General features: G+C 43.6%; 3 protein-coding genes across 4 annotated transcripts; 2 read left to right on the forward strand and 1 right to left on the reverse strand.

Annotated features, from left to right (window-relative positions):
• Nucleotides 1-591: 591 nt before the first annotated feature.
• Nucleotides 592-4,681, reverse strand: FADD (Fas associated via death domain). 2 transcript variants are annotated; one of them, XM_034062507.1, is made up of 3 exons: nucleotides 4,640-4,681; nucleotides 4,147-4,591; nucleotides 592-3,318 (listed from the first exon to the last, which is right to left on the reverse strand). In XM_034062507.1, exons 2-3 carry the CDS (start codon nucleotides 4,445-4,447, stop codon nucleotides 2,960-2,962), a joined length of 660 nt encoding a protein of 219 aa, XP_033918398.1. In that variant the 5' UTR covers nucleotides 4,448-4,591; nucleotides 4,640-4,681; the 3' UTR covers nucleotides 592-2,959. The 2 variants fall into 2 exon arrangements, with proteins under 2 accessions (XP_033918398.1, XP_005154314.2); XM_005154257.3 differs by lacking the exon at nucleotides 4,640-4,681 and having other exon boundaries at nucleotides 4,147-4,596.
• A 14,350-nt stretch (nucleotides 4,682-19,031) lies between these two features.
• On the forward strand, nucleotides 19,032-34,758 carry API5 (apoptosis inhibitor 5). Its single transcript, XM_034062029.1, has 14 exons — nucleotides 19,032-19,230; nucleotides 22,605-22,766; nucleotides 23,881-23,974; nucleotides 24,978-25,043; nucleotides 25,376-25,527; nucleotides 27,379-27,585; nucleotides 28,107-28,211; nucleotides 28,907-28,996; nucleotides 29,577-29,758; nucleotides 29,952-30,045; nucleotides 30,547-30,603; nucleotides 31,414-31,490; nucleotides 31,876-32,012; nucleotides 33,554-34,758. Exons 1-14 carry the CDS (start codon nucleotides 19,162-19,164, stop codon nucleotides 33,631-33,633), a joined length of 1,572 nt encoding a protein of 523 aa, XP_033917920.1. The 5' UTR covers nucleotides 19,032-19,161; the 3' UTR covers nucleotides 33,634-34,758.
• Nucleotides 34,759-36,900: 2,142 nt separating this feature from the next.
• On the forward strand, nucleotides 36,901-99,239 carry TTC17 (tetratricopeptide repeat domain 17). Its single transcript, XM_005154185.4, has 25 exons — nucleotides 36,901-37,116; nucleotides 52,903-52,992; nucleotides 54,425-54,594; nucleotides 55,602-55,713; nucleotides 56,791-56,922; nucleotides 57,445-57,554; nucleotides 57,811-57,955; nucleotides 58,255-58,394; nucleotides 58,616-58,776; nucleotides 59,088-59,200; nucleotides 60,645-60,785; nucleotides 60,924-61,039; nucleotides 62,039-62,213; nucleotides 63,029-63,106; nucleotides 65,324-65,548; nucleotides 67,777-67,963; nucleotides 85,461-85,631; nucleotides 86,274-86,524; nucleotides 87,428-87,593; nucleotides 89,968-90,088; nucleotides 90,421-90,580; nucleotides 91,739-91,822; nucleotides 93,479-93,598; nucleotides 95,737-95,880; nucleotides 98,144-99,239. Exons 1-25 carry the CDS (start codon nucleotides 36,901-36,903, stop codon nucleotides 98,273-98,275), a joined length of 3,660 nt encoding a protein of 1,219 aa, XP_005154242.3. The 3' UTR covers nucleotides 98,276-99,239.
• Nucleotides 99,240-141,680: the final 42,441 nt, after the last annotated feature.

Genomic DNA, 141,680 nt, shown 5'->3' on the forward strand with positions numbered 1-141,680 from the left:
TTTTTAATTAATTATAAACCAAATACAACATCCTTACCACAGGATGCCTAGCAGAGGAAACAGAAGGAAGGAATCATAAGGCACTTACTCACAGAGCTCCTGTCTCCCATGCATACACTGCGCTGTGACTCAGTTTTAAGCTCCTGAGGGCTGGCAGAGATTTGTTTTCTTTCTCAGTTCCGAGAGTGATTGCACTCAAATGCTGCTCCTGCCAGGAAAACTGAAGCTGTTTTAGCACTTTTGGGTAGCGAGGCACGGGAACAGGCTGCCCAAGGAAGCCCTAAAAGGCTCCATCCCTGGCAGTGTTCAAGGCCAGAGCCTTGGGTGGCATAGCCTAGTGTGAGGTGTCCCTGCCCATGGCAGCAGACTGGAACTGAATGAACTTAAGGTCCCCTCCAACCCAAACCTTCCCTAATTCTATGACTTCTGAGACATTCAATGACAACACTGTTTGCCTTTTCTTCCCCTATGTTCCAAGAACACAGGTAACATAACCCATTTAGCACCACTCCTTGCTTTAAAAGTGTCCTTCACCTTCTCCCAGTTAGGGATCTCGTAACAGACAGTAACCCCAGTCCAATTTATTTTGGTTTTAGTTAGTATTTTTAATGAAATGTGCACAAAGTGATACAATAGAAAACTTGGAATTAAAAAGTTGTAAAAATAAGTTTTGAGTCCAAAAAGCTTCATTGGAAAATAAAGGCACAGTCCCTGGATCACAACACATCTCCTTACAAATTGAGTCCTTTTCCCTTACCCCTCCCTCCCAATGAGAATTTTTTGTTCCATTCATTCCATTTGACCTTTTTCCCACATAATTAAGTTTTTAATCTCTAATAAAAGCAGTTTTAATTGGCCCTGAGGTACTGCATAGATTGATGCAGTGTAGATCCACATCTACACATCCACAGTGTACAAATCCTTAAAGAAACGAGGGATTTTATCTTACAAGGCAGAGTATTTCTTGCAGCTGACAAGCACTTGGCTACAAGTTATTCCTACTGATTCCTAAGATACCTTGGTTATATGCAGCAGCCAGGATACTTCTGTTCATATTCCAGATAAATCTGTCTTCTGAGAACCAAAAGACTTAGTATGAGTGGATAAGGAAAACATGTTAGTGCTCATATTGAACTCAGAACTGTTGCACAGCTGTCTCACACAAACATAACTCATCTTGCTAACTTCACTTCTACTCCACTCTGCTCACAGATTGCTTAGAAGCATACAGCAAAAAAAGGCTGAAGCAATAATTTTCTTTAAATGCTATAGAATGAAAGACTGTATCTATTAAATAAAACCCTCCAGAACATCTGAGGTGGTCATTCAGCTGAAGTGCAGCACTGGATCTCCTACTGGAAGTCTGGAGCTGGCAACTGACACAAGTGTTGGAGCAAGCACTTATAGGTCTGTACCTGCCCAAAAGGCAGACAAATGGGAACTTCTGTATTACCCATGGCTTCTTTGCATGGATACAATCACTGATATTTAATATATGATGATTAGAAAAACACTTGTATCAGTTAAGGCAAACACTTACTGAAAGTTCACATTACAGCACTTTCCATTAACTGTGATCAAGTTTTCAGGTGTCATTGTGTAAACCAGAAGCAAGAACTTGAAAGTTACCGATGTCACAGCATTTATACAGAGCAGTGATATGTTACACACTGACACCTGGCCTTCACAGGAGGTCAAAGTCACAGCAAAAAAGGAGCCTCTCTTCTCCCAGTATCTGCAGTAACAAAGAAACCTACTCAAACACAACAATTTCAGAGGACTTTTCCCCCCTCACAAAGAGAACAGTTCTCTACAGCCCTGCATGTCTTGAAACTTGTACAACTCTGCCAGCCTTAGCTTAGGCATGAAGGCCATTTCTGAAGTCTGTTCCGCATTAAAGCTGAATCTGGTCTCATTCACATCCTCTTTGCTCTGCGAGTTGCTCACAACCATGTCCAAAAGATGTTAAGGCACAGGAATGAACTAAACAACTGCAGAGGACTTGGAAGAGCTGTTGGATCTGGAGTAACTTCTGAAGACAACAGCCTGTGGTGGAAAGCAGATGATCTTCAAGGGATACCACTAGAGAAAGTCCATATGCATCTGCTCTCAGGAGGCTTCCACACCTCTTCACTAAACCCAGTTTGTTTCCTAGGCTGTTACAGCACAGTTTTGTTACTATGAGCACAGATAACTGCAGATGCTTATGAGGTAAGCTGCGACTTCCAGCAGACATGATCGTGACACAGACATCTGTGATGCAGGTTTTGAGAGGATTCCTAGGAAAGAATCTTGCACTGACAGCAGTAAAAAGATCTGACACTCACAGAGTTTCTTTCATAGCTTCAGAACATTGCCTTCGGGATGAAGCAAGGCACTTGATGCAGACATTTTGATTTCAATTAGTTAATTTTCAACCATTTTCTGCCAATAAAAAGCCACCACAATAGTTCCTACCCTCCTCACACTGCAGTTGTGGAGCCAGAGGTTGCAGTCATCTTTGTATCCTTTTACAAAGGGCAAGTGTATTTGACAAATTATGGAAGACAGTATCTTATGCTACTTACAGAGAAAACCTAATATAGAGCTAAGCGAATCTTTCCCCCTTTCATACTACAGGTATAATAGGTCACAAAAAAACCCAGCCCCCCATGAAATTTTAATTACAGCTGCCTCAGAAGTGTCCCATAGATGCATTTTCAGAGCAGATGCATCTGATAATTACCAGCAGTAAAGCAGATCTTATTTTCAGGTGACTGGTAGAAGGAAATGGTGAGAGTGTCTACAACACAGAGTTCAGGTCTTGTGAAAGTTCAAATCTCTTAAAGCATAAAACTACAAAGCATTATCTCAAAGTTATTTGGTTTTATGTTAATCTTCATCTGACCACAAATCAACATATTAAGGCACGTAAATTAATAGCAGAAAAAGTAACTGCACCACCAATACTGAGTTTGGTTCAGAAGAGTGGAAGGCACTTGGTACTTCTCTCATCCTCTCTGGGGGATGTGGGATTGTTCTGATACTGCTGTAAGCTGGTTCCAGCATCCAATTGTGAGAGCTTCTGTTCAACTATGTCTGCCACCAGATTCATATGGCAGCCCCGAAGGGCTTTCAGTAAGTCAGCCACCTTTGCATCTTTTCCCTTCCATTTCTGCCACGCTCGCAGGGACTGAAACAACTGTTCATGCAAGTTAAATGGGTTCCCTGCCACTATTCTGTCAATTTTCACTTCAGAAAGGCCCAGTTTTCGCACCAGCATCTTCCAGTCTCTCCCGACATTTTCACATATGACTTCAAAAGCTGCATTCTGAAGACCTGAAATAGCAGAAATGTGTTTAGTGATGGATTTACTGAGAAATAAACAACATTTAAAAGTTAACGGTTGAGGTTGTTTTTTGTTAGCAAAACACTACTGCTCTTGCTATCTCACACCTACTGAAAGCCACACCAAGTTCTAGAAACCCACTGGATATACTCGGAATCCCAAATACACAGCACGAATTGCAATGTACTATTGCGTGATGCATGTATCACAGAATCCCAGAATCCCAAGGGTTGGAAGGGACCTCGAGAGACCATCTAGTCCAACCCCCTGCAAGAGCAGGGTAACCTAGAGTACATCACACAGGAGCTTGTCCAGGCGGGCCTTGAATATCTCCAACGTAGGAGACTCCACAACCCCCCTGAACAACCTGTTCCAGTGCTCTGTCACTCTTACAGTAAAGAAGTTCTTCCTGATGTTAACATGGAACCTCCTGTGCTCCAGTTTACACCCATTGCCCCTTGTCCTATCACTGGATATCACTGAAAAAAGCCTAGCTCCATCATCCTGACACCCACCCTTTACATATTTGTAAACACTGATGAGGTCACCCCTCAGTCTCCTCTTCTTATTGCAAGTGATCATTTGATAAAGAAGGGAAGAAATTTCCATCCCAGAAATCCGTTTGCAGCATCTGCTGCCCTCAAGGCACATTTCCAGGGTACAAGACGCTCCCATGTACCAGTGGAAGCACCCTCAGCAGTGGGCTCAGCTACAGCCGCGTTCTGCGTCGCCTCTGAACACCCCGAGCTACAGGCCGCACACAGATATAACGGGATTGCTTGGAGGGGGGGGAACTGAAAACAAATAAATCCACCTACGTTTTTCATGCACATCTGGTTGATTATCAGAAGCAGTAACTTCTCCTTCCTCCACGAACTGCTTTAGTTCTGAGACCAAGTCGTTTCTGTTAATACTCTTAAACAAGCCCTCAAGCAACGCAGTGTCGTCCCCTGAGATCAGCTGCTGCTCGAGGAGGATACTGAAGAGCTCCCCGCCGCTCTGGGCAGCCTCAAGCTTCCTTTTCCCGATCTTCCCCTTCAGGAGGAACTTGAGGGAAGAGAGCTCCATATCCGACAGCCTCAAGGAGAAGGAGTTCAGCAGTATCAAAAACGGATCCATAGCGCAGAGGCCTACACCGCAACCACCACCACCGAGGCACCAACCCCGTCCGCACCCTCCCGGAAGGAAACGTGTCCCTGTTATCACACAGCGGATTCCCGGGAGGCGGGGGGGAGAGCGATCCCGAACCGGCACGGATCGGACCCGGCACGGATCGGACCCGGCACGGACAGGACCCGGCACGGACAGGACCCGGCAGCGCCGCGATGGCGGAACACAGCCCCAACCCTCAGCCCGCGCCTGCTCTTCTCGGAAGTGACGTAACGCCGACGTCGGGTTCCCGGCAGCCCATAAAATGGCGGCCGCGCAGCTGCGCTGTGGTGAGGTTGGGTTTTGGCTTTACTGAGGGGAATCACAGAGCGTAAAAGAGCTTCTGAGGGGAACGGGCTTGTTTTGTGATGGTGGATACAAACCCGTGTGCCACAGCGGAGCTCCGGCGGTCTCCTGCCGCAGGAACAGCAGGGTCGGGTCCTGCCACCTCAGCCTGTCCAAACCTTAAACTGGGGGAGCTGTAGATTACCCGATTAATGGAGGATTATTGGGTTCTTGTGCATACTTACACCTACAAAGGTTACTTTTACAAAAGGAGAACAGTATAAGGATGTACGAACTTGCTCATGGAAGAGCAAGAAAGGTCACAGCAGAGCTCTGCTCCCGAACAGACACAATCCCCATGGAGTCTCCTCAGGAATGCATCTGCCCTCCCTTAGCAGCCTCGGCTGCCCCTGAGGACTCCGCCTTTCCCTGAAAACACAGGGCTGCAGCCTGGTCTTTGTTCCTTACAGAGACTGGTTGTGACATACAGTAACTCCTGACCTTTAAAAGGGAGGAAAGAGGGCAAATCTGAAGTGCCGGTATTCCAAAAGCAATGTTTATACAAGGTGAAAGGTGGTGAACTTCTCATAAATGGGAAAGTTCGGCTTTGTGCCGTTGTTTTGTAGGTCCCCAAGGCTCAGTCAAAGAACGGTGGTTTTTCTCCACATCACATGGAGGTGGTGCAGAGATCTCCCTGCTCCTGGTGACCACTTTGACTCCCCAAGCTACCCCAGTGCCAAATCGTTCCCACTGCAGCCCTTAACTTATTGTTACTGTCACACACAAACACACCCATGGTGCTTGTCATAAGCAGCTTGCAGTGTCAGGCACAGGTCCCCAGCCTCACATTCCAAGTGAAGAACAACTCCTGCTCCCAAAATACTTCCTTAACTCCCATAGGCACAAAGCCAAGGGAGCCAATGTATGGAGGTGGCTATGCTCATGGAGCCCATCTGTGCATCCTCAGCAGTGGGTATGAAGTAAGAGTATGTATATTTCATACAGAATACAAGATTTGTTTTCCATATATTCCTCCCAGGATATATGGACAGTGGGCTGCAACGTCTCCTCCAAGTGTGCATTCCCTTAAAATAATTTCCTTTGCTATAATATAGCGTTGGCAATATTTTCTCTGATTTTTAACCAGATTCACAATAAATCTGGGGCTTCCTTTCCACCCCTCCCTGGTGTTGTTCATCCAGGAAAGGCAATAGAGTGTACCTGATGCCAACCTTGAAAAGCAGCCAACACGCATACTACTCTCAGTCTCTCAGGTAAAATTTTAAACCTGTTTAGAAGAGAGATCTTTTTTAGTCCCTAAATGCTGCAAATTAGAACCATAGAATCACAGAATGGTTTCGGTTGGAAAGGACCTTAACATCATCCAGTTCCAAACCCCTGCCATAGGCAGGGACACCTCACACTAAACCATGGCACCCAAGGCTCTGTCCAGCCTGGCCTTGAACACTGCCAGGGATGGAGCATTCACAACTTCCCTGGGCAACCCATTCCAGTGCCTCACCACTCTTACAGTAAAGAACTTCTTCCTTATATCCAATCTAAACTTCCCCTGTTTAAGTTTGAACCCATTACCCCTTGTCCTGTCACTACAGTCCCTAATGAAAAGTCCTTCATCAGCATCCCTGTAGGCCCCCTTCAGATACTGGAAGCTGCTATGAGTTCTCCACGCAGCCTTCTCTTCTCTAGGCTGAACAGCCCCAACTTTCTCAGCCTGTCTCCATACGGGAGGTGCTCCAGCCCCTGATCATCCTCGTGGCCTCCTCTGGACTTGTTCCAACAGTTCCATGTCCTTTTTATGTTGAGGACACCAGAACTGCACAGAGGGCTCCAGGTGAGGAAATTAACCTATTGCAGGGTCTCATGGTAAAATAAATAGTGAAAGGAATTAGCACTAAGGATTTGTGCTGGGGTGAGATGTGCCTGATTTAAGAGGTGTGTTTTCTCTCTGCAGCTCTGAATATACTTTAAGCTGAGGGAAAGGACATTAATTGCAAGGTTAGTGTGATGCCAAGGAGAATTTGCAGTGTGGGGCTTAATTTATGAAGCAGACGTAAGCCTTAGTAATGATCTAAGAAGTATAAAATCCAGCTGAATAAAATCTCATTTACATTTTGCCAAGGAAGGTGACTCTACAAAACAGGAGGAGCCAAATCACATGGTGCATAGCTGTGCCTGGTGATGGCAGCCACCCAACTCAGAGACAAATCTACGTGAAAGAAGTCTCATGAGTGCCATTTATAGCTTTATTCTCTATCCCTTGAGATGCAGTTGAAAGCAACATCAACTGAGATTTTAATAGGTTTCTATGAACTTAGCGGCCAGTTTCAGCACTGAAGTAGGAGGAGGTGTGAAAGCAATTCCACACAAGTGTAATTCTAAAGGTGTCTGAATTAGTAACAAAAATAGAAGTAAAAGATACAGATCATCATTTTATTGTAAGTCATTGCTTAAATGCTTTTAAACTCAATCCTAATGCCTGGCCTAGTGATTTAGTAGCCCCGTTTATTATGTGTGAACCTGACCCGTTAATGCCACTTTGACCCATTCGCAGATGAAGGTACCTGAGCAATGTGCTTTCCTCCAGTTATTTCCTTTGAAAGCAGTTCATGGGGCTTTAGGAAAGAAGGTATTTGCCAAGGTCAACAGATCCTAACTGCTTCACATCAGAATAAAACTTAATAGAATTGATTTATTAGAGCAGCTCAGTTTTCAGTGGAGGTTTCCCAGAAACTGAAGTACTATGAATGATCCAGCTCCTAACCAAAGAATTCGGAGGTTTCTTGAGGTGAGATGATTCCTTACAAAATACTGCAGAGGGAGCTCGAAGCCTGGGAGTGTTTCAGGCTCAGTTCTTCGACTTCATGGTGGAGGAGCAGGGTAAAGAGAGCAAACATTGATTCATTTCTGCAGAGCTTTTGATGTGACCAGGACATTCAGGCCACAAATACCCACTTAGAGACTGGGGACATGAAATGGTGAAGCCCGTGGCTGCCCTTGGCAGGGCCTGTGCACTGCCATGTTGCAAGAATAAACATGGTGTGGGTGGCACGTTGCTTGGGAGGGTTCATGGCTTATTAAACAGCTGATTTAAAAAGCTGTATATTAACCATGTGCCCTGAAAAGTCAACGTTTTGGTACAGTGTATACAGCTGTACACAGGTATGAACCACGGGTGACCAAGGTAAGTTTGCATGGAAACTCTGGAAGATGCTTTGTGTTTTCCAGATGAGGGAGCCCACATTTCTGGCTGGCCCTTCTTTGCTCTGCTGCGGGGCTGTGGAGATGTCTGATGGTTCTAATCCGTCTGATGTAGTCTGATTTGCTGTTAGTGCTCATTAACAAGTATACAAGTTGCTAAGTTCACCTTAGCATGTGAGGCAGCTATTCTGAGCAATTTCCTCCTGAAGATAAACCTATGTACAATATGATACAGAAATGCCACATCTCGTGCTAACTTATACTGAGGCATGTCCTCACACTTGTCTTCTGCTGTACCATGCAGAGATACCAGTGTGGGTCTGAAGGCAAAATATCTCTTCAGGGTGAGGAAGAGCCACGGGACTTAAGTAATTTGTGAGTCCAATGCTTGCTTCAGTCCATTGACCCTCAAACCCATAGTGGGCACCAATCGTGCAATGGTGGGCTCTCTGACTGGAGGAGAATGAAGCAACCAAAGTTAAGATAGAACTGGAAGGTGCTATTCATCCAGGGAAACAATCCAGCAGTTCTGATTACCAGGCTTGAAAGTTAATACTAATCAGCTTCTGAAGGGTTTCTTTGTTTTCCTGAGTTGCTGTATTGCTAGTTCCCAAGCCCAGTAAACACATGAAAAGGTAAATACTTCCCACGTTAAGATTTATTTTCTTGGATACAAAATAAATGGAAGTGGTTTTCTGCAGTCTCCTACTTTGCATTGGAAAATACAACATTCAGAGCAGCTATCAAAAAAGGTTAAGATAACTTAAAATTAATTATTTTGCAGGAAATGGATCCTTTTTGCACTAGTTTACATCATTTGGAAGTATTTCTTACAAGCATGCCAATAGTTGTGTACCACAGGACTTCATCCTCCTTCCCTTTCCTTACTGAGCACAGCAGCACTCAGTTGCCTGCTACACAGTATTGCTACACAGACTGGCAGTGATTATTTTGTTGTGTCTGTGAATATCCCAGCTCTAATCTCTTCTGCATTAACAGACTGTGCTTTGGACCTGGTTTTTGTCACCAAAGAGAGGTGAAAAATGTAACCTTTCCCCAGCCATGCCTCTGCATTCAGCTTGCAGAATGGCCTCTTCTCAGACCAGAATGTATCTTGGCCTCTAGAAGTCTCCTAGAGTTACTAAAATTTCACTTTAATAAATATAAATGAATGAGTCTGGCCACACTTGCTTGATTTCTGGGTTAAACTCAGCTCACGACAGTGACTGGAGATAATGCAAGCTCAGAAAGGGGGAAAACATTTCCTTAAATATTACCTTAGATACTGGTTCTTGGCAGTAGAATTACTCATTAGAGGAAAGATCAATGAGATTTTGTTCTTCCCCTCAGGAATGTGCCAATACAATATATTCTGTCTGGGTTATTACCTCATCGTCACTGAAGCTGGAAGGTGTAAGGGTTTTTCCAGATCTCAAAGAGAGGGAGTGCCTTGTCTGCTCAAACACAGCACAGTTATTATCCAGAGCACTCATTTCCTTTTAAAACATGAATAGTTTTATGCAACCAGTAAGTGACAGGGTATGAGTAGGTTAATTACTCATAGGGGTTTTAGATATAATAAATAAGAAAGCATGTCTGGTTTTGTCATTGCCCTCTCTTGATTCTTGGGGAGGGAAGTATTGTTTTCTGCTCTCTGAGAGACACTTTAATTTGAGCTAGTCCACAGTTTTGTAGACAGAAGCAGATACAAGTTAGTCTTAAGCCACGATGTGGAGTTCATTTTCATACATAAATATAATGGACACCTATTACATTTGTTCCCAGAGATGAAAAGTCTAAGGAGGAGTTTGACTTAGTGAGAGAAGAATGGATCAATATAATACAATATATACAATATTACAATAATAAAACATATACAGTAGAAGTAATGAAGTTGCACACACCACAGCTTTGTCTGTCTGCCCTCAAAAAATCACATACTACATTTTCCTTTTTATTGAGAAGCTCTTGTTTAGAGATACAACTGACATTAAATAATGTGTAACCACAGGTCAGACCCAGGCTCATCCTCTGTTGTCTCTCAAATCTACATACAAGCATATGAGTTTGCTGTTATTCACCAGTTCTGGAGTGAGGCTTTTCAAAGCAGAAGTAGCCTGTATTACATCTTTGCCAAGTACCTGAACCTGGAAGCGATTAACTGTCAATTCTTATCCACAGGGAGACCCTGAGATGATTACCAGCTTAGCTCTACAGCTCTCTGGTCTGAGCTGAAAGACAAGCATTGTAAAGAGGCAGAGAAATTTGGCTTCAGAAGTAAAGTTCAAAAAGACAAAAGTGCAGAGGTTTAGTAGAATTTCAGAGCTGACTCTCGCTTTTACTTCTTTCTGTCTTTGAAGCCAGGAAGAAGACATAGCTGAAATTCACATTCATTTACTCTCAGGACTTTCACTGTTCCTTTCCTGTTCCTAAGTCCCTCCAACTCCTAATGGTGCCTGAGTGGAGTAAAATACCTCAGTAGCTCTAGGAGTGTGGCCCAGAACACAGCAGACTTCAGAGCCATTTTGTTACTCACCCTGTCTCTTGCTCACCTGCGAGGTCATGCAGGAAACCTGGAGTAGTGCAGACTGCTAAGATTTATTACTTTCCTACTTGATGGTTAATTACTTGTAATTACATACCTTCTTTACTTGCAGATGTATTTGAAGATTAATACATTAAGAAATGTGAGCTGCTCAGGTGATTACATGCTCCTAGCAGGACAGATGGGAATTCCATGCTTGTGAGTACCTTGCCACAGTGACGCAATGCTGCCATCTCAGTTTAAAGCATCAGTTTAAGATCAGCTTGCACATTACCTTTGGGGCTTGAGCGACTTACCTACTACAGAAGCAAAGGCCTTGTACCAACTGGGACCCAACTGCAATGCTGGAAGCTGTGTGAGAGCTTATAAATTGTTCCGATCAATGTTAACAATAAGTGTGTCCCTAGAAGAATCATTTATTTTTGATTGCAAAAGATCATGGTATTATTTGAAATTCATAGAATCACAGAATCCCAGACTAGTTTGGTTTGGAAAGGACCTTAAAGCTCATCCAGCTCCATCCCCTGTCATGGGCAGGGATGCCTTCCACTAGAGCAGGATGCTTCAAACCCTGACCAACCTGGTCTTGAGCACTGCCAGGGATGGGGCAGCCACAGCTTCTTTAGGCACCCTGTACCAGTGCCTCAGCACACTCACGAGGAAGAACTTCCTTATATATGATCTAAATCTCCCCACTGTCAGTTTAAAGCCATTTCCCTTTGTCCTATCACTTACATGCCCTTGTAAAGTTCCTCCCCAAATTTCCTGTAGGTCCTTTTAAATTCAGTACAACAGTGGGAGAGGCATAGTCACCAAGCCCTCATGGATGACAGAGAAGGACTTCTCTTTCTTACTCTGTTTTTAATTGTTTCCTTCCACAGGACCAAAGCCTTCCAGCTTCCATCTGAACATGAGGCCAGCAGGACTGCACTGCTCAGGAGGATGAAGTGGCACATGACTACAAGAACATGAGCATAGGCTACCTGATGATAACCTCACCTCAAGAAGTGATTCTCTCTCCAGAAAAGCAACTTCTGTGGCTGATCTGCCAGCTAACTTGGATCTGAGACCATCAGTCAAAAGCCTTTACTTCCTCCTTTCCCTATTTGCAACTTTTCCCTAGCCTCCATCTGTATATTTCAGCTGGAGAAGACAGCTACTTTTTTCATTTAGAAATAAAAATTGGGAATAACCTTTTCTTCTGCACTAAGGAGGATTCCTTAACCACCTGCATTTCACTCTTGCTTTGGAAAGCAGACTCTGTTATGCTTTTGAGTTTGTTCGGCACAAGCACTCTGCTAAATATTTTGTGTTTTGATTCTTTTTCTCATGAGCATCCAGGTGGCTCCATTTCCCATTTGGCATAGATTTTCTCACACAGGTGGCACTAAGCAAGATGAAAGCTGTGACCTCAAAACCTTCAAGCTTGTGTAACAAAGTTCATGTGACCATGTCGTGCCTTTGATTTTCTGAGTCTTTTACCTTGTGGAAACTAGCACCACAGCGTGCACAACCCTTCACTGCTCACACAACCCATCTGAATCAATACATTTTGGCTATACCTGACACTCTGGGTTATAAAAGTACTGTACAGTGTAATAAATTTTCATTGTAAGTTATCAATAAGCAATGCTTAGTCTCATGTAAAGTGTGATGCTGAATAGCTCCTAAATAAACGTTGCTGGGATGTATTTGAAGACACCATTTGCCATTCACATCTGATTTACTTTCTAATTGAACAGTGCTTACAGAAGTACCAATAATGAAATGCACATAAAATCATCTAGTACAAATACCCAGAGTGATACATATCTTCACATTCCCTACTTACATCCAGAGCATTTAGGAAATCCAGATCCTTCAGCAGCTTTCTTCATACTGTATTCAATTGAGGGATGGGGGAGTGAAACAACAATATTACTAGAATCACAGAATCATAGAATAGTTAGGGTTGGAAAGGACCTGAAGATCATCAAGTGGGACCTTGTGAAATTATTTTAGTAAATATAATTTTAAAATAAAATTCAGGATTAAATTAATTTCTAATATAGAAAAAACTCTTTAAATGTCACATACACCTGCCAGAAACCCACTCTTCAATCATTTGTCCAGAACTTATCCTGCTGATACTGCACACAACACGTAGGATAAAACTGCAGCTTTCATTTTAGGAAGTTGAAAGATGTGACCTTGCTGGGATTTGAATGTGCTCTCTAGCAGCTAAATCATCCCCAAGGCCTGTGCATGGCAGGTGGCAGAAGTTCAATGGAACTTGGTTATTATTTATACTAACCACAAAGCACAAGTGTTAATTATTAGATCTTAAGGTCCTTTCCAACCCTAACCTATGATTCTATATCTACTATGTACAAATATCTTTTCTGATTTGCAGTTCATATATGAAATGAATACACTGAACAGACAGAACAAGGCAAACAGAAAGTGTTTGGACACACTGTTTGAATAAGGTCTGCCACTGATGCAAGCTGAGACAAATCATCACATCCCTTTCCGTGTGAGTGGTAAAATGGGGTGATACTTACCCACCTTCTAAGGCATTGCAGAGGTAATCGTTCTGTGACTAGAAGGCTTAATTATTTGAACCACTCTGAGATGGAAGGTGCTCTGAAAGTCTGAAATGTTATCATTAATAATAAGAATGGAAACACAGAAATAATAATTTCCAGTAAATTAGCACAGAACTACATATCAGTTCCAATCTTGTGGGTTGTTAACACAGCATTTCCTCCCAAGGGCTGCAGTAGGATCTTTCCCCCCTTCATTCCTTTCAGCCACAGCTAGCTTCAGATTGCCTTTTAAATATTTAACAACTGCTTGGGACATTTTATTTATGGTAATACCACATCATGCATCCCTGGGCTTCTAAACTCAGCGCCAGGTTTTAGAACAAACAAAGCCAGTTGAATCCTTTGTGTGCAGATCACACAACCTTCCCTTGGTGTTTCCTGAAGGTCAAGTGAAACCTCCAAAGGAGGTTTTGTTATTTTTCACACCCTTCTGTCCACCCACCATCGAATCAAGCAAAACTTCTCTTAATCATTATCAGGAACACAAAAAATCACAGTGTGGAGCAGTGGGCCAGGATTTCACACTCCATTTGCACAGTAACTCTGAGGGCTGCTGATGTGCTGTTTGGTTATAGCAGGCATCTCTGCAGCCATCAGTACAATGCATTTTGGCAGTGCTCCCAGGGCAGCTTAGCTGTTTATGACAGCTTGTCTCAAGGTGCCTACATGAACATTAGGATGTCCATGGCAATCTGCAGATTGCACATTGCAGATGTGGCATTTGACATGGAAAGAGCTTAATAATGCTGTGACTGAGGACAGAATCCAACTTTATTTAGCACTGGTCAAAATTTGTTCATTGTAAATGTGTGTGCTAGTTCTAGGTGGTCCAGCATCTCCAGAGTCTCTACCTGCACCACAGGATTCCTGTTCTCAGTACAGAACTAAAACTAATCTGAGGTTTCTGAAGCATCAGTGTTCAACTGCTGTCCCTGTACAGGAACTGTGGCTCTCCAGCTGAGCTTAGGCTTCCTCTTTCCCAAATAAATGTGAGCCAGCAGCCTGTTTTCTCACCTTCTGCTCCACCTTCCTTCTGCTAATCTGTGTAATGTACAGTAGGAAATCCAAAATGAGAGAGCAGTGTTAGAAATGGACTAACAAAGGGAAGTTCTGTGGAGGCTTTGAGAGTAAGCACCAGGAGAGTGGGCAAGTAACAAATGCTACAAGGTTCTGTATCTAGGAGGAAGGAACATGGCCAGGATGCACTGGGTACCTCATTCCAGAGCCTGATTCACTCTAAAATGCTTGGGAGAATTTGCAGTTGCACAGCAGCTGTGATGCTCCCCAGCCAGATGTCCCATTGCACAGCCTTCACCCTGTCACTGTGCACATGCTGCTCTGCTGTCTCATTGTCTACCATGAGAGGATTTGTGTAGCATGTGGGAGCTGCATATCTGGAGTATCTTCTGGGTAAGTAGCTGTTGGAGAGAGCCACTCGGAAATGATTTACCAGGTGCCTGCTTAATTTCAGGGTTAGCATGTGAATATTTTGTTTTGGTTGGTTGGCTGTGGATTTTTTTTGCCTCGCTGCTGGAAAAAATCCTCTTGTAAAAGAGTGGAGCTTATTCAGCTTTGTGAAAATCCATTGTCTCATGTTAGAGATAGATTTGCCTCTCAGGACTCACAAGAAAGCAGTCAGAGCATTCTGGTATGAAAAGAATTGTGCCTGCTCCTAAAATCCTTCCTGGGGTAGAGTGTATTCTTTTTCTCACCCACACAACTAGCAAGCTCTGCTAGCTGGTACAGAGAAGGAAGCAGAACAATAGCTCTGCATCTTCTCCCTCTCACCTTGCTTTTCTCCATCACCATCCCCCCTGACTGCATGGGAGCTGCCTGCTGAGTGCTACTCAGCCCTTCCCATGGTATATAGGAAGGAAACTGCTGTTCTTCCCCCCCTTTTTCCCTCAGCCCCAGTCACCCACCCGAACACCAGATTCAAGTTTGCCTTTAGGCTGTAAAACCTTAGAGGTCCTCCAGGAGACAGCAGCTGTGGCAACAACATCAATCTTAATGGCCTCCTATTGGCAGTACCTGGGATCACCTTTTCCTGCCCACAAGCATTTATTGAGGTCAGTAAAACCGCTCTGGTATTTATGAATCGTTTGCAGAAGGAAAGGGGTGGATAAAGGCTGACACTGGGGGCTGAGTCTTTGTTGTATCAGGAGCTATTTGAAGAGTGCTGTTTGAAGAGTCAGCCTAGATTCAGTGAGGTGCTTTAGGAGGGATCAACGGATCAACATTATTTCATATAGTCCCAACTTGAGAGGCAGGATTCCTTCACCTGAAATTGTTCTTGAGCTGTTTCTCACCAGAATACAAGTGGATTTTATGCAACCTGCCCCATCTTCTCTCCTTAAACCCCTTTATGTGACACCTCAAAATTGCAGCCTTTGAGGATTCATTATTTGACTTCTCTTTGATGCATCAGGGTGCACACAAGAAGCCTGATAGCTGCAAAAAGCCCCAAAGCAACAGGAGCTCATCCATGTACAATACTGAGTGTCACAGAATTTTCACCCTTTCACCGCAGTGGGTATAACGAGGAAGTGAGTGTCCTATAGCTATAAAGAGAACCCCCCTGGCAATACCAGGCAGTAGCTGGCCTTCACTTGGATAAAGCAGTTTTTAGGTTGCTTGCTCTATTCCGTGCTGTGCTGCTTCTCCCGACCGTTACAAATACCATCAAAGTCTCACTGCTGGTGCCACAACAGCAAATGAAAGCGAGGAAAGAAGTGCTATAACCCTGAGGCAGCACTCACCATCGCAGGGCAGGCTGTGCTGAGGAGATCAGGGGCTGCGCAGCAGGATGAGCCGGCAGGCACCGCTCCGGTGAGAGATACACGGACAGGTGTGAAAGAGCATCCCAAGCGTAGTGCTTGACACGCAGGAGGAAGGGCACAGAGCCCGTTGTAAGCTTGTAAAAGCCGCTCTCCACACTGTTAATGGGCGCACACACGGCTCCATCACCCTCCGTCCCCTCACCTCAGGGCTGGCGCCTGGGCCCGCCGCCGGGGTGCATCTGCGAGGGCAGAGCGCCGCCTGCTGGCGCGACGGAGTGCGGGGTCTGCGCTCAGGGGCCCGGGCTCGGGGCTCGGGACTGGTAGGGGCTGGTGCTCCTGCGGAAATAATGGAAATAAAGTAATAATTAATAAAATAAAATAAAATAAAATAAAATAAAATAAAATAAAATAAAATAAAATAAAATAAAATAAAATAAAATAAAATAAAATAAAATAAAATAAAATAAAATAAAATAAAATAAAATAAAATAAAATAAAATAAAATAAAATAAAATAAAATAAAATAAAATAAAATAAAATAAAATAAAATAAAATAAAATAAAATAAAATAAAATAAAATAAAATAAAATAAAATAAAATAAAATAAAATAAAATAAAATAAAATAAAATAAAATAAAATAAAATAAAATAAAATAAAATAAAATAAAATAAAATAAAATAAAATAAAATAAAATAAAATAAAATAAAATACAGCCTTCCCAGAAGAGGAATTTTGCAAGAAAGACATTACACTAGAAGGAATCTGGGGGATATTGCACAGGGTTGAAGGCAGCCTTTAGATGCTTATAACCATACAAGATAGCTTTAATGTGTGCCAGTGAAAGGTTGCATATCTCTGAATATTTGTATGCTTTTACAGGATTCCCCAGTGATCTTTTTCTGAGAAACACTGAAATTCTTAAGGTGGATGAGGGATAATTGCTGGGTCCATTTGTAACACTGGGCTCTGTTAGTGACTGGATTGCATACAGTGAGAAACAGAATATTAGAAGAATTCAGGATCAATTGCTCCTCCAGCATAAACTGACAAATGGACTCAATTTCAGACACTTTATTACTCACTGGGTACAGAAGCAAGTACTCAGTGGATAATAAGGCATCTTCCAGGTTTGGTACATGAGGGTTAAACCACTGTTCCAGTGTTGAATTTTCATTGTGTCCTTACCGTCTGTCATAGAATCACAGAATGGTTTGGATTGGAAAGGACCTTAAGATCATCCAGTTCCAACCCCCCTGCCATGGGCAGGGACACCTCACACTAAACCATGGCACCCAAGGCTCTGTCCAGCCTGGCCTTGAACCCCACCAGGGATGGAGCATTCACAACTTCCCTGGGCAACCCATTCCAGTGCCTCAGCACCCTTACAGTACAGAATTTCTTCCTTAGATCCAACCTAAACTTCCCCTGTTTAAGTTTGAACCCATCACCCCTTGTCCTGTCACTACAGTCCCTAATGAAGAGTCCCTCCCCAGCATCCTTGTAGGCCCCCTTCCGATACTGGAAGGCTGCTCTGAGGTCTCCATGCAGCCTTCTCTTCTGTCATGGTCATGATAACAGTCTGTTATTGCCGCTGTCTATGGCTTTGTCTCAAATCTGTTCTCCACCAAAACACAGGCCAGCTATGGGACATAAATAGTAATTATCATCTTTTTTTCCTCTGAGGAAATAAGACAATTTCAGTGATTTCACAAGTAAATTACTTTTCCTCTGGAAAACCTGCTGGAAACTGTGCGGAGATCTCCAGTGATGCCAGTGCTCGTGAATTAGTGGGCATGTGCAGGAATGGAAGTCAGATGTAGAATGATAGCAGTTATCAAATGAGTTTGTAACTTACCTCCACAGGCGTTGGTGTGAAGAGATTGAGCAGAAAGCTGAGACTATGATTAATCACATTGCATGAAATGAGGCTTGCACTGCAGTCTGAGCTGTTCTCCAATGTGCACGTCAGGCTATTGAATTCCTAAAGATTCGTTTCCAAAAATATCCCAACTTTAACAATCCAAGAGATCCCCGACTGACTTTGAAAGTGAATTTCAAAGTGTCTCCTAATCTTGTAACACCATCAGCTCTTTATTCCCTTTCCTTCTGTCTTAATGCTAAGGACTAATGGTGATTCATTTTAAATGGGTTAATTCTAAAAATATTGCATATATTTTCATGTGTATTTCATATATAAATGAAAAATAAAGTCTGGGAAATGGGAATTGGTGTAAAGAGAGAAAAAATGAAGACCGTTGTAAAGCAACAAGGAAGGAGGTGAGGAAAAAACCCAAAAGAGGACACGTGGAAGAACAAATGACAGGAATGGAACGTACCTCAAAGAAAACGTTTCTTAATGTGGCTCTGAATGCTCCTCGTCATTTTGTGTGTTCTCTGGTAGGAAGATGATGAGCACAGCTGAATGTATCACTGCCAGAGGAAGTAAGAGAGGCATATTATATTCTGAGGCATATTATAGGTGTCATGCTACAATATATATAACTATGATACAATAGATACATGTTATGATACAATATTTACCTAAATATGACACAATATATGTATTATGATACTATATACGTACATATAAAATATGATACTGTATATGTTTTATGATACAATACATAAAAATCTGATACTATATATATAATAGGATACAATAGATACATGCTCTGATACAATATATATATAAATATGATACAATATATATATGTTATGGTGCAATATATATAATTATGATATGTTCCAGCCCCCTGCCACAGGCAGGGACCCCTTCCACTAGAGCAGCTTGCTCCAAGCCCCTGTGTCCAACCTGGCCTTGAACACTGCCAGGGATGGGGCAGCCACAGCTTCTCTGGGCACCCTGTGCCAGCGCCTCAGCACCCTCCCAGGGAAGAGCTTCTTCCTTATATCCAACCTGAGTCTCCCCTGTTGAAGTTTTAACCCATTACCCTTGAAAACAGCATCTTTCTGACACAGTATTTATATACAGGAGTCAAAAAGGGACAGAGGAATGGTTCGCTGAGGGGAGGCAGCCACAGCTCCATACACATGGGGAGCGGGGGAGCTCCCGCCTGTATCCCTGCCCGCAGCGTCGCCGCCAGCCGCCTGGGGGCGCTGCGCAGCCGCCGGCTCACGGCCGCTCTGGGACTGCGGCCTCGTTGGTGCTGACGGCGGCGGCCCGAGCGGGAGCAGCGGCCTGAGCGGTGGCGAAGTCAGCGGCGGCCTCGGTTGCAGCGGCGGTCGCGCCCGGTCCCCGCCGCACCATGCCCACCGTGGAGGAGCTCTACCGCAACTATGGCATCCTGGCGGACGCCACCGAGACCGTGAGCCAGGTGCGGCGTGCCTGCGGCCTACAAGGCCTCGCTAGGCCCGGGGCTCGAGTAGTGCGGCGGCCCCGCCGCCGCCACGAACGGCTCCAGGCTGGGCGGGCCGGCCGGCCGGGGTCCTGCTGGACGGGATGCTGGGGCCGCAGGACACCCGGCCAGCCCCGCGGCTGTGGCCGCGTAGGTTCCCTCACGGGCGGGGGTGGGAAGCGATGAGCTTCGCGCTGGTGGCTCTGCAGGGACGGCGGCAGCGGCTGTAGTCGCTTTTGCGGCATCTTCCTCTTCCCGTCCTGTCGGCAGTTCTCCTTTTAAACGTGGGCTCAAGGGCACTAGCTGTTTATTAGCTAGAATCAGGGGGCCTTTTGCATGGGAGAGGGGAGTTTCGCCTTAAATAGCGGTAGTTGTTCATGTTTGATCTGTGCGAGCAGTTCCGGAGCGCTCTCCTGCTGAAGGGCTTGTTGGAGGCAGGTGAAGGCTGTTACGGTTTGATAACTGCCTGTAGCTTGTATTTTCCTAAGGCAAGCGTGGAAGGTTGATCCTCACGGATAAAGAGGTTTTTAGCTGTAAAATCCTGGAGAGATATGCCGGTTTTCATAGCGTTACTGAATTAATCAAAGAAGCATGATGCCTTCATGTGTTACCAATACAAAGTATCATGGTTACTTGAAGCTAGTTTTTGAATTTTGTTATGTGTTCATTTTCCTGAGTGGCTGCCTGAAAAAGCAGATTCTTTTGTAATTACTCTATTGTCATAACGTATGTAAGTAGGAAAGCAGCTTTGCACATACGTGGCAATGGGGTTTAAACTGGATAGTACTATGCACGGTCATTCGGAAAGTTCTTCAGGAGAACAAATAGTATAGTAAGTGGCTAGGTGTTGTGCTGTTGGGTTTTTTTAAGCTTTTAGATTCAAGTCCATTCGCTTTGCATGTATAATTATGTACTAGTGAAACAAAGCAGAATCCTTGCAGACAGTTCATAAAAAACATCATCTCAGAGACAACCAAAATACACACAGAAAATGTTGGAAAGTAGGGGAGAGATGCAGAATAAAACAGGTGCTGTTACTGTGCTGCTTTATGAATACATAGTCCACCATCATTTTGACAGTTGTGGTTAGCTTTTATAAGGCAGGGATGGATATCTCAGGGAGGACAGATTGCAGTGTAGTTAAGAAATGCAGCTAGTGCAGATGTGTAAGAACCTCCAAGGGTAAGTATAGAATGATGATTGCTGATATACTCTCCCAGCGTTGCCTTTCCGTAAGCTTGTGGGCTTATGGAGCTAGAGCTAGTGTCTTTATAATTCCTAGGTCTTGCTAGATTCTTTTTCAGCCTTTTTTTTTAACTGATATTTCTGGCATACAGATGTTCTGTGGCAAAATATTCCATTAGCTTTTGTGAAGAAATTGCCCCCTTTGAACTTGTTTGATAATCTTAGTTGATGTCTCCAAGTTTTGCACGCTGAGAAGCCATGAGCAATTGTTCCGTATTCATCTGCTTTATCCCACTTATTCCTTTATTATATCTTAAATTCATGAACCTGATCTCTCACTGCAAGAAAGTCAGTCACCCTGTCTCAAAACTGAAACCTTTTGAGCACAAGAAGAAGAGCAAGGGGACAAACAGGAATGTGACAGTAAGAGAAGTCGTTTAAAAGACTGGAAATGGTGAGCTTGTTAAAGTGTGTTTCAGTTGAGAAAGGGGCTCAGGTGTGATGAGTCTACTCAGGAGCGAAATGAAGGTGAGAACTTGCAAAAAAAACTATTACTAAGCAGGCTTAAAATAAAGAGGAAGATAAACTTTTCTCCATAACACAATGTGCTACTTGTTGCAGGATATTACAGAATTGGTTCAAGAAGTAATCTAGAGAAACTAATGGTGACTTGACAGTTATTGACACTGTCTCTGGCTTAGGATGTTCCTGTATAAAAGATTTGGAGGAAGCATGGAATATTGACTGCAGTTGCCTGCTCTTTTCTTGAGCATTACAAGCTCCTGCCTGAGCTGCACTTTGACTAAATGACAGGAGTAGCAAAGACGAAGGCATATAAATTCATGGAACACAAACTACTCTGTTCCATTGCGGTATGACTGCTATTTTAACATGTATTAAATAATTTGTTCCACAGAAAAGTTATTCTTAATGTGCAGTCTGAGAACCTGGGACTGTACTAATGTGTATCCCATTGTTAGTTTATGCTGGCTCTTTCTGCCTTTGCTGTTGAGTACACTGTGTTGGCACAGCTGCAGAACAAACTGGGATGGGGATCAGCTGAAAAGCAGTCATTTTATTCCTTGGTTATTTTTCTTCCAGATCCATGCCCCAGTCCAGTTCAGAATCTGGCACCAGGGACACCTATCAACAAGGTTTAGAGAGTGTTGAAGGAGCATTGGTACTGAGTGTTCAAACACAACTTCCTTTAGAGAGAATTAATGCCCTGTGCTGCTTTGTCAATTGGGATCTGTTTGCTCTGGGTGAACTTTCATGTGGTGTAAGAGCGACAGTGTATGTGGCTCTGGGAAATTTAAATCAAGTGTCCTGTGCTGTTGTTGCTGTTCAAAGTTGTCTAAAACATGTTCATAACCATAAGGAAAATTAATGCTAGAACTGATTTCTGCTATTATCCTAATACTACTGACTTTTCTTTTGCAAGCACATAGCTAACCACAAGAAAGTCTTCAATTTATTCTAAAGTTCCTGCAGGCACAAAATTGGTATGTCTGTGTGATTCTAGTTGGAGCAGGTAGAGAATATCCTATTCTGTTCCTGAAGTGTTTGTTTCTATATTTCAGCTGGAGATTTACCTTTTTTTTTGTATAGTCTCTATTCAACGCATCTTTTAAGAGCCATGTTTTATCTCAGGTTAACTGCTTGAATAGATGCCATTAGATTAGGTTAACTGCCATTGAATTAGATGCCAATAGATGCTAATAGATTAGCCCTATGTATGTTAAAAGTTATGTGATCTGTTCCAGTGGCACGGTTTTTATGAGAAGTAGCCTCTCCTTGAGAGATGGTAAATAGGCAGAAGGTAGAAATCCCTTGAAAACCTGCCCAAGTTTAGTGAAGGTAATCATGTCATTCCTTGAGTCTGCACTAATGTAATAGCAAGAGCTGTTAGCCTTAGGGCTGGCAGTTTGAATGTAGGCATTTGATAGGCACTTGAACAAAGGAACCAGAGTAACAGTAAAAAACAGACAATAGAGGCAAATTTTACTAAATGGCACAGTTATATTGGTCTAAGAGATAAATGTATTTTTTTGTATGAAGCTTGTATAATATAGCTTACATAGCAGAATAATGAATGGAAGAGGAAAAAATCCTTGTCTTCAGAATAAGCCTAGATTTCTCTTAATTGTGTTCTGTTTCTCCTCTTCTAGCATAAGGATGCGTACCAGGTGATCTTGGATGGCGTGAAGGGAGGTGCCAAGGAGAAGAGACTTGCAGCTCAGTTTATACCTAAGTTCTTCAAGCATTTTCCTGAGCTAGCTGACTCTGCTATCAATGCTCAGTTGGACCTCTGTGAGGATGAAGATGTTTCTGTAAGAATAAGAACCTTGTAGCAAGTTGATACATTGAATTTATATTCTTATTAGTCCTTTGGGTTATATTCCTGTTATATGATGGTATGGGAAAATACATAAGTTTCCATTTGTCCTTTTCACTCAATTATTGATCAAAGGAATGGCTGTATAGAAAGAAACATAGAAAAAAACCCAGTTTATTTGCACATCTATTACATTTTGTCTTTTTAAAAAGTGCTTTATGGTAATTGATCATAATAAAATCCTGCAGGGAGGCAAGAAAACTTTTCACAACCAGGAGCCATGGGGATATGATTCTGAATGTAGTATTCTTGCAGAAGTCTTGAGATGCTTCATGCTGCTTCTGTGCTGTTGCTAGAAGCTGTACCTTTGAAATTACTTTGATCATACTTTGGTTATTACTGTAGTGATAGGACAAGGGGTAACAGGTTCAAACTTAAACAGGGGAAATTTAGATTGGATATAAGGAAGAAGTTCTTTCCTGTTAGGGTGCTGAGGCGCCTGAATGGGTTGCCCAGGAAAGCTGTGAATGCTCCATCCCTAGAGGTGTTCAAGGCCAGGTTGGACAGAGCCTTGGGTGCCATGGTTTAGTGTGAGGTGTCCCTGCCCATGGCAGGGGGTTGGAACTGGATGATCTTAAGGTCCTTTCCAACCCAAACCATTCTATGATTCTATGGTTTTCAGATGTTAAATGATTTGGGCAAATCATTCAAGGTTTATTGTCAGCGCCAAACCTAGAGTTCCTTTCTGCCATGTGCACCACTGAGAACTATCCTTCCCTTTAGCAAATAAGACTCCACAGTAACACAGATTTTGTTGGTCAAATGAATGATTTTGTGAATAGAGGTGCTGCTTGAATTTGTTTTTTCTCCACTGCTGCTTAGATCTGAGAAAAAGACATAATAGTTTCATAGCAAATAGGAAGTTTAAACTGCCATTAAAGTCTGAAATTTGTATTTCACTTTCTGAATATGACACTCCTGTTAAAAGAAAGTGGTTCATTTCTCAAATTTGGCTGATTTATGTGCTAAATGTGGTTAGTTGAATTGCCTGACTTATGGTCTATTATTATTTAAATATATTAATTCCATAATACTGACCATTTTGGCAGATCCGGCGACAAGCAATCAAGGAATTGCCTCAGTTTGCCACTGGAGATAATCTTCCTCGGGTAGCAGACATACTGACCCAGCTCCTGCAGTCAGGTAGGAAATGTTGGTAGTTTCCTGATTTATCTCCTTGTGACACCTCTGAAAACATCTGCAGTTTTGTTCTAGAAGACACTTTCTGTTGATTCATAATTGGTTACAAAGCAGTTTGTCCCAGTCTCTTTCATGTCCTGCTGCTGCTCTTTCCACCACCCTTTTTATGTTCGCCGTACAGTTAGGCTGCTACTTCTGCTGATAGGTCTCTCATTCTAATCTAAACTGAAAATCTTTCTTTAAAGTGGACTTTATTTGGTTTTATTCAAGTTCTCTTAAAGCATGTATAGAAAAAAGGGGAAGGGAGAGGGAAACAACAACAAAACCCTTTCCAGTTATGGACTGCAGCAAGTTGCCTTCTGAAAAAAGTTATTGAGTTGCTAATCCAAGTACTCAGGAGCTTTAAAAATCCTGAAGGCATATTCTTCCATACAGTGCATTTTTGGTACAAAATAAATCCCAAATTTAATGTATAGTATGTACTTTTTTTTTTAACCTCAGTAAGTTACAGAGTGTTAAATACTAGGTCTTGAAATTGATGTTAAAAATGCATGATCAAGTCTCTTCTTATTGGAAGAGTTGGGGTTCTTTTAGGACTTGAATATTTCTCTAGTTCAGGAAGAAAATGGTTTCTTCCACCTAGAAATACTGTAGAGGACTTCAGAATTTGAAAAGCAATAACTATTTAACCTTAATTTACTAAAAGTCAGCTTGTTTATTCATATGTTCCTTAAATTTACTGAATATATTTAATAATAACTTCCCTTCAAGTTTTCATTTCTATCAAGTTTGTGATGTTAAAGTTCTGGCAGAGAGGCTAAAGTGGCAAATAACCTCTTTGCTTTGCTTTCAGTCTAGTAGTCATTAAAAATACAAGTTTATGTTGTTTATAATCAAATGCTGAGGGTGGAATACTTCTTGTGTGATACCAGGGATCTTTCTTTGGTTTTCTGCTCTAATGTTTGCATTTCAAAGATATCCATATTGTTCTTTTTTCTCTCTTCAGATGATTCTGCAGAATTCAACTTGGTGAACAATGCTTTGCTCAGTATATTTAAGATGGATGCTAAAGGTAAAGAACATATCTTTATATAAATATATTTTAATAATAGTTCCCAGTCTCTAGTATCATGAGAACAGGACTCAGTTTTGTATCTTCTTAGTACAATTCAGAAGTGAGACACAAAGTCACCTCTTGGTTTTTACAAAACATACTGAATTTTTCAATGATTTTGGATTGGAATTGTACAACCCAAGAAAAAAATGTGGATACTTACATCAGTTATGATTTTTCATCAAAGTTAGTACAGCAAATATTTCACAGTCTTAGAGGAGGAAACTTCTTTGCAGGGAGAGTTCAGCTTTTCTAGAATCGTTGTGTTACCTGATTTATTCTCCATTCAGGGACTTTGGGTGGCTTATTCAGTCAAATTCTTCAGGGAGAGGATATTGTGAGAGAGCGAGCCATCAAGTTCCTCTCCACAAAGCTCAAAACCCTGCCTGAGGAGGTGATGACAAAGGAGGTAGAAGAGTTCATATTGACTGAATCAAAGAAGGTGAGTGTCTTATTTCAGTACAACCGTAAGGTTTATTAAACCATGCCTTATCACTGGCATTGCTTTGTTTAAACCACATGTAGGGTTAAGCATTGTACAAATGCTTCTAGTTATCCTATTCTGTTACACTCCAAACTTTGCAGCAGTTTTTGTAGGAACATTAAAATAAGCTCTTCTCATTTTGTAAGAGTCACTTCTATTAGAACCATAGAATCATTCACATGGGAAAGGGACTTTGGGAGATAGATGACTTCAGTGAATTGTGCTCAGCTTGATTCAGATTGGATTTTTCAGTGCTTTGTCCAGTGGGTTTTGAACACCTCTAATATATACGCCTCTTTATATACACCTCTGTCACACCTCTTAATCCAGTTGAAGCTCCAGTTTCGATTTTGTGTCATTCTCACCCTGTCCACCTCAGTAAAGAACCTGGCTCCTATTCTTGGTGACTTGCTCTTCATTACTGGGAGATGAGTGGTAGGTTGCCTCATCCCATTATGACTTTTTTCCTTTAAGCTGAAAAAGCCCAATTCCTTAAGCTCTCCTCACAGATCACGTGCTCTAGACACTGGTAACCTTGGTGGTTGGGCTTTCTGCAGCTTATCAACTTCCTCATACAGACAGACCCAACACTAGGTGCAGCATTCCAGGTATAGCTGTCCTTGGTTCAGCATTAGCAGTCATGTTTTCTCCTTGGTAGCTGGTGCAGCGCTGTGTTTTGACTTTCAGCTTGGGAACGGTGGTGATAGCACCTATGTTTGTAGTTACTGCTCAAATGTTTACTCTGGCCAAGGACTTCCTGAGCTCATGCTCTACCAGGGAGGAGGGGAGGCCGGAAGGAAGGAGAGACAGGACACCTGACCCAGGCTAGCCAGAGGTATTCCATACCACAGCACGTCATGCCCAGGATGTAACCGAAAGTTACCCGGAAGGGTTAAAGCTCTGGAGGGTTGGAGGAGGTGTCAGTTGGTGCTCAGTTGGGCAGGGTGGGGTGAGTTAGGGTCGGCAGGTGGTGAGGTGTATTCTCTTCACTTGTTATTTTCTTTATCATTATTACTATTAGTAGTAGTTATTTATGTTATACCTTAGTTATTAAACTGTTCTTATCTCAACCCGTGGGAGCTACATTCTTTGCATTCTCCTTCCTAACTCTCCAGGAGCTGGAGAAGCAAATTAGGGGGGGAGTGAGTGAATGAGCTCTGTGCTTCTTGGTTTTAAACCATGACAATAGCAAAGGAGAATCTTCAGTCCCTTTGCTTCTCTCAGTCTACTGGCCATGCTCTTTTTGTAGTGCAGGAACACTGTTAATCACCCAAGGAATGCTACTGACATGTTTATCCTGCTGTCCTCCAGAACCCTCAGGGTCTTTTCAGTAGAGCAGTTCCCCAGCCACTCAGTCCCCAGCATGTGCTGATGCTGATGCAGGGAAGTCAGCTCATCCCCAGTGTAGGACTCTGCGTTGGTGTTTATTGAATTCCATAAGATTCCTGTAAACTCTACATGCTGAGAAAGATGCAAAAAGTATTAAAGCAATTAATAATGAGTAGATACTTATTTACTGTTTATTCTGCCTGAAGCATACAACTTTGCTAGATAAGAAATTTGTTCTTAAAATTAGAATCCAAGAAAAATAATATTTCTTATGCACAACTTGATGGTAGTTAACTTTGATTTGGGGGTGCATACACTTATACTGCATGTTTTCATGTGTTCCTTTATATCTTTAAATAACAAGAAGCCGAATTTAAATGCTTACTATTTGCATACTTTACCTTTTCAGATCAATTGAGTTTGACTTGGAGGTTTGCAAATTACCAACTTAACAACTATGTTGTCTGCAATTCTCTTAAGGTGCTGGAAGATGTAACGGGTGAAGAATTTGTTCTGTTCATGAAGATATTGTCTGGACTAAAAAGCTTACAGACAGTAAGTGGGAGGCAACAACTAGTGGAGCTGGTGGCTGAACAAGCTGACCTGGAACAAACATTCAATCCATCTGACCCAGACTGTGTGGACAGACTTCTGCAATGTACCCGGCAGGCAGTGCCACTCTTCTCAGTATGTATTTGTTTGCTTTGCATGAGGAATATTGTGGAAAGTTAATGGCTGTAATTACTCTTTGGTGTTGTCAATGATTATGTTAGAATGAGAGTGTATCAGTACCTCTCCACCTTCAGCTTCTAATGCATTAAAATGTTGGAAACATCCTTAAGGCCTCTGAATACAAAGTTCTTTTGTGTTATTCTCTGCCCTTGACATTTGCTTTCAAATTTAAGATGTTACAGTAAATTATGATAAAATTCTCACATTAGGTTCATACATGTATGAGTTAGATTATTTTATATCTAATGCCAGACAATTGCAGTGTTTAAAGACCTGTTGGGTTGTAGGCAGTTTTCAGCCCCTGTTGCAGACAGCCTCTGAGTTTAAGCTACTTGGAAGAGTCTGTGTTGTCGGAGTTGCAGGGAATTCAGTAAAGCTTTAAGGAGTAGCTGTGTGGTAGGCACTTATGTAGGAGGTTGGTGGAGTGATGGGAAGAAACATTCAGAGTAACCTGAATAATGTGGTGTTCTCTGCAGAAAAACGTTCATTCCACGAAATTTGTTACTTACTTCTGTGAGCATGTTCTGCCAAACCTTGGTTCTTTGACTACGCCAGTAGAGGGTCTTGATATCCAGTTAGAGGTAAGTTAAAGCTAAAATGTCTTTGAAATCATAGAAAAATGTAGGCACCTTAGATGAAGACAGCTGTTTAAAAATTGGGAACTCCTTTCTTAGGGGGTTTTCTGTTCTTGGCTAGGAGGGATAGTAGTTAAACTAGAGAAGTTTGCTGTACTGAGGCATGGCTGATCATTGCCTTTTAAAGCATGTGTCATTAGTTCCCAGCTTCGAGGCAAGGCTGGACTAACTAGATCAGTGTAATCATTTTTATATTGCTGTCAATCTTTTTAAAGCACATAGCAGTTACTGAATTGATTGTTGCATAAATTAGATGTGGCTTGTGTTAATTTTGCCTCCTAAGGGAGTGGCTTCATGTCTGTAATTCTGCTTATGTTAATCAGTGCTGCAGCTTCAGTTACATTTCCGAGTCTCACTTTGAAGGTGAGCTGTGCTGCAGATGTGGGACAGGAAGCTTTGTTTATTTGTTGACTCATGATGCCTGTTGGGATTAGACACACAAACCTGTGTTTCTGTTTGAGGACATGGAAATCAGACCGGGCATGTTCCTCCTTGTTGTCTTGCCTGATGTTTGGGTTTCACTGTAATAGCTGACCTCTGCTCTGCAGCCTTAATGATGTGAGGTTTACACTTTTAGGCTTAAAGTTAAGCCTTTTTACTCTTTCATTAACACACAAAAACCTGGCTGTCCTTACATGTAGGTTTTGAAGCTGCTTGCTGAAATGAGCTCATTTTGTGGCGATATGGAAAAGCTTGAATCAAATTTGAAGAAGCTGTTTGATAAATTACTGGTAAGTCTCATTCAATTTTTAGTGGTTTAGTGCAAAACACTAAAAAAGTTCTCATCAAAACAAGTTATTTTTATCTATTAATCTACTCATCCTTTTTCTGAAGTGGCTATTTCAAAGATAGCTCTGTCCATGATAAAGGTCAAACGTCATTTTGCAATTCAAAGCCTTTATAGAGAGCTGTTACCTGCATCACGTTTTAAATCCAGGAAACTCATGTGGTTTTGTTCTTAGTATTGTAATTATGAGGGACTCATGTTGATCCTGTTAAAGGCTGTATCTGCGCTGACAGTTTTAAGCAAATTCAGTGCTGTTTCAGAAGCCCTGGTGTAGTACATTGTTGCTTCCTGTGGTAGCAGTGCTGCTGTTAATGTTTGCTCTGAGTTAGAGGTGTCAAGTCACATAAGTATAGGCAGACTACCTGCACCAGGACTTCATGCAGCGGTTCATCACATTAGTATAGGGATGAGGGGTACTTCTTAAAATGTCAGCATAAATACATCCTCCAGTTCATACACTGCAAAAGATCAGTGTGAGTGTGTAAATGTATCTCATGAATTTGTTTTTCCTTTCTGTTTGTTAGGAGTATATGCCCCTTCCTCCAGAGGAAGCAGAGAATGGGGAAAATGCTGGCAGTGAAGAGCCCAAGTTGCAGTTCAGTTATGTGGAGTGTTTGTTGTACAGCTTCCATCAGCTGGGACGTAAGCTTCCAGACTTCCTCACAGCCAAACTGAATGCTGAGAAACTGAAAGACTTTAAAATCAGGTAATCAATGAGAGACAAGTGTTAAGGGTTCTGTTACAAAATATGGATTATTACATGCTCATGAAGCACAAATCAGATTGGTGAAAGACTTTTGAGTGTTTTTCGTAAAAGGGAAAGAGATTCCAGCTTCCCTTTGCTTGTGCTTTTATTTTATGGGAATATGTTATTAACAGATAGCTTTTAAATCTTTTAGGCTACAGTATTTTGCTCGAGGGTTGCAGGTGTATATTCGACAGCTTCGTCTCGCACTTCAAGGCAAAACAGGAGAAGCTTTGAAAACAGAGGAGGTAAGTATTGATCAGGAATGCTGATTTTTCTAACTGAGCTTATCAGAGTAACCATTGGCACACATTAGTGGGCTGCAATCTGTTGTAAGCAGGCAAACAGATGAAGGCAGTAATACTGCTAACATTATTGCAAATGGATCTTAATCAATGCTGCATTTTGCAAGCTAAGGTGATACTTTAGTTTCTACTGTCAGCTACTCTCTGCATCCCCATGTATTTGGTGTAACTGTGCTTCTGGTTCTGTTTTGAAGGGGAAACCTTCATATATGGGGAGGGATTTAGTGGGAAGTACACTGGAACATGAAAAACAACTAGAGTAAAACTGCAAGAAACCTAAAAGTAGTTGTAATGAAAACTCAGAAGTGTACACACCTATTACTATTACTATTGCTGTAGCAATTCACTCAGGAAGAGCAGTTTAATGGCATAACTTCATCAAGTGCAGTTGACGTAATTTAAAGCTACTGGAATAGGTGCTCAGTCATGTTTCTTTTTTTACAGAACAAGATAAAAGTGGTTGCCTTGAAAATAACCAACAACATTAATGTTTTAATCAAGGTAAGTCCTCACATTGTGAAGGAGTAAATACACAGCAGAGTAACCTGTACAGGGCAAAGGAATAGATTTGATCAAAGTTGTACTGTGTTAGTGTTTGCCAGCTCAGGGTTGCTGCTGCTTTGCTGTGGTGAGACCCTTTTTTACAGCACTAGCTGCACCAGGAGCAGAAGACCTTGCTGTAGGGGTCTGGATTCTGGCCATGCCTTTTTCCTTGCAATTTCCCTTTCCTGCAGTTACAGGGACTGTAAGGAATAGTTTGAAGAAGTGCAGGAGATGTAAAGGAGGGAGGAGGCAAAGCCAGCTGCCACTCAGAACCTTCTCCAGGGAGTCTAGGAGAGAAAGGTTGCAGGAAGAGACTTCAGAGCCCTCAAAACCATTCTGATTACTTCTAACCACGTTTTCTTCTCTTTCTTCACTTCCCATCTAATTTACCACAATGAACCAAAAACTTTGGCTACAGTATTGAGAGGCTTATCTTTTACTATCATAGGGATATGAGATGTCTCCCTGCAGGGACTATTGTAGTTCATTATAAGATGCTTGATGTGCAGAGGGAGAGAGAGAGAAAGCATATAATGTCAGTATAAGACATTACTTTGTTAGTATAAATCTCATTTGAATTTCCTAGTGAAGTCTCATGTAGCCAGATAAGGCAGTAAGGCACCTTCTCCCTCTGCCATGGGACTTCATAAAGGATTGGAAATCATAGGAACATAACTGTTATTGTGGAGTCTCAGTAGGTAGTTAAAGTTTTGAAGTGCAGTTAATGTGAATTTAACTGTAGAATAAACTCTGATTTTGCCTCTGTAGGATCTCTTCCACATTCCTCCTTCCTACAAAAGTACAGTTACACTGTCCTGGAAACCAGTGCAGAAGGCAGATGCAAGGTGAGAGTTCTTCATTAAAAGAATAAAAACAGTGGTGTTAATTTTTGTTACTTACAAAATAAAGATCCCAAGATGTGCATATGTATATATATATATATGCACACACACATACGTAATCCAGAACATGTGAGCTAAAAGTTTCACAATCCAAAATAACATCCATCCTGGAAGGATTTAAGGCTGTGGAATGATAATATTATTCTTCCTTTAGGGATATAATAGACCAATCACCTGGGGACTACCTTATTTCCTCTTTTGAAGTGCTATTCAGGGCATCTTCATTTGCTGCTTCTAGCTTCCAGTGGTTCATCTTTCTGGCTGAACTGCTATTCCTGTACTTGTCACTACAGGGGTATAATGATCTGTTTTTGTTTTCTTCTGTCAGTCAAAAAAGAACAAGTGAAGATACAACCTCAAGTTCACCCCCAAAGAAATCTTCGGCAGGACCAAAAAGGGATGCCAGGCAAATATATAATCCTCCCAGTGGAAAATACAGCAGTAACCTGGGTAGTTTTTCTTATGGTAAGTTAGGCAGCTTGGAAAAAGCTTTGTGTAGTGACAGTTGTGCCTTGGGTGGGGGGAACATACAAATTAATCCAAGTCACTATCCCATTCTCATGAGATCAGATTGCCCTGTCATCTGTTTTTGTGTGTAATGGGCTCTTTCTAGCTCATTACAATGTTTGAGTGTTACCAGCCTATAAACTTAGGTCCTTTGCATGTTTTAATACATAGAGTTAGTAATTGAACTGTTATGTTCTTTGTTATGACATACAGCACTTGCACCCCAAATGTCCCATTGGACAGACCAGTTGCTGCAAGTGGCAGAGCTGGGCCACCTCGTGTCATACAGCTGGACTGGTGTTGAATTCCTATTGCAGCCACTGCTGATGTTGCAGACCTGATCCAAAACTCCTAGGAGCTGTCAGGTTCACTGTGCATACACAGTTATGTACTGATGCTTCCAGACTGATTCTTTCTCTCTGCAAGTCATATTTCTGGGCAAAGCATGAGAGTAGTTGCAGAGTGGATGAATAGGGCCAACTATGGCAGCACCCTGTTCTTGATGCCTTCCCTGTAGGCCCATTGGTCCTGCCTCTGTCAGGTAAACAGTCTAAAAATCACCCGTGCCCATAGGCTGAAAAACTGATATGAAGCACTGGTTTTTATATGAAACAAAGTGAAAAGGTGAATCTATTGCAAATTTCTTACTGCAGGTGATGCACCTGTGTCTTTTAAGATAAGCTTGTAGTCCTACAGTTACAAAAATCAGGTTTACAACCAAGTGTTTTACTGCTTGCTGCTGTTTCTTGTTAGTGAGATGCTTAGGCCTCTGATCAGCTTTTGCTTTCTGTACTCTTTAAAATAAGCACATAGTTCTCTTTGTAGATTAATATGAATTGTATTTTAAGACTGTGCATACAGAGAAAGCATGGAGGGGAAATGAGATTTTGATATCAAACAAATCCAAAAAAACTTTAACAAAGTGTTTTTGGGGTTGCTTTTGCTGTGATCAGATTGTTCTTAGTGAAGGGAAAGGAAAACACTTCTATCACATACAAATAGTTTGTGTAGTATCTATTTAGGTCTGAGATTTTTGATTAGATATAGTTATGAGCCCAGCAAAAAAACTTAATTGTATTGCTTGTAACTCAATGTTAAGGAGAGAAAAGAACAGGTAGACTGGCAAAGTTGTGGGTTTCTATCATTTTATAAAGTCATTTCAGACCAACACCTCAAGACAGACAGGGTGTTACTGGACAGAAGGATGAGCTAAGTAACCTAATGAAGTTCCTTACAGATCAGTTTTCAATCCTGTGACAGTGGATTGGCCGAAGTATCAATAATGGGACTTTTTTTATCATAATGTCAGTATGCAAAGGACTGCATTTAATTTATAGAAGCTAATTCTCCTGGCCTCCTTTTAGAAATAGTGGTGTCTGTTGTCCATCAAAGCGTAACTAACCTCAGAGGCTTCAGTCAGCCTTCAGTACCTCCAGTTATTGCTGTTTAACCTGTACACGGCACAAAACCTGCATGAAAAGTTTTGACTTCTTTTTCAGAGCAAAGAGGTGGTTTCCGGGGTGGCCGAGGAAGAGGCTGGGGAGGACGTGGCAATCGTAGCCGAGGAAGAATCTACTGAGGAAAGCACTGAAGTCTTCCATGCCCTGCAGGGGCTAAAACGAAAGTGCTACTCAGCAAGTTTGCTTGCAGTACTGCTTCCTTCAAGGACTGCCTTCCACTGAGACTGACTTAAGTGTTCTTTATACCTTTGTATGTATGATCTACTTTTCTAACGGACTACAACTTGTCCATAGTGAAACTACAACTGTATTTTTGGATGCTTCCAGTTAGCAGTTTTGGGTTCTTTATTTTTGAAGTGTCTTCAGGATTCAAAATTGGAAAAGAGTGTAGAATTTTATCAAAAGCTACATCTTGACAGTTTGTACATTAACCTAAAAATTAGCTAGTGCATAACTGAAACTATATAATTGAGTTTATCTATTAAATAATGGATAGGAAAGGCATGGCAACAGATACATGTCAGATAAGCTTAGCAGCTGAACTAATCCTTTCCTCATCTGTATAACCACATTTTGCAATATGTGGAGAAGAGTACTGTTAAATTTGTTTTGATTTCCTTCTTTTTTTTAATTGACTTGAATGAGATCCATGCTGGTTTTATAAAGTTTGCAACAACTTTTGCCTGTAGCATGAAGCAGTCCTTTTACTTAGAGATGTGGAAAATTGTGGTGGCTTTTGGTTTGCACATCTTAACTCTTCTCCGTGCATTGTAATGCAGAAAGTGATGTTTTGCAAATTCATTTTTAATGTTGAAAATAAATATGAGCATAGAGTTATGCTGTGAAATTTCACTCCATGAACAGGAAAACCAATAAATGACGAGAGTTCTTACAGGAATGAGTAAAGACTGATGCAGTGATTAAGCTTCATAGGTTGGAGCTGGACTGTAGCAATATCTGGCTCTTTTCTATGGTTTGCAGGTTTCTGGATTAGTTGGCACTTGAGGGTTGGTTTCAGTTTTGGTTTGGTTTTGTGGGGTTTTTGATTTAATTTTTTCAAACAATACAGTTGCATTTTAAAAATATATAAATAAAATCATATTTTGAGTAACACTGAAAAAAATCCAGCTATGTAGTTCGATTCACATGGAAAAGGTAACAATTCCATGCTACTTTTTTGTCCATAGCAACTTAGGATTCTTATTTACTGGTGTACACCCAGAAAATACAATGTAAGAGCACAATGCTTTGGGGGTTTTTTTTATTCTCACCATTCAAACTTTTACTTCTCAGGTCATTCAGCATTGTAAAGGAAATAGCAGGTAGTAAAAAGAAGTTGAGACAGAGGAAAAGAATTTTAATAAGTGTTCCAGGGCGTGTTGATGTAAAATAGCTTAGACTTTAGAAGAATGAAGATTATTCCTTACCCTTTTCTTTGGTCCAGCCATTTGATATCCACAGACAAATGCCTGAAAGTGATGTTTCCCTACCTAGTTCCATTTGTATTAGCTTGTGAACCTGACTCAGGTGTCTTCCTTAATACTCTTTGGTATTTATCTCTACAATCAGAAGGCCAGAATATGAGAAATATGACCAAGTTAGGAGACATTGATGCTGGTTTTGCTTCATTCTGGAGCAGGAGGCAGCAAACTTTGGACATTCCAGGACACGTGAGCCGTTTCTGATTACACGCCAGGTGCTAAACTCAAGATTTGTCACTAAAACCGACAAACTTGGCAAAAACCTTTCAAGTACAAATTTGTGAGGTCAAAATATAACTCTGAAAATAAGCACTAGATGGGTAATAAGCTTCCACTGGGGAAAACAATACATTTTGCACTTGTGGCTGTCATTTGTGTTTTGAAGGGCTTTAAAAGTATAATCTCAAAGCCTAAACATAGCGTGTATTTAGACTAATAACCAGGTACTAGCAGCTTCCTTCCTTGACTTTTGAGTGAGTTTTCTTTAGGGGACTCCTGTTTTCAGAGGTGATGTGCAAAGTTCTTGTGGCCTCAGAAGTAGTTGATTCTCCCTTTCTCCTCCTAGTTTCATATTTCATCTCTTGTGGAGACACCTTTTTACCATCCTGTTGAATTGTACATGTTCCCTTATGCTTTTGGAATAAATTCATTTTGTAATTTTGTTTGGCTCACTGTTTGACAGTTACTCTGCAGCATTTTGTGTTGGCTTAGTAAAAGGGTACTGTGGTACCTTGTTTTAGTGCCTTACTCCTTAGATTGCTATAGATGTTTGCCACTAATGAATAGATCTTAGGTGAAACAGATAATGTAATCTTGCTATTAAGCAATTCAACTTGGGTTGCCTTGGGTGCCATGGTTTAGTGTGTGGTGTCCCTGCCCATGGCAGGGGGTTGGATCTAGATGATCTTAAGACTCTTTCCAACCCAAACCATTCTTTGATTCTAACTTTTAAATGCAAAATTCTGAGTAGTATTCAGCAAAAGCTGCATGTCATAGATGTTATATAGGAATTATCATGTGAAAAGGAGTCATTCATTGTCTTTTATCACCTAAATGTTGATAGTGCAGTAAAATTTGTATCTTATGGTAGAGCAAGAGTGGATTGGAGCAGCAGCCTGTACGTGGTGGGGTTCATTTTGGGGTCTTTTAGGTGAAATCTGTAATATACAGGAACACTGGCATCAGTAACGAACTATTGTGGGAATATATATTCTTTATCCTGAAAGATGACTGAATGCCTTGCATTAATTGAATAGCTGTGACCCCGTTTGTAAGCATTTTTTTCCTTGTTTGTATTTATAGGTTTATATGTTATATATGCTATATATGTTATAGGTATATGTCAAATGTATGTTCCAGGCTCCGGGAAGTTGGGCGCCAAACAGCAGACCTGTTTGCACCTTGCTTCCAAACTCGAGAGGTCAAACTGACCAACATCTGAATGTGATAGCTTCTAGAGCTCACTCAGGGCTGGGTAAGGAGACTGGTGCTGCTGGGTTCGTATTTACTGTTGACTGGCACAGGGTTTATGTAACTGTAAAGCATCAGGAGGGATGCACGTCAGAGCTACCTTCACCCCGCTCCTCCGTGAGCCGGCACTGTGGACAGCCGCCGGCACAGTTCCGTTTGCTGTTTCCTCAGGCTGTTGTGACGAACGTTTCGGCGTGCACTAAATAGAAATTAATGGGTTTTTAATCAAAACGCTGCTCGTTTGCACATTTGCTTTGCCCGGTTTAAGTGCAAAAAGGCTCATTAACCGGATTCGGTGTTACCAGGCAGCGCTCAGCCCCGTGCGGAGCAGGCCATACGCGTTGCTTCCACACGGAGCCCCGCACCGGTGGCCGGCGGCCGCCTCAAGCCCAGCCCCGTCCCTCGAGAGCAGCGGCACCGCCCTCCCCTCCCAAAATGGCGGCGGCGGCGATTCCGGTTCCGGGTGGAGCGGGCAGGCCGGGATTGGGGAAGATGGCGGCGGCAGGAGCGCCCGGGCGGGGCGGGCTGAGGCGGGCGTGGGTCTTCTCCGGCTGGGCCCTGGGGCTGTGCTCGCTGCTGGCCTCGGGGACGCGGCCCACCGCTGCCACCACGCACTGGGTGGTCACCGAGGACGGGAAGATCCAGCAGCAGGTGAGCGGGGCACGGGGAGCCGCGTTGCAGCGGGGAGAGCCCCTCTCTGCGGTGCCGTCTGCCCCGCAGTCCCGGGCCTGGCCCAAGCGGTGCTGCCGCGGGACGGGACCTGGTGCGGAGCGGTGCCTGTGTGGGAGCCGCTAGAGCTCCCCCCCGGGGGGCTGTGTAAGGCGGCCCCGAACGGGGGTCCTGCCCCGGGGAGCCAGCGCCGGTCGGGAAACGTGGCTCGGAGTTGTGGGAGCCCCGGGGTGAGGCGGTGGTTGGCGGGTCCGGGCCGGAATCGTGTTGCAAGCAGCGGTGCTCACCTGCAGCCTCCCCGCAGCCTTCGGCTCGTTAGGCCGCTGAGTAAGCGCAGAGCCGGGTCCTGCCTTGGTCCGGCGCAGATGAGCTTGTCCCGGCTGGTCTGTGCCTTTGGGAGTGAGGAGGAGAGGGGTTAGTCAGAACGGCTTGTTCTGATACCGGGCTGTGCCTCATGTGCAGTAACCGGCGGAAAGAGCCGGTATGTTTCTCATGTTGGGGCTTGAATGCTTTGCTCCCGCTTTGTTGCAAAGGGAACAGCACCAGAAATCCACTTTCATGTCAGATGTGCTTCGGTTCTGAAGCAGAACTGCCGGAGCCGTTCTTCTCTACAGCAGAATCGCTGTAGCAAGCAGCAGCCCCCCTTGTAAAGCCAGAGATGGGTGCCTGTTAACCCCACTTTCTTGGGTGAGAACCTTTGGTCGGGTCTCCTGTCAGAAAGCATTAGGGTGGAACTGCAGGAAGCCTCTGCTGGCTTTATGGTTCCCAGGCACTTGAGGCTGCGTGGACCCTGGCTCTCGCCGTGGTTAATCATAAATGAATGAATGACAGCACTATCTCACCTCCTTTCCTCACTGGGAAGTGGTGAGAGTGTCTGGTAATGGTCTGGAAGCATCGCTCTGTGTGTATTGACTGTGTATTATCAAATTTGGGTTGCATGTGGGTTTTGGTTATTGCATGAAAAGCAGCTGTGACTGGGAAAAATCTGATTAGCTGAAAACTGCCTGAAAACCTGATTAGCTGAATTCAGTACTGATGGCATTTTATGATGTCAGTTAACTGAGGATGTATGTCGAAGCTTCCACTGTACCATTGCTATGCAGTAACCTGTTCTATTACAGTTACCAGTGCTTTCCAAGCAGAGGCATTCCCATGTTCTGTGTATAAAGCTCTCAAGGTTTCTAGCCAAAGCGGTAAAATATTTGTGGAATAATGTCTCTTGCCTGTATGGTCAGAATCAATCCATTTCCAGCAAGGGAACTCAAATTATAAATGTGGTGTTACTTGGAATGTGAGGGATTCTTCAGGAGCTGGGATGTAATGCTGCTAATTTGCCAGTGAGTTTTGTGTAATAAGATGTATTTCAGCCTCTGTTACTGTCACCTCTGTACCATCTTGTGGAAATGGTACTTAAGTTTGTGGTTATCGCCATTGCCATTCCTGCAGAACACCTCTGAATTATATTTTCTCCACTTAGTTGTGTTTTGGGCAATGGAAAAGAGTGGACATTTTCTGGAGTGAACTTGGATGTTGTTTTGAAAGCCGAAATGTAATTGTGGGTCAATAGTCAGCAGCAAACGCAACAGCAACAAACCTTCATTGTCCAGCAATAGGAAGGAATTGTTCCACTCTACACTGCACTGCTGCAGCCCCACCTTGACTACTGGGTGCAGTTTGGGGCTCCTCAATGTGAAAGGTCATCAGACTAATAGAGGTGACCAGGATGGTGAAAGGCCCTCAGGATAAGACTTCTGAGAAGTGGCTGAGTCACTTGGGTTGTTCATCTTGGAGGAGAGAAGGCTGAAGGGTGACCTCGTCTTCCTCAAGGGAGGCAGTGGAGTGGAAGGTGCGGTTGGAACTAGATGATCTTGAGGTCCTTTCCAATCCTAACTTCTATGGTTCTATGATTCTATGATCTCTTGGTGATGGGCAACAGGACACGAGGAAATGGTATGAAGTGGCACCAGGGGTAGTTCAGACTGGACATTAGGAAGAGGCTCTTCACTGAGAGGGTGGTGGTCACTGAGCAGGCTCCCCATAGAAGTGGTCACAGCACCAAGCCTGTCAGAGTTCAAGTGGTATCCTGACGATGCTCTTAGTTATATGGCTTAGTTTTATGTAGTCATGTGAGGAGCAGGGAGCTGGATTCAATCCTTGTGTCCCTTCCAACTTATGATAGTCTGTGATTCATTGGCAGTGGGATGATTCATAACTGATTTATCAATTCACTGGTAGAATCACAACATTCCCAAATATTTGAGCTATCTGTCTCCTAATACTAAGGCGTAGGTACTTCTTAACAAGACATAAGCTTAAAATTTCCCTGCAGAGCATCCCTTTGCTTTAATTGTTCAGACTGTCTTTAAGTCTATATTTATAATTAGAATCTCTATTTTTACCAATACACTTCTCCATTCTATCCTTCTTTCCAGTTATTTTGTGCATTTTCAGTGGGACTTTGTCCACATTTATCTCATGAACGCTTTGCCTGTGCAGCTTCTTGTGTTTCTCTGCAGTGTCTGCTCTTTCAGCTTCTCAGCTGAAAAATAGTTAGGGTTGGAAAGGGCTTTAAGATCATCCAGTGCCAACCCCCTCCCATGGGCAGAGACGCCTCACACTAAACCATGGCACCCAAGGCTCTGTTCAACCTGCCCTTGAACACTGCCAGGGATGGAGCATTCACAACTTCCCTGGGCAACCCATTCCAGTGCCTCACCACCCTCACAGTAAAGGACTTCTTCCCTATATCCAACCTGAATCTCCTCTGTTTCAGTTTGAGCCCATCACCCCTTGTCCTATCACTACAGTTCCTGATGAAGAGTCCCTCTCTGGTATCCTTGTAGGCCCCCTTCAGAGAAGCCCCTTGTCACTGGCTTTTCTACTACTTCTAGTTAATGTACTCTTGTTGAAAAATATTGTTGCATTGGGTTTTCCATAGTACTGAAGACTTCTCCTTTGAACATCCAGGTATTGATCCAATCTGCTGGGTCTTGATGCTTCCACAGCAGCCCATGTTTGAATTTCAAAGCTCATTGAGGGCCCTAACAGACTGAATTTTGTGTCCATGGATGTGATTTGACAGCCTTGCTGGTCACCCGGTCCTGTGGTCAGGTGCCTTCATTATGAATTCTTCGTTGTCTTTTCTAATTAGACTTTCCCATGTAGCAGGAGATGTCCAATGCCTCTCACTGTCAACCTCAAGAAGAGTCTGGCTTCATCTTATAGCATCATAGAATAGTTTACATAGGATACATCTTCTCTGTACCGTGCCTTTAGGAAGCTGACAACAGCAACAATATCCTCCTGCAGCTGAGCTAGCCTGCTTCTCTCAGATGCCCCGTATGTTTTGTGCTCCAGGCCACCTCGAATGGGCTTTGCTGGCCTTGAAACCAGGGACAGAAACCTGCAGGATGTACGTTCTCATGGTGGAGGGGGATAATCACATCCCTTGCCCTACTCACTCCAACCTTGCTGCTGCAGCTCAGGATGCAGTTGGCTTCCTCAGCTGCAAGGGCAAACAGTGCTGGCTCATTGCCACCTTTTTCCCCACCAGGGCCCTAACATCCTTTTCTGCAAAGCTGTTTTCTGTTCAGCCCAGTCTTTCCTGCTCCATGGATCTATTGCATCCCAGGCACTGGGTTTGCGCCTGCTGTTGTTGACTTCATGAGGTCCCACATGGCTGTATTCACCCTGTGTTTGCAGAGGACACCAAGCTTGCTGAGGTTCTTTTCCTCCTGGCATTAGTAAAGACATCAGTGTTGGTCCCAGTATTGATCCCTGAGGATGCTGCTAGTGATCAGCCCCTTTTGGACTTTGCACCATTGATCACAACACTTCCAACGCAGCAGTCTAACTGAAAGTGACTGATGCTGTCTGGTGGCTGAGAGTGGTGGTGATAAGTAACATCTGTATTATTTAATTTTATAGATGTTACCATTCTCAGACAGTCTGAAAACCATTTTTAAAGTTTGTCACCACTTTTACAGAGGGACAGGGTTAATCTTCACTTGGACTGTCTCAGTTCATCTGAATGAAGCCCATTCATTCAGTGGGCAAAACTTAAGTGCTAGTAAGACCCAAACATTCCCCTTGCTAAATGAGCCACTAGCTGTGTATGTCCAGATAAGCACCAGTGACAAGTGATTGCCCTTGTAACTTTTAGTTTGCTACTGTGTGTCTTGATTTCTGTGTTACCAAAGTGTGCTATGGATGAGATCATGGCCAATATACAAAATGTAGTATCTGGGGGAAGAAGGGTGAAAATAGTTTATGTTGTTGCTGTAAGATCTTTGTTAGCTGTTTCTCCTTGTAGCACAGCAAGGGTGTGAGCCTTTCATATGAGACTACATTCAAGTGAGATTGATTTTCCTGTGCCGTAAGACCACTAGCAGTACCCTGAGACTCTCACTGCAATACCTAGTGCTGTAACAACCTGACAGGGATGGCAAAATGAATGCAAACTGAACAGTTCTCTAGGTATCAGCAACATCTCATCTAGTAAATGGGAGCGCTCTCTAAGCAAGCGCTGCTGTTCCAGTTTCGAGTGAGCATTTCTGAATGATGAAACCAATTAATTCCCAGCAGCGCATGTAACATTTTGTTGTCTCAGCCATCAAGAGAAAAGCCATCAAGCTGTTTCTGCTGCTCTAGTAGCCTGTTTTCAGGTCAGATACATCATTCTCTGGATCAGTTTGTATTTTTCTTTTAGTCCGAGTCCACCTGCAGATGTGTGTTCCTGCAAAGCCAGGGACTGAGTAATTGTCTCTCTTTAATGAGATTATATCTGCTCAGTGCACGTTTATAAACCTTGTCATTTCACAACTCGGGGTATAAAGTTCAGGCTAATATATAACTGATTTTAGACAGTGCTTGCCTGCCAGTAGGGAAGCCACAGAAATACAAGTGTACTTCAAAAGGAGAGAAAAACTTGTTCATGCAGAGGATGAACAGTTGACAGATTAAATGCGATGCAGGAAACAATTTCAGTAGTTATTCATGGCTCTACTGATGGGGACCAACTGCTATCACCTCTCAGAGACCTGACATAGCAGAGCTGCGGTGGGGTCTTTCTAAAGAGCCCTTGATGGAGGCAATTAAAGCCAAGCAAGCTTGCAGGGACACAAAGGACTGTCTTCATGTGGACTAATGTAACCGCTGAAGAAGTTAGTTCTGAGTAACTGAACTAAAAGAAGCAAAGAAGCCTCCCAGGCAGATGGTCCAGAGCAGGACTGGGGAAGTGCTGCCAGGAGCAGAGAGCTTCTGGCAAAGAATCTGAGTTGGCAAAAAGTTGTTTTGTTTCTAATGTGCTGTTGTGTGTCTTGAAGTTCGTTAGAAATGATCTGGAGGAGAGGGTGAGCAAGCAGTGCTGGTTGGCCTGTTCAGGGCTAAGAAGACATCTGAATTTCACATAGTGCAGTAGTGTGCTCAGTTCTGGCTTAGTATAAGTATAGAGAGGAGATATAACCTAACAGTTGTTCGATTGGTTGTGGATTTGAGTGCAAGTGTGCCTCAAGTTGCAGCAAGGCAACATGGTTCATGAATGGCTTTAGAGTTGGTTATTGCATTACTGATGTCTATCATCTGACTGTGTGTGCATGCAAACAGGTTGAGATGAAAGCAGTGGCCCATATGCTAAAGACTGTAGGAAAAGCAACCATCCAAACCCAAGGGAAGCTGAAAATCAATTGCAGTCAAATAAAAAGCTATCTGCTCCGTACAAAAGCATCTTCTGTGGTGTATGAAGCAGTCACTCAGCTGTCTCTTGACAGTGACAGCTGGATGTTCACTTTGCGCTTTCTCTAAGGGTTAGTTTGCTTGGCTGTATGACCTCTTTATTCATTGCATTTCTTATCCTTCCAAGTGTGTTGTCTGCTAAGCGAAACAACCCCAACCAAACAAAAGAACCCACATGATTTGTTCTTACTGAAGTGTGTCAGGTAGCATCCCTTCCCCAAAACTGTTACTGGTGCCTCTTTGAGTGACTGCAGACAGACCTGGGCTGGAGGTTGGTGTGAGTCTGCTGTATTCCATTAGCTGCCATCCAACCCCAGGTTGATGAGCTGAAGCATGATGGTTTTGAAGCATAGGTCAGCTCATCCTCAGGGAAACTTGCTGTGTTTTAAAACTTGCCAGTTGATCACCAAAGGGCTGTAGGATTTAGGCCTTCCTCTGGTGTGAAAAATAATCATTTTAAAAACTTCTTTCCCTTTAAATTTTCTGCTTTTTTTAAGTATGTTTGAAACATTGGCACCTGAGCATCTTGTGTAGCGACTGGCTGAGACACTCAATGCCCTTGTCCCCAGTACGGTGTTGCTGACCTAGAACCTGCCTGCTCACAGGGGACTGCAGCCTCTGTCTCTCTGTATCGCTGTGAAGGTCATGGCTAGACCTGAATTTGATAGAAATAGGTCTTATGGTAGCCTGTGTGTGGAGTGCAGTCAGAAATGCAAATGTTCTGCTCTTTGGGGCAGCGGTGGGGAAGTGCATTTCACTGTTCTCAGCTCAGCAGTGAAAGATTTGCATGTGAGGCGAAGGAGCAAAGAGGCAGAACTGAAAAGCTGCTGAAATAAGGCTGTTGGTGTCATGCCCCTCATGCCTGCTGCAGTCTGTGCCAGGTTTTGTATACCGACAGCAAAGCTTTAATACAAAAACATCTGGATTTAGCCTTGCATAGTAATATATGCCAAGGTGGTTCAGTGTGTAAGTCCAGAAGGCCTCAGCAGTGGCTGGTAGCACCATGTTATAGAATCATAGAATGCTTGGGGTTGGAAAGGACCTTAAGATCATCCAGTTCCAACCCCCCTGCCATAGGCAGTGACACCTCACACCAAACCATGGCACCCAAGTCTCTGTCCAGCCTGGCCTTGAACACTGCCAGGGATGGAGCATTCACAACTTCCCTGGGCAATCCATTCCAGTGCCTCAGCACCCTCACAGCAAGAACTTCTTCCTTATATCTAATCTGAACTTCCTCTGTTTCAGTTTAAGTCCAAGCTGAATTGGTCACTCCTTCACTCCTGGTGTTTCTGTACAGCCTGTCTCCCTTGGGCACAGGGTGGCTCCCAGCTCCTGTTCCTCTTAGCATCTTCACACTTCGATTTCCTTGGCCTCTCATCCTGTCTTTTCAGAGAAGTATGGGGCAAACTGACAAGCTGATACAAATAAACTGTTCCAAACTGATTAATCTGTGGTAAAAGCTGTGGTTGGTACCTGGCATGGCTTCCCCATGTTGTGAGTGTCCTGGTTTTAGCAGCAGCAGTCATGTTTTCTCCTTCTTGGTAGCTGGTGCAGTGCTGTGTTTTGACCTTTGGGCTGGGAACAGTTGCTGATAGCAAGTATGTTTTGAGTTACTGCTCAAATGTTTGGTTTGTCCAAGGCCTTTTCTGAGCCTCATGCTCTGCCAGGGAAGAGGGGAGCCCAGGGGGAAAGAGAGACAGGACAACTGACCCAGGCTAGCCAAAGAGGTATTCCATACCATAGCACGTCATGCCCAGCATGTAACTGGGAGAGACCTGGAAGGGCTGGAGCTCTGGGGGGTTGGAGGAGGTATCGGTCGGTGCTCGGTCGGGCAGGGTGGGGTGAGTTATGGGTGAGGTGTTGTATTCTCTTCACTTGTTATTGGCTTTATCATTATTATTTGTAGTAGTAGTAGCAGTAGTGATTTATGTTATACCTTAGCTATTAAACTGTTCTTATCTCAACCCATGGGGGCTACATTCTTTGGATTCTCCTTCCTAACTCTCCGGGAGTTGGGGGAGCAAGGGGGGGAGTGAGTGCATGAGCTGTGTGGACTTGGTTTTAAACCATGACAGTGAGCTTCACAGCACAAGGACAGTGTGGAAGTGGCCCTAGCATGTTTGCATGAAGGCCCCCATCAAAGCCCAAAAGAGCAAAGTTAGCAAGACTCTGAAATCCACTGTTACTTCGTGTAGCTGAACTCTTCTTTTAACATTTAAAGCTGAATCCCTACCTAATTACTACTTATTCCAGAGAGGAAATGAGAACCCTGGCATAAAGTGCCTGCCCTAAAAAAACATCACTGGATAAAGTAATTTCCCTTAAAGTTTAACCAGGAAAAAAACTAATAGGTTGTCTGCTGTTCCATTTGCCGAAGAAATCACTGCTCAGGGTTGACCTTTTATAGGTGTCTTGTAAGTCTAATTAGTAGTGTTCCTTTTCTGTACTTTCAACTTTAGAACACAGTATTTTTAGGATTTGGCAGGGGTCAGGCAGCAGGAATCAGTCTGTCTTTAGGAAAACAAGGACTGGTTCATTACTGATGTATCTGAAATCCATCCATGGGTCCTGAAGGAGCTGGTGAATGAAGTTGCTAAGCCACTGTCCATCATGTTTGAAAAATCATGGCAGTCAGGTGAAGTTCCTGACGACTGGAAAAAGGGAAATATAACCCCCATTTTCAAGAAGGGGAAAATGGATGACCCGGGGAATTACAGACCAGTCAGTCTCACCTCTGTGCCTGGCAAAATCTGGGAGCAGATTCTCTTGGAAGGCATGCTAGGGCACATGAAAAACAACAAGGTGCTTGATGACAGCCAGCATGGCTTTACTAGGGGGAAATCCTGTCTGACCAATTTGGTGGCCTTCTATGATGGGGCTACAGAAGTGACGGACGGGGGTGGAGCAGTTGACGTCATCTACCTGGACTTCTGCATAGCGTTCGACACTGTCCCACACGACATCCTTGTCTCTAAATTGGAGATACATCAATTTGATAGGTGGACCACTCAGTGGATAAAGAACTGGCTAGATGACTGTACGCAAAGAGTTGTGGTCAATGCCTCAATGTCCGGCTGGAGACCAGTAACGAGTGGTGTCCCTCAGGAATTGGTGTTGGAACCAGTCTTGTTTAACATCTTTGTCAGTGACATGGACAGTGGGATTGAGTGTGCCCTCAGCAAGTTTGCCGATGACACCAAGCTGTGTGGTTTTGTTGATACGTTGGAGGGAAGGAATGCCATCCAGAGGGACCTTGACACACTTGTGAGGTGGGCTGATGCCAACCTCATGAAGTTTAACCATGCCAAGTGCAAGGTCCTACACCTGGGTCGGAGCAATCCCAGGCACAGCTACAGGTTGGGCAAAAAGGAAATTCAGGATACTCCTGCGGAGAAGGACTTGGGGGTGTTGGTCAATGAGAAAGTGAACATGAGCCAGCTTCAGTGTGTGCTCACAGCCCAGAAAGCAACCGTATCCTGGGCTGCATCAAAAGGAGCGTGACCAGCAGGTCAAAGGAGGTGATCCTGCCCCTCTACTCTGCTCTCGTGAGACCTCACTTGGAGCATTGTGTGCAGTTCTGGTGTCCTCAACATAAAAAGGACATGGAACTGTTGGAACAAGTCCAGAGCAGGCCACGAGGATGATCAGGGACTGGAGCACCTCCTGTATGGAGACAGGCTGAGAAAGTTGGGGCTGTTGAGCCTGGAGAAGAGAAGGCTGCGTGGAGACCTCATAGCAGCCTTCCAGTATCTGAAGGGGGGATATAGGGATGCTGGTGAGGGACTCTTCATTAGGGGCTGTAGTGATAGGACAAGGGGTAAGACTTAAACAGGGGAAGTTTAGATTGGATCTAAGGAAGAATTTCTTTACTGTGAGGGTGCTGAGGTACTGGAATGGGTTGCCCAGGGAAGCTGTGAATTCTCCATCCCTGATGGTGTTCAAGGCCAGGTTGGACAGAGCCTTGGGTGCTATGGTTTAGTGTGAGGTGTCCCTGTCCATGGCAGGGGGTTTGGAACTGGATGATCTTAAGGTCCTTTCCAACCCTAACTATTCTATGATTCTGTATTAGTGATCTCTCCATTTCTTGTTTTGATTCAACAGTGTGTTTGGCTGGCATTTGTTTTGGTACTGTAGAATATAAACCTCAGTGAGAGGTTTTGTCTGCAATGTGTCTTTGGTCATACTTAAAGACTACAAGTGGTTTTATAAATAAAGTCTCGTTTTTCTTTGTATTTAGATTTGTTATCTATGGTACTTGTAGCTTGTGCCCTCTCTGGAAGTGATCTCAGTTGAGCACACCTATTCAAATAGTGCTGCGACATGGTTAAGTTTTAGGCTTGAAGTGCTACAAGTGCTTAAAGCTTCTGTTTTTCCTATAGTGCAGCTACTCTAAATAATATCTAAACACCTAATGCTGTTTGTTAACAGATTCTGCAGCTGTGAGCTTTGAAATGGCTCAATACTCAAAAACTCAAGTCCACATTGTTCTTCTGCATGAAGTTTTCATTGACATCCCTTGAACAAGTATCTTCTGACAGTCCCTGTTCATCATTTGGATAAGCCAACGCTTGTCTTGCACTGAAACATACACAGATTTTTGGTAGCTTTTTCAGGAATACTGTGTTGGAATATAGAGTACTCAAAGACAGCAAGAATATAACCAAAAGCAAACATCAGTTTTTAGATGCTTCACTGCCACTTGAAACTGCAACTACAACTGCAAGCGGTTCCAGCCTATTTGAGTGGGAATTGCCTTCATTTTGCAAGCATGGTAACAAAAGATCCACTACCTGTAAAGCAAGTCTATAAAACAACCACGAGGAGCCATTTAGCTGTACATCATCATTTGATGTAGTATCTTTTCCAGCTTCTTTCTGTCATAATCTGCCTTCTACGTGTAGTAGAATGCTTTTAGTACATGCAGAGGCACTGATTTTTGGTATTCCTGTGCCTCAGTTAGTGGTGGGATTTGCCCGGTACTTTAAGAAGTTGTCTTACCTATAAATAGTTGACTGAGGCATTCATTGGCCCTCATTTATAACAGAATTGTAGGGGAAAATATGCCAAAAGTTCTGGCAAAACTTACACAAGTGTAGTTATTCAATGACTTTGATATATGCAGGTAACACAGGAGGTGCTCCAAAACTTCACGGTTTGATTCAACTCTGATGTTCTGGGCTATTTTGTTACACAAATCCTGTGTGTTTCTTGCTGAGTCAGGTTCTTGGTGTACTTTGTGATGGTGAATAAATTTGAACTGTGCTTTATAAAGCTTTCACCTTTGGGCAAAGTTGAACAGAGAACACTTATTCTAGAAGTGGTTTGCTGGCAGGCTTTCTGCACTGTAGCTGTAAGAGCCGCCAGGGGTTCAAGGAAGGCTTTTCAGCACTGTTTCTTTCCTTCTTTACTGTGTTTGAATTGAAGTCAGATTCTTGCATTTCAAGCAATTAATCTTGAATGTCACTGTTTCAGCAGTTTGGAGGAAGAGTAACTGAGTGTGGTGCTTTGGCATCAGCCTAATGCTTTGAGTTAGTCAGAACAAGCATCTGTTGTGGTGCAGGCGTCTCTGCTCTCATCACCATGAAGCTGTAGGTGCTGGGCAGGTTGACGTCTGTTCTGCTTCATCCCAGCAGAGCCTTACAGGGAGTTGCTTACCTTTTGGAAAGGGTGAGCTAAATCACAACATCTGTGTTTCGCTCCCCTCATCAGATGATGAGGCACAACAGACTTTGCATGGAACAGGTTGCCCAAAGGATGTTGTGAATGCTCCATCCCTGGCAGTGTTCAAGGCCAGGTTGGACAGAGCCTTGGGCAACATAGAATCATAGAATATTTAGGGTTGGAAAAGACCTTGAGATCATCCAGTTCCAACCCCCCTGCCATGGGCAGGGACATCTCACACTAAACCATGGCACCCAAGGCTCTGTCCAACCTGGCCTTGAACACTGCCAGGGATGGAGCATTCACAACTTCCCTGGGCAACCCATTCCAGTGTCTCACCACCCTTACAGTAAAGAATTTCTTCCTTAGATCCAGTCTAAACCTCTGCTGTTTAAGTTTCAACCCATCACCCCTTGTCCTGTCACTACAGTCCCTAATGAAGAGTCCCTCCCCAACATCCCTGTATCCCCCCTTCAGATACTGGAAGGCTGCTATGAGGTCTCCATGCAGCCTTCTCTTCTCCAGCCTGAACAGCCCCAACTTTCTCAGCCTGTCTCCATACAGGAGGTTCATCCTCGTGGCCTGCTCTGGACTTGTTCCAACAGTTCCATGTCCTTTTTATGTTGAGGACACCAGAACTGCACACAATGCTCCAGGTGAGGTCTCACGAGAACAGAGGGGCAGGATCAGCTCCTTCTCCCTGCTGGTCACGCTCCTTTTGATGCATCCCAGGATACGGTTGCTTTCTGGGCTGTGAGTGCACACTGAAGCTGGCTCATGTTCATTTTCTCATGAAAACATGGTCTTGTGTGAGGTGTCCCTGCCCATGGCAGGGGGTTGGAACTGGATGATCTTAAGGTCCTTTCCAACTCAAATCAATCTGATTCTATGAAGGGTGAATCTGTAGTAGGCCAGTGTCATGAGAGTGAAGCTACCATTTCTAAGGCAATTTGAATTTATGATAGCATCCTCAGCTCCCATCTGAAACGTGACAGGAAGCATCAAATATGAAACGTTTTTTAACACTGTGTGTGTGTGTATCTGCAGCCTTTTATGTGGCAGGGAAGAGGGCATAACACTCTAAAGTGAGACCAAGTCCTGCCTGGCAGTAGATTCAATCCTAAGGTAAAAAGAGGCATTTGACAACACCTTGATATTTGATCTTACAGTGTTGAAATACTACCTGCCCTCTAATGAGGTTTTAATTGAAGTGAGACCTATGCTAGTTTCCAGAGCCAAGTTTTGTGCTGCTTTTCTTACTAGCTAATTGCATAAAAACTGACTTTACATGCAGATGCTGTATCAGGCACATATTCAGCAGTGCTCAGAGCAAATACAAACCTTAATTCATCCCAGCAGTCCCAGGACTGTATCATCAGCAAATCTAGTGATGCTTAGTAAATGGAGGCCACATATTTCACAGCAGGGGGGTTTTAATGCATAATTATTTGCAAATCCCTGAGCTGTCATAGAAGAGGGGAGCCATAGCAATGAGCTGATGAATATACACTTTTACCATAAGATCTTATGCAATTGTAGATATAACATGCTCTTTCCTCAACATGATCTAGTACCATTCATGTTGCTTGCTCTTTTCTGTCCAAAGAAGTACTTTCTGCAGTGGATGCTATGAAGATGCAGAACTGCTTTGGTGGAACCAGCTGCTTCTTGTTTTGGTTTAGGTACTTTCTTGAAACTGGAGGCATTTCCACAACCTGATCAGTCTCTGGATGACTGTTAAGTTAGGGGTTGGGAGTGTCTGTAGGAGCAAAAGCATAACATGATACTGAATGAAACCAGTATCTTCTAAAATCTAGAGGCCTTAGAGTATTTTTCTTGTGGGAAGGAAGCAATGTAATCCAGAACAGTCTCCAGGTATCCATCAAATTAGTTTTATTTGGACTACTGCATTTCTTGACGGCAGATGTAGTACTGGTACTCTTCACAGTACTCTGTAGGTCAGCTTGGTCAGCTTGGTCATCTTCCAGCTGTGGAATTGGCTGGCACTGTAAAATAAAATGTGTTTAATCTGTGGAGGGATGTTTTAAGTGGTGAATAATGGACCCCAAGTCTTGACAGCATTGCTGCCTGGGTAAGAGGAACAGGTTGCAGTTCATGAGCCACATGGCTCTTGCTATAGAGAGCAGGGTGATGAAGGGTGCACCTGAGTCCAGTTCAGACTCATCTGCTGATGTGGCTGAAAACTAATTGTTTGATCTCTTATTTTTCAGCCAGTCTGTTCCTCAGCGGAGCTATAGGATTACAGGTAGTAGGAAAAGGGAGAATTTCTCTGCTTGGCTCCTTTTCCTTTTTGGATCAATGTAAACAGTTCAAGAAATTGCACTTTAAATGCTAGGAAGTTCTTAAGTTTGAGCACCATCATCCTCAAACTCATGCTTGTTGAAGGCCAAGTTGGCATTGTTTTCTCCATTTGCAGGCATGATATCATGAGATCTCTTGTGGTTTTCAATTAAGAATCTGTTTCCTTTGTGTATTTGTGTTATATAGCATTTTCATATAGTTCTGAGTGCTTTTTACTGGCTCAGTTCTCATTCTGTGATGCCTTTATATTGTAAATGTATAAACTGAAGAGTATGAGGACTGATACAGTATGTTCATCTCATTTCACAAGCTGTCAAAAGTGCTCTGAATGCATTGGATGTGCTGGCTTAAGTTGCCTTTGCAAACCCTGCGTGATTGTCCAATGTAGTTGCTTATCTTTTCCATTCAAATGCAATTATTGCACCTAAAATGGAGCTAATAATAGTCTTTACTGTGAAAGTTTCTTGCTGTGGAAATCTTAAACTTTCAGAGTGAGAAAAAAAAATCAGATGTAAATAAATACAAGGTTGGATTTAGTAGTAAAGTTTTGGTTTTAAAGATTTTATTTACACACTGCTAAGGTTATTTAGTAATAGAATCATATAAAAATATACTAATGAAATCATATAGTAATAGAATTATAGAACTGTAAACTTTTTACTAGGTTGAAGGATTTTACTATCATTAGAAAACATTGCTATCATTACTATCGTGTCATCTGCTGGTGATAAACTGAGGTCAGATCCAGAAGTGAAAATCTAAAGAGTAAGGAAAAATGCCATGCATGCTGTTTAATGTGAGATTATTTCCTGGTAGATTGCCATGACTTTATGAATGAATTCTGTGACATTGCTGTTTGATTGTTGTCACTTTGATTGCTGCTGCCAGATCGTAGTTGATATGAACCTGGTACTTGTTGTATTGCTCTTCTGTCAGCCAGTGCATGCTGGAGTGGTAACATCCCACTCCAAATTCCCAAACCCTAAATTCAGACCTAACTCTCATGAGACTGTTTTATCAGAAGTTGAAAATAGAAGTTGCCCCTCAACATCGTTCTGTTTCTGAATGAATGATCAGCCAAGTTCCTTCATCTTTCAGAATAAAGCTTTCTAAATGGTGATGCCCACATAACGTTCAGCAAAAAAATTGCTCCCCAGATGCTGTTTGTCACTGAAAGTAGAGCTGAAGCTTGCCTTTGCTCTCAGTCACTTGTGTAGTATCATGCAAGCAGTGCAATTTAAGAATGGGTCATAAGTGCTTTAAACACAGTAAAACTTTCCCTTGTTTTCTTTGCAAATTCATATCTCATTCACTTCTACATACCGCAGTAGTCTTCCTAGCAAATGAGGCATAACAAGTGCTACATTCAGTACATAACTGAGTTTGTGTGCAACCACTCAAAGTGATGTGGGGCCCATAGGAGGAAATACGAAACATGTATTGAAATATGTACATTCCAATATGTATATGGAAATATGAATATATGTAAGTAAAATGCTGTAGGCTTTAATACTTCAATAACAACATCAATATGGTATCAATACTGATATGGTATATTCTGTGCTTCTCTGGATCATTGGGGGTACTTGGTATCTAGAATTATAGCAGTAGGTAGAATCATATAATAGTTAGGGCTGGAAAGTATCTGAAGATCATCCAGTTCCAACCCCGCTGCCATGGGCAGAGATGCCTCACGCTAAACCATGGCACCCAAGGCTCTGTCCAACCTGGCCTTGAACACTGCCAGGGATGGAAACAGGTACTCTTAGTAACGTTTGTTGTGAGAAATTTACTTGCCTCTTACGCTTAGAAGTTGTGTGCCTGAATAAACTAAAATAGGGTTAAAATTAAAGCCTGATTTGACTTGGATTCTGAAATAACAGTGTTGTTCGAAGTACAGATTGAAGTTATGGGCATATTATAATGCTGAGTGAACAGAAGATCTCTGAACAGACAAGCTGTAGTTGAATGAACATAACTTCTTACCTTTTAAAATCAAATCTTTTTAGGAGAATGTCTTACATGATGAGCTGTTGAAATATCTTGCAGGTGGATTCACCAATGAACTTGAGGAACCCACATGACTTGGTAATACTAATGAGACAAGAAACAACCGTTAACTACCTCAAAGAACTGGAGGTAAAGCATTAATGTTAAGTACTAACTGATTTCTGAAAATACTGGGTTTTTTCCATAGACTTTTTAGGGATAGCTTTAGATGGGGAGCAGAAGTTATTATGTGCATAATTCTGCTTCAGTGAAAGGATGAATGATTCTTTAGATCTCAAGAATTTTGTGCCTTAAGTTTGCTCAACAGGTTATTATTGTCCAGGTTATCAGTTGTACCATTCCCTGTTGTTATCCATAAATCCTGACATTTTTAAGTAAAGTCGTTTAGGTACTGGATTCTGTTGCTGTATTCCAGAAGAGTACAGAGAAGGTCACTTGTTTTTCCTCAAGCCCATTTATTGTTGAAAAAGGGTCTGAGAACACCCTTCTGAAAAGGGCTTTACTGAACTTCAAACTGGTAAATACAGCATAGGCTGTGCACTCCTTTCTGTGTGTCAGCTTTGGTTTTGTCAGATTGACATAACTAGCTAACTGGGAAGTTAGCTGAGCACCAGAGGTAGCTTTAGGTGAATGGGAGAAGTGGAAGGGAGGAGAAAAGAGTAGGACTGCTATGTGATTGTATTCAGCCAGCCTTTCTCTTCGAGGTATACTCATTTTTGTGGTAATGGGCATTTTACCTGTGGATGGAACAACAGTTATAAGTTTTTCAGGACATGGGTTGTGGGCTTGGAAATTACTAATCTACAATTTGTGGCATACAAATGACTTTCAGCAGAAGTTATTGGTAAGATCTACAGGCTGCTACTACTGTATATATCTCTGGTATTGCATAGTATTGTGTAATTATGGCTTTAATTAAAAATGCAAATTTTCTTACATCACACATACCAATCCTGATGATATTTAATGAGTCTGCAATTTACAGATCTAGTGAGACTGAAATATAACTTACTGTGCTGTGACAGATCATTAGTCTATTCACCGCTTTTGCTAATCAATACCTATGAGCTTTAGGGCAACAGGTAGCTCCTAAGGCACATCATAAGCTAATCTATATAAATTAGTCTCAATTCTTGCATTAACCTGCCACCTCAGTTATACTTAAGAAGTTCATTTTATTTGAAATCTCTATTATTTCCATGAGGTCTTAAACTGAAGAAGGGTCAGTTGAAAAGTTGATGTACCGTTAACAACTGTTTCTTCCTTTTCTGAATGTCCTACCATAAATTTGAAATGCTATTAGCCCTCTTTTTAGGTACAGCAGGAGAGATAATGTCCTGTTCAAGTTGTGTATCTCTAATGAAAGTATTTATATTCCATCTAAATCAAAACATGTCCTCCAGATGTTATAAAATACAGGAAAATATTCCCAAAATTTAAAGAGAGCTTTTAGATTTTCTTCAGAGGGACTTTAAGGAAAAAGTTGGACTGTTCAACTCGTAGCATCTGTAGAGTTTGCTCTCATGTGTTATACATTCTTCTTTTTGTTTTATTCCTACAGAAACAGTTAGTTGCTCAAAAGATTCATATAGAGGAAAACGAGGACAGAGACACAGGGCTGGAACAAAGGCATAATAAAGAGGATCCAGACTGCATTAAAGCCAAGGTGCCCTTGGGGGACCTAGATCTTTACGATGGCACGTACATCACCTTAGAGAGCAAAGATATCCGGTAATAAGATGCTTATATTTTAAGGTTTTTACTGAACAAAAAAAGGATCAACAAAACCTCTAAAAGCAAGTAAACAGAAAAATGCTATCACTGCCTCTCCTTTAGATGACAGTTGTTTTATTTTGTGTTAGTGTGGAATAAAAGTGAAACAACCTCTGCCACTGATTATGAAAGGGTACGACACAGAAATACTGTCTCCCACTAACTGTCCATGTTAGCCATGCCCTGAAACTTCTCCATTCTATTCCTAGGCTCCCAGTCAGTTCTGCCACCGTAACTCTGAACTGATACAACCAGACATGACTTAAAACTGACATGCATCATGTAGAAGAGGGTTGAATTTGCCAGAGTGTGCTTTGGATGTTTGGAGCTAGATACACATCTTGTAGTGAGAACTGGCTTGACTGAAATGTGAATGAAATGCTTTTGATTACCAAGTAGTTGAACTTTCTGGTCATATTTCATCCCTTGTGTTTAGAAGTAAGGGATGCAGGGACAGCCAGCTTGACATTCAGCTTCACTGGCAATTCATCTTCAGGGCTGACTGGTTTGGTTTTGTAGTTTTAATAATAACACAATCAGATGAGTACTTGAAGTGGGAAAAGATTAATTTTATCTGAAGATACCTTCATTTGGGCTTCTTGCTAATACCCAGGGTTTGTTTGTTTCGGTTGAAGAGACTTTGCAGGCGTTGCCATTTCCCTGCCAGATAGGTCATTAATCATAGTAGTGATACACTAGATTTACACTGAGATATTTTGGAGTTTATCCAAATGCTGATGTTCTGTCTAAAGCAGACAGAAATTTGTTTGCTTTATCCTATAGTGGTGACGTTCTGATACAACTGAAATGTGGGAAGACATCAGACATGGTCTGATGTGCTCAAAACCAGGGTTTTGTAACAGTCAAATCGGAGTATTGTGTCTGTATTTCAACTGCAATACTGTCTCTTACGAACTTTAGCAACATTTTAATCTGAAGTCTACTGTGTTATGTTATGTCCTCAGCCCAGAAGACTATATAGACACAAAGTCACCAGTCCCTCCAGACCTGCAGCAGCCAGACTGTACAAAAGTTCTAGATCTTCCATACAGTATTCATGCTTTTCAGCACTTACGGGTAAGTGAGCAAATGCAGGTATGTTATTTTTTACCCCTATCACGAAGAGGAATAGAAAACTCTTTCTGGCAGTTCTCAGTGCAGTTTGAAAGATACTGTAATCTTTCAAGACAGTTTCAGACTTCTTTTGTGCCCTGCCTATAGGAAGACAGTTCCATCAGATACACAGATCTTGTTCCTCTTGCTATTCGTTGCCTTATTTTAGAGGGTGTTTTTAGGAAAATTGAGTCTTTTCATAACACACATTTCATTAGTGAAATGGTAGCTTTCATTGGAGATGCTTTGAACTTGTGAATTGTTTCGGTTGAAAGTGGAGCATGCTGAACAGGGTCATTAAACTGTATGAAAATTGAGGGGCAGAAAATTATTTGCAGGCTTATAGGTAGCTCCTCACATAGTTGGCTGTCTCTTTGGTGTCTGAATGTCAGTGACCTAGGAGATAATTGTTCTTTACTAGTAAGAAGTTTGTCTGCTTGAGAAAGGTTACAATGGAAGTGTGGTGCATTAAAAATCCTGGTTTTGTCAACAGTATCATATAAGCAAATTTTCTAATGCAGCTGTAGTGCTTTTATCTTGGTACTTACTTTATTGTAAGTCTTTTTATCTACAAATAAGGATTTTCTTACAGACAAAATAGGATCTGAAGTATTTTAGCTCTGTTCCTGGGTCCGGATGTACTTTTGAAATGAGTATGTTTGTTGTTGCGGAAGGAAGAAAGAGATGTAGGGATGCTTTCAGAGTGTGCCTGTAATCTGACAAACATAAGTGCTTCAGTGATCATTAATGAAATCAATAGCTGCCAGATACATCGTGCTACCAGAAATAAATACTTCTATAGCATTCACAGGCAGAGGCTGCTTTTGGCTGCTTCTGGTATTTGCCTGTCTATAATAATATGTATTATTCATGTGTCAAAGGTGGCATTATCCTATCAAGTCCCTAAGATCTTGATATGAAAGGGCGATAGGAATGTAAAGTACCCAAGCTCTATGTTTTCCTGGGGGTCATACTCTTGTGTCTATTTCTCTGCTTTTATTTGAAGTGTTAGCAAATACCTGTATTCAATTTATATTTTAGGGTGTCCAAGAAAGAGTTAATCTTTCCGCGCCCTTATTACCTAAAGAAGATCCAATCTTCACATACTTATCCCGGAGGCTGGGAAGAAGTATAGAGGAAATAGGTCATCGTATTTATGATGGACTAATGAAGGTATGAAACTGTAATCTTACTGTATGCCCTGAAAGAGTGCTAGAAAGGTATTGACTGTCATCTCTAATAACCATGTGTTCTGTGGTCTCGCAAACCACATTCATTGCTTTGTCAAGGTAATAAGGAAAAGATTTTAAGCAAAAATGTGTAAGCTTTTAAACCAAAACTTGAAGAACAAAGGAATAGTACTGAAATGTGTATGGTCTTACTGAATGCATTCCTGCAAGAGATAGGAACCCTCACTCAACGCCAGCTAAGCTGCTCCTGATTGAGCTACTGCCACTTCATTTAATCTCATCTTGAATTTTTACCTGTTTGAAAGGCAGGAGTTTCTTTACTACATTCATATGCGAGATTGTTCTTCCTGAACATTCACAACTATTGTCAAATGGCAGCTTTCCAAAGGAAACAGATAACTGAGAGCAGGTTTGGTGCTCAGCTTTCTATCCCATCGTAATTAAAGACCTGATTAACCTTTTAGTTTGTGTCTTAGTACAGTTAATGTGTTTCTCTTTACTGCAGAACTCTTCTTCCTGGGTACTTTATAATATGGCTTCTTTTTACTGGCGAATAAAGAATGAGCCATACCAAGTAGTAGAATGTGCCATGCGTGCTCTTCATTTTTCTTCAAGGTAAGAATTGCCATGGAGATTTATTTCAGATTGCTTTCCTGGTTATCCTAATTAGTTAAACAGGTTTTAGTTTCCAAGACTGTATCCTAAGGAAAAAGCTATGTTACTTGTTCTTAGTCTTTATATGCAATAATAGGTACATATGTAGTTTAGACATTTTCCATCAAATTACATATTTAATATATGACTAATGAATGAATGATCTTAGACAGTTGGATCTTCTTTTAATAGCTGTTATTTCTTTTTCTTCTCATAGGCAAAATAAAGATATTGCACTGGTGAATTTGGCAAATATTCTGCATCGGGCTCACTTCTCTGCAGATGCAGCTATCGTGGTCCATGCAGCTCTGGATTACAGCGACTTCTTTACCAGCTATTACACTTTGGGAAATATATATGCAGTAAATACTATCTTTATTTTTCAAGATCTGTAGAAAACCAAATAATATTTAACCTGTCTGGCTTGACTTATAAAGCTGTACTCTTTTACGGTGTCTCGTGTTTCACATGCGTTTCATATCCCAGGGATATTCTCCTGCAGCCTTTCTTTGGTAGATATAGTGGTTTGAGTTTCAGAAATGATGGGCTCCTTGTTAGCACAAATTAAAATCTGAGTTAATGACTTCTTTAAGAATGGAATATTTTCAGTGAAATATCAGCCAGACAATGGCTAATTCTTTCTTTCTCTGTCCTTCTTCAGATGCTTGGAGAGTACAACCACTCAGTCCTGTGTTACGATCATGCTCTACAAGCCAAACCAGGGTTTGAGCAAGCAGTAAAAAGGAAGCATGCCGTCCTATGTCAGCAAAAACTTGAGCAAAAACTGGAAGCCCAGCATAGGTAACGAAAGAAGCACCCTACTTGCAGTTCGTACAGTCTTACTTTTATTGTTCTATTGGAGCAGTTATTTACTTTTCAAATACAATAATGATTTTCAACTGTATTTCTTTGCTCAATAAAATTATGCGTAAGAATACTTTAAGAAATGTGCAACACTGTAGGAAAAGCTGATACTTTAAAAAGCCTTCAAAGTAAATCTTTTGTGCTGTTGATTTTTCAAGATCACTTCAGCGAACATTAAATGAATTGAAGGAATATCAGAAACAGCATGACCATTACCTTAGGCAACAAGATGTCTTAGACAAGTACAAGCTTATCCAGGAGGAACAAATCTTGAGGAACATCATTCACGAGACACAGATGGCAAAAGAAGCTCAATTAGGTACAGCTTTTTAGAGTTCATGCTCATTATAGCAATGAAGAATTGCATGTATTCAGATTAATGTCAGGACGTAACTTCTTTATATATACACATGGCCCTGAGTGGCTGTTGTGTTTTGCTTATTAAAATGAGGGATTGCTATATGGTCTTGAACATGTTCTTGCATCTTTCTAAGAATATGGAATTTCCTCTTTGCTGATTAAATAGATAAAAAGGGTTGACCAAACTGGGGCTAGAGGGGTTGACTGTTTGCTGTGTCTGTCTCCTCAAAAAGCTCACTTTTGTAGTAGACATTGTGTTGTGCTCTGCAGGGAACCATCAGATCTGTAGACTGGGCAGTCAACAGCATAGCTTGCATTGCCAGTGGGACCAACCTGTTCGTTATCACCGTGGGGACATTTTTGAGAATGTGGAATATGTTCAGGTTTGTCTGTGAATTGATACCACTGCTCTAAGTTGCATCTCATTTGCCTTGTTAACAAAATATTCCCTCTTTGTTTTGAGGCTTGACAAAGGGGATGTGTTTTGAGTGTGGTAATTGGAGTGAGAAATCATTCAGTCTCTTTTCCAGACTGTGAAGCATTTAGTGCTAGTTTTTGCTGGTAATACAAGCTGAGATCATCCATGAATTACAGAAACGTGGAGGATTTACTGTGGAAGACTTTGTTTAACATGGAAAAGGAAACTATTAGAATTATTTGAATTTTTAAAGATTATTTTAGTCCAAAGTCTTAGTTTACTATGCATTATCAACCACTTCTATATTGACTCCTTTGCTTTTTCAACCTGCATAGAATAACCAAATTATTTCCTTGTAGGAAGTACAGCTTTCCCTTACATAAATATACTGCAAGAGCAAAACATGCTTAATTTTCTGGTTTAGTTTCCTTCAGAGAGTCCAGGAAAAAGCAATAGGCAGCTAATGTTAAAGAAGAGGCAAAGGTTTTCTAAGGAGAGAGTTTTCTGATGTTTGTGTGCTATATGGAACAAGAATTACTCATTAGTGGAAAGAATATTCCAACATAACAGCTTAGAATTGTGCTTAAAATATTGCATCAATCTCTATCTCCACAGCTTTAAAGTGGATCATAGTTTTTTTTAGTTTATGCACTGTTGTATGACTCAAGCTATGCAACTTTTGCATGCTCCTTCCAGTTTAGTCTTTTTTCTTACCAGCAGCACAAAACTGCCTTAATCAATTAGCAAATGGAGGAGCAGAGCTCAATGGTGTTGAATCTAGTGAGCCCAAAAATAAGGTGTTAAACTGGGTTTGTATTTGCTGATTGTATATCTTGAATTAAACAGTGCACCAAGGAAACCTGGTAGAGGAATATTGGGAAGTTTTGGAAGCAAGGTGTGTACCAATACTGAAAATCTGCAACGACAGCCACTCAAGCAACACTGCTGCTGTGTTAGGCCTCCAATTAAAGATTGTGGTTTCATGTATTTTGTAATGTGAAATCTGTTCTGGAGTTTCCACGTAACTAGTTCAGGAAACAGCCCTAATTATCAAGATAATTTTGCAAGTCATCAGCCTTAGTAACCCTGACTTGTACTAGAGCTATGCAGTCTAGATAAGTAGGTTTTGTGGTCTATTAGAAGTGTTTGCTTAGTACCTTTTACCTTTTTTTTTGCTTGATTTGCACTTATGTTTTCATTGTTGACTTATTTACAACATAAATATTACTTTTCACTTTGTGAGTGGATTAAGAGGCTTAAATTTCCTGTGGTTTTGTTTTTTTCCTGCTACCTGAATTTCAGCTCATCAGTGAGGCTTACTTACACAAATGGCAGGAAAAAATAATGTGCAGCAATTCAGCCAATGTACGTCATCTCTTTATTAAGTACTGTTTTTCTGTTGTTTCTAGTTTGGTGAAGACTCTTCAACTTCTAGTATGACATCTGTGAACTTGGATCTTCACGCAAACCAAAGCGACCACAGCCAGTCATTGCAGTCTTCCCCCGTTGCTCGCTCGATTGTTTCGGTGTGGAGTGTAGAATCCAATAGAGTGAGTGAAGAGCATAAGCTTTGCCCTTTTAAAGAGGAGTTGTGAAAGAGTGAATCTTCCCCTGTTTATGTGAAATAGGTTAATTAGAATATTAAAAATGTTGAGAAATTAATAAGAAATAATTCCTTTCCCCATTAGGACAAACAGCATATTCTGTGGCCTCAACGATCAGAGTGCATGAAATCTTTCCCCAAAATTCCTGATCCAGAAGAGCTCCCAACTTATTTCTTGCCCCCAGAAAACAGGGGATTCAGGCAAGTGTTGAGTACTAAAAGTTATATTTGTAAATTTTCACACTAATGTCTCAATGAGTATTTTGTTTCTGGAGAGGATGGATGCAGGTAGTAACCAACAGCACAGATGTGTTCACATCTCCTTTTCTGCCTATTCCACAGGAGGAGGGTGTTTTTCTTCATTGTTGTCTTTGCTGTAACTGTAACAGATCCAATTTCTTGGTGATTCCACCCTGTTAGTACAGGGTGAATGCATGAAGAACCTACAGTATTACTAAAGGAATTAGGATTTAAGTACGAGCCTGAATGTCTTGTAGAGTATATTTAAATTAAAAAGAACTTGAGAGAGAAAATGAGGTATCTATTTAATAACTACAGTTAACTGTTGTACACTGCATACATCCTCTTACCTTTAGTTATGATAACAGCAAATTATGAAGACCAGAAAAATACTAAAAAGGATTAGGAGTTGAAAGCCCTGGCTTATTCCTTTGGGGCAGAGGTAACAAATCATCTTAATTGTGGAATAGTCAGTAATATTTGTTATTACATAGGATAAAAATGAGTGTGTCTCTGTTGCAATAGCTACTTTACGTAGACCAATGCAATTTCATAATATTGTACTCAGTGTTATCATAGTGATAGTAAGGAAGCTTTCTTCTCATAGTGGGTGTAATTCTAGTACTGAGTATGTGTTAAAGCAAAGGTTCCCATCCACTTATCTATTTAATCACTGTATGAAGTTTAGGGCTATTATTATAATGAGAGACCCTTCTGTGTCTTATTTCTGCTGCATTGTCCAGTATTTACAGGTATTCTGTGCTTAAAAATAGAATGTAAAGACCTTATTTCTGAATGACTTTTCAAGGAAAGGGTGGTCCTTGAATTCTGGTTTGTAGCTCATGTCTCGTGGCAGTCTACAGTAGGAGGCTTGTCAGTTGATATAGCTGATTCTTATGTGTATAGATCAGTGACATGCAGCACATGATATTGATTTCTCTTGGTTCTCCTTACTGCTAGAGTCCAGCCAGTCCTGAGTATCCTGAGAGATACTGTTGGGCATGGGGAAACCCAGGCACCAGACTGTTCTTCCATTACCGATGCTCGTAACAATGAATCTCTAAACATACTGGTCAAGGAGCTAGACAGTAATCTAGATTTGAAATTCAAGATGCCGGATGATCAAGCAAGACAAGTAAGAGATGTTTTATTTTTGGGTCTTTTCTTTATTGCCTTAAAAATCTTACTCTGAACATGAAAGATTATGATATTTAGAAGATTGCTTGATATCACTAGACAATCGGTACTTCCAGAAAAGAAGAACAGGTAATTTCTATAAGGCTGGAGAAAGGGAAGACTTTGCATTCAGCATGAGGGACTCTACATCAGGGACTGTAGTGATAGGACAAGAGGTAATGGGTTCAAACTTAAACAGAAAGAAGTTCTTTACTGTAAGGGTGGTGAGGCACTTGAATGGGTTGTCCAGGGAGGTTGTGAATGCTCCATCCCTGACAGTGTTCAAGGACAGATTGAATGGAGTCTTGTGTGACATGGGCTGGTGTGGGGTGTCCCTGCCCATGGCAGGGGGGTTGGAACTGGATGATCTTAAGGTCCTTTTCCCAACCTTAACTATTCTGTGGTTCTGTGATTTCTTTCAAATGCTAACCAAAAGTACACAGAATAGAAAATGTGATTTGCTATTTGAGATTCCTGCTTTCTTTTAAAACTTCTAACAGTCACTTCCCAAGATTCATCTTCTTGGGTTTCCAGTAACTACTGTATTCTACCAAGTTGGTATCTATAGGCTGAGATCAATCCTTCACGTTGCTTTCTGGAGATTGGCTGCTTTAATCATTATATGTTCACATCATCTGTTTAAAACAATATTTTAAGGGTTTTCCCTCTCTTTATTAAAGGGAAGACTTAGGGAAATGAGGCTTGGATAACTGTTGTAGATATATCATGTAAAATGCATTCAGTTGTTTAAAAACATAAATCTTTGTTGTCCAGGTTTTGCATTCTCGTATCAACAATCAGACTATTTCACAGGCGAAGATAGGAGCATTTCTAGATCATGCCATGAAAAAGGTATGTCAAAAACTATAGCATTAGATAAATTCACAGTTCTTATTTGAGGCTCTTTTTTGTACTTCTTTAGAAGTCAGTGATGTGCAAGAAAGAAGCTTATTTTCTGCCAGTAACTGAGATGAAACTAACTTAAAAATCCATATTTACAAGTAAAGCACAAACACATAGAAAAATAGCCATTTAATTTAGCTTAATGTGTAACAAAGTGCCCTGTAGTTACTTGTTCTTGTGACTGCTGGACATGGAGCAGCAATACATTAGCTAATCCTTGCAGCCGTTTTCTTAACCGAGAGAAACAGCTTGGAACTACTCCTCCATCCTCACCCCTCCCTACATGCCTATGTTTTGCTGTTCCTGCTCCTTCCCACTACCCTACCTTCCCCTCTTCCCCTCTCCAAAGAAACCAACTATCTGTCAATCTTCTGTCAGGATAATTAGCACTGTGGGGCAAAGATAGTACATCTGTATAGCACCCTGAGGAATGCCACCTCCATCATGCGTGGGGCCTTTGAGAATCATCACAAGTAAATGACAGGAAGCATTGAGATGGAGGTTGACTCTTTTTGATGTGTCAGGCTCTTACTTCTCAAATTAACTCTCTTGTACAAGTCATGTCAAGGCAATGTATGTATGTATTGTTTTCAGTCTAAAATCAGTACCATTTACTATGTGCACCTGTCTTACCCAGAAGAAGAGCTGATAGTAGGAGTTGATTCCTATTATTATGCTGTTCAGAACAGTCCTGTACATGTCTAATGTCTTACTGTTGTTGTGCATAGGTATTTTGGTTTTATCCGTAGTAGTCTGTTGCCTTCATGTTGAAGTCTGAACTTCCTGGTCATTTAGATGCTGATGTAAGAACACTGTTGTGTCATGCCTGTTCTGCTAATGATAAACTTTCTAGAGCAGGAGTGCCACAGTTGCTATCTTTGTATTGGGAAAGACAAAGTGCTACTAACTTGCTGAGAATTTAGTTAAACAAAGGTAATTGAGATCTAAATTATAATCAGTGAGGAGTGTAATTCAGTGAGGAGTTTGGCATGGATAACATGCAAGTAATGTTATGTACGTCCATTGCAAAATAGAGGTGATAAATACTCTTAGACTTATAGATTATGTAAGGTACTCAGAACAAGGTGGTAATACAGTTAATTTCTTCCAATTCATCTTGAACCATAGGTAGAACCCTCCTGTGTGAGGCTGGTTTTAAGATCTGGAAGAAAATCTTTTCAGAAAACCTTTTCAACACAGTATTACTGTAATGGCAGCTCTATTGGGTTAATACAATCCTGCTGTAAAGATCCTTATCTGTTTCACTTTAATCCTAGCTGCACGTTTCCTCCTCATGCATTTGGGCTTTAGATGCGTAGGTTATATTGGACTTAATTCCTGTTGGCGCACTCATCTTCAAACTGTGTAGAATTGGGTAACATATGGAATGCTGGAAGTATTAAAACTAAAATGTAAATGTTTCTAAACCATTTCAAACTGCTCATTCTGAAAGTGGATGTTTTACACTGCTCTGTCCATTTGTCAGTGTGTTAAAGTTTCCTATTTTCTCCTCTAGAATGAGTGCTTCTTTATTCTATTATAGGTGAAAGAAGGGGAAGGAACATTGAAGGTGTATTTGGCGCTTCTTCCGTTCTTCCATGTGCCCTTATTTCCTGCATGCTATTTTATAATCTTTAAACAGTATCTAATGTGTGTCACTTGTCAACTCTCAGAAGACAAACTGATACCTAAATCTAAGCGCCACCAACTCTGAAACCTTAAATTGACAAGAAACCTCTATGTTGGATATAGACCTGGAAGCACATCTAACTGCATTTTAAAAGCTGCCTGCCCTTCAAATTGTAACATTTATACATAAATCAGTATTAATGTAATTTTAAGACAAAGTGGCTCACAAATGTTGCTTCCTGAAGCAAGCTAATATATCACTTCTATATTTTAAGGGATTTTGTGGTCACGATATAAGGCAGTCATATGAGTAGAGTGTGAGCAACAGCTGCTACTAAATTACAGTTCGTACTATAAACCACATAAATTTGAGTAGAGCAGATTGAATACTCTGCTAGCAATCACAGCAAAGTGTAATTTGTAGTTAATAAGGTAGTATGCAATGGTGAGGTTTGTTTCTTACCAAAGAGCAGGCAATTCTGTTTTCCTTAAACACCTCTGTGGGTGTTTTTATTCTTCTCTCTGACTCTCCCATAGCTGGAAGGTCCTCTATGGCTTGTGCTTAATGAAGCTGGATTGTACTGGCGTGCAGTTGGAAATGGCACCTTTGCTATCACCTGTTTGCAAAAAGCATTTAATTTGGCTCCACATGAGTATCAGGACATCCCGCTCGTCAATCTTGCTAACCTCTTGATTCATTATGGTCTTCATTTGGATGCCAGCAGGCTCCTGTTGAGGGCTTTGGCCATCAATGCCTCTGAGGTAAGATGACAGTTTTTGGTGTTCATTCAGCAGTGAATGTCTTTTCCTTCATTATTTTCTAAATACGTGTTACCTACTTGTGCTTACTTACCTGTACATGCAGTTCAGATTCCAGATTGTGATTTGCAGCAGATCTTTGATTGCACTGGAGGTGATGCTGGTTGCTGAGAACATGAACATGAACATCTAGAGCAGAAGTTCTTCTAGATTAGATGACAGACCTTTTGTTTCCCAAACCTATATTATCAGTAGTGCTTCTAAGGAGTCTAATCCTAGTGTTTTGGCAATGCTTTCTTCTAAACCAGAGATTTGTAATGCTGTCAGTATGTATCTTGATTTTTAAAAGCTTAAAGTACCACATCTGTTACCAAAGTCTTTGGCTGTAGAGACACCTTTCTATGCCACTTGGCTTTTATCTGTACTCTTTTATTTATCCTTAGATTTTGTCTATATACCTAGAGGAAAGGCTGTGTTCTAGTTGTTGGATGACTTTACTTTCAACCACAGCTTCAAAACAGGTTTTTGTACTTCTGGATGTTAATATTACAAACATTCAGTAGGGTGTTACCTGTGACACACAGAAAGTTTCTATATAAACTGTTTAAACTACTGGGCTGGCCAGAACAATTATGACAAGGAAAGGGAAGGAGGATTGGCAGGAGACACCTTTTCTCTAACAGGTATTTTTTGGTGTTACATTTGAGATGCTTCACTAAGAAGTTCGTGTGACATTTTCCCTCTGCTTCTACCTCTGTAGTTAGATAAGCAGAGAGCCTAAACCTGCTGGGCCACCAGTCACATTGAAAAGCTACAAACAGAATAAGGTTTTTCAGTGTAGCATTCAGAAACAGTTTTGCAATTGTTGGGAAGGAATCTAGCCCATGTGGGTGGCAGGTAAGAGTGCAGAAAGGAACTGTAGAAAGAACCATACTTGAATGATGTGCCTTAAAAAGAGCACTTGAAAGCACAGCCTTGGAGGGGAGGAGCTGAAGGATCCTGAGGACCATGCTGTTTAAATAGGGCTTTTCAGAAATATTGGCAAGTCCTACCTTGTTACTATAATGCCTGCTCCTAGTTTTTCATGCATTTTCAGTCCTGTAGTACCTATAGTATCAAAAAACCTAGCAGGAGAATTTGTACTTGCATAGTATTTCCTGGAGTATAATGGAAAGTAAATACAATTAAAAATGAACTATAACTACAGGGAGTGAAGGATGTGCTACCTCAGCAAAAGCTTTAAAAAGTACATATATATATATATATATATATATACACACACACATATATATATATATATACACTGTTGTTCAGCTTGTGCCTTTTTCTGATTGGCATTTAATAATACAAGCTAAGAGGAGCTGGAAAAATCCTGTGCTGCTGATCAGTCTCCACGTATTCAGATAATGAATGTAAAATTATTGCAGTGGAAAAAAATGCTTTCTAAATTGCAATGTTACAGTCATTCTAGCATTATGCTGTTAATTGCAGCAAATTACTTTCTCTAAGTGGAAGTCTTTTTTGTGAACAAACAAAATGTAATGCTTTACTCTGTGCCTGTATTTAAGCGCTAATTCAATTCTGCCCAGTGAAAAAGGTGTTTAATTTGGTCTTTGTAAAAAATACCTATTTTAGGGAGACTGGCTAAAAGCAGTGGACAAAAATATTAAGTTTTATAAAGACTTAAAAGTAAACATACATGTATACTCCTAAGCTAGTGTGACATTGGTGTTTTCAGTAACCTAGTTCTGCTCAAGTAAATCCTGAACACTCATGACAAATGCAATGCATCTGTCCTGCTAGACAGTAGTAATACTTCTGTGGATTTGCTGACTCTTAATCATTCTAGAATGTCTTCAAGCATTTCAATTTAGTTCTTTGCTACTCTGTGCAATAAGCATTATGTTCATGATGGGTTATAAGTAAGTATTTAATGCTTCATTTCAGCTTGTGTGTATTTAACAGCTGCTTTTCATCGTAGGGTGATGGAATCCTGAACACAACCTTATGTCAAAACAGCTTTTGTTTAGCACCAATGCATCAAGCTGTTAGTTCTCCATTCTAAGAATAGGCAGTCCCTGTTTTAGAAGTTTTCTAAATTCTATCCAGACAAATTTGGGAGGGTATGGATTGACAGGGGTTTTCCTAGTTGGCTTCAATTTGAAACAGTGAACATACTTATGCTGGGGTATGTTCTATGGTTGTATTCTATGTAACTTTTCTCTTTGCAGCCGCTGACATTCTTGAGCCTAGGAAATGCATATCTGGCCCTGAACAACATTAGTGGAGCCCTGCAGGCCTTCAGGCATGCACTGGATCTGACGACCAAATGCTTGGAGTGTGAAAGCAGCCTGAAGATGATCCGCTGTCTGCAGTTCTATCCCTTTCTGTACAACATCACCTCTTCTATGTGCAGTGGTAAGCAACTGCTGAAACATGGACCACAAGTGAAATAGTGTCTGTTTGCCTTGGGTGTTGCACCTGAAATTCATGATGACTTCTTTTTTTTCCAAGGATCCTCCCTTTATAGTGCTTTCTCCCTGTAAGGACCAAGGTTGAGGCACTGCTTTTAATTTAAGTTACAGTCCACTAGGAAGTGTTTGGGGATAACTTATTGAATATTTAGAGGGCTACCACTGAGTGCAAATAACTTCCTGAGTCAGTAATACCTTAACAGTCTCACCAATATCTCTTACTGGTAAATGGGTAATGCTGGATTCAGTATTTATGGAACTGCACAGCTGCTACTGCTAGGCTACTCAACAGACCCTTTGCACATCCCTTCAAACTTTACAGCCAGATAGATGTGATTTCTTAAAGCTGAAGAATGTGGTGAATGGCAGTTTAGTTTTAATTCATATCCTTTCAGTGTGTTCAGTACTTTGGATGTCATTTCTAGTGTTCAGTCTTTGCAGAACAGGCTGTGTTCTGTCAGTGTGATTTTGTTTATAATGGGGTATGTGGTCACTGCTCTTAACCCTCCAAATATATGAGATAGAATGCTTTATTGTCCTTACTGGCTACTTTTGTTTAAAAAAATCCTATCAATACTGTGTTTTGGAGATGGATTCTTTCGTTTCAGTCAGTCCCACTGAACGTTTCAAGTACTTAGTCTGTACATGCATATGGCTAAAATGCTGCTCATGAGCAGTCTTGAAGGATGTTTATGAATGTACTTGATAATCCCTTCTCTAAAATTGTTACTAAGGTATCTCTCCGTATAATCTTGTTTTTAAATTCAAACCTTATATGGGAAAAATGCTCTTAATTTCAGTAGTGCTAGAACTTCCTCTGAATTACTGGTTTTTAATTCCCTCTCCAGTGGAAAGACATGGAGAAATCTCTGATTTAGCATCTAGAATTACACTTTCTAAACAGGTGAGAGGCCATTGTATCTCCTGGTACAATATGGATGATGCCATTGTAGGTGAAATTCCAGGACTCTGCCATTAGAATAATGCTGTCTTTGACGGTCTTACCTATTTTTGCTGTGATTCACAGCACATCAGTTGTGCAGAGAAATTAATGCTGTTTGGCTAACTGCAGTGCATGAAGTGGTATACTATGGGCCAGCTGATGGGTCTGTTACTGACTTGTATAATGGTGCCACACTAGTACCTTTCATTGAATCTCTTTAACATCAGATTGCCCTTCTTCTAAAACTCCTGCCATACTGTAAGCAGTAGTGAAACCTGCACATTTCATCACAAGAGACACTTCCACTGTTCTGGAAATAAAATTCAATGTTTGTTTGCTTTTTATTAGGATTTTCTTTTACGTGTGGCTGTAACTCACAAGGTTAAAGTTGATCCAATCAAACCTTAATGACAGCCACTCTATTTTGAAGTTAAGCATAAAGTAACTTAAAAGTATATTGAGAGGACTGAGACAGCAACGAGCAATGACTCTACTTGAACCCAAAAATGATCTTTTACATCTTTCTTTTCTTCTGTATGCTTTTCCTCTTTAAACTTGCCATATTACTTAAGAATATAATGCTCTAGTTTGGCTAAGTCTTGGCTGCTGTTTGCATTGATTCCTGATCCAGGGTATTCATTCTGAGGTCCACTATTACTGTATATGCAGTTTAGGAAGTTTGCTTGAGGAGAAACCCATATCAAAAGTGCATCTTTCCTTTCTTGCTCACTTGGCACAGGTTGACAAAGTGAGCATGAATATGTTCATCTGGTACATTGGAATTGGTTTTGATTGTTAAGGAACTTGTGAGGCTGCTAAACCAAGAGGAAGCTGAATATGCCTTAGCATGATAATTCTCATTGCATTTCAGTATTCCAGTATTTAAGTATTTTACTCTCTATATTTGCCTTTTTCTGGGACTTTTCCTGTCTTAATCTTTCTTTCTCATTTCTATTTATAATATCCTTTAGGTCGTCTTTTGTCTGAGTGCAAGAAACCTGAAACTACGAATGTGACAAGTAGTGTAAATGTTCTTTGTACATTCTTGTGCAGAGTGTAAAATAAACACATTGGTTGATTCAACCTTGATGATGATTTGTGGTTTAAGTCAAAACTCATCTCAGAAATGAACAGGTAGATTTGCCTGTCTTATTTTCATAAGGTTTGGGGAAATACTTTTTTCCCCACTGTAAACTTCAACTGACTCGAGAGGAACCTTCACAGGCTGTATGTAAGGGAGGTTAAGTCTCCAAAACCAGAATTATCACAAGAATACATACCCAGAAATCACACTTCACGTTTACAAGTATCCTGAAGTATTGGGAGTCTTCTGTTCATCCTTCAGTCCAAAGAAAACTATTGAAAGGAGATTGTAAGTTTGAATTTTCCTTACATACAATAGCACTACAGCCACTACATAGAACCTTAAAAATGGAAACTGTATTCAGATGCTAATACTTAATATTACTTACTGCACTTACATCATTTATTAAAACATTAATATCATATAGACTTACAAGATTCAGAATTTGCTCTTGTTTGGCTCCATGACAGACTGGGAGGCATGTTTTGATGACTGGACACTTCTTTCACACACCTTTCTGAATGGGACATCAGGTATAGAGCTAATGCAGCATATTTGTAAATACATGGATAAGTGCTCATTCACTATATCTGAAAGTAACAGCAGTAGGGCTGCCTGTGCTCTGGGTTGTAGGCCCACGTGATAGCTGTGATTTTGCTTTGCCTGTCTAAAGCATCTTTTCACAAGAACTGAACTAACTAGTGAGACACAGGGTTACTTGCTCTGCTACCATGAGCCGTTGGCAGAATGGAGCAAATGGTCAGTGAGAGTTATATGCTAGTATGGGATGGCATATGGGATCAAAAGTCTGAATGTATAGTCTGATTTTTGATTACACTATGTGCCTGGTATATAGGTGAAGTAGGAATTTACTTCAGCATGGTGGGACATTTGCTGTTAGCATAGGACTTGGTTACTTGCCTATATGCTCTTGTCTATATTGTTGCCTGGTACGTTTTTCTCTTCCCTAACTTACCTCTGTTCTAGATACAAACTTGCATCTCAAACCCAGGGCACTTCATACATGTGAGAAGAGGAATTAAAAACCTCAGACCAATGCTTTTTTATTGACAGTGTTAAGGGTGTTGCTACTGAATGATCAAATGTTCTGTTACCAGCAAGGCAGTTCCTGAAGTGTGTTAAGTAGCAGAAACTTTATTTTGCTTGTCATAGAACTTGAGCAGCCACGTATCTGGCACACAGATAACAGGACCAAGAGACTTGCATAACAAGTGTAAAGACATAATGTGAAAAACAGGGTTAACTCTTTGGAGGAATGAGATACTTTGGCTTTGTGCTGCTCTTTAAGCTGATAGAGAAAGCCATCGTTATTTTGGCTGATAGTGAAATGGTGCTTTTCCCGGGTTTGTTCTGCACACCTTTATGGCTTAACAATCTGCAAGGAGCTTTTAGCATGTGGTAAGGTCTGTAGAAGAATATCCAACTAAAGCCTAAGGGGTTGATCCTGTGGCATGTTATTGGCTGATGTGACCATTCAGGTGTTGTCAAGCCTTAATAAAGTGGTTATAATGTACCTGAAGCATGTTTTTAGTGTGATGGTCAGCTGTCCTTTGAAGCATCTGTTAATCGCTGTTGTGTAGGGCTTTTCCTTACATGTATAAAGAGAATTGCTGCTTGGACAAGTAGAAGTAAGCATTTGCCTCTTACTGACAGTTCCAATTCATTAGGAACTGTAGTGATAGGACAAGGGGTAAGGGGTTGAAACTTAAAGAGCAGAGGTTTAGATTGGATATAAGGAAGAAATTCTTTACTGTTAGGGTGGTGAGGCACTGGAATGGGTTGCCCAGGGAGGTTGTGAATGCTCCATCCCTGGCAGTGTTCAAGGCCAGGTTGGGCAGAGCCTTGGGTGCCATGGTTTAGTGTGAGGTGTCCCTGCCTGTGTCAGGGGGGCTGGAACTGAATGATCTTAAGGTCCTTTCCAACCCTAACTATTCTATGATTCTATGATTATGAGCTCATGCGCTTCAGATGCTGTTAAAGAAGATAAAAATTCAGCCTTAAGCTTTAGTAGTAATAAATTGATGGTATTTAAAACATGAAGCACAACTTGTTTCAAGCTTCAGATTTCTTTAGTCTCACTGTCTTTTGTTGGAAGTAGAGGCAGTGTGAGTACATTATGAACACATGTGCATGCCATTAAGGTATGCAAATGCTTTTATACAGTGAGTATATTTGAGAAAGCAGTGCATACTTCTGAATTTAGGACTTTGTAACTTCAGTAGCTTAATCTTCTGCTTTAAGTATGGGCTTAGTGCCCTCTTGTGGTACAAATACCCTATATCATGTGAAAACAAGTGTCGTTCTATTTCATCTCCCTCCTCTTAAAATAAAACATGGGGAAAAGGTATTTAATCTTTTAAGTGTGTGGATTTTTCCTTTGTCCCCTGCACTTAAGTTCTTACAAAGTTAATAAGCTTAGACCTTTAAGCAGGTTAACCTGTAGAGGAGAGATTGACCTGAAAGGAGAAACTCCGCTTGAAACTCTTAATGGTAAGCTTATGGACAGATTAAATAACTTGCTTAAATCTGCATCACAGTTTAAGCCTCTGACAGCTGCAGTCACTTCGAGTTCCCTATAGTGATTTCATATACACAAACAGTAAGCAAAAGTATCACATATGTTTTCTTTACAATGTGTGTTAAAACATAGAGCTATGAAATACTTCGCATTTCCCAATGCACCGTTCACTTACTCAGTGATCCCCTACAAGCTATAACTGTCTTGATAGTCCCAGCAAGGGGCTGCTACATTTTATTTACATTTGCTATACCATGAGGGTCTTTTAGACATTTTTATCATAATACCATTATAGTTTCTTCCCTCTCAAGCTGCTGTATCTTGTGGCTTCAAGTAATGCTCATCACTTAGAGTGTTACTAGGTAGAAAGAGAGGATGTTTAACTCTTGGAGTGAAAGATGCTGAGCTTAGCTCAGAATTTAATCTTACTTTAGTTGAAGAAGGAGGCCAGAATCTGAGAGCTCTCAGAAACACATCATGGCAAATGTTTGCATTGTCACTTGATAGCATAGAGAAAGTGGGTTTTGTCTTAAACAGCAGCAGTTCTAAAATCAGTGTTACCATTTGAAGTTAAATACTCAGTTGCCTGTTTCTGTCCTCCGTGCACACACGTGCACACTCATGCTTGTTGTTCACCCTGCAAGTTCCACCTATGATTTGAAAATACTTTTTATTACCTGATTTAGTGCCTGCTGTATAGGTTGGATCTTTCCCTGTAAAGTCTTTGCTTAGCATCACTTGAGTGGCTGAAGGAAGTTGAAAGTGAAGGATTTTGAACTGATAATGCCATGCCAAGCTCACTTTGAAACCTGTCTCTCCTTTCCAACCTCCATATATTTTTCTTCTCAAAACTATGCAGGGATGTATAGGTTGAGGTTCTTAAGTTTAAAAGTCATGGTACTGTGTTAAAGGTGGCATTTTTAGCTATGCCAGTATCCAAAGTCTGTATACCCACCACTCACACATGTTGTTTCCAAGCTACTGCTTGCTTGGAAGTCATGCACCTTAAAAGTTTCTCTGAGCAGCAAATGAAGTGAGCTGTCTTAAGTATATCTCTGTTGCATTTGTTAAACATGCTAATGGATGAATTTGGTCTGCAGCTTCTTTTTGTGCTAGCATTAGGTGATGTCTTTGCATGATGCAAAGTCTGTCTTTCAAGCTTATGTACTTACTCTGCTCATTGACAGCATGACAGTACACCTAACAACTTCTTGCAACACTCAGCAGTCTCACTTTGCACTGTGCTCTGTTAAGAATGGAATGCCTGCAATGTTTAGTGTTCTGTATTTGCTCTGTCTTTTCCCAGGGTCAGAAGGCCACAGGCTGGCAGAGAATGGAGAAGTCAGTCATGGCCTCAGCTGCAGGAGTAATTATGGAAGTGGGAATAGCACAATAGAAGGGAATTTATTATTGTAGGGCAGTTCAGTGGGAGTTTACTGATGCAAAACTATTAATATATGAAGAAAAAGCAGTACAGTATTAAACTAAATATAATGTGACATTCACCATTTATATCTGCCTTTATAGTGCAAATGATTCTTCATGCTATATTATTTGCACCCTTCAGGTACTTCAGCATAACTACGGGCTCATGTAGTAGGAGGATCATCAAGGGTTAGAGTGGAAGGGAAAAGGTTTTCCTAACTAAATTTTTCAGGACCTGATACCTTCAGTTATTAGAGGTATTATTATTCTTCTGCAGTGTTTGTGGTGCTTTTTTTTGTGATAGGAATATAAAGAAAAGGAGACATCTGCTACTGCCTTTGTCTTCATCTCATTTTAGGAAGCTGCATTTGCCAGTGGTAGTTTCTTACATGTAGCAGCTAAAAATTCTTAGAGTGACCCTGAATAGTCACTAGTTTTTAAAAAGGCCCAACAATTGCATATGGTTAAGAGCTTTTGGGGGATTCCCCAAAGCAGTAATTCTCCAGCTACATCTCCAGGAAGATAAGAGTTGCACAAACAACTTCCTAGTAAAGCTGTACAGACTGAATTAGTGAGTTAAAGCATGTTTGGAAGAGAAAAGGACATGTGGTCCCCACATATGGGAGATCTGGTAATGCATAATTAACATTACTTGCCAAGACCTTGAAGGCTGTAGTCACTTGGCTTAAATCTGTGAACTTGTAAAAAGGTGAAGTGTAGCCTCAGCCTGCAATGAGTCATGTTGAGATTGTCTCAAAGCAGCATGCAATGCCATGTGCTCAGATTAAAATGAGCACTGCATGCTGAGCCATGGAGTGCCAGGCACTTAACTACCCCTGATCTGTCTACTTTATTGATTTGGTTTTTCCTTTTAAGGTTGGTTGCCTGGTTCCTGTGAGTTTGTGTTGTGCTCTGACTGTCCTCAGAGCTTTCAATCTGTCCTATGTTATGGCTACTAGTGACTGAAACTAGGACAGTTCAAAGTTTCCCTAGAGGAAAAGATCAATGCTGCTTCAATGCAGCAGTTTCAGGGAGAAGGGACATTCTTCCAATAATTCCTAGTCTTTCTGCAGGTGCTGTTCTATAGATCTGTACTATTCTGGGAGTGGGAAGAGAGAATTGTCCTGTTAAATCCTAAACTAAGGTGATTGGCAGTATTCTTACCAAACAACCTTCTGCAGGTATTCCTTACCTGGACTCAAGGAAAGGCTAATCCAGTTCTTGGTCATCACTCCCTCAAAACCAGGATTGATTTACTTTTTCTCTTATTTACGGCAACAACTCTGCTTCTTAATGGAATTGTGTAAAATGTGGCCTGTCAGACAAACTGCTAAACACTTAAGAGGTATCTTATAAGGGGTATACCTACCAGCACATTGTTTTGCTATTCGAATATGTCCATGTTTTGTCTTTGATTTCCAGTTAGGAGAAAGGTTACATTGATATCTATCCCAAACAGATCTATAAATCATCACGGATCAAGTCTCACTATTGAATCATAGAATGGCTTGAGTTGGAAAGGACATTAAGATCATCCAGTTCCAACCCTTGTCATGGGCAGGAGCACCTCCCACTAGACCTAGTGAAGAGATAAACAAAAATACAGCCTATCAAAAATATTGTCTTGAAATAAAACCTATGAAATCAGGTTCCTGTGGGATACTGTTTAAGTACCAATACATGGTGCGCACCTTACAGACAGAATGGTAGTGGAAAGAAATGCACATAAAGCTATTATTGGGTTTATAGCATCAACCACTCATGTTGGGGGAAGCGGAAAGCTAAGAGTAGCTCACAGTGGGGTTAGTTAACAGTGTACAGTTTAACTACAGGATACCATTTCTCATCAGTGGGTTACTCTTAAAGTCCCTTTTAAATTTGAGTTCATGGGTACCATAGGGTCTAATATTTAATGTTCAGCATAAGAGGTATGTATATAATACAGAGGAAATATTAGAAAGAGAGCAAAACAAATGCAGGCCACTGTTGCCTTTACTTATGCTAGTGATCCTTAAACTAAGAATTTCCATGGCTTCATCAGAGACAGATTTCAGAAGTGTGTTGTGTGCAGGGGGCCAAGCATTAGTCATTCGATATTCATAGCATGCATTATGCTGTGATCTGCTGTGGGTGAGTGTTTATGGTTAAGGAATTAATAAGTAACTATTTTCTTATCTGACAGGAGGAGAAAATTCTGGCACATAGGAGATGTCACTGAGGACAAGCCTTTGCCTTCAGAACTTACATGTGCTTGTTTCTCTTGCCTTTCCCTTTTTCCCCAAAACAAGCCAACAACTAAAACCTTGCTGTTCTGGAGGCACAGGCTGAAAGTCACACTGGAGTTGTAGTTGCCTTCCTCCTCTGTATGCAGGACCAGAAAGAGACCCTGAAAGAGACATTTTCCAATCTCTTATCCACTGACAGGATTTGAGAGTTTAAATTTAGGGGTTGGTATTGGGACCAGCACTGGTCAATGTCTTTGTCAGTGACATGGGCAGTGGGATCGAGTGCAACCACAGCAAGTTTACTGATAACCCCAGGCTGTGTGGTGCAGTCAACACACTGGAGAGAAGGGGTGTGATCCAGAGGGACCTTGACACGCTTGATAGGTGGGCCAGTGTCAACCATATGAAGTTCAACAAAACAAAGTGCAAGGTCTTACACTCGGGTTGGAGCAATCCCAGGCACAAATACAGGTTGGGTGGAGGTTGAGAGCAGCCTTGAGGAGAAGGACTTGGGGGTGTTGATAGACAAAAGGCTCAGCATGACCTGGTAGTGTGCTCTTGAAGCCCAGAAACCAGCCGTATACTGGGCTGCATTGAAAGGAATGTGGCCAGCAGGCCAAGGGAGAGGATTCTCCCTCCCTATGCCACTTTTGTGTGACCCCCCCCGCCCTGCAGTCCTGTGTCCAGCTCTGGGGCAACAATACAGGGGGGATGTGGAGATATTGGAGTGAGTCCAGAGGAGGCCATGGAGGTGCTGTGAGGGCTGGAGCAGCTCTGCTCTGGAGCCAGGCTGAGGGAGCTGGGCTGGGTCAGCCTGGAGAAAGGTCTGGAGGGAACTGATTGCAGCCTTCCGTAGTCTGAAGTGGACCCAGAGGAAATCTGGAGAGGGGCTTTTACAAGCACAAGTAGTGTCAGGACAAGAGGGAATGGCTTTAAACTGCAAGAGGATAGATAGAGATCTTAGGAAAAATTTCTTCCCTGTGAGGGTGCTGAGGCGCTGGCACAGGGTACCCAGAGAAGCTGTGGCTGCCCCATCCCTGGCACTGTTCAGTTCCAGATTGGACAGGGCTTGGAACAGCCTGCTCTAGTGGAAGGTGTCCCTGCCCATGGCAGGGGTTGGAATTAGTTTAAGGTCTTTTCCAACCCAGACTATTCTATGATTTTATTTTAGGCCCATAGAACAAGCTTTGCTTCTACATGTGCGTCATAAAAACCAAACAAGTCCTATTTTATTGGGTATAGAGGAAGAAGGAGAGTGGAAGCCTTAGGTAATCAACCTCTTTTATTTTGCCCTCCCTGTTTTTAACTATGGAAGAGGTGTTGGGAGGGCGGGTTGATGTTTAGCATGCATGTTTCCTGTTAAATTGCATCATGTTCTCATTTAAATAGGTTTGGTTTCCTCTCTAAATTTTCCCCCATGTTTTATTTATCACTTCTTTATATTTCATAAGGAGAATTTGTGTGTCTGTTCATCAGGGACTGGTGTGTTACGCAATGGTGAGGTATTTCACTTAGTATGAACAAGAAATCTGGTTATGTATTGTTGGCATTTGTATGTTTTGAAAGCTTTAATCAGAACCGCTGTAATAAGACAAAATAGATAATCTTTAAATCTATAGCTAAGCCAATTTAGAGGCATCTTTTGGCTACAAATTAGGTTTAAAAGCTGTTTCCCTGTGAATGAGAGCAGTTGTCTTACGACATAATCTTCTTAATTGAAAACCTGTTGTTGAAATCAGTGATAAAGAAGAACCAACTTTTGTATGCTTCCTTTTGTGTGCCTGAGTCTTGGACCACATAAATCATCGTCCTATTTGCTGTGCATCAAACCAAAGCTTGTTATGTAGCACGCTCTTCTTACTGCTTGATTTTGAGCATCCCCTTCATCAGAAGAGGCCGTCTAATGGAGGAACTTAGAGAAGAGGTAGTAATTTATGAAAATCAACTTGTAAAATACTGTATATTGCTTTTTCCTTATTTGTTCTCTATACTTAGCCTTTATTTTTCAGTTAGCAGAATGTCCTGTTCTTTGAAAATGTTTATTTTTGTCCTGTAACTTCAGTGTTGCAAAGAAGGGTTTGTATTAAAGGGAAAGCTGAAAATTGTTTCTGTGTGGGGAGAAAACACATCAAAGCTTAGTCTGTATTTCGGGCACTACACCCATCGTTCTCTGCCATTACCCGTATTGGTGCTTAACTTGAAATACTTGACCATCAGGGACTGCAGTGATAGGACAAGGGGTGATGGGTTCAAAATAAAACAGAGGAAGTTCAGGTTAGATATAAGGAAGAAGTTCTTTACTGTAAGGGTGCTGAGGCACTGGAATGGGTTGCCCAGGGAAGCTGTGAATGCTCCATCCCTGGTAGTGCTCAAGCCCAGGTTGGACAGAGCCTTGGCTGCCATGGTTTAGTGTGAGGTGTCCCTGCCTGTGGCAGGGGGATTGCAAATGGATGATCTTAAGGTCCTTTCCAACCCAAATGTGTCTATGATTCTATGACCAGAGAAGGAATTTGCTGTCTTATAATAATAACAACTTATTGTTATCTCTTCATTATTCCAGAATTGTAGCTATGATGTTATATGGGTAGTAGATACATTTTTTAGTATTGGCATATTGCAGCTGTAAAAGGTACTGGAGGTACATGTGTGTTACTGTTCTGGAGCCTAGTCATGCCTGGCTGAGACTAGCAGTGATGCTTTGGGTTTAGAGAGGGCAAGACTGACTGCTGGATGGGGTTTTGGGCTTTCCGAGTCTGTGACAAGGCTTCAGACAATTTTATCCTGTTTCAGATTTAAAACCTTCAGTAGGTTATCCACCTGCTTTGTATTTTTCCTGGGTCCTATAGTGCACAGTGAACAGTGGGACTTCTGTGTTTCTCCTCAGTTAAATATAGACCTGTCAAACATTCACAGGTCAGTATTGCATAGCCAGGTAATCGTATTAAGAACTTCTCCATTTACTTCCCTTCTCCGACTAAAAATGAACTGAAAACACTTTGGTTGCATATTCTTTTATGCTTGTGTGTGTGGAAAGCCCCAGATTTTCTTTGGTATTGCTTCTGGAGCACAGTGCTGTCTTGCAGCAGTTATGGCTTGTGACCTTTCTGTAATGTTTTTGATGACAATCCTGTTCAGTCATAAGTGGTTTGCAGTTTCTGCTTTCAGAGCTCAATCATGGGATTCATTTTGAAGTGTAAATATGTGTTTTTTCCAGGAAAACAGTAAGAAAAGGAACGCATGAGTTTTAGAGCTGCACCTTAATAGAACAGTGTTCATTTATAATTAAGGTGAGCAGAGCACTAGCTGCTAAAGATAGGTCTCATCTCTAGTTACTGCTCATCCTATTGCTTTTAATACTCATCTCAAAATAACTGGCATGGATTTTTTTTCCCCTTAACAAATGTTCTGCAGTCAAATGTCTGTTCATGTGTGACTGGAATAACATAGCTGCTTTTAAGGGCTCACAAGATCTTTAGAAAATCACCGTGTTCACCTTGAAACATCAAGGTAATTCAGGTATGCAGTGTGTTTTAACAGTGCTATGAAAGTCGTAGCTCATGCTTTCTATGTTGTTTGAAGGATGATCTCTCAAAGAGCACTTCCTCATAACACTACCCTGGCTTGTTAATGTTATATTGCAGTGAAGTCACCATGGTGCAGAAAGTAGGACAGTTCTTGAGGTGCTAGTTTGGCTCTGATTTTGATGACTGAGATCCCAGTAGTTGTAGTGTTCTGGTAGGTGAGTTCATTCATTCCAGATTATTCTTGTAAACTCTGGTAAATTAAACCATCTGGTAAATGGGTTTAAATTCAAATGGGAAGTTTAGATTGCATATAAGGAAGAAGTTCTTTACTGTGAGGGTGGTGAGGTGCTGGAACAGTTAGCCCAGAGAAGTGATAAATGCCCCATCCCTGGCAGTGTTCAAGGCTCGGCTGGACAGAGCCTTGGGTGACATGGTCTAGTGTGAGGTGTCCCTGCCTGTGGCAGGGGGTTGGAACTGGATGGTCTTAAGGTCCTTTCCAACCCTAGCTATTCTATGTTTCTGTATTGCATGTGACATAAAGCAGTGGACAAGACTTGCCCTATGAAAGTCATGGGTGGCAATATGCTGGGCTTCAGTTTGATTTCTATAACGGATGTATTTTATCGTAATTCTACATAGGAAGTGTCAGCCAAGCTGTGAGCACCCCTAAAGTTTTCCCATCACCAAAGAGCAGCATTAATTGTTATGCATTTTCATGTATAAGGTGTTAATGTACGAACCCCTTTGACTCGTGTCTCTATCTTTGTAAGCAGTAACTAGCAAAAGTCAAAAGAAGACAGCTTATTGATGCCCTGCTCCAGAAATATCTGTAGATGAGACCTTTTGTGAGCATGCAGGGATTAAAACCTGTTTCCATTAAGCTCAGTGACATGTCATTCATGCTATAAAAAAAGATAACTACCTTTACTCAGTTTCACTGTGGGGAACACCAGTTTTGAACTCACATCAAAAAGTATGGAGTTAACTTGTGTTAGTAGATTGGTTTCAGTCTGTTCTGTGCTCTGACAACTCGGGTATTAGGCTGACGATACCTGTATTAAGTAGAGCTCTCTCTTTGCATTGTTTAAATGCAAAGGGGCACATCATTTAAGTGACACTCATCTCCATTTAACTTGCATTTTGTGTAATCTAATGCAAGTCACTGACTGCAGCAATAGTCACTTGACTCTTGTAATCATTCAAGAGATAATCCAGCACTGCTTATTCCAAGTGGTATGAAAAATAGCAGTACATAAATTTGAAATGACTTTTAATTTTGAGGCATTATTCTGCTATTGTAATTTCTAAGTGTGTTCCAAAAAAATCTAAGGAAATTTGTTTGTCTTGCCATAGGAAGTTAGGAGCCAGTACTTTTCTTAAACCTATTATGTTGAAATATAGATGGTAGCATTAGGAATGCTGTGTTTCATAAGCTCTGTGCTGACAAGCTAAGAACAAGTCCAGAGGAGACCATGAGGATGATCAGGGGACTGGAGCACCTCCCATATGAAGACAGGCTGAGAAAGTTGGGGCTGTTCAGCCTGAAGAAGAGAAGGCTGCGTGGAGACCTCAGAGCAGCCTTCCAGCACCTGAAGGGGGGATATAGGGATGCTGAAGAGGGACTCTTCATTAGGGACTGCAGTGCCAGGACAAGGGGTAATGGGTTCAAACTTAAACAGGGGAAGCTTAGATTGGACTTAAGGAAGAAGTTCTTTACTGTAAGGGTGATGAGGCATTGGAATGGGCTGCCCAGGGAAGTTGTGAATGTGGTGACATCAACAGCATTGGGCATCAAAAGTAAAATTATCTCATAAGTATCTTTGGTTAGCACAGAGTTTTTACTGCCTTTTTCTTACAGAATCATAGAATGGTTTGTGTTGGAAAGGACCTTAACATCATCCAGTTCCAACACCCCTGCTATGGACAGGGACACCTCACACTAAACCATGGCACCCAAGGCTCTGCCCAACCTGGCCTTGAACACTGCCAGGGATGGAGCATTCACAACTTCCCTGGGCAACACATTCCAGTGCCTCAGCACCCTCACAGTAAAGAACTTCTTCCTTATATCCAGTCTAAACTTCTCCTGTTTAAGTTTGAATCCGTTACCCCTTCTTGCCTATCACTGCAGTCCCTAATGAAGAGTCTATCCCCAGCATCCCTATAGCATCCATCACTTCTCCTTCCTGCTGTTTCTCTTTCCTGGCTACAGATGTCAACACTGCGTGTTTCTTTCCTTACATGAAGTGGCTTTCAACTTAAGAGTTTGGAATCATCCAGTTCCTAAACAAGAACTGGTCTGACTTTTTGCTTGGGGATTTTTAGCCCTACCAACTGTAGTAGGTACCACAGCTTGGGTGACACTGGAGAGGCGTCCTGAAAATCAGGAAGGTGGTCAATATTAGGTGGGATGGATGGTTAAGCAGATCTTTTCTCTGTTTAAAATGTGTGTTGTGCTAGTGCTATACAAGTGCATCCACTTTGGCCCCCAAAAATGACAAACTAGAACAATATGAGAAATAGAGACCTTTAATATGTAATAGTGTTCTGCTTTTAGTCTCCAAAGTCTCAGTTTAGGGTTTGTGTTTGCTTTTTCCCTCCAGTGGATTTGCTTAATAATTTATGACACTGGAACAGGCTGCCCAAAGAAGTTGTGAATGCTCCATCCCTGGGAGTATTCAAGGTCAGGTTGAACGGGGCTTGGAGCAACCTGCTCTAGTGGAAGCTGTCCCTGCCTGTAAGACAGGGTTGGAACTGGATGAGCTTTAAGGTCCCTTCCAACCCAAACCATTCCATGATTCTCTTCTCTTTCTTTCCCTGCCAATTTCTACATTAATCTGACACAATCAGACTAGTTATTTGTGTTATTTCTAACACCTCAATGAAGACCCAGACACTTGTTTTGTGTCATCTCTATAGCATCTTTGTTTCACTGCCTGGAACAGTAACCAGGTCTCATAATACAGAGGGTAGGATATGTACTTTCTTCTCTTTCTTAGTTCTGCAGAATCAATAGGAAAAGTGGCTCTCAGAAAATTAAATGAGCATGGAAGTGCTCCTTCTTTATTAAGTTTTCAGGATGGAGTAAGCTGAATTGATCAAGTGCCACAAAGTGATTTTAGACTTCAAGTTTTGTAGCTGCTTTATCACTGTGTGGGGACTTCACACCTAAACTTCACATGGGCTTATTTAGACAACCAGAATATATGTGCAATGTTAAGAATACATAGCTGACCATAGGGTGGCAGTCGCTTCTGTCCTTCACAAGGCTAAGATGCTGTAAGTACTGCAGTGATACAACTCATGTTCTACAGCCAATGAGTGTGCCTGAAGTTTGGGGCTGTGCTGCTCCCTTACTGGTCTCACCCTTTTACCTGGTGCTCTTCCCTGTTGGCCTGCAGGCATCTGGCTGATAGGAGCTGTGTAGTTCATTGCCACCAGCTTCATGCTCATCACAGATCTTAAACTTCCACTGGTTCTTCAACCAGTGACGTTAGACAACTGAAAGCAACAATTTGAAGGAGGCCACTCAGGTTTCTATATATAGCAGCTCTCAGATCCCAAGAAAGCCACTGTTCATCAAGTCTGGGTTTCTAAATTAATATTAACAGAGTTCCTCTTAAGTAGAATTTTAAGTGGTTTTTCTTTTCCTTTTGCTTTTTTCCCCCCTCTCTTTTTGCTGTTTTTAGTTCAATTAAAAACAGGGGGCTCTTTTTCAGCCCTTTTGCTTTTGTTCTTTACACAAATGATGAGTTGACCTTCAGCAAAGGGAGTTGTGGTCATCGCATTACTGAGACGCACCTGACTTGCATCAAAATCAGGCTGGTTTGAGGGCAGGCAGGGGGACTGGTTGCAGCTTGAGGGTTCTGTGCACACCATCTCTCATAAATTAAACATGAGGATCTCCATAGAGTGAAGTGATTTTTTTTTTGTTTGTTTTGATGAAACCAATTAATTTTCTATTGACAGCATGGAGGAAGTGAGGAGGGGATTAAAGAAAGAGTCAATGACTGATAGAGTAGGAAAGGCAGAGCATAACTATGGCAGATGCTAGAAGAGTTTATGAAGTTAACTGCTTCTGGTTTTCATATTTACTCATAAAATACATTGTTTGACTTCTATACAGCAGAAAAGGTAGGGCTGGAAAAATAGTTTTTGGGTTTATGACTATAGTTTTATTTGGTATTTGCTGACACCACCATACCCCCCTAGAAAACTGTTCTGTTTCTCCTCCAAACATGCCACCAGAGTGTTCACAGATGCAAAAGTAGAGAGCATCCAGCAAAAAGCTATGGTTTCACTTTGCTGAGAAGTGATAGACCAGGTTATCCTTACACAAGAGTTAGAACCACTCCCTTGTCCTGCTGGCCTGATAAGAGTGAGACTTCAAAGTATTCTTTTGTAACATAGGATCATTGCATGGAGAAGAAGGGAGGCACTGATCTAATTTCTTCACATTCTTATACTTTATGCTGCTAGCTTAAAAAAAATAACGTTTTTCATATGCATGGAGCAGTGCAATTAGCATTCATGAGGGTAGAATGGGGAACATACTTGAGAATCTTGCGTTTAATTTAAGCTTTCTTTGATTCTCTGTGTGCTTCTGAATTCATTTGTGTATGTGTGCTATTTTCACTCACAAGTGATTGAAAGGAAGGTTTGAGAGCAGCAGCTTTGTACACAGAATATGTTTCTCTCTGTGGGGACATGCTTCCCATGTGATAAGAGGCAGGTACCCTGGTCCATGTTGCAGCCCCATAGCTGTGCAGTGGGGTTTGAGACAGCCTCTCCACATATGAAGAATCCTGGCTCTTACCTGTGCAACTGTGGGGGTCAGCCATGGCAGCAGCTCTCTGAGCATCTCTTCTCCTCCAATACTGGCAAGTAATTGCTGTTAGAAGCTCTCAGATCTTCAGTTAAAATGTATTAAAGATAAAATATATTGCCACAAAGTTGCAGGTGGTTACCCTTTAAGCTTAACAGCATCTCACTGAAGAATGCTCAAATACTTCTGTTGCAAGTTTGCTCTTTTGGGGGGTTTTCACCTGCTTAGTACTAGCTCTGCATTTGGCTTTTTCCAACGTTATTCCTAGATCTTTGCATTTGGTGGCACCTGACCACAGAATTATAGATGTTAAATTTTCAGCTGAATAAACTGGGTTTTGGCACATATTAGTATTTGTAGCTTTTGTCTGTCTGTCTAATGTCTTACCTATGTACTGCCTGTTGCTGGCTCAGAAGGTCAGAGCCTGGCAATCACAGGTCAGTCTGCCCTGGCCCTTTTCCTTGTGCATGGGAACATTATAGTGTCTCAGGGAAGTTCATGGCAGGCAACCCCCACATATGGTGCATTGTCCCTAAAATTATGCCTTGGGAATGCTCATTGGGGTGGCCACCAACACACAGTCATTTCCTATTTACTGTGTAACCTTCCCTCAAAAGATAACTGGCTTTTCCTTCTTGAGTGCTTTATTGTGTATACCTATTAACATAGTTTCCTGTAACTGTTTTAGGTGATCTGCCTTGTCAAGAGGCACATTAGCTTTTTAATCACTGGATGAAGTCTTTGATACCTTGTAGAGTTACTCTGCTAATCCATATGTAGAAAACTAGAAGACTGTGGCTTCTGCAGTACAGGTTCTGTGCTTGTAGGCCAGAGGAGCAGGTTTATGTGGTGTATCAGTTCATTTCTCTCTTTCAGGCCACTGTCACGAGAAAAATCCAGATGGCAGTCATGACAAAGAGAAATACTTTGAAGACCCCTATGAGTCAGTTACTGCAGTGGCAGAAGGACGCTCAGAGGGAGGTACAGAAGATCCAGAAGCCCTTACTCAGAGTTCAGCAAGGGATCCCTCCTTCTTGAGACTGGAGAGTAAGTTCAACCTTACAAAATCAGTGCTGGCAAATGAATCAGGTTCTAGATTTTTCAGTAGAGCTGTTTTCCTTCCTCCAAAAAAGCTACTTTCCCCCCCTCCCTAAAGCAAAAAGTAACCCTTAAAACCAGTTTTATTCTGCTCACTGTTGTTCTTCTGCAAGCTAAACATCAAAATGCATTCAATAAACAAATGTTTAGACATTTTCCAAGCTAAAGGATGTAGGTTTTTGCGTGAGTTTACAAACGTGTTGGTTGTAACTTGGTGAATTCAGCTATGCCAGACAGAAGGGAAGAAAAACAGCCTCATGGTTAAGGTAGAGAGAGCTTTCATCAGTGTCTAATGCATATATGTTGGGAAGAGACACTACCCATTTAATCCCCCAAACAGGCAGACTTCTGGTTTGGAAAGGAAACTGATGCAAGTGGTCTAAAGGTGCTGATTTTGAAGTTGCAGATGATGCTTATTTGTAGCAGGGAAATCTGCTTTTTCCAGGCCCCCTCTCCATTTGAAGTGTGCAGTGAGCAGTCAGTGACACTTGGTTTGTGCAAGTGGAAAAGTCAGCTCACAGAAAATAGATCTTTTTTGATGTGATTTTTGGAAGTACCAGGAAAAGAAACTTTTATGGTATTCCCTCTCAGACACAGTCACTGCAGAAAGCAACGGTTCGGAAGGGATGGAGGGTTTAGAAGATGATCAGATGTCTGAAGAGATGCTGGCTTTGGTGGATGAGTTTGAAAACTCTTGGCCTCAGGAAGCTTTTGAAGGGGCACTGGAGGTAAAAGGTCGTCGGATGGACTTGCAGGGAATCCGAGTCCTAAAGAAGGGATCTCAGGATGGACTGGCTAGCTCCTGTTTTGGGGACTGTGGTGATGATGATGAAGCTGAATGGGTAAGTTTGGATGGGTTTATTTAAGTACTTACTGTAGTGACAGGACAAGGGGTAACAGGCTAAAACTTAAACAGGGGAGGTTTAGACTGGATATAAGGAAGAAGTTCTTTACTGTGAGGGTGGTGAGGCACTGGAATGGGTTGCCAAGGAGGCTGTGAATGCTCCATCCCTGGCAGAGTTCAAGGCCAGGTTGGACAAAGCCTTGCGTGGCATGCTTTAGTGTGAGGTGTCCCTGTCCATAGCAGAGGGGTTGGAACTAGACGATCTTAAAGTCCTTTCCAACCCTAACTATTCTATGATTCTATTCTAAGTCTTGTACCAACTTATGATAGTATAAGAGGAGGAGAGAAAGATGAGGACAGGCCAGGGTGTTTAACACTGGAATATATGTAGGAAATGTCCTTTGGGCCTCAAAGAGCTGATTCATGGCTTGTGTGAAATGAACACGTAGTTTCAGTCCATCTTCTAATGGAAGGGCCTTTGCATCACTAAACCTGACATTAAAAGCCGTGAGTATCAGCAACAAGAGCATAGGTGTTGAATGATGCTGGGTGCTCCTAAACTTCTTGCTCACAGTTAAAAGGAGAAAGGTCTCTGAATAAAAGTTGTAGCTAGCATGAAAAAATGAAATATCTGAATGATCATGTTACAAACAAATACATAATGAAAAATGCCTTTCAGTTCTGCACAGTTAAGTTGGTTTTCTCCTTTGTCCTTTGATTTGGAGTTGTGTACTTTGTTTGCATAGTGTGATGCATTGAGAATGGGTTGGCATGGAGTTGGGAGGGAGAGAAAGATCTCATCTTGAACGTCTTTGAAATTGAATCTTTGGGCTAAAACAAGAGCTGATAACATTCATGGTGTTTAATACTGCTAACCTTGCTAATACTGTTCTTTTGATAGATCACTTTTCAGGTCAAACGTTTAAAGAAACCAAAAGCTGAAAGCTTGGATCTCCAGGAGCCAGTTGGGAGAAACGGGGAAGAAGGGACTAATGGAGACAATGAAAACCTTTACCAAACTGCCCTGGAGATCAGTGGACCAAAGATACCTTCTCCTGGACCAATAGGTAACCTGCTGATTCTAGAGAAAGCAAATAATTTCCAACTTTTATATTGCTCTGGTTTGCTTCCTTTGCAGCTTTTATATTACACTGGTTTATTGCCATAAATATGTGTCACAAAGACTATGTAGTGAATATGCTTTTGGATAAATTCTCTTCCATCTGCACCTTTAGTAGAAGTACAGCATAACTTTGTCTTCTGAATGAAAACTTTCTAGTTAATTCCCAGATCTTTCAGAGGATGAGGTGATAGGAGTGAAGAATGAAAGAGATAGATATAGAAGTAGTAAAGGAGAGGAGGGGTGAGTAGTCAAAGAAGTTAATCAGATGAGACACAGAAGGGACAAATGCTGCGGGATGAGAGCTTGAATTGATTGCTCACTAAACAGAAGACACAACTCAAAACCAAAACACAGAAAGCTTGATCTCATAAAACCAAAATACATCTTAAAACTGAAGTGTGGTCTGTTGTGATTGGTTTGGTGATAAGAGAAAACATAGAGGCTCTCTTCCAGATAATGGAGCTACAGAAGAGTAGAGTTTTGTACCAGTGCAGATGAGATTTAGAGAGGGAGGTGGAGCTTTTGCTGGTTGAGTAAGAGGCATTGGAGAGTGGTCTGTTGGTATGGTGCAAGCTGGTTCCACTGCTATATTCAGGTGGGCAGAAATCACCAGCACATGATTGTATGGGATGAAATTTCATGTTGCTGGAACCTGATGTGGTCAGAGAGGAGAACCAAAGGAACTGGGCCCCATACTTTTTGTTTTACACTTATTTCACTGGAACTAAAATCTTAATGTCATAGGGCTGACTTGTAAGCAAAGATGTGTTCTCCAATACATTTTAGTCCTTGAGGATTTGATGACCTGGAAAGAGGTTTCACATTTTGAAGGCTTTTACATTAAATCTTTAACAAGCTCCTTTTTTAGCAACTGTCAAACGTAAGTTATGAAATTAAATATGTAAATAGGGGGGAAGGGATCATCATTTGTGAGCACACACTTGGCATTTCCTCCATGTATCTTCTCTCCCTCTGAGCTACTTTTGTGGCTTGATTACATAGCATCCCTCAGTTGGTAAAGTAGTTACCTTCCTAATGCTCCTGTGGGGCAGGCTCTGCTGACATCCTCTTTTTGCACAAAAATTTAAGTAACATACTGGAGGTTACTTGGGTTATTCCTGGTGGAACAGGGAAATGATGGTAGCTGTCTTCTGTTTGGCTGCTGAACTGTCTCTGTGTAGCACTTCCATACCTCTCACGTTCTTTTGCTGTTTGTGCAGATCAGAACTCACAAGCAGATCACAGTGGTGGTGATCAGAACTGATCATTCCCATCTGAAGTTCCCCAGTGTTTCTCAAAGCTAATTTTCCTTTAATCAGAATACTTTAGGAAAGACATGGTCTTACAGACTTACTCATTACAGTAAAATTATGGTAAAGCAGTTTACTATGCCTTGGATGGGAAATAGGATTTGCATCCAAATGGGCAAAATTTCAGGTAACTAGAAATAACTATTGAAAAACTGTATGCGTAGCTGGTGCAATAGACTGGCACGTTGTTAAACTTGGCTTCCCACTGTGCAAATTTACGTCTACAATGAATTCCTCTTACATTTCAAACAGTTGGATGTTTCTCAAATGAGAGGAAAATGTTTCGTAACAGTTAACACAAGCTAGATTCCTAGGACTTGGTACAGTATCCACCAAATGTAAGGGAAAGATTTCAGCAGGAGTTGGTTTAAATGTAAAGACTGGGTTCTTGTTTCTCCCAGTGATCTCTTTGTTAATGTAAAGCAAGTTATTTAACCTTCCTCTGCCTTGGTTAATGTCTCTGCAGAATGGGAGGACTGAAGTGTAGTTGCTTAATAGTTTCAGAAGTGTTGCTATGTTGAATGTAAGAATGCAGTAGAAGCCAATCTCTGTCTTAAACAATATTCATTGAAAAGAAACAGTATTTTTCACTTGGGGTTGTCAAAAGATGGAGCAAGCAGCTTTGCTTAGTTTTTACCATAGCTGTAGAACATAATTGATGCTTCACTTATGAACTTTCATTAAGGACATTTAAGTAGCAACATTGCCTGTAAACAAGCATGGCAATTGTTCTTCATCTGTAGCTGTTGAAAGAGTGTGATGAAATGGTATTTAAAACTCCACCTCCTAATCTGCCTTGTGTAGGATCTGGTTCTGTCTTGGATCCCACCAGCTCCAGTCAGTCCATTTAGGTTCAGGAATGTTCCGAAAGAAATCTGACTGCAGGACCATGACTTTTATACCACAGGGAATGTATCCACTGCTGTGTTTTGTCAATCGCTGTAGGGAAGTAGCATGTCCTTCTGCTTCCAGACAGTTTCTTCTCTATATATTTTTTCCTTTCTCAAGGAAAGAGACGTGACTATCGTAGCCTTGGCTGGCCAAGTCCTGATGAATGCCTGAAACTCCGTAGAGTAGAGCTTACAACTGTAGCCAGCACGTGGCTTGCTGTTTCTGCTAAAAACATTGAGTAAGTATCTTGTATATGAACCTTCAATAAGCTACTCCCACAAAGCAAGACAGTTATATGGCCTTCAGTGTGCATAAACTGAAGACTTCAGTGTCCTTTAAAGTAAGGAAGAACTGTCAGGATTTCAAAGAAGTTTGGAAATGTGGTACTTCATCAATAGATTTGCAAAGGAAAGTGGAAGTACAGATAGGAAATCCAGTTTCTCTTCCTTCTTGAGCTACTCAAATGAGATTCAGCCTGGTTATGGATAATGTATTCTCACTAGAGGACTTTGTAAGGACTATTCTGTTTTTCTCTTCTGACTGATTCAACTTGTTTTATGACCTTTGTAGCATTACAGAGCACATTGATTTTGCCACACAGCTGCAAGAACCAGCCATGGAACCCCTCTGTAACCCGAATCTACCAGCCAGCATGCATACTTTGGACCACTTGCAAGGTGTCTCTAGTCGGGGCAGTTTGCATTACACTGGAGAAAGTCAACTGAAAGAGGTATGTCAGAGTTGAAAGCTGTCACACAAAAATGACCATAGCATGGCAGATTCAAGGTGCATTTACATCAGTGCCCTGTCTCCAGAAGTGACCTTCAGTGAGTGAATGCCTGGATTAAAACTAAGAACAATGAATGTTGAAAGCTCTATTTTACCAGAATGTTTTCCCAGCTGTCTATGATCTGGCCGCAGGGAAATCCTAAACCACTGTTTGTGTTTTTGTATTTATGTCTTGATGGGTGAATTACTGAAAGAAAAGTCCAACTGAGCATACATAAAACTTCTCTGTATTCTTAGTATTCGTGCCATGGAGTTATAACGCAATGTGATAATACGGATAGTATTAACTCAAGATAGACAGTGATGTTGGGGGTGTTCATTGATGAGAAAATGAACATGATCCAGCTTCAGTGTGCTCTTGCAGTCCAAAAAACAACCGTATCTTGGATTGCATCAAAAGGAGCGTGACCAGCAGGTCAAAGGAGGTGATCCTGCCCCTCTACTCTGCTCTCGTGAGACCTCACCTGGAGCATTGTGTGCAGTTCTGGTGTCCTCAGCATAAAAAGGACATGGAACTGTTGGAACAAGTCCAGAGGAGGCCACGAGGATGATCAGGGGCTGGAGCACCTCCTGTATGAAGACAGGCTGAGAAAGTTGGGGCTGTTCAGCCTGGAGAAGAGAAGGCTGCATGGAGACCTCATAGCAGCTTCCAGTATCTGAAGGGGGGATATAGGGATGCTGGGGAGGGACTCTTCATTAGGGACTGTAGTGATAGCACAAGGGGTGATGGGTTCAAACTTAAACAGGGGAAGCTTAGATTGGATCTAAGGAAGAAGTTCTTTACTGTAAGGGTGGTGAGGCACAGAAATGTGTTGCCCAGGGAGGTTGTGAATGCTCCATCCCTGGCGGTGTTCAAAGCCAGGTTGGACAGAGCCTTGGGTGCCATGGTTTAGTGTGAGGTGTTCTTGCCCATGGCAGGGGGTTTGGAACAGGATGATCTTAAGGTCCTTTCCAACCCTAACTATTCTATGATTCTATGATTCTGTGTTTAGATTGGAACAGGTTACGGCATTTGTGAAAGGCTGGGGAAATAAGCAACTAGCAAGTGAGGATGTCTCTTACCACGTTCCAGCTACAGCCTGTTCTTTGTCTTCCGCAGGTCCTACAAAATCTTGGCAAAGACCAGTACTCCCCACAGTCATTAGAACAAGTTGGTACTCGAATAGCAAAAGCTTTAGAAAAGGTATGTGTACATGAGAAAAATAAGGCGTCTGGGCTCACTGCTCATGACTGACACAGTGGTCAATCCAGTCCTGAACCATTTGTCTGAAATCCCAGTCAAGGAATGTATTAGTACTTGGACTAGGGATTTGTGTCTATTCAGCATCTGTAATGCCTTCACAGGTATTTTGTTAAGCTCTATCCTGTGCTGAAACTGTCAAGCATCTTGCATAGCTCTCTAGTAAACTTAAGCTTGTCAGATTTCACAGTGTTTCCAGCCCTGTAGTGAGCAGTATTGCTCGTTGTTGTATATATTAAACTATTTCAATGGTTCTCAGCCCTCCTCTTTCTTTCTTTCTGTGCTGCATTGACTTGGAGCTTGCGGAAAGTTTCCTATCCAGTCATGATCCTGCAGTGGTCATGCAGTGGCATGCAGTGGTCAGACAGCTTTTACTTCTTACTTCCTTTTACCTTATGCAGTATTGGGCTGAAGTGTCAGATGTGTTCAGGTAGAGGTACGGCACCATATGCAAGGCTGCACTAACTGTTCTCCGCAGAGAAAGCCCAGCTTCCAAGCTAGGTTAAGGCTGTTAAGAATCTCAGCTGAGGGCCTTGGGAGGAGATGGTTAGGGATATAATTTTCTCAGGATCTACAAGGTGGATAAGAATATAGGGATTATTGTTATGTATTTAAGGTTAGTGGGGAGGAGATCCCAAGCTACTATAGTAGAGAGAGCTCAGCCAAAACAGTTTGGTGCCCTTAGCCTGTTCTACCAAAAGCCATCTGAGGAGCTTATTGTGCTTTGAAATTAAAGCATGTATTTGTCATTCCCAGAAAGTAAAGATATTATGCTCATGTTACAGGACTTAGTTTCTTTATACTTCAGATGTAAACTAACTCTTTCTCTTACATGCTACAGTTTCCCCTGCAGGCAGCAAGCTTTATCCACATAAGCTGAAAATCGAGTGCTGAGAGCAGAAAAGGCATTCTCAGTAAAGCTAGCTGTGTTGGAAATGCAGTACAGTTCTTGTGTCTACCAGTCTCATTCAGTATTCACAAGAGCTAATCAAACAAATCAAGATGGCTACTTATCTAATTGCATATGTGAGCATAAACATTCATTTACTGTGTCTGAGCCCATAGAATTCAAGCACATAGTATTTTGCTTTCTAACACGTGACATGGGAGTCAGCCAGCTTTAGACACCAAACTTAATCAGCTAATCTTGTCAGGCTTCTGCTCTGAGCTGCATCCCAGAGCATCCTTCCTTTTCCCAGAGAAAAAGGGCAAAAGAGAGCCCAGTCAGCTAACTTAGCTGAATTTGTTCCTTTATGTTGGGTGATATGTGTACACATCTAGATGCTCAACTTCAGACAGCTGGTTAGAAGCTGTTGTGGCTGCTGAAACTTTTGTTGCTGTTTAAAGCTATTTAGCTGCTATTCCTTTCTTAAGAAAATGATGCTCCACTTGGAATCTGTTTCATTTGACAGTCTCATTTACTGACTATTGCATATATGTTGTTAGATAAGAAACTTTTTGCTGCTTTGAAATAGTTTAATGCTATTTTTAAGTGTAACACCCTTTACCTCAATATATAAATAACTTGGAAGAGTCAAAGACAGAAAGACTTTACTAAAGGTGTTTATATGACTGGTTTTTGTGTTCTTCTTTTGCCAGAATCAGACTTCATGGGTCCTCTCTAGCATGGCAGCTCTTTACTGGAGAGTGAAAGGCCAAGGAAAGAAGGCAATCGATTGCTTACGGCAAGCACTGCACTATGCACCCCATCACATGAAGGTGTGTATGCATGTGCCCACTACTCAGATGAAACAACGTTTTGCTTGTCACTATAAAGCTTTCACAGACTACAGTTAAGACCAATATTGTGTGTATCAGTGTCTATAATGTGTTAGATATGAGCTAGTTGTGGTGAAACCTCACAACTTTCACCACATGTTCAGTGTAAACGGTCTCTCCTTAAAAAGAATAAGAGAAAAGACAACTGCAAAAGGGGTTCTGTGGAATTTTCTGCATGTCAGTGGGTTTGACACCTCTGGACAATGCAGGCTCAACCTTCCTCCTGTTATGTAGGACTTGGAATCTTCATCAGCCTTTGACTGGACAAATCTTCTGAGATGTGGGGTATATATTTTCTGGTTATGTGTTTAAAAAGGGGAGGAGGTGAGATCTGAAGGAGTAACTTTAGTGCTTAAATCTTAAGTGTTTGGGCTGTGAATCTCAGCTGGGCACTAGTCCAAGAAAAGCAGGACTTCGGATATAATCTTGTGTTAATGTTTCAGTTGACCAAAGTGCTTTGTACCCTTCACTTTGCCACATACGATGCTGAGCATTAGGACATCTATTCTTATATGCCAGGCCCCTGTTTCAAACTGATAAATGCAGTATAGACTCCTCCCTCAATGTTGCAGATTTCACTCTGGGACCTGAACAACAAAGTGGGGCAGGACAGTGAAATGCTTACTCCTTTTCTTGAACCTTGGTCTTAAATCCTTCTCTGAAAATCAGGAGACAACGGAATTTACACTCTCAGCATATTACTAGGAGGATTTAGCCATTAGCAGTAGAAATGCCTCAGCTAAGGAATGCACATTCCCACTGCTTGTCCTGTGTATCTATGTCTCTCTCCTGTTATTCTGTCTCTTGGCACTTGTCCTTTTAACACAAATTTGGAACCAAGATCTAACACAAGTTCTTGCTTGTTTTCCTGTCTTTCTATGTAACTGGGAATGGTTCTTCAGAAATGGAGCCCTTGGCTGTGTGACTTGTGAGGGTCAGAGTATGGATTGTAAACTACAGGATGCCAAGATCATGGTTTAGTAATGTTGTTTTCTAGAGATGTGATGTAATGTTCCCTGGAACTGGCTGTCTCTGAATTTGTGCCTTGGTTTTGCCCTCCATACTGAAGCTGTCTCCAGAGAAAACCTTGGATCTTGTTTGTAAAGATCCAGCTGCAGCTTGAACTCAGTGAGAGTTAGCACTGAATTAACAGCCATTTACTCTTTTGTTTCATCCTCCTCTTCGATTTTCTGCACTCTGGCTACTCTCTTGTGCCTTTTCTCATGTAAATAAAAGGTAATTAATTTTCCTGTGGGCTTCTTTTGGGATTTTGGCTTCCATAAGATCTGCTTTGCAAATGTGAATGACTTATCCAGCAAAGGTACTCCTTGCCTTGTGGAGGTTGAGGAGGCAGGGGTCAAATACATCCAGAATTGTTTATTGTCCTGCTGAGGGCACCTAAGACTTGCTCTTTTGCAGTATTCTGTCCTTTGAAGCCCAGCTCTCAGAGAGTCTATTATGGCTGCCAGGGCTTAACAGTTTTGTCAGACAAGGTCACAGTCTGGAAATCCAGGAAATAAAAACCATACCATCAGTGACTAACTGGGAAAACGTATTTCTGACTCTTATCTAGCATCATACAGGAATTCTGTGGCAGCATAAAAGCCACTGCATCAGCTGCAAACCATTTTTTCGCTTCCCTGCTGCCCCTTTTTGTTCATATCCCTTCCCTTTTTATGCAAGAGCTGAAGAAATGTGGTCAAAGAAAACAGCTTCTCTTGTCTCTTGAGGATGCATCTTATCTTTGGGGAGAAAACTAGTGTAAAGTCATCTGAAAAGTGATGTACAACCTAGGACACTTCTGTGACTTAATTTTGTGAGTTATCTATGCCACAGTAGTGTTTGTTACTATTGTGAGCAGACGTGTGTAGGTAAAGTTTTCTTCCTCATAACTCAGATCCAAATGCCCTTCACAGTAAAATAAATCTGGCTCACCACTTTCAAAGGCACCAAATAGTGAAGTGGGAAGTAACCAAGTGAGAGTGGCCAAGTGATGGAGTCTTCCATTGGTCTTGTTGATCCTGAGACAGTTCCAATACAAAGAACCTCACTATTTGTCACTTGCTCTTCTCTTCCAGGATGTACCACTAATAAGCCTAGCAAACATCTTCCACAATGCAAAACTCTGGAATGATGCCATCATTGTGGCTACCATGGCAGTGGAAATAGCACCACACTTTGTGGTTAATCATTTCACGTTGGCAAATGTCTATGTAGCAATGGTGAGTGTGCTGTCACCCACTTACATCTGTCTTTGGTACAGTATCTAGACATGAAATACACAAATCTTACTCTCATAAATCAGTTTGAAGGAGCAACATTCAAGAAGTTGGGGTAAGATCAACAAGAAAGAATATTTTTGAATGCCAGAACTCTTATTACTCATTTTACTCTTTATTCATTTAATACTTGAAGGCAAACATTCCTGTAAGCTGGCTTCAGAATGCTGTCTGCAAAGCTTTAAGACAGTAGTAAACAATTGGTAATTCGGGTTGGCTGCCTCTACAAACACAGGGTGTTTTTATAATACTGGGCATGAATGATAAATTGGGTCTCTATCCTGAACAGCTTTGCTTATGACTATAAAATCCCAGTTCATTGTGGTGGTGAATGAACGCAAGGCAAGTTTAGTTTCAACATCTGGATTATCAGCACCCAAAATAACTTATAAATAGAACTCAAATTTCTTCATGCTGTCTATATTAATTTTAATCTGCAATTTAGCTTTCAGTGTTTACTTTGAACACAAAATGTGCCTTTTATCATACTACTGCTGGGTTTGTTCTTGTGTATTTCATCCCTATCATTAACAGGGCCGGTACATGTGAGGGGTAAAAGAGGCACAGGTAGACTGTGACATAGTTGATCTATATGACTGTGTCAAAAGTGTTTTCAATTACACATTACTAAGTAACACTGCCAGTTTTCATCACTTGTCACAGATTTGTCTTTATTGTTTTGCTCCCATGCTTGAGAGCATCACACAGATAACAGGGCGAGCTGGGCAGGTGATCATATGTTATGGCTATCAAGGTTGAGAAGAATTGAAATGCACAGTGGAAGCAAACTGAACCAAGGCATGACTTGTTTCTATTAAGGTGTTCTGACAATTGCTTGGAAGAAATTAAGTATAAGTTTGATGCTTGTCTTGGCAATATCTTTCTCAAGTTAGCACAGTGCCTAAGGATAACTTCATTTTCCCTGGATCTAAAAGTTTTCTCAATGAAGCTCTATATTCATTATAAGAAATGACCGTAGCAACGAGACAAAATTCATCTTCTAGATTAAATTATACTAACATAAAGACAAGTTAGTTTATTTACATCATTTTTAACCTGCTGTATTTGAGAGTTGACTGACCAACAGATTGTAGATGTCATGTTAATTGATAGTATGGCAATGTAGAGCCCAACATTCATTTATCTGCAAAGCTTCTCAGTAAGTTGTCTTGCAAAGGGGAAGCAGTTGGCCACGTTAAGGACTGAGAACTTGGGATAGATACTGTTGGAATCTAAAGGAATATATTAATAGTATCAGATCACAGCAAATGTAAATTATAACATCTAAAAGTGGAAAGGTCTGATTCTTGTTTTCATTGCTGTGTCAGTGCTCCCACAAACTAATACAGGGTTTTCTGTGTAATTCCATATTGAAACTGTATTAAAGTACACTTTTTAAAAGAATCAAGACTTTATAACTCACAGTGATTTAGTCAGTGTTTATAATGTGGCCAGAAATTAATATTATCTCTATTGTACAAATAGATTTACTGAGACAAGGAACTTAAGAGAACAAAACCAGTGTTGAAAGTAACTCAAAACCCCAGAATGCCATGGATCTTTTCCTCTCTCCTTCTTCTTCTAATACACTGTTGGATGTTGGTGTGCTTTCCTAGTTAATAGGAAAGTGGGGTGCTGTAGGTAATCAGATTTCAGCTATATAAAAATAGATGTTATTTCAGCATGATGCTCCTTACTGCCATTCTGGAGCCTAGCTTATCAATTGAAATTGTCTAGCTATTATATGCTTTTTAAGATTTTGGTGGGTTTTGTTTTCGTTTTACTTCATTTTGAGTAATCTTTAAAAAGTAATTTCAGGTTGTTTCTAGCAATGTTGGCTTTTAAGCACAGTTGATGGTTTTGCATTGTCCAAGATGTTAAAACCTTGATCTATGTAAATTCTGACCGAAACCTGTTTTCAAAGTTACTTTTACAGCAAGAATGCTAAGATCTTACTATTAAAAGGAAAACGTGAGAACAATGAATGGTCAGCAGCGACTTGACTCTCTTCCATAGATTATACAGAATTGGGTATTTAATCCAAGAAAACTGCAGTTATGTGGAGGAGAGGGAAGAGCCACTCTTCCCTCAGGTTCAGCTACTTTTGTGCATACCACACACAACTACTTAAGACAGGAAAGGTGAAGAAAGTGTGTTTGGTGTTGTTAGAATCTGACTCTTTGCAATCTTCTCTCTTTCTTGACAGGAAGAGTTTGAAAAGGCAATGAAATGGTATGAGTCAACACTAAAACTTCAGCCGGAGTTTGCCCCAGCAAAGAATCGAATCCACACCATTCAGTGTCATTTACTCCTGAAGAAAGAGCGACGGTCTCCTTAGAGATCAGCATCTTTCTCTTTCTTTTTTTACACCAATGTCATTACTCTCTATTCTGCTTTTAAGTGTGCTGAGAGAAATCGATGAATCAAAATTTTATAACAAGACTTATAAAAGGAGGTGGGATTTGGATCAAGGGGTGGCTTTTTTGTTGTTGTTTTTCTCAAATATGAGAACATCTTTGGAAAATATATTTCACAGACCATAATTTCAAAACATCCGTGTAAATAATTAAACCAAGAAGCTTCCATGAGTCCATGACCACCTGTACCAGGACCCTGGCACTGTTAGTTTTTCCTTAATGCTCAGATTGGCATCAGCATCCAAAATAACTTGCTTCATGTCTTACAGTCAAAGGCAATGGAAATGCAAAGCACACACCCATACCAAATAGTAGGAAGAGCTAATCAGCAGTTCATCCATGTGAAATCCATGCTTTGTCCGGTCTTGTTCACTCCATACCACATCACCTGCTTTTTTGGAAGGAGAGGGACAAGATTTTAAATACTTGTAAAAAAATACCCATTAGGAACATCAAGTATTTTTGGTATTGTTTCTTTCTGTTGGTGGATGAGGAGGAGGGAACAGCAGGACACTGAAATCCAAGTGGTTTTGCATCTTCCTTGCAGAAAAGAGAATTGCTAAAAATCCCAACGAGATGTTTTATGTTTGTCTGTATATTCATAGCCCTCTGCCTCCCCGAGTGGCTGATTCACTAATTCTTTGTTGCCTATATTTCTAGCTGTTTCAGAGTAAGGTGCAAGTTTATGCTCACTCTGAGCTATACTTTGAGCTTCCAAGGAGGAAAAGGAGGGAGGCGGTGTCCAGGTATCATCAGCACCTAAGTCAGGTGGAAGATTTCCAAATCAGTTGTGTGTTTGGTTGGTGGAAGACATGATTCTCCAGACATCCGTGAGGAATCAACAAGGGCACATATTTGAAATAAAATAAATTGTTTACGAACAAATCCCAGCTTCTCTTCCAGTGTGTTCCATGCGCCGGTTGCAGGAATCTAGGCTTGGGGATCCTCGGGAGCAGACAGAGCTGGGGAGGTAGGAAAGCCTTTAACATTCCTGATTAGACAGTGATTTTCTGCCTGGCGTGGACAATTCCCTGCACCTCTGTGCCTGACTCCTTTTCCATGGCAGAAGGGAATAGGGAAAGTTAATCAGCTACTGTTGTGTAACCTGCCCTCCAGCTTCTTGTGTTAAACGCACTGCCTAGTGATTCCTTTTAGGGAACCAACAATGTTTATGAACTTCCACTCTTCTTTCAGGGATGCAAATTAAGACCAAGTGTGGCAGCAGTGGAAACTATGACATCAACATAGTTTGTTTTAATACTGTAACTTTTTACTTTGGGAAAGGATCCTGAATGTTTTTCTGCGTAATTGAAGATGAGCAGTTGGAATGCAAATTCTACCTCTGTTTTATTGCAAGTAATTTTTGTTCATCTAAAAAAGCCTGACAGAGGTATGAGCAAGTGCTACCGTTGGGTAGGTTTTTATTAAAAATGGGGGAATGTGATAAATTTTTGTCAACAGAGCCAACAGTGTGTCAAATTTTATTCCCTTCCCAAGGCTACTTGGAGGCTGGATGCTGTGGACTGGAGGCAGGCATAGCTGCATCTATGTAAACTCCCAAGAGGAAGATCCCTTTCTGGAGGGTCTGATAACACCATCACGAGGATTGTGGACTGGGATAGTGAATTGCAGAGATTTCTTACATTAGGGGTGTAGCAGTGGAAAATGGTAAGGTGGGTACAAGGAAATGGAAAGAAGTTCTTTTTGAGCTAGAGAAGAAGAGCAAAGCCTTTTCCTTGAACTAAAGCAAGGTGCAGAATAGCTGCTTTTGTTCAATTTTGTTGACTGAGCTGCTTTACTTTCATAGGGGTTGATACATACTTGGGAGTCACTTAAATATATTGGGCAAATCTTCCATTTCATGTGCTAGTTTCAAAATGTAGTATGCAAAAACTCCTCTTGGTACAGAGGATCCACCTTGCTGTTTAGTTTCCTGGTGTGTGATATGGTCAGATGAAGCGATTGCCACAGGCTGAACTCTTCTACTGCATGTCTTGCTAATAATGGGAGATACTGGGATTAAGTGAAGGGTAAGGCTGGTCCTTAAGAACCTAAAGCAGCAATATGCAGAGCACAGGTGGTCATCCTTGGCTTTGACTAAAGATGGAATTAAAATGGACCATTTTTGGACCACCAGGGGTTATGCTCATAAAACTAATGAGCACTTAAAATTAGCCATTAATACTCATGTCAGTTTTCATCTTGCTTACTGCAGTATTTATGTATTTTTTATTAGGAAATGCAGCAAGGTGCACCATACAAACACCATACAAAAGGCAGGAAAACTATGTGTGCATGACCATGCTATAGGTTGGTATTGCCACCAAGAGAAGACCATTGCTCCTCTTGGTCTGTTTGCTTCCCCAGAGAACTTGCACCTTACAAATGGTTCTTGAAAACTGCAGTAAAGCTGATTTCATGTGTTTTTTTAGCCCTGAATCTTAGTGTAATACTTTAAGGGAGTGTGTACTGCCTTACTCTCATAAAATTTGTATGTGCAGCTCTCCATTTGCTACTTGGCTGCTGTATGCTGTAGCTGCCATACAACTAATGGTGAAATAGCTTCTTTCAGCTGTATTTTCAGAAGTTTGAGGTAATTCCTCTTTATGCACTGCATAAGCAGTACGTAAAACTGAAGCAAAGAAGCAAAAAGACCTACTTGAAAGCATAAACTTGACCTAACGCTTGCAATAAGAGTGTGTGTCTAAATCGCCCACTGATGAATCTACTGAGGAATGCTGGCCCCTGCCCTTGGAGAAGGTGAATGGAAGACTTCCCTTTCTTGTCTCTATGTTTTCAACTCTTCTGTGTAAATGCAAAGAGCGGTGGGTTCAAGTGGTTTTGCTGTGTTCTAATGTCAGTCAAACTGATGCTGATCTGATGAACAAGTTGGGCAGCACTGAAAGGGAGGACAGTGAATTTTATGGAGCAATGGTGCAATTCCTTGGGGGATGAGCTAGCTATTTAAGGATGACATTCATCTCCTTCCATTTAAGATACTTTAAAATAAGCTAAGGTAGTTGTCTAGGCTCTATCTTCAATAAATGGAAAGGATTATTACCTTGAGAGGGTGATCCACCCTCCCTATTGTAGAGCATGACAAACTGCCTGTTGGAACTGCCTGTTCCTTTCCATTGACTGTTAAGGTACCTTTGACCACCTGAACTTCAATATGATTTTTAATAATGAGACTTAGTAACTCATTTCATATTGACTGGATCTGCTAAATATATCACCAAAGTAGTCTAATTTCGGGATGACATAGAATCATAAAATAGTTTGGGTTGGAAGGGACCTTAAAGATTGTTTAGTTCCAACCTGAGATTATCTCGTTCCAACCTGACAACGATAGGTAAATGGCAAAACCCTCTCTTCTCTAAAAAAAGCTTTTTTTCTCAGAAATCAAATATAAATGGGGTATAAAAGTCTCAATGCAGATAGCATCATGCTCCTGATATGCAGGGGCTTTTGAGGGCAAAAGCTAGGTGGAGAAAATCAGTCGACTTCTGTCTGCGGAGTGGTGGTTTAGATTTGACATTGATGGGATGGTTGTACTGGTCAAGGCTGCACTCATGCCGTACAAAAAAGAAACCCCAATATACCACATTGGCACCTGATGTGACCATAGCATCACATTCAAACCACAGATTTTACAATGCACTGGAGGCTGGGATCTTAATTTCCATTGCTTGTGGACACCTTGCATCACCTATGATGGCCAGTTTTCATAACATACAATATTAACCAGAAGAGTTTTCTGATGGAGCTTTCAATCTCTTTTCCCTATTCTCTAACCCTCCCTCCTTCCCTCTTACAAGAAAAGGATTTAAACCAAACAAAACCCCCATAATCTCTCTTTATGTATTAGCTCTATCACAGTATTGTGATGCTTTTGCTCCCTGTGATTGCCATGGATTTGTTTGACTAGCAATGTAGAACCTCCTGGGCTTAGACCTGCTTCATGAATACTAACGTTCCTCCTGTTGTTGCTGTCCTCCTGTATGACTTCAGGCAAGGCATTTCCCCTCCTCACTGTACCTCTCTTCCTCCCACACATTGTCTGATGTCTTCCTAGAACATATGGGGGATTTTGGAGCTGGAATCATCACTGTTTATGTCTTTGTAGGGGAAACAGTTGTAGTGCCAGAGAACACAAATAGTAGCAATGCAAATTAAAAACAACTGTGTGGAGACCCATGAAACAGGGAACATGAAGAGTCTAATAGTCTCTGTATCAGCACTGGAAGAGTGGAAGTGCTTTAGGAGAACTTCCCTTGGCATTCAGAAAATGCAGGCTCCTTTGCCAGATCTACTGGGTGGTTGGTCTTCCCATCTCCAGCATCATTTAGAGGTATCCTTCTGGAGTGCCATAGGTTTCCTTGATGTCTTAGAGGACCAGCTGGCCACGTTTGAGTCAATGAGACTCTCTTGAAAGAGATGTGCCCATAGAGTAAGCTCTGTCACTTGTGGGATTGCTTTTGTGGATTCTTTTCCCCCCTTTTAGTTGGCTGAACAGACTCAAGTGTGCCGGTATTGATTCAAGCAAAGCAAATGGGTCTATGAGCACTGGGGCTTATGAAACTTTCCTATCAGTCTGTGGTGGTTTTGCAATGGCTGATGGCTGGTCACCTGTGAGAGCCAACAGAAGGTTGTCCTGCAAGTGACTACCAGGACAGGACAAGCAGCTTAAAGGCAATCTGGTTTTACTGTTATTTTAAGGGAATTTATATATTCTGTACATAAAACATAAAGGAAGTCTGAATTTAAGGGTGAAGATGCTCATACTTAAAGCTTTTCTCATTTCTAAGTGTTGAAAAGCTCAGGATTGGCTAGGAACAGTGTTTTGATAAGCCTGACTGCTTAAAAAGGTAGTCCTTTAGCACTTAGTTTCTTTGAATCTTTTAAACCCAATGATCTGCTAGATTCCAAAGCAAAACCAATAGTAACCAAGTTCAGCAGTCCCAGAGGAGGTGCAATCATGGTGCCACAGAAGACACAGTTTCCAATACAGGTGAGTGTGAGTTGGTTTCATGGTATTTATAATCCAGGGGGATGGTCTCAAGGCAGGGGTTTTGATTTGTTTTCTCTTTAATCCAGGCTGCTCATGCCATGTTCAGCCCTTCAGAATGGGGTTATTACCAGTCTACCAGAGCTTTGCTGTTTATATGTATTTGTGCCCATGGCATACAGGTGTTCCACAGAAGGGCATATCCCTGCTCTGAAGGGTGCACAGCACCAGACACAAGCCCACGGTATCTTTCCAGTGGTTCCAGACCTTGTGGAGCTCATTCTGTGGTCAGAATCAGACTGTTGTTCAGTCAAACCATCTGGCTGCCCTCCTTCCACAGTAACACCACTGCTGGTGTTAGAATCCACATCTCTACCAAAGCAAGCCCTTATCGGTTTAGTACAATTTAATGGAAGATTTTTCAACCTGGATTTTGGCTGTTTTTTGATCTTAACCCAATCCTGTTTTCTCTCTATAATTGTCTGATTCTACTGTTTTTTTTAAAAAGTAAGTTATTTCCCAGTGCTGCAGGTGTTACAGGTCACAGAATGATAGCTTGAGTTACCACTAGGTCTTGTGAGTGCCATTTGCTGCCTTGCCTTGTGATCCATATGCTGAGGAGCAAAGAGGTATTTAAAAGCCATTAAGAGACATTAACCTGTGGGCAGATGCAATCCAAACAAGCCTTGGGTGATATGGTTTAGTGTGAGGTGTCCCTGCCTATTTCAGGGGGGTTGGAACTAGATGATCTTGAGGTCCTTTCCAACCCTAACTGTTCTATGATTCTATGGAGGGAGCCAGTTCTATCCAACTGCCAGGCTGGGAGCTAAGATGGGACATTACCTTCTTTAGGAGAAGGGAAAAGAAACCAGCCTTCAGTGGTGAGAGTCTCAGAGGAGGGAGAGAAAGCTCCAGGTGAAAGGAGGACCAAGGGTCCTGCTTTTGTAGCATCAGAGACTGTTTCTGACTGCAGGGCCAGAGGAGGTGAAAAGTACAAAGAGGTGGCTTGAATGGATGGTTTCTTCTGGTTGTCTGGGAAGGTCAGAGAAGAAGGAGGATGGACGAGAAGCCATGAGCTGATGCTGCAGATGGTGGTGCCACTGACATGTAGAGCTCTGCATGTTCAGAGGTGCTGTATGTTCTCATAGGCTTTGGAGAATGAAGCTGCTCACCTCCACCAGCAAGTGCAGGTGTGGGTGCCAAGGGATGAGCATAAGCATGGAAACATCCCCTGGGTGATGGGACAAAAGCTCCTAGAGCATCTTCTCAACTCCCAGCTCCAAGGTAGGTCCCAGAGCCCAGGGCAGTGTGCTTGAGGGTGCTCTGCAACCACACCAGCACCTCCTCTGCTCTGCCTTACAACACCAACACCTTGGTGTGCTGCATCCCTCCCTTTGGATGCAGTCATGTAATACTGTGGAGTTTTCTGTCGTGACTTTATCAGTCCATTTTCTAAATTGTAGACATCTCAGCATCCATACTCACCTATGGCTGGGAGTTCTGATGTTGAGAGTTCTGATCAGTTTAGTTTCTGATGAAGAAGCATCTGTTTGTGTTGAACCTGCTGGTTTCGTGTGATGCTTTCTACTTCTTGTATTAGAAGAGACCATGAACAGTTGTTGTCCTTCACCTTTTCCATTAGATGCTTATCTAAGACATGCTTTTTTGACTAATCCAAAGCCTGATTATACTTGGTTTGGGTTTTAGCTTATTAACTCATTTGGGAAGGTAGAACACTTACTCAAAGGTGAGGGCCTTTCTAACAGGGAGACTGTTCAGTATCTGTAATCTGCTTTTTCTCTGACTTCATCTGGATTGCAAGTACTGCTGGAAAAGAAAGGTCAGGACGTGATTCAGGTAAGTGAGGTGTTAACACTGAAGTGGCCAAGCTATAGCCCATACACCAGATGCATCTTCTGGCCTGCTTGCTCTTGCCCTCTTTCTTGGGGCCCTGCAGGTGCAGCGAGGTCGGTGTTGGTGGCCCAGGGACATATCTGCCTCTGGGGATATCTGAGCAAGAGTTGTATGTACAAGTGGATGGCATCATGGCAAGTGTGTATGTCCCGAAGCACAGAGGGATGAGCACATCCACATAATAAGAAGTACATGACATGTGCCCTGCTTTGTCAGGTAACAGGAATAGGACACCCCTTTGCTGATCATTTGGCGATCGCTCCTCTGACCAGACAAGCTCAATGGGGTCACAAACCATGCTATTTTAAAGACTTTGTACCAAAAGGCCAGGTTGGACACAGGGGCTTGGAGCAACCTGCTCTAGTGGAAGGTGTCCCTGCTCATGGCAAGGGGTTGGGACTGGATGAGCTTTAAGGTCCCTTCCAACACAAACCAGTCTGGGATTCTATGCCATTGCCTGCCCTACCACACGGGTATGTCTTTGCATACCAGCCTATGAATGCATGGGTGTAGCATGATGGGAAACAACCCTGGGGTTAGTTGTAACCATGGGGTATAAAATGAATCACCAATTAATTCACTAAGCTAGTTCTAATAACTATTAGACTGCCATAATGAAAACTGGACCTAAAACCTTTGTCATCTGTGCTACCTGTTGATTGCAGCAGTGCCTTACAGTCTTTTCCAGTGAATTGAATGATCTTCCAAATCCCAATTAATTCCTGACTGTCATCATGGGGCAATTTTAGCTATTTGGAGTGGCTTGGTCAGCACATCTGCTTGCAAGGGTTCTTATCACTTGTAGGTTTACACGGGACTATAGATTTCTATGGGGAACCCCCTTTGCACATATACCAGAGGCATCCCTAACAGGAGCATCACAGCTACAACCTGACTGGAGCCCTTTCCAGCTTCTCCAGCTCAGGCAGGAAGGAGAGCATTCCCTCTGGAGCGGATCAGATCAATGCAGGTATCCTGACAAAGGTGCCCCTTTCATAAACAGGGTATTCTCTGCTTTTGGAAACCCAGAGTGTTTCTTAGGAACTACTTTTCCTAATACGTTTCCAAGGCATTTTGACCAAGGGAGCAGACAATTGGGCAGGTTTTAGTGCATTCAAAGCTTCCTTTCCTTCCAACTGGAGCACTTGCAAGAGTAAAAGAAGGGGAAGTGGAGGGAATCTGGATGGGAATTTCCTTAGAAACTCTTCAGCAGAGAAGCTGAGACAAATCCCTTCTTGTGCTGTAGCTTCAACCTTCCTCAGTGTGAGGTGGAGCGGAGCCTTCCTATGTGAACCCAAGGACGGGACTTTTATTCTCTTTCCATCTTTTTACTTCTTGGCTTAGCCCTGAGCTTTCGCTGTTGCCTTTTCCTTCCCTGAGTGGCAGTTGTGCTTCCCTTGCTCTGGATAGCGTGGCCCATTACATCAGCTCCCTGTGAGCTGTCTGGTCAACACATCAGCCCTTCAGGTTAGTGGAAAAGGAGAGCAAGGTTTTCCAATACTCCCACCAGAAGCTCGAGAGGGGAATGGGAGCTGTGGGTGAATTCACAGGGAAGCTGATGTTCACCACCACAGTGGATAAGGTGGGAATGAGTTCATCCCTCTAAGTGCTACCTGCAACCATTGGTTACCACCTCATTCCCTTGCTTGCACGCTCCTCCTGAGGTCTTCAGTAGAACGGATCCTGGCTGGCACAGGTTTTGGGGGGATACCAATGAGTTTTACTCTTTTTATGTTCTTTTATTGGTTTTATCCTGTTAAGATCCTCCCTTATCGCAGCAAAGTGGTTTCTTAGGGCTGCAGTGACCAGGTTTAGCTCCTGAGCACCCACATCTCTCTGCACCCCACTTGCACATCACACAGCTCGACCACCTCTGCGAGCACAGCACAGAGCAAATGGAGGAGACAGAGAAGGTCGGAGGAAGATGGGGCTCTGGAAAGCAACCAGGCAGTGGCAGCTGTCAGCCTCCAAGTGCTTCCCCTGTTCCTTACAGTCTCCTCCAGCCTCTTAGAGCTGCTGTGTGGGAGGAAAGAGCAGCACCAGCAGCTGGAGGAAGGTGGGAGGAGTGGGAGGAAGAAGAGGGAAAAGCACCTGGGGGCTGAGAGCCAGGCTCACTGCCTGCTCCTTGTGCAGCCCCTCCAGCTGTGCTGCTCTCACCCACCCAGGAGCCGAAGGGGATGAGGAGCAAGCAGTGGCTTGTGGGGCAACCCCCCCCCCCCATCACCCTCACCGTGTTTCTGCCTTCCTCCATGTCAGGAAAAGAGCCATTACTGGTACTGAGCCTCCCCAGCACTGCCTTATTCCCTGTACCTCTATGTTAATGAATGGGCAGCTGAAGCAAAGGAGTGTCTAAGGACAAAACTGTCACTGCCTCCCCTCTGGACATATTTGGACTTGGATTGATGGTCTGTCCTACCAGGAGCAGGTAAGAACTGTCCCATCCCAGTACACCTGTCCTATCCCACAGACTGTCCCAGTATCTTCCCTGGGGAATCCATGTGGTGCAAGGGCCTCAGGTCTGTTTGAGGCTGGGAGCACCATGTTTCCCGAGTGCCCCCTCCTCTGCACCATGCTCTTGGTCTCCACTGACAGAATTGGGTTTGGGGTCCCACTTGCTGCCTGTCTTTGTGTGCCAGCCTTGGCCCTGTGCTTCCTGAGAGCACAGGCTTGTGCCCTGCAGCACTGGAGCATCCCAGATAGCCACACAAACCCTCCCTTGCCCATCCATGGAGGGAGCGGCGTTGAGCTGGTTGATGGCACCTCTCTGTCTGTCTGTTGTGTGTGTTTCCCTCTGGGACGGTTTTGCCATTGGGGCAATGCACCTGGGTACCACTCTGGGGGTAAACTCCTCTCCTGGGCAGGACATGGGGGGTTCGTGTCACTGATGCCCCGCTCTGCCCCCGCCATGGGGCGAGAACCAGGGATGCAGGGTGGGGGGGAACCACCTCCTCTCTCCGGCAGAGCCACAAGCTGCTCCCGCAGCCCCGGTCCCGGGTGCGGGGGGAGCTCGGGGTAGGGCTGGGGATGCGCTTTGCCCCCGCGCTGCCTGCAGGTGGCAGCCGGAGCCCAGCTTGCGGCGGCGGAACCGGGGGAGCGGGGCCGGGCGGGGCAGTGCCTGGCAGCCGGGCACGGCACCGCTTGGACCGGACCAGGAGCCCCGTTGGGTCCCCGGAGCCAGGTCCGGACCCCTTAAGAGCAGGGGGACCCCTATCCCGGGGGCACTGATGGGGAGCGGTGCGCGCCTGGGCGCAGGACCTCGGCTGCCGTCGGTGTGTCCGTCGGTGTGTCTGTCTGCCGTGCTCTGCACGCCCTGTACATGGGGCTTCCCCGCAGTTTGGTTCATGGTTCGAAATGACAGCAGCCCCCAGGGTGGGCGCCAGGCTCGGTGTCCGCCATCCGCACCGAAGTACGGGCCCCACAGGCCCGGTGGTGCCACCCGCTTTGTCCCCTCGGCCCAAAACAGAGCCGGGAGAGGGATGCTCACAGAGGGTGGCAGCGGGTGGCCCTGCTCCTTCTGTTACCGGGGTGCTGCCGCCCGTGGGTTGCACACCTCGGCCCGGCTTCCCCTCTCGAATGTCGGGGATCTATTGCGTTGTCGGCCCTTTTGGAGACGGAAAACCCCGTGGCACCGCTGCGGGAAACCCAGGCTTTGCGGGGGGGGGGCTCTGAATCCCACTCTGCGTGGGGCTGCACGTCCCTTTCTCCCTCCCCTTCCCTGTGGGTCAGGATGAGCAGCATTAGCCTGGGGTCCCTGTAGGGTGCAAACCTGGGGACTGGACAGGACGGGCGAGGGGCACATGGGGCTGGAGGGGACCTTCCCCTGCCCACACGGCCGGGAAACGGCAGCTCTTTAAGGCAGGGATGCGGGACCCGGGGTGCGGGATTCCCGGACATCCCCTGCAGGGCAGGCGGTGCCCGCAATGTGTTGATGCGGGATTCACCCCCTTCAGCTCTAGATGCTGCTACGGGAGCCCTCAGCCCATCCTCGCAGCCACCGAGCCCGCTGCTCTGTGCAGCCTCCCTCCGATCCGCCCTGGAGCTGTGCAATTCCCTCTCCTTTCACCGTGGGTTGTTGTTTTGGCCCAAACCTTAGTCACATCCCTATGGATGGCACGATTTGCACGATTCTTGCTTTCAAGTTGACCCTTCTCAGCTCCTCCAGCAGCTCAGCCCCTCACCTCTGCGTGCCCTCCAGCTTCCATAGCAGCATCCCTCCCCAGCCTGTTGACGGGGAGTTCCCTGCTCACCTTCCCTCCTCTGGAGAAGGCAGAGGCGTTATCCAGCACTGCCTCTGTCCTGAAATGTCTGTAATTCAGACCAGAAGCCACCTCAGGCTCTGTCAGCTTCAAGCCTTTGGGGCTGGATTCGTACTCGGAGAACAATGACACCTCTTGCTTACAAAACTGATGGAAATGCAGTCAAAAACAGCAAAGAGAAGAGTCACGCTCAGGACCTGGGAGTGAAAACATCGGGGGTTCTCCTCTGTTTGCCACCAGACCTGCTGAGACAGGCAGCACCTGCCTGTTTGGACACCCAGCAGCGCAGGGCTGGTGAGGTGCTGCAAGCATCCCCACCTCATGTCCCATCACCATTCCCCAGTCCCTGCTCAGCCCCGTGGAAGGTGGTGGAAGATGAACTGGGGCTTTCCCCTGCAGGGAGGTCGTGGTGGGCACCTGTCCTGCCTGTGTCTATGATGTTCTTTAATACCTTAGGAAACACAGGGGACTGCAGTCTACAGGGTTCCCAGTCTGTCCCCCCCTCCCCATTTGCCAGCTAGGAATGCTCTTTAAAATGTATTAAAGGGGGAAAAAATATCCAAGCTCTATTAAATGCAAAGAAATCATGAAAAACAACAAGGAACAAAAGCTCTCAATCCTAGCTGAGCACTGCACAGACAGGAACCTGCTCTGACGTACATGAGCACCCCATAGGGATTAACTCTCTCCTGCCCAACAAAGCCAGCCTCCTAGTTTCTACTTTGCAGCACATTTTGTGTGCTATAAATGTATTTAATCTGGCCAGATAGGGAGATTAGAAGGTACAGGCTTAGTACCTATCTGCAGCTGCCTCCACCCAAAAAACACCCCACAACCCTGCTCCAGGGTTTTCCTGCCTCTGTGACAGATCCAAAGAAATTCCCCTTGTGAGGCAGACACAAGAAATAGGCAGCAAAGCCTGAAGCAGAACGAAAAGGGGAAGCTTTTGGTGTCATTTCCCCCTTTGCTTTCCTGTAGTAAATACGCAGAAGGGAGGTTTGTGCATGTCTACTAACAACCAGTTAATGTTCTGCCATTCCTCACCCCTTAACTGAGGTTCCTAAAGCCCTTTGCAGCCACTGCTATGCTCAGCACCACTGGTACCCCCATTTAGGAGATGGTTGGTGTGATTAACCCCCTTGTACAAAGAGGGGCAGTGAGCTATGGAGGGGACTTGTGTAAAGGACCTTACAAGCAGTACCCAGAACATAAATTAGGAGGTGGGATTCTCAGGTTTTACTTGAATCATTCAGGAGTCTTCCTGTTCCCAAACCTGCAGCGCCAGACCACTGCAGCATCAAACACACCACAGCATCCTCCATCTTCCTGCCACCTTTGGTACCACATGGGGGTGGAGGGACATGGAGCCTGCAAGCCTCAAGATCATCACCTGCTTTTCCAGGGGTTGTCATTTAGAAAGCTGGACTGGGAGGTTCACACTTTTGGCTGTCATCTGCATTGTCCTTCATTTCTATAATAGAACATCACCACTGAGGAGGGAATTACATGGAAATGACTTGCTTCAGGTAGTGTGTCACTCCATCTGTCCCATGTTTAAGCACAGTAAGAAGGTCTGGTGTTTTTCCTGATGTACCTCCTATTCCATTTCCTTTCCCTGCATCTGTGGGCAATTCAAAGTCTCACCACAGGACCACCTGCACAAGGATGCAGCCTGTTGCAAATCTCAGCTGTGGCTGCAGCAAGAAGTGGGAACAGTGGAGAAGAATTCCACTGCCATGACAATGAAGGGAGAGCATTGCCTAAATGAACTCGTATCCCATCATATTCAGCACATTTTGAGGTCTCTCTTTCATTTTACTTTCAGGTCTGACTGGACAACGCTAGCTTCCTGGTATCTGCATGGGAGATGTGTAGCCATCAGCTCTCTATGTCCCTGACAACCAGTGATCATGGCACATCTTAGGACCTGAGCAAGAGGCTCCACAGCATCTAAGACAGCAGTGAAACTCCTGTGACAGAGGGGAGATCCTTGAGCACAGGTAGGTCACCACGGGAACGATGTTTTCCTTGAGAAAGCCAAGTGTAAAATGATCCCTAGTTTTCACTCTACTGCAAGAAAACCACAAAAAAAGAAGAAACTGAAACTTCTCCCTCAAAAGAAAGGATGTTTTGAGTTCATCCTAAGACAAGATAACGCTAGGCTGAGGATGCCTCTTTAGTGTTGCAGCAATGCGGTATGAGACATTCAGGTGTTACATGCTATGGAAAGCATGGTGGACCAATACTGAATGCAAAGCAAGGTTCTGGCTGATCTTGCTAATCCATTTGCCTGGTGTTTGATGTGTTTGTGCTCTCCACGTGTCAGTGCAGTGGAGAAGTGTCAGGGGGAGCACCACAGGTGATATCCTTGACTTTTCTGAGCCTCTTGTCTTCCTCTCAACTGTACCTAAAGCCCTTGCCCTCTACAAGGATCTGCCTAGGAGCAAGTGCCAAGTGGAAGAGAGGTCTTGGAGCGTTATGGGTGAGATGGGGGAGAAAGGAGAGAGGAAGCAGCAGGTGACAATCAGAACGTGAACAAAGACCCACATTAATTTCAGGTTTGTGTTGTTCAAAAGCCTCCATTTGGTGGCATTTGACCAGAAATCGGAACTTCTCAGCTAAGATCAAGCAGACACCAGTGTGGTTCAGTGTTCTTGAATGCTGCAGAGGAAGGCTTAAAATCCCTTTAGTGCTCCTAATTACTTAACATTCATCTACCTCTAGAAAGCCCAGCAAAGACTTGTTTTCATGTTGGGTTAAGCGTCCCAAAACTTGGGCTTGAAACCTAAAACCTTCCTCATCCATAGCTTTCCTTCTAGCGATGAGACCACAGCATCACAGATCCTCTTAAGCATCTTAAGTTAAACCCTCTTTCTTCCACTGTTGCTCTTCTTGTCTCCATTTGCTAATTGTGAACATGGCAACTTGATAGCCTCATGCGAGAGCCTTACAGATCCCCAGATTACACAGCAATAATTAAATTGAGGAGAGCAGAGGGAAAGGAATTAATATGAAAAAGAAAGAAAAGAAGAAAACAACCCCCAGAAATCAAGTCTGTGACAATGACTTTAAATGTATGGTGTGTGGCCAGTGACATATGAGTCACTTGAGCTTATCTTTATAAGAATATGAATAAAACACCCAGCTGGCCTGGTGCCACTGTCCCTGTACATAAAGGAGAGCATAACAGCAGCCTGCATCATCAGCTAGAAGCTTATTGTCATCAAGGCAAGTAGACATCTTAGTCCTTGTGCTGGGATAAGAGTCACCCTGCACCTCAGACTCCTATTGCAAGTCTTCCTCAGAGCTGTGTTCCGTAGATGTATTTCTGTTCCTTGTCTTTATGTTCCCATTTGACTTCCATGATCCCAAGAGAGTTTTCAGAAGTAACAGCAGGTATCTGGGTGTTTTCCTCTCATAGTTACATTGCCCACAGCTCTTGCAGCTCTGCAGCACAGGTTCAATCTATACTTAGAATCAGTGAGGTTGGAAAAGCCCTTTAAGCTCATCCAGTCCAACCGCTCCCCAGCAGTGCCAAGGCCACCACTAACCCATGGCACTGAGGGCCTCATCTATATGATGTGTGAGCACTTCTAGGGATGGTGACTGCATCATTTCCTTGGGCAGCCTATCCAGTTTCTCCACTTGACATGAATGTGGTCAATGCTGAATCATTGCACTTGCTCCCTGCAGCAAGGAGAGGTCCTCTGTGAAATGGAGTTTGTGGTGTAATGGATATTGGTAAAGCTTTAAGAAGGTTGTTTTGACATCTGTCAGGAATGATGCTGGTTATGGTTGACCCTGCTCCAGATAGCAGGATAGATTAGATAAGCAACACAGGTGCCCTGCTCTGCTGCTTTGTGACAACCCCCTTAGAGAAGTTTCCATCACCATTAGCTTGATGAACTTTCACAGCCAAGAGGAGTAAAGTAACAGTAAAGAGGAGCCAAGAGCCTTTTTCATGGAATCCCATAGAATATGGTTTGGGTTTGAAGGGACCTTAAAACTCCTCCAGTTCCAACCCCTGCCATGAGCAGGGACACCTTTCTCTAGGGCAGGTTGCTCCAAGCCCCTGTGTCCAGCCTGGCCTTGAGCACTGCCAGGGATGGAGCATTTACCACTTCTTTGGGCAACCTCTTACAGTGCCTCACCACTGTCATAGTGAAGAACTTCTTCCTAATACCTCATCTAAATCTCCCCTCTTTCAGCTTAAAGCCATTTTCACTTTGGGAAGAGAGCTTGTAGTAAGTCAGTGTACTTCCAAACCTCTGACTGTGTCGATACAGATACATCACAACTGCAGATGTTGGTACCCTGTCATAACAGAGATCAGGGTCCATCTTACCCCATCCTCTGTTGCCAAGGAGCAGACTAGAGGGAGGTTATGAGCATAGCATAAATGCTAACTCATCCCCCACCTCCAGCCCCAGCTGAAGCAGCCACTTCCCTTGGGGGTAAAAGCCTGGAAAGAAGGAAGAGAGATGATCCCAGAAGGATGGTGTGAGCACAGGGCCGATGTCACTGCAGCCACGCTCTACAGCCCTTAATCCCCCCTGAATAAGGTGTCTTCTAAGTGGCTCTAAATGGCAGTAACACATGAATTCCCAAATGAGAGAGGGAATTATGCAACCGTGAGGCAACCGATCTCATGTTCATAGTGCTGGGAAGCAGAGGAGCCCTCCCCCGCTCCTTACCCGAGCAGACAGTGAGTGGGGTTTCCTTAATGGGAATCCCTCCGCTGCTTTCTCCCCCAAATCCCTGGCTCGTGCGGGTGGGGTGTGCTGCATCAGGCAGTGGAATGAGGCTTGTTTTCCATTCCGAGGTTCAGCTGAAGATAGATTTGAACTCCACTCTATATTTAAAGGGAAGTGTATTTAAAGGGAGGTACTACTCCTGTAGTAGGCTTAGCCTAAAATGCCCACCTCGATCCACTCCTCCCGCTCCGGGGAAAGGAGGCAGCTTGGTTCTGTTGCCTCTCACTGTGTCTGCTTGTAAGGAAGTTGTGAGGGAAAAGCTCCACTATGTGGGCTGAGCACTCCAAGATAAAACAAACCCAAAACCCCACGGAGGTGCTCCCTAGTGAGCTGACAGCCCTTGTGTTGGTAAGGATCAGTTGAAGAAGGGGAAGGGCTTTGTCCCCTCCTAACAATGTGGTGCATGTTTGTGTAGTAAAGCCTCCAACTGGGGGCTCCCCCACATTCCCAAACTCTTCAGCATCTTCCATCCCCTAACTTTAGCATTTAGAAGTCATTGGTTAACCTCACCCCATGGTTTCCCCAGCTACTCCTGCTCTGTCCTGCTGGGTAAGGCAGCATGGCTTACCCAGGTCAGCCCATGGCAGAATCAAGAGGAAGCCTGTGGTTCATCTGCTCCCAGCTCTTTCTTACCTGTCGGGCCATGTCTGTTCTCTCTACATGGGAATGTGGGGAAAACTTGGTGCCTGAATAGGTTTAGCCAGGAGGGAGGGGTGTATTTGCATGTCAAGATGTGATAGTCCTGGTGAAGGATACCTCACTCCTAGGAGGCCACAGAGGAAGATGTCCATCCCCATCTGGTGTGGCTAAGGACTGGGGCTGAGCCCTGACTGGGAAGTGGGGATAGAGGACAGGTCCTGTCCCTTCAGGACTGGATTCCCCCAGTGTTACCAGGACACCACTAAGGGGGGAAAGCTAAAGCCCCCCCATGCCAGGAACCTCCTCTGCCCTCCCTTCCCAGGGTGCAAGAGACCTTTGGGCTAGGGATGGCTCCAGCCTGTGAAAGAGCTGAGGAGCATCTAGGAGACAAAAAGCAGAAGCATCTTCTCAATCACAGGAAGGGCATTGTGCCAGGATGGAAAAGCTGGCTTTGCATCCCAGCAACGCCACAGACTCCCTCTATAGCCTTGAGTGAATCACCCACCTTTCATTTACTCAGATATAAAGTAAGTGTAAAGGGCTTTTCCCTTTTGTCTTTATTCTTTCCTTCTTCTTCTTTTTCTCTTCTCTTCACATATTGAGCTTCTTGGGCAGTCTCTTAATACTGGGCACATATAGCTCCTAGTATGTGGTCGTGCAGATCATATTAGCTTGTTTACCTCCTCCCTCAACATAAATGAGAACTCCCCATTAAAATCCCTGTAGGAATACTGAGCCTGGGAGAGGTTATTTTGAGAAGGACAGAATGGATGGAGGGGGGGAGAAAGGATTTTGTTATAATGCAGGCACTGCCCTTCCTAAGCCAGCTGAGTTTGCCTCCTAGAACCGGGTGATAAACGCTACTTTCCTGTGTGTCCACCCCTGCTTTCAAGCCGTTCTGAGCTCAATCTCCCTGCTGCAGCGCATGTTCTGCCCTCAATTAAAGAGGAAACCCCACAGCACAGAAGAACCCCTGATACCCTGATTCTTCTCCCACTGCCTTGAGTCTCCATAGCAGGGAATTGTGAGCAACCTCCCATTGCAAACAGCATCCAACCCCCCCCCCCCCCCCATGTAAAAATAGCAACACAGCCGCAAACTTCAGGGCAATCACTGCTTGGTTTCAAAATATTTGCTCTGCTCCTGCCCTGGCCTTTATCTCTCAGCCTCTTTATGTCACTGAAGCAACGTTCGACAGCTCCTTGCCAGGTCTGCCTGCTCCAGTGTGCTCCACCATTATTAATGGAAACAAGTCTCCATCTCCCAGTCTTTAAAAAGACACCCTTTGCTAAATATAGGCAATCTGCGTGTGCCGAACTACTACAGGGCAGAGGGACCAAAATATTGACATGCACTGGGTGTGTAGAATTTGTTTTGATTCCTGCTCTCTGTCTCTTCCCCCCCTCCTTCCCCACTGCCAATCTGTGCATAACCCACACACCTTGGTGGAAAAGCTGCTGTTATTGAGCAGGAGGAATGTGGCTGCTGCTCGGAGCCCGGCTCCAAAGGAGTTTCCTTTGTTTATTTTTCCATCCTCTGTCCAAACGGTGTCAATGAGAGCGGAGCTTATGGAGCTATTTATAGCCTCTCGCCACACTAGGCTGCACCTTGCCAGCAGAAGCAGCAGCAGCTGCCCAGGGGGGGCTGGATGGGGCAGGCCATGGGGCAGGCTATGGGGCAGGGCACCCAGGCAAGGACAGAAGGGAGGGATAAGCATGGAAGGCAATGAGGGAAAGCAGAGGAGGTATGCAAATCTGGGGGCATGGAATGGAAGGGGATAAGGGGAGCTGTCTCTGATGTTCAGCAGGGGATGGCAGCTGGAAGCATCAAAGATTGTATTGGGAGAGATTTGAGGAGGGAGGTGGGAGGCAGCTATTCCCCTGGTCAGAATGGATGCTTTGAATGAAACCATCTTGGGGAAACCCTTTCCTGGGAGCTGGTCGGAGTGGGACCTGCCTCTTGGGAAGTGGGTTTGAGGGATGCAGAAACATCCCATCTCACCCGGTGCAGAGGGAGAGCTCAAAAAAGAGCAGGTCTGGAATCTATCCCATGGGGAGGGGGCGACCGGTCCAGTGGGGGCTGTAACTGGGACAAGGGGACACTAGGGGACACTGGGCTTGTGCAGCCCATTGCCACAGGGGAATGGGTGCAGGGTGTGCTCCCCACCCTTTTCCCCATCATCTTCCTGGTTTGGGATGCTGGGCTCTGCCCTTTGCTGGAGCAGAGGAGCAGGGCACGTGTGCAGCATCCCTCCAGGGGGGTCTGGGTACCTCCTCCCCAGCCCCTCCACTCTCACTGAGCTGAGCCGTGGCTCCCCCCGGGGGTCCTGCCTGCTTCCTGCACCCCACTGGGGACATTTCCCCTCCCTGCCCGTGGGTGGCTTTGATTCGTGCCTGGCTTTATGTGCACACGTGTGCCGGGGGCAGGTTCCTAAGCGGGGGTGAGGGTACCCTACCCGGTAACCAGGCAGGCTCTGAGGCTCGGTTGGCATCTGTGTTTTGTTGTTGTTAGCATTAATAAGCTTGCCCTTGGTGCAGTCTGCAGGGCTCGAGGTGCTGACTAAGGAGCAAAAATCCTGGGAAGGGGGGGGAGTGGGAAAGGGAGCTCACATTTGGGATTGTGTATGAGCACATGCACTTCTACCCCCCTCCACCCCCCCGAGTACGTGTCCAGTGTCGAGGGCCACCCTATTTTTCCTAATGGAGTGCAGGGAAAAAGCTGCAGTTTCTGCTTGAGGTATTGCTTGAGCTGGCAGGGAGAGCTGGGCTGGCCAGATGGAGGGATGAGAGGGAGGCAGGGAGAGAGAAGCAGGCAGGGATGGGAGGGGGGAGAAGGGAGCTAGACACCTACGCAAACACAGAGTGAGAGGAGATCCTTGGATGCAAACACAGACACAGGCGTCCTCCTCCTCCTCACATGCCCCTGATTCATTTCCACATGCCATACACGTGACATGCTAATTCAGGGCTACTACAGAACTCCAGGGCGAGAGAGGAACAGGAGACAGAAAGAAAACCCAGTAAGACACCAAACTGCAGCTTGTTCAAGGGGATTCGGTGCAGCTCATCCAGACCCCAGCCCCAGGCTCCCTCCGGGTGCCCAGAGCCTCCTGCCCCACGCACCACCACCACCATGCGGGAGCGCTTCCACGTGTCCCTGCACAGACAACCAGCACGGTGCCAGCACAGATCCCACCCTTCCCCAGGACCGGGGTTACATCAGCCGCACGCTCCCCTCCACATCCCTGCGGCACCGCGCAGGCTGGGGCAGAGCGAGCCTCTGCTTTCCACCCTGAAACCGGGGGCTCGGTGAGCTTGAGTCTATATTTAAACACAGGCACATAAGCCCTACGTGCTGGTGGGGGGGAGAATAAGCTCCAAACAACCTCATTACAAACCCCGGAGATCCTCAAGGTAAATGTAGTGATCCCGCAGCAGGGCAGGGAATGGTCCCGACTGCAGCCCCACCACGCTGCAGGCTGCTTCCCCACCTCCATCCCCAGGGGTTGGTCCCCCTGCCTGCCCCCATTTCCAAGCCATGGCAGGCCACCTCCTCTGCCTCATTCCAACAGTCGCATCCCCACTGTGACAGGGAGCTGAAAAGGAGGGGAGGAAGAATCCCAAATACAGCTCTGGCTGTGGGTGGGCTGGTGTAGCTGTGGCACTATGGCTGTTCCGACCCCACTGGGGTTTACACCAAGGTAATAGCACAGGTTTACCCTCTGTGCTTGTACCTTTGCCCAGGTTATGCAGTGCTTTCTTACCATCCACTCTTCCAGCTCTGTGTCCAAAATGAATGAACCACCTGGATGCATCATTTCTATCATGCAGACATAATGTCAGCACAGAGCTCTGCAGCCCATCGCCAGCCAGCTTCCTCCCACCCCCTCTTTAAGGCTGCATCCATGCAAGGACCTGGAGAGCTTCACTCTCTCAGGCACTACCAGGTGTGCCAGAGACAAGGGCAAGGGAAAGTAGATTTCCTCTTCAGAGCATCTGTGTTCCAGCGTGGGGGGGGTCAGGGACTCCCACCTCATGGTGGGGGAGCCAAAGAGGGGACCAGATCCCTGATTCACACCAGAGCAAACGTGATGAGCAGGGATGGGAAACCAACCCTCTGAAGGGTGCTTGGCAGTAGTGGTGGCCACCAGCAGCAGCAGGGTTAGACCTGTCCCAGGCAAACAACCAGCAGCTCTGGTGGGGGCTTCCAGCACCCTTTGGGGTTAGGCCTGAGCCCCCCAGCTCCCACTGCAGCAGTCAGTGTGGTGAGGACTGAGGCCTGGACAGGACATCAGGGTGGAGAGATGCTCTTCCCTTCAAAGGGGCAAGTTGTTCACACTCTGGGCAACAGAGGGACAAATCCCTAAGCCTCTCTCCCACACCCCCATTTCTGCTGGAAAACAAGACAGGGAAAGGTGCCAGAAACATCAGGGAAAAGCTGTATCTCAGCAGAGGCATCTTTGTATTAATTTCCTCCTTGATTTAAGGGGTATGAGACAAGGAACTTGGTGGGGTTGATCTCTCTGTAGCATGGAACGCTAAAGATATTTTAGGCTCTATCAAATCCTTAGGATGCTCTTGCTAAGTGGAGTAACCCTCCAGACGTCTCTAACAAGAGCACCAAATCCAGCATGGCAAAGCCAGTCTTCTCCTGGATAGCATCTTGTGTGTCGTGCCTTTGAGAAGCAGAGAGGGGAAACTTGGGCTGCAGCCCTGGTAATCTTCTCCTGTGAGCAGGTGGCAGCTCCAATTCTTGATCCAAGTGCTGATCCTTCCTCTTTTGGGGAACCAGGGGAGCTGGCCCCTGGCCCCAAGAAAGATGCCTTAGCAAGCTGCCTCCTCCTTCTGCATTCCTAAGGAGGAAAGAGCTGATCTGGTTTACTGCTTGCTCTGCATCTCCCCGTGTGTGAAGGGGTTTTCTCTGCAAGACTGAATATCTTGAACAAAGACCTGTAAAGGAGAATACACATCAATCCCAGATTTAGCTGCCATCGTTTTTATTAGAGACACCCTGCTCGCTCAGGAGGAGAAACCTGTGTCAGTTCATGCAAAGAGCGAGAGAAGGTGGAAAGCACTCACGTTAAATATTCCACCTGAGTATTTTAAACTGACAGGCACACGAAGGCAAAAACCCCACCAGCTATAGAAGGCTGTGTAAGGCTCACCGAAAAACAAGGCTTTCTGTCTAAGGCAGAAGGAGCAAAGGTCACTCCGAACACCCACTACCGTCTGTATTTTTAAACTCTTATTATGTCTGTTCTCAGAAGCCCTGATCGTGATTGAGGTCCTTGTGTGTACAGATGTAAAGGGAAGGTGCCAACCCCAAAATACTTCTAATGATGTGGACAGTTATGCAGGAGGGGGCCACAAATACACACATGCACAAGTGTGTGTATGCATCTTATGTGTGGCATCCTTGCACTTCAGATACTGCCCATGGGCCCCACAGTATCGGATAGAATCACAGAATGGTTTGGGCTGGAAAGGACCTTAAGATCATACAGTTCCAAACCCCCTGCCATGGGCAGGGACACCTCACACTAAACCATGGCACCCAAGGCTCTGCCCAACCTGGCCTTGGATACTGCCAGGGATGGAGCATTCACAACTTCCCTGGGCAACCCATTCCAGTGCTTCAGTACCCTTACAGTAAAGAACTTCTTCCTTAGATCCAATCTAAACTTCCCCTGTTTCAGTTTCAACCCGTTACCCCTTGTCCTATCACTACAGTCCCTAATGAAGAGTCCCTCCCCAGCATCCCTGTAGGCCTCGTTCAGATACTGGAAGCTGCTATGAGGTCTCCACGCAGCCTTCTCTTCTCCAGGCTGAACAGCCCCAACTTTCTCAGCCTGTCTCCATACAGGAGGTGCTCCAGTCCCTGATCATCCCTGTGGCCTCCTCTGGACTTGTTCCAACAGTTCCATGTCCTTTTTATGTTGAGGACACCAGAACTGCACACAATGCTCCAGGTGAGGTCTCACAAGAGCAGAGCAGAGGGGCAGGATCACCTCCTTTGACCTGCTGGTCACACTCCTTTTGATGCAGCCCAGGATACGGTTGCTTTCTGGGCTGCAAGCGCACACTGAAGCTGGCTCATGTTCATTTTCTCATCAACCAACACCCCCAAGTCCTTCTCCTTGATCTGCTCTGAATCTCTTCTCTGCCCAAATGATGCTCCCCCAAAAGTGATGAGGAAATTCCTGAGTAAAGAACATGCAACCACAAGTAAAGACCAAACTGATCTGAGGGTTTAGGCTGAGCTTAACAAGCTGCCACACGCACGTTGCAGGCTGGGAATCCTGCCTCTCCGTGTCTCCGGTAACCATGAGACTGCACTCCTTCCCACGTCGACAGGAACAAAGGTTTTCTTCTTTGTAATTACATTAATACCTGTTCTTCCCTCATGCTGGCAATTTGGTTGATTTCTTGTTTATTGCTTTTCACCTTCCACCATCAATAATTCAGCCACATAGCCCCCAGGAGGTGGAGAACTAACTACTCATTTTACAGAGACTTGCCTAGGAAAGGAGTGATGTGCTAGCTGGGATCAGAGCCCTGGCATTCCCAGTTCCTAACCCCAGCCACAACCCTGGAGACAGCAATCCCACAACCTGTGATGCCAGGGCTGTCACCAGCTCTGGGAGGTTTATTCCAGCTTCTGTCTCCTCGGCTTTTGCCATGAATAGCAACTGCAGGATGTGACCCTAATTGTAAATGAGGTCCATGGGCAGGTTCTGTGCTGTTGGTGTTGCTTCTTCACCTTTGGCAGGTGCATTTTGGTCTTGTAATTCCCAAATCAAAGTGTCATATCCAGGTCTTCCCAAGGAATCCCCCTGTGGATGAGGTCTATGGGGTTTATTTTGGTTCTCAGTAAAAAGAGGTGCTCATAATTAAACTGCTGCTGTAGCCAACCCCAGAAAATCCCATGTTATGAACTGGAAGGGGTGAGGAAAGAAAAGCCTGTGAAGAATCAGCTCCACTTGTGCTCTCTAGCGAGTGTCTGAGCCATATAGGTCAGGCAGAAGCCATTTGCTTTGCTGTACCTGCTCCAGGGATGAGCATGGGGGCTGCGTTCTGCATATGTGTCAGCCGCCTTGCTTTTCAGTTTGCTTCAATTAGCTAAACCCTCCTCAGAACCCTGTGGAAATGCATATCCCTTAAATATCCCTTTACTCCTCGAGCAACGGCGGGGGGTGAGGGGGGTGTTGCTTTTATATCCCTTCCCTTTGCGTGCTGTCCTTTCAGCTCATCATTCCCAATCTGCAGCCATCACTTCGGCTGCCGTGGGCTGTGTTTTAACCCCTCCAGGTCCCCCCCCTCCATGTGCCGCTGAGCCCCCGCCGGGGTGCGGCGCTGGAGCAGTTCCCACTCTTGGCCACCAGGGGGAGCGAGCTCCCGCGATTCATAAAATGTGCCTCCATTGACAAAAAAGCGGCGGGCGATCGTGAATGGCGAGTGCGGGAGTTCCCGCTGGCGCCGAGCGCACGGGCAGGGAAGGGCCGGGACTGGCCCTGGGATTGGTGCGCAGGGATACAGGGATCCCAGGGGGGCTTCTCTGGGGCTTGGTCCCATTGAAGGCAGCGAGCTCTGGGTTGGGGGATGGTGCCAGGGAGCACAGTTCTGCTCCCAAACTCCACTGAAAGTAGTGGCAGCGGCAGCACCGAAGGCAGGAGGGTGTCGGTGACAGTCACAGGCTCCAGCCCACGCTGGCTTTGGGGATGCTTTGTTGGTTCCTACGAGGTTTTGCGGTGCATGTGGTCAGCTGCCAAACGTTTTGAGTTAAGGGGAGAGGAGGCTGATGGCCAAGAAGGATATTTACACACAGAGTGTTTATCTCTAAGCGAACTCGACGTCCATCTCCATCTCCCAACCTGGTGTGACTGAACCCATCCTCACCGTGGTAAGTTCCCCAGTTTCTGCTGTCTATTCCTCACCTACAGCACTGTAGTGGGGTTTGGGGGGTTGCACCAAAGGGCACCCAGAGGGAAGAGTGTGGGGCTGAGCACTGGACCCTGGGGATGCTTTAGCCCAGTTCTGCTATGGTCTTATCACATGCCTGAGAGTGCTCTGATGAATTACAGGCCTAGGAAGTGCTAATGGCCATTGCAAAGTCTTGCTTTCAAACATTTCCCAATGCAATGGATAGAAGAAAATACGAGATGAGTGTTTATGGCTGGGCATCTCACAGTAAAGAGTAGTTTCAGTGGCTTTTTAGAGTTCTATCTTCACAAGCCAAAATGGAGCCAGATGTGCTGGGAGTCAGTTTATAACTTTGCAGGATACGAGTCAAAATGTGCAGCTCAGGGCCAGTAACTCCAGTGACTGCAGTGGAGTTCAGCCAAGGATGGCAAAGCGGAGTGCTCAAGGTGGTCCTAAGCAATAGCAGGTATGGGAAAGCAACCCTCACTCCTCCCTGCCCTGCAGCCTGTGCCTGTCTGCTGCAACCCTTCCCCTCCAACAGTGAGACCTTCACCCACTGTGGGCTGGAGCCAGTTGACGGCTGTTCCATCGGTTGTTGCAGACTGCACTGCAATAAGGGAAAGGGCTGCAAAGAACAAGTCTGACCCCAGTCTCTGAATTGTTTCCTGCCTCCCTTTCCTGGCTTTAATGGCAAAGAGGAGGCAAGGAGCAAGGCAGAAAGAATAAGTGCCACAGCATGTGGAGGGGAGATACTGGACTGCTCCATAATGACAAGCCAGTGCATCACAGGGAGCACCTCCTCCAGTAACCATGCAGGGGAGGACCAGGCCTATGGCCACCCTTACTCAGCTTCAGTGATTCAGCCTTAAAGCCCCTTAATCTCACTTATAAAAGGCAGAAAGTCCCTGCCATGCAGTTCAGAAGGTAACCTTGTCCTCTGTCTCCATCTCCCCCCCCGCACAGGTACAAGCAGGACATAGATGCTGCAAGGTTTTATACAAAAAGGAATAGGAGTAGCAGGCTGGATTCACCTGTGGTATGAAACTGATTTAGCTCTTGAACGAGTTTGCCCAAAATGGCCTCTCTGAGACTTTGAGTTGCAATGCAGTGGAGGTAGAAATCAACCTGCAAAGGGCTTTCCACCCTGAGTGATGCTCTGGTGCAACAGTGATGTGTGTGTATGATGAAATCATTGGGAGATCAACAGAAACAAACCCAGCCTGAAGTATTCCATACCCTGAACCATCACATCCGAGTCTGCTGCACAGGGGTCTCCTGTCAGAAACTGTGTGACCGTTTCATGATGCTGACCTGTGGTATGGGCAAAGCTTTGGGAAGTCTGGTTCACCCCTGGGACATGTTTGCTTAGGCAGGATGTAGAACGGATGCCTGTTGCTGTGTTACCATTTTGCCAGGGCTTTGGTAGTGCCAAAGATGATTGTGATTTTGCTTTTGGTAAATTCCAGAGGAATTCCCATCCCTCAATCTCCTTGCACTCCATGCAGATCAGAAACTCCCCTTTGGACCTCAAGGGAAGGCAGCCCTCCATCCCATGGGTAAAATGACGTCTTCCTTTGACCTGGCACAGAACACAGCCACTTGCTCATGTGTTCTGATGCCTGTGTAGCCTGTGGCCTCTAACACCCCTAAACCCACGTGCCATGCAGCCTATCCAGACTGTGAATATCCTGGTTTTCCTTCCAGGACCGAACCTTCTGCAGTAAATCACAGTAGTCTTTAAACACAGAATGCCAATTTGGTTAAAAAGCTGAGAACAGCAATGTGGGTCTGACCCACCTACAGTTAAATTTGGTCACTTACCTTGTCCATCCTCCCTCATCTTTTCTAATCCTTCTTTGTGTGATTCCTATCGTGTTCCTCATTTACACTTCCCCATTTAGAGTGTCCTCTCCTTGTGTACAGGGTGCTCTTCTCTACTTCACCATCAAGCACTGTGTGCACTGCACTGCCTTCCCTCACCATTATTTAGTGCTTACAACGTTTGCTGCTGCATAGGTAGCGTGGTGTCTCCCTGCTCTTCTAGAAAACTCTGATATTCACAGAACTGCAACGTCTGAGAAGTCAGCAACAAAGCACTAAGAGAAATATCCCTCCCCATCACAATCCTCACCGTGTCCTGCTGGCATTAGCTCCTGGGAATGGCACAGCAAAAAGTGAGAAGCCTAATAAATAGACCTGAGACACTCTCTTTGGGTGTGCTATTATTAGAATCACAGACAACACATTGGAAATCCAGCATTTGTCTGCATCTATTCCGAGTGTATTAACTGTGTTGACTGTAGCTGTATTGATTAGCTGCTGGAGCAGCCTGGAAAAGCTGATATCATGATACAGTGCAAGGTCTATGTTGAGAGGTGGAGTGTAGGTTATTTGGTTTGGCCAATGTGCCCATAGTCATCTCTTGTGCAGGAATCATCCGCAGCTCGGTGGTGTACATCAGTGGTGGGATGGGCAAAGCCATCTCATGGAAGGAATCTATAGAGAAAGGGAAAAGCCATGACGACTTCTAGTGTGATATATGTAGGCTCAGCACTTGAACACAGGCCAAGACTAACTTGTGCCTGTTTGCTGTGTGTGACCTTCGCCTGTGTTTTGCCACACCATGGGAGGTGTTAGACTTTGTCCAGGAGCTCTCCGTGCTCATTCCCAGCACTGCAATGGTGGATGAGGGAGGGTGCTGGTGTGCAGGTAAGGGCCCTGCAGTGGCCCAGAGGGCAAAGTTGAAGTCACATTACAAACAGCAGATTGTGTGCAACACAATTCTCTATCCCCAGGGTTCCCGTGTGCTTTCAGCCACTCTCTGCCTCCCTGCTTCCTGACAGGAAAAGAAGGAAATTTAATTCCCTCTAAGCAAAGTTTTGGAACATCCAATTTTCTTCAGTTCACACACACCCACAATACACAACCTTTCCCATGTCCAGAGCCCAGATCCCCACACTGCGTTTGGTTCACTGTATTGCACACTGCTTCTCTCTCCTTTACCCTCCTGTGTTTGCAGGTACCACCATGGAGCCCTGAAGAGGAGCTGCGGAAGGACTGGAGAATGGCTTGGGATGACTGAGCACATTTTGAAAGGGAGAAGACAGATGTGAAAGGAGCAGGTACGATGAGCAGAAGACCTGAAACTGAGCACTCTGGAGCCCCGTGAGGTAAGGATGCACTGGAACTGGTTGCCTAAAGAAGCTGTGGCTGCCCCATCCCTGGCAGTGTTCAAGGCCAGGTTGGACACAGGGGCTTGGAGCAAGCTGCTCTAGGGGAAGGTGTCCCTGCCCGTGGCAGGGGTTGGAACTGGATGAGCTTTAGGGTGCCTTCCAACACAAACCATTCTATGGTCCTGTGATTCTGTGGTTCTGTGTTGATTATGAAGTCTGTGAAGCCCAACTGCTTGGCTCCTCTCATTCCTCTTCACTTCTTTCACCCACCATCTTCCTTCTGTCTCTTTTTACTCCCCTATCATGCTTCAACTGCTCTGAAAACTCCTCCATTACACCCATACTTTGTACCTCTATGTCTTCTGACACCCTCCTCTTCCTCTCCATGCGTGCACTGCTTGCAGCTCTCCTCCCTCTTTTGCTCCTATGTGTCCATCTCAGCTTTACCCTTCCCACCCCACACTTGTGAGACGGATGCATGGCAGTGCTGTGAGACATGATGTACCAGGCTCAGGGTGGCAGGACAGGGAATGAGACCCAAGATCCAGCACCAGGCTGCTCTTAGTGCACTGGGAAGGAGGTTGGCAGCCCTGGGAATTCAGAGGTTCGTTCTTGGTGGAACTAAAATGCTGCATGAAGGAAAACACTGTCTGCACAGCTCCGAGTGGCTCTGGCCAGAGACGGGCTCCGTGCCCAGCAGTAGGGCAGTGAGATGGATGCAGATTCCATCCTGACTAACACATTCTGCTTACACAGCAGGAAGGGAGAGGGTTTTCAACCTACCTGGCCTTCATCCTCCACCAAGATCTTCATCACACTTCCGGATTAGGGTCCCAGCTATATTCCTTTGCCTTTTGTTTCTTTTCATCTTTTAATCCCCTCCTTATAATGGCTTTTTCCTTCCCAGAGCCTTATCCTCTCCCTCCTGTGCTTTCCTCCAACCCCTTCTTCTTGCTGCATCCAACCACCTTACCCTGCCCCTCTTCAGTCAGCACACATGCCCCAAAGCCTTCCCTCTGTTCACCACCAAACCATACAAAGCTCAGAAACCTCTAGAACAGTTTGTGCTGAAGGGATTTTGTACCAGTGACTTATTGGGCCGCTTGTTTTTCTTTGGCTGCATTCACTTTTCCTTGCTCCAGGTAACCTAATCCTGTTTTTTCCTTCCCCGGCTTCTATCTTCCCTCAGTTAGTCATTGCTGATTTTCCCCTGACTACTTACGTTTCTAAAACAACATTGGATTGTTTATTTTCGAGCTCTCACAAATGTTGTTTTTAAACCAGAGACTGTGGGGTTTGGCTAAAAGGCAGCCTTGCAAGACGCAAGCAGCGCGTACATCGCTCTGCCCCCGAAAGCCATCAGGAGGGGAAGTCACCTGCATGGTGCAGGGGTGCAGCTTGGGTCCAGCCAACACCCGGCATCACCTGGAATCATTGAGTTGTTTTGCCAGCAAGATGCCTGGAAAGCTTCTTGCCCCAGCACATGTCTTTGTGCTCATGTGCACTGTCTTTGACTCGATCTTCTGCCACGAGCTGATGTGGGGACTCAAGCTCAAAGGTTTTGCCCTTTTGCGGTTCAGTATCATCAAGGGGTGCTGGGGCCAGTGAAATCAATACCAAAGGATGGTCCGGTCTGCACAGGACCACACCACCTTTTGCAAAGTAGTGATAACACCAACGGTAGCACAAAGATGAATGAGTGCATGAATGAATGATTCACATCATGGCCGTGCTTTCATTCTTCCCCTTGATTCTCCCCTCAGAACTAAGGGTGGAGCCTCTGCGCACACCGATGCTAAACTTGGAGTAGTCAGCAGTCTGCAGATCCTCTTGCAGCCATAGCCCGTGTGTAGCCATGACATGAAAAACAGGGACACGTGAGATGCTCATCTCAAGCAGGCTGCGCAGCCACAGCTTCTTGCTTAAATGACTCCAAATTTGCCTCAAGAGATATTAGCCAGGGCCTTGGGGAGGCTGGTGGGCATCACAAAAATCAGATTGAGCACAGGAATATCAAGGTGTGTTGCATACTTCTTAGTTAAGCAGAATAAGATGCTTATTCTTCACTACAGCAGAGCAATGCACACTCCCTGGGTTGGATCAGAGTGTGTACAGTACTCAAGTATTGTAGGTAATAAATGGTGTACCCACCAGTGCCGGGCTGCAGTGGTGATTAATCATTTAGGCCCTGATCCTGCAAACATGCATGAGTTTAATGTTACTACTATGAGTAATCCCCTTGATTTCAAATTAGATTAGTCACAGTCTTAACACTTGGCACGTGAATAAATGTTTGCAGGGTGAGAGCCCTATTTATGGCCTGATCTTGCAAATTATTGCTGTCTAGCACAATGCCTCTGCTCCTGAATAGTTTCACTGATGATACAAAAAAAAACAGGTGAAAAGGTTCAAACGCTCCCTTGAATTGTGAAGGTTGCAGGTTTAGATCTGCTGTGTGGTACCTATGCACAGCTCTGCATAGCGCAGGTCATGGGTGGATCAAGCTGTATCTTGCCATGGGTGTGTGCCTGCTTAAAGCTGTGATGCAAAGCACTCGGAAGGCAATCACCAGCAGTGTTTTCACTGTCCTTTACCCCTGGTTCTAAGATTTAGGTCTCCCATCTCCAATGTAAATGGCATTTTCCTCCTATTTCCTTGTATATGAACAAACGAGAGAGCAATGCCATGGGTTCTGCTGCGTTCGGGTGAAGACAATAAGGAACCCAATAAGCAGCTTGCGAATTTAAATCATCGGGTCTAATCAAATTCCTCTGGGCTGCCGTGTCCTTTCTGTGAAATCAACCTGCATTGAAGGGACTGGGCTGCTGTTTGTGAATGTACCATCTCTGCAAATTACCGCTGCTCCGTTGCATTGTGTTTGTATGAATGGGGGTGACATGTGCTTGCCCACAGGTCCACGTGAGAGAGGTGGGGTGAGGAAGGAAGGATATTTTTAAAGTGAATCTAGAGGGAGAAAGTGGAAGCTGCGGCTTCATAGAATGTGAATGGTATCCTAAAATAACCCCTGTCATCTGCCCACCCACCCTCTGCCAAAACCCAAGGTGCAGCTATTTCGTTTCAGATTCATTCTTGGCCCCAGAGGGTATCGATAGATCAATATCTTGTGCTTCTGATCTCTTGCGGGCCACCCTTCGATGGCTCATGCAAAGGCTAAAAACAGAAAGATGCAACACAAAAGATACCGCAGTCAGCTCAAGCAAGGGGGATATTTTTAGATCAGAAAAGGGAAAGGAGGGGAGAGGGAAAGAGAAAGGAAAGAGAGGGAGAGAGGCTGGTCTAGGGTTTGCAATCTAATTTGGTCTCTCTCTCCCCCCCCCTTTCTTTCTCCTTTTTTATTCCATCGGTGGTATTTTCCATACAATCTGATTTCTGCCCATTTGGCTGGGGAGGGGGGGAATTGGGGGGGGGATGGGGGGGGGGCCAGCACAGCAAAGCCAGGCTGAAGATTCTGGAGTTTTATGGCTCATTCCAGCTAGTGGCTTCTCTCTGCCAGTTGAATTAATTTGATACTATTTTTGAAAGTCAGTGTTTCTAAGGGAGACCTAATGACGCAATGACGTCAATGCAGGTCAATAGCACACACTGGAGGAACTGACTGTGCTACCGGGAGCCAAGGGCTGGGAGCCTGCTCCAACACCCCAGCTCCCGCACACGAACCCCACCATCATTCCCACCCTAATCCCCCCCCCCCAATAATAAATAACTAATAAATGTTAATGTGACGAGAGGCAGTGCGGGGGGGGGGGGGGGGGGGGGGGGGGGGGGGGAGGAGGAGGAGAAATCACACATCTATATGTACAGATAGACATATATCCATATATCCATCCATCCATCCATCCCCCCCCTCGCTACCTGCCACAGGCAGCGCTCCCACCGCGGCGCACGCACACGGAGCACGCAGGGACACGCGTGTGCCCGGCCGGCGGCCGCTGCGCTATAAATAGCGGCGGGGGCGCTGGGAATGGATTGATGGGGGGGGGGGATATTGGGAATGGGGGGAACTGGGAGATAGGGAAAAGGAGGAGGAGGATGAAGGGTGTGGAGGGGGTGATGCCACCCCGGAGGTGCCGGGCTCGGCGGTGCGGGGGCGTTGCGGGGGCGGCTGTGGGGGGGAGGAGGAGGAGGAGGGAGGAGGAGGAGGGATGGAGGAGGAAGGGGGGGGCTGCTCCTCGCTGTCTCCAAGTCAGGCTCTGAACACGAACCTGCGCTTTTCCCTTTTTTTTCCCCCCCTTTTCCCTGTGTTTTTTTTCCCCTCCCCGTTGCCGCTCTCCCGGCACACACATTACGCGAAACCCACAGCCTTCCGCGACACACAGCTCCAAACGCTCGAGTTTATTTATACAGCCCCTCCACCCTCGGCTCTTCCCAACCCGTCCCCAAATTCCCTAGAAATCCAGCTAAGGCGTGGGGAAGAAGGGAAAAGCGGTCTCGGAGGGGAGGGAAGTGATTTATTTTTGTTCCGTTTAGGGATGGTTTTGCTTTGGTTTGGTTTTTTCTTTCGTTTTTCTTTTTTTTTTCTTTGCGTACAAAAAATAAGTGAAGAAGATTTGGCAAGGTAGGTTTCTGTGTGCGTGTGCGTGCGTGTGTGTGTGTGTGTGCAGGTGGTTTTGCCTTTCTTTCGCAAAGTTTCCCGATTTCAAGTTGTTGCGATGCTTTGACAAGAAGTAGACTTCTCTGATTTGTTCTGCTGCCTGCCTTTGGAGGAAAGAAAGAGTGGACAACATTGCATTCCTTCCCCCCCCCCCCCCCCCCTTTGCAAAGAGTTCTCGAGGCTGTCGTGTCGTGTGTCCTGTGTGTTTGATGTTCCTGCAGGAAAGCATGCTAGTTTTGTGAGCTCCGACTGCAGGCAGGGAGCTCTGTATTGAAGATCCCCCCCTCCTCAACCACTACTTTTTGCAGAGGCTGCAACTTTCACTTTGACACATTTTGGGGTGGGAAGGGGGGGGGGGGAGAAGGGAACCATGGACTCACCCGGGTAACGAGCTTGCAAATGCAATTTTAATTGCAGAAAGAGTCCAAGTCAGCAGCGTTAAAGCTTAAGGAGGATGGGAGGAAGCTGACATTTCTTGCATAGAGAATTTGCTACCGTTGGGAATAGACTGAAAGCTCGGGGAGGGATGGGGGGGGGGAAGAGGCAAAATAATAGGAAAGTAAATCATGAGACAAAATACTAATTAAAGTGATGCAGGAAAGTGAGAGGCTGTTACAAGCTCTAACCACCTGTAGAGGGAAATCTTTATACATAGTAATTTCTGATAGCTGATCTATAGAGAAACTAAAGCGAATTACATGTTCCAAACTTTGCTGCTCTGCAATGTGCAAGCCGAGATGCCAAGCTGCTCGCTTAATTCTCGGGGGTTCGAGAGCTGCAGAAGCCTCTTAGCTTGGGAGAAACCAGGGTTTAGCAGCTACTGAGCCTCAGTCTCCACCTTGGCTGCAGCCATCTGTGGTGCATGTCCTGGTTTTCTTTACTGCTGCTGCACTCGATGTGGTTATCAGCAGATGTCTTGCTTGAGAAGAGTTTGATTTATTGCTGATTTCAGGCAGGTTTCTTCATGGGGAAAAGTTGGACGAAGGGAACTGTCTAAAGGGAAGGTTTCCAAAGCAGCTGCTCTAACCAGTGGAAAAGCCTTTTCCCCTTAGAGAATCCTGCTCAACTTGTGTGTCACCAAAAGAGTAATAACTAATACTTTGTCATAAGTGACACGGGGCACGATGTGAATCATGTGCCATACCTTGTGCAGTGCTTTTGCTTCGGAGGAGCCTCAGGGCACGCAGTGGAACAAGGAAGCAGCCTGACCTCACAGGGGACCCAACATGCAGCTGCAGGGTGATAGCCAAATGCCTCAGAAGCGCGAGGTGGCACTGGAAGTCAAGGCTGTGGCAGGTGATGCAGAAAGCCTAAAATGAGGTGGTTTGGAGGCAGCGTTTTCCATTCTTGCTTGCTCATGCACTATTTTCACTCACTGTTGTGAAGTGCAGATGTGTCAGGAACAGGCTGGGGGTTACAAAGCCCTCACCTTGTAATTCTCCAGCCTGTTGCACCATTGGTCCCACCTCCCCTGCAGAAATAGGGAGATCTTGAGTTAGCTTGGCCTTGAATCACCCCTAGTGCCATCTGTTCACCCCTCATCTGTCATTTGCCTATCCAGCTGGGAAAAGGTGGAAATCCTGTGCTTTATTGCTGTGAATCTTGATGTGCACGGCATTGGGGTCATCTGATCAGTGACAACTGCAGGAGGTGAAACACCATGGGGTTTCTTTCCTCTGCATGGTGTTACAGCAGCTGGAGTCCATCAGCCAGGGGTGCTGGTTTAGGTCCAGCCTGTGCCCTCATAATAACGCATTAGTGCCTCTGATTTCTGGTTCAATGGCCTGTATCATCTCCAGCCAAAAAATGCAAGTTACTCCCAGCCCTCACGTTCTGAGGTTTGGGCTTCATCTGTTTTCTTTACACTGCTCATCACCCCCCCAACCCCAAATCTTTGACCAATGAGGATATCTTGAGTGTTTTGAAAGGCCACCAGGTTTAAGCACCTTCAGGAGCTCCTGGCTTGCCATGTTGAGAAAGCTCTCTGTGACAGGATGACTCTCTGCAATGAGTTTTCCTTAACTCCTTTCACTTCCCCTTCTCTGGGAACTTCTGAGGTCCTCCACATGGTCTTCTCAGTACAAACTCTCTTTAACCCAGATATTCTCACATCCACTTCACCTATGAGTCACTGCACTTTCTAGCCTACAATTACATTTGCATAGCTTGTGCAATAGAGGGAATTCTCCAGCTTGCACACAGCTCATCTACCTTCCTGCAGCAGTTGCTGTGTCTTTTCATGACAGGTTTAGAAGGATTCTGTGTTGAAAGAGTGAACCACTACCTCTTTTTCTGCTAGATTCTTTCTCTCTGCTTCCCAGTCCAACAATGAACAGCACTTCACCAATACAGGATCTTATCCTAAAAGTGCTTATCCAGGTTTAGATGCTTATGATGAAGGATATTCCTCATTAAGGCTCCTCCAGCTTCACACATTCTTCTGCTACTCTTCATTTTCTTGTGTCAAACTATGTCTTGTGATGCCACTTATCACAAGGAGGCCACATAAACTAGTTCTGACATGAAGTTTTATTCAAGATCATGGCAGCATAGGCCACAATGCAACACATTGAGAGTGAGAGGTGGCCAGCCATGAAGATGAAAATCCTGCATTTCTTCTCACAGTACCTCTATGGATTGCCTTAACAGTAATTGCATCATACCATTAGAGATCTAGATACAATTGTCTTCACAGAAAATGGGCAACTAGACTAGCACTTTCTTACAGAAAAAGCCTTCAAAGAGGCAATCCCACACTATCTTATATACTTTAGGAATAAGAAGCAAACTCTTCTACCCAACTATGTATGTATTAGAAGGACTGGACAAAAAGTCAATGCTGGTGAGGTAGAACAATATTTTGTACTTTCATCAGACATCTTATGCTACTTTATGACCATTGATCAATCAGGCTTCAATTGTGCTAAATATTGTACTTTATGAGTGGGTAAATGGAAGAACAAACCAGTTTAGTGCTTGGGCTCACCTTTAGCTGTTAGAAAAATGAAGAAGAGGGCACAATCCACAAACTGCCTGGCAGAAGTGTTACCCTCTCTCAGTTTTATCACAGACCTCTCTGAAAGACACTCCAAACTTCATTGACACCCATGTGCAGTCTCACCACCAGGTTAATTCCCCTCTACTTTCTCATTTGAAAGACTAGGATCAAGCCAAGAAGAGTGGCTTCACTCATCCACAATACTCCAATGAGGATTTTTGGTACTCCATGTCATTTTTCCCCTCAAAACACCAGGTTCACAAGTAAGGCTGTAAGATCATCTCACCCCTGATATTTGCCTTATTGCAATGCATTCCTGCAAATTCTTGTTGCATAGAAGCTTCAGTTTATTCCATTTCCCCATTGACCCCCTCCATGGGTGTGAGGCCATGCATCTTGCTCGTGCCACTTGTGACGTTCCACTCCTCTTTGCTCTACACAAGATCTCCTTCCTATCAACTCGTGTCTCTTACTGCTATCACACCAAAATGGTCTGTGTAGCTGGAATATCTTTCTGCAAAATTCAGCTTTTCCTTGTCTCTTCCAAAATACAAAACCGTGCTGGGACACAAGTCATCTTCTTCTGTTCTTTATGCCCTTCCATTTGGATTATAACCTCCTGAGGCATGTACTGTGTCTTGTTCATTATTTGGTATGGCATCCACCCCCCATGGGTGTTTAGGTAACAATGACATAATCTGTCATTATCTTTCTTTTCCTCCCCAGTGAATAAGGATCAGCTTTATTTTAGTGCCTCAACCTCTGTTTACAGGTATTGGCTCCCAGCTAGAATGTTCCATGCTAGAATGCTCCATCCCGGGCAGTGTTCAAGGCCGGACTGAACTGAGTCTTGGGTGACATGATTTAGTGTGAGGTGTCCCTGCCCATGACAGGGGGGTTGGAACTGGATGATTTTAAGGTCCTTTCCAACCCAAACCATGGTTACTCTTTGATTCTGTGCTTGCACAGCATCCCATAGAAGGGGAACTTAATCTGTGCTTGCCAATATGTAGCAATAGGGTTCAGTGTTTGAAAGTGTAACTTGTGACATGTGTTGTTAATGTAAGGAGCAATCAACTGATACCATATTATAGTAAGAAAAAAAGAATTAACACATTTCTAAATTTAGCTAAGTGCTCATTGTCAGTCTTGAACAACAGTTCAGGATAGCTTTTATATGCAAACCTTGAACCACTCAGAAAATCATTCCATGGAATATCATTCAGACTTTGTATGTCTGTTCATATAGTCCTACAATAATGGCAATTACTGCAAAAGCAGCACCAAAATGATGATTTGTGAGGGATTTGCAGAAGTATATGTGCTTCATCAGCTGGCTCTGCAGCAGGCATTTAAAGCAGTATGATAATAGCCTGCACTTCTCTGTTGCTCATCCATAGATCTCCAGATAGTCTACTAATACTCAGTAAGTTATGTGTGATACTAACTTCCCCATCCGGTTCACATTATGAGCTGGGTAAGTATTAATACACATCTCCTGATGTTAAGAGAATGTGAATGTAGCCACAGCAAGGAACAGAGACACAGCTGCTACCCACCCTTTGCTTTGGTGGGTCTGCTGATGAGGGTACAAATAGAGGAAACCACTGTGGCTCCACTGCATGCCTTTGAGCATACATTGGCTGTTGGTAGTGGTGTGATCAGGTGTATGCAATGCAGTGGTGTTCTTGAAGTCTATTTTAAGGGCCTATACTCTTTTGAGTATTGAAGGGTGTCCTTATTCCTGTTAATTTCATGGCATGTCTTGTCTCCTCAGTGCTAGCCATTAGTCCAGTAGCTGTCACAGTATTCCCTATGGGAACTGAAGCGTGTCTGAACAGTAAAACCTTGTAGATGTTTCCACTCTCATGCCCAATCATATGAATTACCTCCTTGAGATCCATGATCAAATAACACCACGTACCAACAGCCATAGTCATTTATTTGGCAAAGGACATGAAGTATTTTAAGTTCCCATAGAGAAGATTCGGCAGCTGGGAAAATAGAAGCCATTGCTGCTTGGCCAGCTGGTCCTCCTGGGACTTCCACAAGTTCTATACACACTGATAGTTTGCCAGTCACAGTCAGGGAACCAGTGGCTTAATTTGTAAACTGTGCATAGCAAAGACAGCTTGGATCCAAGCAGAAACAGCTTGGATCTTGAAGCCATTTATAGGGTTGAACTTGCTATCAGCACGCAGTGCATAAATGTTAACTGGGGATAAAAATAGATGTTCAGACAAAAAGTCATATGTGATCTAGATCTTGTGCTCCATTCACGTTTTAATCCTCCCTGATGTTATTGGAAACCACTTTGCCAGATGTTTCCGCCCTACTGAATGTGGGTTTCTGGAAGTCTGGGCTCTAGATAGATAGGAATGCCAGAATTACTGAATGGTGTGAATTTGAGATGATTTTATCACAAAAGGTAAGTAGAGAAGTGACTGACTGAATTGCCATCCTATCCTTGTTTGAATATCCATTGGATTTTTCTGCCTGAGTGGCAATTTTATGTTGTCATTTTTGATAGCCAGACTGAACTATGTTATAAGGAAGAGCAAAGCAGAGGCAACAGACTAGGAAAGCAGAGTGTTACAGGAGTGTCATAAGCCAGGATAAGAGCTCACAAGGCTGTGTCTCCATAACCCTAGGCATCTCACCTTGTCTTTCACCTCACCATCTATGAAATGAAGCTAAATGAATGTATTTTCTTTTTCCACCCCACTGTCTTCTTCCTTGAGAAAACTTGATTTTTTTCCTTTGACTGGATCCTTTGGCTTCATGTTCTATTACCCCAGTAAATAAAGTCTTCCTAAATGACTTTAATATCACCCCACTCCATATCCCATTCTGTCCCACTGGTTATAACACTTGCCAGCTTGAGGTAAAGACTTCATCGCTGCCTTCTCTTTTCTCCCACCAGTACAAGATCCTGTGTAATGCATCTCAAAGTGTTGTCTTACCCTTTTTTTCTTGTTTATAACCCTTTCTTTAAGGTGGTTGCCAGATATGTGTGCACGTTATGTTAAAGGTCGTGGGTCTTATTAATGAAAAGTTCCGTTTTAAAGGCTAATGAAAATCAAATTTTAAAGGCTCATCAAATTTGTAGCAGGATTCCTCAAAGGTTATGCTCCTGTATCCAAAGTATGATGCCTATTCACTGTATTTCTTCCATAGGTTCAACTTCCATTAAAAAGTGGTATGATTTTCTTTTGATATCATCTTCAGTATGGAGACCTCAGTACTCTTTTCCACAAACTTCATTGTATTAATGGTTTTCTTCTTTTCATCCCTGTTACACAGAAATATGTCTCTAGGGTCTGATTTTGCAACCACTGAAGAAGATCCAGTTCCTATCCTCTTCCATGTTAGAGCCATGATATATCTCTATAGTGTAAAGAGAAAAGCTAAAGATAACAAAGCAACCCAGGTATAGTGGCAATTCAACCCCAAACTGTTCAAAGTGTTTATTAATGCAATCTGTGTGAGATGACTTTAGCACACGAGTTGTCGACTTTGTTGGTTTCCTGCTCTATGCATCCAGATTCTCCAAAAATTCCATATATTGAAGTCTTACTAAGTCCTTGATCTTCTGACACAGGTGAGATTTTCTTTACTAACATATGCATAGCCTCTTGTTCTGATGTTGGAGGAAAAGCACCCTCTTCCTCCTCGTGATTCCTTGTATGCTCTTGATCTCTCTGATTATTTATACTATTGCTGTCTTCTTACTGACGACTTTTATTGATTATCTCAATGCTATAGATATCTTCAAGAACATCCTGGTTAGGTAAGTAGGTATTGTCTTGTCTTCATTTCATGGGAGGATACACCAAGCATAAATCAATGGGCACTTCACCTGAAAATTGAGGAGAACCTCAAAATACCTATGGAAAAAGCCTTTCAGTGAGGAATTTCAGATCAACACTTGTTGCAGCAAAATTCGGATGTAGAAGAGGAATATCTAGATCCTAATCCCCTGCTTTAGGACTCTTCTTCAGGTCCTTTCACTAACTTATGCCTTTTTTTTGTGAGCTCCTGGTATATCTTGGTGGCCCTTCACCCTGTTTCTGGTTGTCTTTGCTCTCCCTGTGTTTGGAACATACCATGTGTCATTCAGCTGCCCAGGTGAACTAAGCCAAGAGCAGACTCTAACTGTCTGTGGGAGTAAGACTGGGTTAGGAGAATCTTTTATAGCGATTACATTAATGAGTGGCTCACAGGTTAGCAGAACTCCCAGGGTCTGAGGAGGTACCTCTCAAACTACAGCAAAACATTGTCAGGCTATTTCCCCCTTGTTTTATAGTGTTGATCCTTGTCTTAAAGAGAGAAGATGAAAACCATCTTCTAGGCCAAAATGAGAAAGAGGTGGAGCCTTGAACTTGCTGGATCAGAAGCCCAAAGAAGTAAGGAATCCTGCTCAAATAGCTTTACTTGCAAACTGAACTACTTTGTAAGTGGCAGATCGTAGTTGTTTTGAGCAGCAAATGTTGTGCAGGCTAATATTTTACTACTAATAATAGTAGTATCCTGATGTGTGCCACCAGGGCAGAGTTTGGAAGGGAAATTCCAAGGGTGAGGACAGTCTGATATGTAGATTGCTTGTGCTGGAGACCGGGCTGTTCCTTTTGGCATTTCAAGTACATCTAAGTGAAAGGCCACATACCTGCAGCTGATGGGCACTTCGATGCTTCGGCCAGTATCGGTGGTATTACTTTTCAGTGGAGGAAAAAATACAGGATCCATTGCTTTCATTAAGACTTCAGTGGTAGGGAGGGTTAATTGTTTGGAAACAAGGAGGTTGCTGATAACTAAAATATCAAGATAGAAGATAAATTTTCCTTTCAGTGCTTCTAATGTTGAGGAGAAGTGGAACTGCTGTTTGGTACATGATCGCCTGCCAAACATTCTTTCCAGTTTGGATGGTTTCCATTTCTTTTTTAAAGCCAGAGATTCCCTGGGCACTGGACGTTGTTTCGACCAAGCCTTTAGCAGCAGGCAGGCAGGACAGGAGATGGTTCTGCTGAGCTGGAGCTGACACATTTGGGTGGAGAAGCAGAGGAGAGCCAAGGAGGAGGCAGGCTGCTTTTGTGAAGTTGAGGCTGAAAGATGGTACCAGAAGAACATGGCAAACCCTTTGGTACAAAGATTTAGCTCTTCCACTAAGGTTAGAGAGCTTAGGAAAGCAAATAAACACTCACGTGACTGCACAGAGCTGCTCAGGATGGGAAGCAGGGAGGGAATTGCAGGCATCTGTCCAGCCTGAGGTCCAGGAGCTGCAGAGCTCACTCCCAACCTGTCACTGAGACCATCCTTTACACAACCATGTTGATACCTTTCCTTTGCAATAGAGAAAACCTAAAGCTGACCAGCTTTCCCCTGTTCATATGCACAGAGAAATCACTACAGAGAAATGCAAAGCTCCTAGGGTATGCATGTGTAGGGGAAGACAGAAGATGACCATCTCCCCCTTACACAGTAGTCTGTGGGCTGTCTTGAACACTCCTGGGTCTGAGTGGCAGAAGATAGTTTAGGTATGAACATCTGCACCCTCAAACTCCTGTGTAGCCTAATGTTTTTGTTCATTCAGGATGAGCTTCGTTGCAGCTTCTCGGAGAAGGTATGTTTTATGGCTGGCTCTTTGACTGGGGTCTTGAGGTAACAAGACAAGATAAGGTGTTTCCTTACTGTGGTGCTTCTTTGCATCTTGCCTTTTGGGCTACTACTGCTGTAAAGACTGGCTTTGCAGGTGTCTCTGGTGAAAACATGGTTTAGGCTGGGTTCTCCTTCCAGATCTGAAGCACAACATTGCTCCCAGTCCTGGGAAGATGGGTTTGTGGTGTTTGGAGATGTGCTAATGACAATGCGTCAGCTCACTGCTACCAGAGAGGAGTGTGTGTAAAGAGTGTGCAGTCATTTTAAAGGCCTGATCCATCTCCCTGAGCCTGGCAGTGCCTACGATGTGATCTCATATAGGTGTGTGGTGCCCCCTCCCTGTATCAGTAGCAGTAGTTGGCAATGGCATTGTCTGGCTAAGAGAGAGAGGGAGAAGCAGCCTAACCTCATTGATTGCAGTTTATTGACATTAGGAAATTCATTGTCTGCGAAAGAAGTTGGTAATAATTAAGTGAGTTAATAAATAAGGAATGCGTGTGTACAGATTAGACAGTAAATAACTTACCAGCTTCTTGATTGCCCCGGCATTTTGCTTCTCTCTTCACGCAGGGTGTGAGGTGGGCTGATGGTGGGCAGAGCATGGTGGGGACTTCTCCATACTCAACCTGGGCATGAGATGCTCCCATAAACCTTGGCTTTCCCTCGGGTGCTGGTGTGTCTGTCTGAGCCTCTCCCCGGGGGGAGGCTCTTTAATGCTTTTGGTGCCATTTTCCAACAAATGTGAGGTGTGTTTAAAAATAGCAACAGCCCTTTGCGCTTGCCTTTTTTTAGGCATTTTGGGAAAGAGCTGCGTCCCTTTGTCTGGGAGACAGGGAAGACGACCTGGACTTCAAGGTCCTCAGTAGCTCCCCTTGGACATAGGAAAGGCTCCTGGCAGCATATCCCCCCCCCCCCCCCCACCTGGCGCCATGTGTTAATCGTCCCCTCCTCACACACCTGGTGGCAAGCGAGGTCGTTTCAGAGATGTGATTTGCTCAATGGGAGCTGGGCAAGGTGTGGTGCATAAAGGAAATACCTCTCTTGGCCAGATAAACCCCCGCACTTGTCAGCAAGACAATTCTCTTTTGTCTGATGGCTGTTGCTCGCCTGGGTTTGGGGCAGGGGGGTTTGGGGAGGGGGACACACACACACAGAGGTGCGTGTCTCCAAGTGCAAGCTCAGGTTTAGCCATTTGCGTACAGGCTATAGCAGCATTATAGTTTTTAATTGCAATTTCATTTGATATTCTCTCCCTTTCCCCCACCCCTCTCCCTCTGTATAATCTGGATCATTGCTCTCTGTAGCTGATTCCGTGGGAGACCAAGCAGAGTGCGTGGGTGCAGAATATAGAAAGCCAGAGCCATAGAATCTGTTATTTGCGTCATTCTAGGAGACGGGGCTGTTTGCCTGACAAATATACAGGATTAATCCTGGTTTTATCAATATCTGTCTTTTGCTACAGTAGCCAAATACAAGTGTAAGGTGGTAGGGGGACTAGCTGCTGCTGTTGGTCTTATTGGGGGGGGGGATAAGGGGGTAAAAGGGGGGGAAAGGATGCTGAAATACATTCACCACTACCACCCCCATGCTGTTTGCCTTACAAATATTCAAACCCTGCTATTTTTATCCAAATTGCTTTTGGTTAAAATTGCTAACCACGAGAAGGGGATGGATGGGGGGGGATGGATGGGGGGGGGAAGATGTTCTTGCAAGGTCTGGCTATGCAGATTGCTCTCCCTGCCTTTCTGCATGGGATATGTGTGTGTGTTTTTAAGAACTAGCTCCCTGTCCCCAGTGTATATTATATATCCCCCCACCCCTTACAAACACACACCCCTCAGGATTTTTGTGCAACTACCCAGAAAGCTGCACAGCCCAAAACATGGGGCTTGCTAACGAACTCTTTTCCTCGAATTGAAGTGCCTTACTGCAAGCACAAAGCTCCAAGCACAGACATCTTTTATGATGAACTAGAGCCTCTGAAGAGGAGAATCTGAACGTGACGTCAATAGCTGATAACTGACGCAGCCTTGCAAAGGAGTCTCAGGCTGGCTCCTTGCAGCCTGCGAGCCCTAATGGTTCTATTTTTTCCCCAGTCCCCCCTTGTAGTGAATTACTAGAACGCAAACACACACACACCCTTTTTTTGTGCAGATATGTATTTATAGATCCTTTATTCTCCAAACAAAGGATTTTTTTAAGGGGGGGGAAGCACTGGGCGGGGAGGAGAGGGTTTGGTTGGTTTTTTTCCCCCCTAAAAAAAACAACCCGTCTTTGTGCTGGGTGCAATTCACTACATGAAAACCCTCTCTGCCTCTCGGCAAAGCAAGCATCCCTGCCTGAAATCCACGTTTGTGCATGATGGCAAACTGGTGCATGGTGGTTGTTGTGGTGGTTT

This window comes from Melopsittacus undulatus, chromosome 4, assembly GCF_012275295.1.
Source record: "Melopsittacus undulatus isolate bMelUnd1 chromosome 4, bMelUnd1.mat.Z, whole genome shotgun sequence".
Classification (NCBI taxonomy): domain Eukaryota; kingdom Metazoa; phylum Chordata; class Aves; order Psittaciformes; family Psittaculidae; genus Melopsittacus; species Melopsittacus undulatus.

Excerpts from the sequence above, each read along its gene's own strand:
- FADD (XM_034062507.1), bottom strand. The coding sequence starts at position 4,447 with ATGGATCCGTTTTTGATACTGCTGAACTCCTTCTCCTTGAGGCTGTCG. Across the intron at positions 3,319-4,146 it reads ACCAGATGTGCATGAAAAAC|GTCTTCAGAATGCAGCTTTT; the intron begins GTAGGTGGATTT and ends CTGCTATTTCAG.
- API5 (XM_034062029.1), top strand. The coding sequence starts at position 19,162 with ATGCCCACCGTGGAGGAGCTCTACCGCAACTATGGCATCCTGGCGGAC. Across the intron at positions 19,231-22,604 it reads CCACCGAGACCGTGAGCCAG|CATAAGGATGCGTACCAGGT; the intron begins GTGCGGCGTGCC and ends CTCCTCTTCTAG. Across the intron at positions 23,975-24,977 it reads GACCCAGCTCCTGCAGTCAG|ATGATTCTGCAGAATTCAAC; the intron begins GTAGGAAATGTT and ends TTCTCTCTTCAG.
- TTC17 (XM_005154185.4), top strand. The coding sequence starts at position 36,901 with ATGGCGGCGGCGGCGATTCCGGTTCCGGGTGGAGCGGGCAGGCCGGGA. Across the intron at positions 56,923-57,444 it reads TTTATGATGGACTAATGAAG|AACTCTTCTTCCTGGGTACT; the intron begins GTATGAAACTGT and ends TCTTTACTGCAG. Across the intron at positions 63,107-65,323 it reads TAGATCATGCCATGAAAAAG|CTGGAAGGTCCTCTATGGCT; the intron begins GTATGTCAAAAA and ends ACTCTCCCATAG.